A 144,179-nucleotide genomic window follows, 5' to 3' on the forward strand; every position below is an offset into this window, starting at 1 on the left:
AAGAGGAGGATAAGAGAAAGGAGATAAGGAGGGTTATGTGGGCATTACAGAAGAGGCTGGATCTGACAGACCAAGGAAGAGACAGAGTCAGCTAACCACTAGGCCTCCTGTCAAATGTGTACCATTTGTACTAGCATCTAAAAGTCACATGAGAGTTGAATAAGTGACCACCAGTGAAGCCAGTAAACCTTCAGGTTCACCTGGTCTCTACTTGAGTGGGAACTCTGTGAATTTCTTTCCCTTCCTGTGACTCTTCATCTGTGTTCCTCACTCTGGGCTCATTGCCCATCCACCTTATCCTTGTATGTCATGCCCATAAATGGAAGGTGAGGGAAAATGGGGACAAATGCATTCCTGAACATCCACTGAGTTGATTGTGGTGTGGAAGAGAAGATTCCCACACTTTACCTAAGGATACTCAGCTTGAGATTCCCCTCCTCCACCCACTTCCATTCCCTAAAGAATCAGAGACAAGGAAAACCACATTCTGGAACATATCACTTCCCAACTCAATGATCTAGTCCCTTCAAAGCAACAAAAGAGACACTCTACTTACTATTTGGAAATTGCAAGCATAACTCTAAGAAGTATTCAGTTATTATTTATCATCTAATAACCTCTGCATTCTCCCTGTCTCTTCCTTCTCCTATTCATTTCAATTTTCAACTGGATTTCATTTGTTCTTTTTCCCAATAGTACCCTCCTATCCTCTTCTTATCACATTACTGTAATAACCCACTACCTGTTTCCCTGACATCCAATATCCTTTTACTCAACAAACATTTCTGAGCTCCTGTTCTAGAGATCCTACAGCTAAGAACATGCAGAAGAGCCTGTTTCTATAGTTTGTTACAGTTTTCATCCTTGCATACATGACCAAAGTTTTAATCCAGCTTCTTTGTGTCACTTTTCCACTTAGTTTAACTCTCTATTGCTTTTTTTAAGGAAATTTCTTTCTTTCTTTTTAGATTTTATTTATTTATTCATGAGAGACAGAGAGAGAGAGGCAGAGACACAGGCAGAGGGAGAAGCAGGCTACATGCAGGGAGCCCGATGAGGGACTATATCCTGGGACTCCAGGATCATGCCCTGGGCTGAAGGTGGCACTAAACCGCTGAGCTACCCAGGGGTTCCTCTCTATATTGCTTTTAAAAGCAAATGTAAACACTTCACCCCTGACCATCAAACAATCATGTACTTATTCATGCTTATCTCCAAACACTAAGCTCCAGACCATTCACCAAGCAAACTGTAGTTCAGTTGAAAGAATGCCAGACATTGGTATGAATTCGCACTTGTTCTGGACACAGAATGTAGCTTCCCTGAGATACAGTTTCCCAATTCCTAAACTGGAGGTAACAGTTCTTCTCTCATAAAATTCATGAAAGATTGCAATACCACAATGTCAATCAAATTATTTTGCAAACTGTAAAAAACTATATCAAGAGAAGTTATTTGGTTAAATTGCTTTTCACCTTTGGTGTTCCCTACCAACACCAGACTTAAACTATTTTGGGATCATGATTGCCTGTCCTTTTCTTTCCACCAAATCTGATGTAATCCAGGGTAAGTCTAACAATTTCAAAATTTATTTCAAGTACTATTCCCTCAATATTCACAATAATATATAACCCTAAAGGAAAGCTTACTACCATAATAAATACTGCCATAAATAAAGCATTTCTAACGCACTATCTTATTTCATCTCTTAAACAACCTTAAATACTGTTAGAATCCCCATTGTTCATAAAGAGAGTAAGCATTACCTAACCTGAGGAACTAACCACAGTACCACAACTAATATACAGTAGACTCATGAGTCAAATATTGGATAGGTCTTCCTGGTTGAAGAGTCCATGGTCATACTAGTACATTATAGTTCACTTTTTTAAAGATTTTATTTATTTATTCATGAGAGACATAGACAGAGAGAGAGGCAGAGACACAGGCAGAGGGAGAAGCAGCAGGCTCCATGCAGGGAGCCCGATGTGGGACTCGATCCCCGGTCTCCAGGATCACGCCCCGTGCTGAAGGCGAAGCTAAATCGCTGAGCCACCCAGGCTGCCCTATATTTCACTTCTAAGGTCTTCTGTTAAATCTCTTTCTCACCATCTACTTCACGTTCTACTTTTCCACTCCTGGATTTCTTTAGCAATGAATTTTTATTCAATTCTTCACTTTACAAAGCCTCTACATAGTAAGCTTGATTTCCCCTAAATGGTTATCATGGTTATCATGGTTATCATAATGGTTATCATGCCTCCTAAAGGAAAAGGGGCATGGATTCTTCTTCATTGTTGTTTCGTTCCACAGCTCCTGTACTTCCCGGCATGCAAAGAAAAAAAAACCGAATAAATAGACTTTGCCTTTACTTGACATAAGGAGAAAAGATAAAAGAGAGAAATAATGTATACAATAAAAAATAGTGAAATAGCAAAACCTAGTAATGAAATAATTCAACTAGAAATAATAATTCTAATAATGGATTAGAATCCAAGGACTTCTCATTTTATTCTCCTATAATCACCCAAAACTCCATAAAAATATGTTTTTCCCCCATCTGGTATGTGTATGCAGTATATCTCGAGGTAGTTGGTGGGGGCCCACTTAACGCCAAAATTTTTTTTAGTGACCTGTTAAAGAGACTTGCTGAGAAATTGTGTTTGGTATGTTAATAAACTTATAACCTGTCATGTTATTGAAATGCCTGATTCTGTAGGGTGTGTTAATGTGTGTGTTCATGTGTGTGATAACAAACTGTGTGGAGCTGTTTAAATTGAGTTAGTTACCACTGAAGAAGGGATAACTAGTGCTCTCAAAGAAAAGCAAGGAGATAGTTTTTGATTTTTCACTAGTCCTAGGAGATTTAAGAAGAAATATTTGTTTGTTTAAGTTGAACGTTAAACTCATAAAAGGGAAATTCTGTATAATACATTTATGTCTAAGTCTTCATATACACACATTTATTTAGACATAAACATACTCAAAGCAATTGATTATCTTCTTAATTAAAAGATGTGTGTAATGTAACCAAGGTAATTAATGAAAGAAAACACCCAATTTCACATAGTTTAACCTCCCTGAGTAGCAATTTTCTCAATTTCAAAAAGTGGATGTTAAATCACACCTTACAAAATTATCACAAGAATTCCATGCATAAGAAAAGAGTGACTGGCATGTATTAGGTATTCAATAAATGCTGATTTCTTGGTTCCCCAACACAAAAATGTTTTTAAATCTCTCATACTGAGACAAAAAATATTGGTGAAAATTGCAAATAAATAATTACTCCTCCCTTAGAAAAGGGAAGAACAAAGAAACAAATTAATATACCTGTGCAGGACCTTTACAGTCATTTTCCATGAAAACATGACTCTCCTTAACACCCTGGAAGTCACCAATGATGCCTCTGGGGAACAGATGAAAAAAATAGTACTTAATGGGGCAAAACAAAGGGAACAAACTATAAGATGAGATCCTTAGAGTTAGAAGAAAGGTTTTCAGCTTGTTTGATTTGGTTCCTTCTCTTTTGTTCCACCATGGAATATGAGGAATAAATATTAGGAACTGAGCCTGAGAATTAAAAAGCATGCCTAAAAATCACCATACATGATTATTACAAATGTCACTTTGTGATATCTTTTATCCACCAAATTTTCTTATTTCCTAGGCTGTGATTGAGAAAGTGGGGCTTTAATTAATAATTAGTCAAAAAACCTTTTAGTGAATACTTGCCCTGCATTAGTAATCACTCCAAGCACTGTGAAGCATAGAAAAGTATAAGCCAGAGTTAAGGGCAGGGAATTAAACCCAACAAAATTTCCATTCAAAACAACACATATGGAGGGAGACAGTGATAAAATATTCCATAGGAGATCCAAAGACAAACCAAAACATTGTCTTTGCCTTCAAGAAGTATTTGACCCTATAATGAATTACATGAATGCTACTTGGCATAGGTTGTAAGTGCTATAGATTTTGAAAAGAGAAAGCTATCACTGAGCCCAAATGGGATTTTGTCATATTTCATTAAGTAAATGGGAATTTAGTTTTATCTTAAAAGATGATAGTATTTGGGTAGATGAAGTAGACAGGGCAGGGTAATGGGTTACCATGGAAAAGTGAATAAGAAAATAGGTTTCATGGTACCTTCCTAATTGCTGACAACTCTTTCCAGAAAGATTCAGTGGAAATGTTTAACAATTTGATAGAAAGTGTGGAACATGGGTTGCGTCTGGTTTTGTTTTTTGTCTTTTGTTTTCTAGCAGCCAGATCCTACTGGCCAAAAAGTAGTATTTGTCTATCATTGACAGAATCACTTGCACTCAGATACATCTAAGTATCCTTAAAAGAAAACTACCTATATGAGCCAATATCTGACTCCAGAGATGACTCCTTATCAGAGAAGACTTATCACTTTATTTTTTTAAAACTTATTTGTTTGTTTGAGAAAGAGAGAGATAGGGAGAGGGGCAGAGGGAAAGAATCTTCAAGCAGACTTCCTGCTAAGTGTGGAGCCCAGTGTGGGGCTGGATCTCACCACTCAAGAGATCATGGCCTGAGTCAAAAGCAAGCATTGGAAGCTTAACTGATTAAGCCACCCAGGCACCACAAGAGGACTTATCACTTTAACTGGTCATTCATCTTTCAGAATACACCAATTTAGTTGGGGTAAGGTACACTGTATGATTTTAGGACATGGCTAATCTTCAAGGTTGCAGAAAAGAAAGGGTGGCTTTATGTTTGATTATATCCACATATGCTGACCCTCATCCCTGTACATCCATCAAGAGAGAAATATTCTGTTCTCATAAGAAAGCATAGTGAGGGGATCCCTGGGTGGCTCAGTGGTTTAGCGCCTGCCTTCAGCCCAGGGCGTGATCCTGGAGTCCCGGGATCGAGTCCCACGTCAGGCTCCCAGGATGGAGCCTGCTTCTCCTTCTGCCTGTGTCTCTGCCTCTCTCTCCCTCTCTGTGTATCTCATGAATAAATAAATAAAATATTTTTTTAAAAAGAAAGCATAGTGAGGATTTTAAATGAGCAGAAATGTGGATTATCTTTCTATTTACTCTTAATTATATTTTTAAATAGGGGAAGTGCTTGGCAAACCTTTCATTAGTGAATACAATAAAAGGCTTCAATAAAAAAGAACATGACAGTATAATTATGAACTCAAATTTCTTGTAGACATTTTTAACGTGGGTCATGTAAGAAGTCACCAGGAGATGTGTCAAAAAAAAAAAAAAGATAGCCACGTGGAAATAAACAAAGACTACCCAGATGAGAATAAGCAAATGTTACTTACTTAGAGCTTGCTATAGCAGAGACTCAGCCATCATCACTTGCATTTGGAAGAGACTCAAAGGCAGGCAGGGAAGTGGGAAAAATGGCAGGCTTTGGTTGTGCCCTGACTGGAGGCTGTCAGCATAGGGAACCTGGAGGTGGGCTAACCATTAGTAGGGAATACTATATGACAGGTTAGAGAAGCATACTGGGCATTGTTTGTTTGGTCCTAAGTTGTAGGAACAAAATGAGGGAAGCTGGCGGTTATTGAGCAAGCCTTGACCATTTGGGACCTACTGCTGCAGAGGTTATGGCTGGGCTCTCTGGACTGGTTACTCCATAGGTTTTGGGTCAGAGATCCATTTTTATATATGCTCTAGCCAGTGTTTCTTTGTATATTCAGTCTCAGCCATGGGTTTCAAATAATTTGGACTTCTTGTTATGAATAGGCCCTTACTTAGGTAAAAAAATATTGTGATACCTTCATCGTGATATAATTTCTTCTTTCATCCAATATATTCAACAGTTTAAGCCTCTATTCCATGGAAGGTAGAATCTAAACAATCACTAAACCTTCCTCTTACCTAAAGCTATGAAATGTCAGCAATATGGAAAATTACTTTACAACATGCTTGTTGAAGCAAATAAAAACCTGACAATAATTTGTCCATTTAATTAGAAATATATGTATTTATGTAAAAAGAACAATTCATCAATCTTGCTTTGAGTATACCTTAACAACTACAAAAATAATAGCACTTAACCTGTCATCATGTAACAGTATATTGATATAATGTTTTTATTTACTTTCTGTTATTAAATACTTTCATTTCCTAAGGGGCAAAAAATAAGTTCAGGGCAAAGAGATAATATTTCACAGCTTAAAATTTTTAATTCCCTACGTACAGTACTTCTCTGAGATGGCAGAAAAAGAAGACATTACCATTTGAAAGTTGAAAAAACAGGATCCAAGAACCATACTAACTTGCCAAAGATCTACATATAGTCAATGTCATAAACTAAATTTCCTGAAATCTAGTTCCCTATTCTTTTCTCTACACAATCCACCTTCTTCTCTTTTGGGGGGGGGGGAAGGGGAGGTGAGGGCAAAGAAAGAGAAAGAGAGTCTTAAGCAGGCTCTATGCCCAGCATGGAGCCTAACATGGGGCTCGATCTCCCAACCCTAAGATCACAACGCTGAGCTGAAATCAAGAGTCAAACACTTAACCGACTGAGCCATCCAGGCACCCCTACACCCTCCACCTTCTATATAATTGCTGAAGTGAATGCAATATAAAATTGGCCCTGGAATAATCTGAAACTTGAAGAAGACAAGAAAAAAGAAAAAAAGAAAAAAATCACCAATAACATACCTGACATGACAAGCAAATAAAATGTTAATGAAATTATACACAATAATGACTTTTGCTTTCTCTTTCCTAAAATCAACCCCCAATCTCCCAATCATAGAATAGAACTGAGTAGAGTGAACAAACGACTGTCAATCCATGCATGAGGGTAAACAAAGTAATAATCTTGACTACAGAGGGATCAATAAGCACAAGGCAATGGTCAAAGGAGAAAAGAGAAATTTTAGATGGAATAAATGTACATAACTGAAATACAATCAAAACCTTTTACAGAGAGCCCTTTGAGGGAACATCTTATTCCAAGTCTGAATCAAAGAAAATACATCTAGAACACATTTTCGGTCCAGAAAATACATAAATTCTCAAAGAATTATAAGAACAAGTCAAAAGGAAACAGTAACTAGCTTGAATGAATTTCCACTGGCCAAATCTGATATTAATAATAATAAAGATGACAACAACAGCATTAATGGATCATAACTCATTAAATAAAATAAGATATTATGGATCCCTAATGATAGTAAATAAGTGGAGAGGGGAGATACAGTGCCTCCTTACTGTAGAATATCCAGTAATAAATATAGAAAGAATGACAAGGTAAAGTCAGTGTTTTTAAGTAATAAGAATCGTAATTGATTCAAATAAAAATACCATTAGATGCTAAAACTAATGCATGGTAATTTAAGAGGGAACAGGATACTCAAACATCTTCAAAGCATCTTCTCCATATTGCTTATTAATTACAAATGAGAAAATAACCATACCATTGAGAAACCTGGTAGGCATCATCATTTCCAAGTGCTCAAAATGAACATCACCAATAATTAGACAAACCAACATCATGTGCCTCCTGATACAACGTACTAATAGAAATACAACATCTGATGTGTAGTATTCCTGCCAAAAATACACAACCTAAATTTAATCAGGAGGACATTTTAGACAATCCAAAATTGAAGGACATTCAACAAAATAACTGGTCTTAACTTTTAAAAATGTCAATGTCATGTAAGATAAAGAAAGCCTTAGGAACTGTGCAAATTAAAGGAGCCAAAGAAATATGACAACTGAATACAAAATCTGATCCTGGATTGGATCCTGGACAGGACAAAATAAAAGTTGCTATAAAAATCATTACTGGAACAATTGGAGTAATTTGAATACAAATGCCATTTAGATGATTCTACAGAATCATTGTTAAGTATCCTGATTTTGATAATTATTCTGTGATTATATAAGATGACATTTTTGTTCATAAAAACCACACAGTGAAGTGTGAAATGTTTAGGGGAAATGAGGAAAGATGTCTACAAATTACAAGTAGTTCAGAGAAAATTTATCTGGATAAATAGATATAGAAGCAAAATTTCTCTGACTTTTCTCTCTTACTCTCTAATACCATATCTACATATCAGTCTATCCATCCATCTATAGAAATGGAGGGAGAAAGCATGAGTGGCAAACTATTAACAGTGAACCTGGGTGAAGATGAAGGATAGAAAAAAAGATAAAGGATAGTTAAGAACTATTTGTGCTACCTTTACTACTTTTAAATAGTTTTAAATTATTTCAAAATTTAAAAAGTAAAAGGTGGAGTAAAAATAAAAATTACGACATAAAAACTCTTTCACAGCAAAACTAACTTCTGCCAGTAGAGCTCCTGAACCTTACTAAGCTAAATAAGTCTTCCCCTTTCTCTAACCTTAAGATCTTCTAATAAAAGAGTCCTTCTCTCAAATCATTGCTAGCCTGTGGATTCTAAAGAGGTGGGAAAGATAACCGGAAGCCAAAGTGACACATTGAACCATTCTCCTAAGTATCAATTTGTAAGCTGGATAACAGGAAAGCTGTACTACTCCTTTCTTCCACCAGGGGTCACAGCACTGGGGTTATTGTACTAGACCTAGCCTGGTAATTTACCTTAGTTGTAATTAACTTATTCTCATGTCTTTCCTTCCACTCTAAAAGCTAATCCTCTAAGTCCTTTAAACTCGTCCTCAATTTCATATTTCTTTCTTGTATATCTAGTCTTAATGATTCAACAGTTATAATTTTCACCTCTTTCTCAGATATAAAAAGTAGACCAAAATCAATTTGGTCAGTTAGCAAACATCAGGGTGCTCTCCTTAACTTCAGTAGCAATGTAGTATCTCCTCTACTACTTCTATGCCATGTGATGTAACAGTGGAAGCAAGTCTCAGAACAAATATTGCTATATATGCAAAGTTTATTCATAAGCAGGCATGCAGTTTGTTCTATAGCTATGAAAAAGGATCACTCTCTGACTAATAACTCAAACAAATGGCATCAAAATGTTGCCCTTACTATAATCTCGTCTCTTCTCATGAAAGACTGTTGGCCTGTGTAACATTGATAACTACGAGTCATCCATCTTGAATTCTCTTTCTGTCTCTGTCTCTTTCACACACACACATTTCTGGGGCTAGGAGGAGGAAATGGCTCTAGAAAACAACCCCCCCCCCCAATGTAAGTTAAAACATTCACTAATTCAATAATGATGTGGATTGCCTCCTACATGCTCAGCTTCGTACTTTCTTAAAGTATTTCTCTTAGAATAGAGCATGGCAAACTTTTCTATAAAGATCCAGAAAGTAAATATTTTAGGCTCTGTGGGTCAAATGGCATCTGTTCAAACAATTCCACGCTGCCCTTGCAGTGCAAAAGCAGCGAAAGACAATATGGAAACAAATGAGCATGGCCATACTCCAACAAAATCACATTTATATAGGAGGTGGCTGGCCACAGTTTGCTGACCCCTGGATTACAGCACTGACATAGACTCATACACTGTGAAGATTTCAGTGATGGGCTGAAATAGATTGGGCTTTTCTCAAAGTTTTCACTTAAGTTCCTCATCTTTTCATAACTTATTCCATCGTGCTTTTGCCTCTTCTCTGTTCCCTAGTCTTAGAAATGCCGCATCCCCTCTACTAAAGCAAACCACAGCAGAACACTTTAGAATGCACAGGGAATGACAGCAAAGTAGGTGATCTACAGAAAGGAATCCACTGTCCTTACTCTAGACTGGTCAAATAGTTTGCCCTTTCCTATATACCACATACGGACTAAATTATCTCTTTCATTCTCAGAGTTAAATAAATTCCCTCTAAAGAACTGAAAACACCTTTATGTGTAAGTTATGTTCATTGATGCCGACAGCTTTACTTTATTAATAATTGTAATACTGCAACTATATAGGCTTTTGCAGCTTGCAAAGTTTTTTTTCACACACCTAACAACTTTGTGTGGTAGAAAAGTTGGTAGTGCTTTTCTTAAAAAGATGATAAAATTGAAGTCCTGAGACATTCAGAAATCTTCCCATGTCTAAAATTAGAAACCTGTTCCGTCTTCAGTTCTTTCCATCATAATATAGAACACTGCAAAGCTCACTCTAGGGACTAAAGAGAAGCTCAACAGAATTTCAAAAGTTTAGGACCTTTCATCCTCCAGGACCATGATGAAATCAGGAGTCAGAAGAGAAAATGTCAAAGATTGAGTCCCGGGAAGAGCAGAAGACGCAAGATCTAATTGTTTATTCTTATTTGCAAAAATGCACCTTGCTTTCAGTGATTCGTGGCATTATCTTTCGTTTGGCTCATGATAAGCTTTCCCCAAAGAAAAGACAGGATACTGTGCAAAAAGGAGAAGTTTCAGTCTATATTCTCCAAAGCAAAGAATTAATACAAAATAGAAATTGGGTTAAAACCAAAAAGGAAGCAAAGAGTTATTGTTGTTGTAATGACAATATCCAAAATGCTACTGAAAAGTCAAAAGATGGAATAAAGACAGCACTGTATCTTTTAACTAAGAAAAAATGACTGTGAAGGAAAATATTTTATAATTTGATTCAATAATGCAGTTATATTCTCCAAAGATCACAGGGATTCAGCTCTTTTCTTCTAAAAGATACTTATTATAAAGTAAGTAAATCAGGTAGGTATTCAAGAATATAGTTTCTATGTCTTCTATGGCCTAAAGAGACACAAAGCAAATGAGTCACATATTTGTAACTGATTAATAAAATCCCAAACTGGATTGATTCAAAGCGTAGTGTTCATTTAGGAAAGTTGATCTTTTTTAAAAAAGATTTTATTTATTTATTCATGAGACACACACACACACAGAGAGAGGCAGAGACACAGGCAGAGGGAGAAGCAGGCTCCATGTAGTGAGCCTGAAGCAGGACTCAGTCCTGGGTCTCCAGGATCAGGCCCTGGGCTGAAGGCAGGCGCTAAGCTGCTGAGCCCCCCAGGCGGCCCAAGGAAAGTTGATCTTTATTGAAATGTTTTCCACTCAAAGAACTGAATTTAAAATGTTATATTGGGGTACCTGGGTGGCTCAGTGGCTGAGCGTCTGCCTTTGGCTCAGGTCATGATTCTGGGGTCCTGGAATTGAGTCCCACTTCGGGCTCCCTGTAGGGAGCCTGGTTCCCCCTCTGCCTTTCTCTGTTTCTCATGAATAAATAACTAAAATCTTTAAAAAAAAAAAAGTTATCCTTCCGTCATCCAGAAAAAATGTATTATTGGAGAGGATCTCATTTACTAACCATAGCAGGTATCTTCAGCCAACTATCTAGCTTGTTCATAATTCATATCAAACAAAGACTGGAAACTATTGATTAATGAATACTTGAACAATCAGAAGTATACATGCATTCTCTCAATAAATCAGACCATCCTCTTATTTTTTTGGCTTTCTTACCAAATTTTGTACGCACTTATCTTTTGTTCCTATTCTAATAATCTGGATTGCAGTCTAGAACAAACATAGCTATTTGCCTTATTGGCAAGACACTACATTGCCCAATCTGATAATCTTTTTAGTACTCAAATGCATAGATTCTAGCTGGAGATTTTTTTGGTACACTGATTTTTTTCCCAACACAAACTTGCTTTGAATCAAGACTCCTAGAGGAAGAAATACCATACAAGCTGTAATTAAGAGGTCAAAAATGTCACCCATGCAATTTTAGATAGGTCGCTTGCTTTTTCGCTGCAATAAAGGACCTCTTAAACAAAGGAAGGACAGAAAAGTGGGTTTTCACAAAGATGTATTGTGAATTTTATCTGGTAAAAAAATGCTTTTGAAAGTGATCTTTATGAAACACATTCACCTAAGAATTACAGTATATTTTACTCAAATACTCCAGTGTCTCGTGGGGTACAAATGCTTTCATCCACATTTTCTCATCTGATTCTTGCAGAAACCCTGTACTGTCATTAGGTTCCTTTACCAAATAAGAAACTGAGGCCCAGAATGTAAAAAGAAAAGAAAGTATATATGATGGAGGTAACAGTTAAGGTGTTCAACTGGAAATGGACAGTGGAGGATGCCTTTAGCTTGAGTTGTGTGGATTAATTGCTCATAAAAAAGGCCATGCATATTAAAGCTGCCTCAAAACCAAGGGTAGCAAGCAGGTTAATTCTTAGGTGCCAACTGTGATTGAATCATAATGGCTCTATAGCCCAGGAGTCATCAAACTAGGGCCTATAGACTAGCCACCTGGTTTTGTAAACAAAATTTATTGGAACACAGCCATGCCCATTTGTTTATATAGTGTCTATGTCCACTTTTGTGCTACAAATTGTACTGCAGCTGTCAGCAGTTGCAACAGACACTGTGCTGCTCACAAGCATAAATATGTACTGTCTGACCATTTAACACAATGTTCACTGCTCCAGATCACTGTGTTTAGCAAGATTTTGAAGTTATATTTTAGTCTTCAAGACTGATTATCATTGTCCTCCTTGGATAAGGGAAGAGGGAAATTGCCTGTTACCCTTGCACTGCCATAGACACAAATGTCACCTTGAGTAGGCTAACTCTTTCACCTGCTGGATATTCTCCCTCTGCTCTAGTGTTAGGTTTTCAGGTGTGTGTTTTCAGAAACTCAGTTTATTAGGTCCACACGGCAAAAATAACGTTTAGTGAGTTAATACACGCTAAACTACCAAAACCACATTTTAGCAAGGGTTAATTCTAGCAAGGCTTGATGCAGACTGTGAACTATCCCAAGCATATGATTACCATGTGCCCACATCTATAAGACAGTTGATCACAGTTTCTATTTGGTGTTATACACCTCTCTTTTTTTTCTTCAGTTGGAAGGAGAGAATCTTTCAATGAGTCCATAAGCTCTCCCCAGTTAAAAACCATTTTTCACAGGTCTTTTATTAACCAAGCATAGGACTAGGCACAGTACTTCTAGGCATTATACATTGGTGTAAAGTATAGCTTCTGAGATGAAAAGGCAATGAGTCGCTGAGCAAAAGAGATCCCAGGACTCACTTTAGCAATAGTCTTTCAATTAAGCAACCAGAAAAAGTAATTTCTGAGTGACAATTTTCAGGAGTTATTTTTTGAGTTTCAGGGTTTTACTTGCACTCCTATTCATAAAACTACAGACTTTTTTGCATGTTGAATCCACAGGCAGTGGTAGGAAGTGACCAATTTTTTATCCATGATCTAATAGCATAATAATACTATCTTGCATATTAATAACATCCTTCTATTGATGTATTCAAAGCTTTTTCAGAGATAATTATCTATTTTATCAGCAAAACACTCCTCAGAGAGAAGGAGGAGTAGGAAAAGGTATTGCTATTCTATTGTTGCAGGTTGAGAGACTGAGACATGGAATTATTTCATAATTCATTTTGTTTCAAAGATTTTTATTCAAGTAAACCAGATAACTCTGACTTAATATAAATTTCACAGTATTTATGATCTGGGAATAACACATGCATACCCTCCCCAGTTGCTTGGACTGAGTTGCACTCATATTTTTTTACTATAAATGAAAAAAAATAGGAAGTATATATAATTTATTAATATATTTTATATAGCTAATTCATGTATTATATATTATACATATAATTACATATATACAAATATACTCAAATGCCTTTTGTCTTTTGCTTTATTTTTTCAAGTTAAGAAAGTTATATCAAATATTCTTTCAAACATTTTTTATATTAGTGCTTGTTTTGATTTTCTCAGCTAAAATTAATATGACAAAACTAGTTTGATCAAAAACTAAGATTTTTGACTTTCTTAAATCTCTAAGATGTCTTTCTATAAGCTCTATGAATCTGCACTTCCAGATTTGACAACTCAAAATTTACCTCCAAATTGTGATTTCTTTAAGAGAACAAGGTACCAATTATGGCAAGTAACTAACATGTGCATAGTTTGTTGTTTTAAAAACACAAAGTTCTTGTTACCAGAATATGCAAAATATGTATAGCACATATAGACAAAAGAGCATAGAGTACTGAACTAGACAAAAACTGGGAAATAACAAGATTCCCTCTTCTTAAAGATGAGTAGCCTGAGGCCCAAAGAAGTTATCAAGGTATGAGTGAAATACTCTGGATCAAGTAATCAGGCCAGAGGGAACAAAGATATCTCTGACTCAGCTAGGCATGGAGAGAAGGAAACTGAATAAAAACAGCACCAGAAGCAAGTATATCCTTTGGAAAAATAATCTAAGAGGCAAGAGAATGGAATCTAGTTCCACGGTGTTAATAAGTGGCTGGTAATCTCCACATCTCTCATACAAATTTGCTTATGATATGGGGATTATTCTACTAGCATATGCAGTGTCATGGGGGTACAGATGTTAGCATGGCATAATGGAATTTGGGTGAGCGCTTACTCTTAATGAACGTGGGACCAATCCTCTTGAGATTCATAATCTTAACTACCTTGGTATCTCCTGTGCCAGCTTTCTGCCATTTGCAGAACTAGTTTATGGAATTGATCTTTCCACTACTGACTAAAACTCTGAGCATTCAAGGAAATGGAGTCATGGACTCTAAAGTCAAATGACTAATATATAAAATGGATGTTATTAACCAAGGTATCAGATAGTTCTGTTTTCCCATGTCACATCCCTAAACCTACAACTAATTTCAGCCAGAGCTGCTATAAAAAAAGCTGTCTCCTCTCTGTTATGCATCATTTCCAGAACTTCTCTAATACTGCAGGAATCCACTCAACCTAAGAGCAAGTCCAGCCCACAAGTACAGGATCAAGGCCGCCAGAGACAACACTCAACCAGTAGTGGATAGAAACTAGTGGATAAATATTTCACCTGCCATCCTTGGGTAAACAACTTGGGGCAGCATTCCTTATGTCTTGGATCCTGGTAGAATGGAGTTCTGGATGCCCAGGGCAGTGACCTTGATAAAACACACCTCTATTGGCTTGTCATTCTTCTCATCCTTTCCTGTTTTGCTTCTCCCTCCATCTAAGGCTGGCAATCACCTAACATAGGCATGAGAGAACCTTGCCTCAGGCTGTGCTTTCAGAGAAACCTAGGCTAATGAAATTAAAAGTGCTATTTTAGGCAATTTACTTAAATTTAATAAGCCTCCATTTCCTCACCTTTGAAATGGAGATGAAGAGATCTGTTATGTAAGACTCAGGAAGCTTATACGTCAAATGCTCAGCATAATATTGTACTAAACTCCAGGAGAGCTATGATGATGAAAATAACAATGATAGTGATAAATGTGAAATGCAAATTAAAAAATTTCTTTTTTTTCAAATAAATTTATTTTTTATTGGTGTTCAATTTGCCAACATACAGAATAACACCCAGTGCTCATCCCATCAAGTGCCCCCCTCAGGGCCCATCACCCATTCACCCCCACCTCCCGCCCTCCTCCCCTTCCACCACCCCTAGTTCGTTTCCCAGAGTTAGGAGTCTTTATGTTCTGTCTCCCTTTCTGATATTTCCCACACATTTCTTCTCCCTTCCCTTATATTCCCTTTCACTATTATTTATATTCCCCCAAATGAATGAGAACATATAATGTTTGTCCTTCTCCGATTGACTTATTTCACCCAGCATAATACCCTCCAGTTCCATCCACGTTGAAGCAAATGGTGGGTATTTGTCGTTTCTAATTGCTGAGTAATATTCCATTGTATACATAAACCACATCTTCTTTATCCATTCATCTTTCGATGGACACCGAGGCTCCTTCCACAGTTTGGCTATTGTGGCCATTGCTGATAGAAACATCGGGGTGCAGGTGTCCCGACGTTTCATTGCATCTGAATCTTTGGGGTAAATCCCCAACAGTGCAATTGCTGGGTCGTAGGGCAGGTCTATTTTTAACTCTTTGAGGAACCTCCACACAGTTTTCCAGAGTGGCTGCACCAGTTCACATTCCCACCAACAGTGTAAGAGGGTTCCCTTTTCTCCGCATCCTCTCCAACGTTTGTGGTTTCCTGCCTTGTTAATTTTCCCCATTCTCAATGGTGTGAGGTGGTATCTCATTGTGGTTTTGATTTGTATTTCCCTGATGGCAAGTGATGCGGAGCATTTTCTCATGTGCATATTGGCCATGTCTATGTCTTCCTCTGTGAGATTTCTCTTGATGTCTTTTGCCAAAATTCTATGCGCAAGTACCTTTGAAATTACTTTGTTAATCTAATGTGATACATCAATGCAATCGTGCGCACATGATATATCAACACTAATCATCTGCACTGAGGTCACAAAACAAAAGTCTAGAATTATTCTACAGTTTCAGAATACATCTATTACCTTTAGGCACTAATCAAAAATCTGAATATCATAGCTGACAAATACAGTATCATAAAAACTATACCACAAAACTACTGCTAAAAATTGACTCATAATTATAAATAGAATTTTAACAGAGACTCCATCAACCTGAAAACATAATATAGCATAATAGTTTACTCCAGAAAAGTAAGAATGATTCAAAGTTAGCAAATATATTAATTTTAGTCCCCATATATGTAGGTTGAAGAAGAAAAGCCACATGATCAGATCAGTAGATATGAAAAAATTTTCTCATAAAATTCTATATCAATTTCTGATTTTTAAAAATATTTATTAAGTAGGAACAGAAAGATAGTTCCATTGCATGATAAAGCTATAGGCATAACTCAAAAATATTCCTAGTCTAAAAATATACTTTGATTTTTCCTTTTTTTTTTAGTGGGAAGAAGGCTAAATCCAAAGCAAAACAAAATGGAACAATGACAAAAAGCCCAACAACAAAAAACCCATGATAAATTAAAACCAAAAATAAATACTCTGCACAGAATTGAAAACTTTTGCACAAAGATGACATCATTAATATAAGGAATAAGACAAAAAGTTTCATCTATGTTATTTAAGCATTGTTTCAGAATTATTAGCCAAAGCAATTAAATAAAAGAATGAAGTAATGGTAAAATATTGATTATATATATACATTAGTGATTTTCAGATGCTATTATTGCCTACCTATAAAGTCCAAGATCAACTAGAAAAAAGAAAACATAAGGATTTAGTAAAATTGGCACTACAAAATAACCCAACAGAATTCAATACCTTTCTTTTATATGAGCAATAGATAATAAACTGGGAAAAAATTATTCCATAAACAACACCAAAGTTATGTAAAATATCTGACAATAAATTTAGTAAGAGATTTGTAGGACTTAAATGAAGAAAACTATAAAACTATAACAGAATCTCAAAGAAGTTATAAATAAGCAGAGGTTTGTTTCTGTTTTTGAATAGAAAAAATTCAATGCTGTGAAATATCACTTCCACCCCATCAATATTCCTTAAGCTAATCTGTTCATTGTAATCCTAATGAAAGTCTCAATGGTATTATTTCTAAATGTGAGAGAAATTGGTACAAAATTTATCTCACAAAGTAAAGATGCAAAAGTTGTTTTTAAAAGGAGAATGATGGAGCAGCCTGGGTGGCTCAGCGGTTTAGTGCTGCCTTCAGCCCAGGGCCTGATCCTGGAGACCCAGGATAAGTCCCACGTCAGGCTCCCTGCATGGAGCCTGCTTCTCCTTCTGCCTGTGTCTCTGCCTCTCTCTCTCTTTCTCTGTGTCTCTCATGAATAAATAAATAAAATCTTTTAAAAAAATAATAAAAGGAGAGTTATGAGATGAGACAAATATCATTTATTAAGATACAAGATAAGAGTTGTGATACTGGAACAATGAAAAAAATGGACAGAGATCAATGCAACAGGATACACACAGCATGGGTCAGAAAACTTTAGAACAAATCCACCCAACCATCTTGTAAATAAAGTTTTATTGGAACACAGCTTATTATCTATGGCTGGTTTTGTGCTACAACAGCAGAATTGAATAGCAGCAACAGAGAACATATAGCAGTAAAACCTAAATTATTTACTATCTGGCCTTTTAGAGAAAAAAGTGTCAACCTCTGGACTAGAGTGTGTAATACATATATCAAATCATGGGAAAATATCAATGATGAAATAAATTGTATAGAGACAACTGGCAAACTATGTGGAAAATAAAATAAGGCTGGCTCCTAAAGATCAAAATCGATTCTAAATCAATGAAAAATTGTAATGCAAATATTAAAACAGTAACAGTAGGGATCCCTGGGTGGCGCAGCGGTTTGGTGCCTGCCTTTGGCCCAGGGCGCGATCCTGGAGACCCAGGATCGAGTCCCACATCAGGCTCCCGGTGCATGGAGCCTGCTTCTCCCTCTGCCTGTGTCTCTGCCTCTCTCTCTCTCTGTGTGTGACTATCATAAATAATAAAAAAATGTTTAAAAAAATAAAAATAAAACAGTAACAGTGGTAGAAGAAAACAGCGTGCTTTTCTAAATCATTGGAATGTGACACATCATAAATTCGTTTGACAGGCTAATGATCACAAAAAGAATAAAGTAAAAGAGGAGAAAGGAAGAAAAGAAGGAAAAAGAAAGATATCCAAGTGACAAACTGGGGAAGATATCTGCCCCCATATGATGCAGGATTAGTAGTTTTAAAAATCCAAGTAGCTGGGTAGCCTGGGTGGCTCAGCGGTTTAGCGCCGCCTTCAGCCCTGGGTGTGATCCTGGAGACCTGGGATCGAGTCCCACATTGCACTCCCTGCATGGAGCCTGCTTCTCCCTCTACCTCTCTCTCTCTCTGTCTCTCTCTGTCTCTCTGTCTCTCATGAATAAATAAAATCTTAAAAAAAAAATCCAAGTAGATCCTACCAAGTAATAATTCAAAATGGACCAGAATTAAAATGAAGAAAGTGTAAAATAAACTTTCATGGGAAAATAACTAAAATACATTTGAGAAAAATATATTTTTAAATGTAAGGCTCACTAAAAATGAGCCTTCCCTGACACCTCCAAACCAAATGAATTCCCCATGTTTGATTTTCTCATGATGCTTGATACGTTTCCAGGATAGAAATCATTGCAATTTTCAGTTGCGTATGTTAAAAGTTTGTCTATGATATTTTATTAGTCCATTTTCAGTAGTGAACTTTAACTGCTAGGACTACAAAATACTACAGTGCTTATTCAGCACAACATTTTTTTTATTGTGGTTAAATATACATAACATAAAATTTACCATTTAACCATTAAGTTTAAAGTGCATTGGCATTAAGTACATTCACGTTGTTGTGCAACCATCACCACCATCCATCCTCAACTGAAACTTTATACCCATTAAACCATAACTTCCCAATACCCTTCCCCTCGGCCCCTGACTCATCATTGTACTTTCTGTCTCTATGAATTGTTAAAAAGATTTTATTTATTTATTCATGAGAGACACAAAGACAGAGGCAGAGACATAGGCAGAGGGAGAAGCAGGCTCCCTGTGGGGAGCCCAGTACAGGACTCGATCCCAGAACCCTGGGATCACAACCTGAGCCAAAGGCAGATGCTCAACCACTGAGTCACCCAGGTGGCCCTGTCTCTCTGAATTTGACTACACCAGGTACCTCTTGTAAGTAGAATCTTAGAATATCTGTCCTTTCAGAAATGGCTTATTTCACTTAGCATAATGTCTTCAAGGTTTGTCTATGTTGTAACATGAGTCTGAATTTCTTTCCTTTTTAAGGTTGAACAATAGTTCATGGTATACATATACACCACATTTTGCTTATCCATCCATCTGTCAATGGAAATTTGGGGTAACTTCTACCTTTTGGCTACTACAAATAAAGCTGGTATGAACACAATTGTACAAATACCTCTTTGAGTAACTGCTTTCAACTCTTTCAGATGTATCCTCAGAAGCAGGGTTGCTGGATCATACAGTTGTTCTATGTTTAATTTTTTTTTAGAAAACTGCCATACTGTTTCCCATAGTAGCTGTACCATTTTACATTCCTATCAGCAATGTACTAGCATTCCAATTTCTGTACATCCTCCCAGGCACTTGTTATTTTATTTTTTTAAATAAAAGCCATCCTGAAAGGTGTGAAGTGAGATGTAATTGTGGTTTTGTCTTGCATTTCCCTAATAATTCATGGCATTGAACAGCTTTATGTGTGCCTAATGGTCATTTGTAGATCTTCTTTGGAGAAATGTCTGTTCAAGTCCTTTCTCCATCTCTTAATTGGATTTGTTGTTGTTGGGAGGTAGGAATTCTTTATACATATTGGATATCTATCTATTACTAGATATATGATTTTCAAATAATTTCTCCCCTTCTCTGAGTTGACTTTTCACTCTGTTGATGATGGCCTTTGAAACACAAAAGTTTATTTTTGATATAGTGAAATTTACCCATTTTTAAATTTTGTTGTTTGATTTCAGTGTCTTTGCTCAACATTTTATTCCCAGTGTCTATTTCATAGGAAGCACTTGATAAATATTTATTAAATCAAAGACATAAGAAGATAGAGGCATAGACATAGACATAATCAATTCTCATTATTTTCTCATCATAGTCTATAAAGTCTCCACAAACATTATGATAAACATTACAATTTAGATCTAAATAATGCTTATCTAACACACATATTTTTTTCATAAGGTCCATCGCAACTTTCCTGCACATAAAAACATTAGACACTACTTCAGCTGTTTTCTCCGGGACCATTTTAAGCAGCAAAATCTCCAACAAAAACCGTACAAAGACAAAAAGAAAAAAACGCACACACACACCCAAAACGTGGCACTAAAAAAACACAAAAAGGAAACTTATTTACATTATGAAAGCTGAAGCAAGTAGGCACAACACCACTTTGTTGGACCTCAGTTGGGAAAATACGTGTAGGGTGACTCAAAGTTCTCACCATTCTCTGCATGTCCATAATCATAAAAGTGCCGCCAGTTTTTATTTTAGGGTTACCAATAAATTTAGCCAGTAAGTGAATCTGCAAATGCAGAATCCATGAATAATGAAGATTGACTCTATTTATGTAGATATACAGGTATAGACATAGTCACAGACATATATACAGATTTAGACATCTTCATACACATAAATATACATACATGGATAGAGCCATAGCTCTTTCACAAACACAGACATTAACACATATAGACACAGACATCAGTACACATACATGTGTGTATATTTACCAGACTGACAGAGATTGATAATAAATAATATCGGAGGAAGTGGTTAGTTAACAAACTCTTTCATACAATCTTACTGTGAATGCAAATTACTACTAACATTAGGAAGGGTATGTGGAAAAGTCTATCAAAAATTTAAGAGTCCATATTCTTCATCAAGATACCCACTTTTAGAAAATTATCCTATAACAATATCCTATAACATAAGTGAGCAATTTTACAAGTACAAAAATCTTCAATCTGGCATTATCTGCCATCATGAGAAATTAAAAATAATCGAAACTGCCCTTGAGAGGAACTGGTCCAATACATCATGTTCTATACAGTGAAATAGTATGCGGTCATAAAAAATAATGATCTGCATGGGGCAACATGGGATAATGCTCCTAATATGTGTGAAACAGGGAAAGGGAATTGCAATGAAGTATGTAAACTGTGAAATAACCTTGTAGCATCCAAACATGTTTATATATAATTCATTTAGTGTGAATATTTTTTTTAAGATTTTATTTATTTATTCATAAGAGACACACACAGAGAGAGAGAGAGAGAGAGAGAGAGAGAGGCAGAGACACAGGCAGAGGAAGAAGCAGGCTCCATGCAGGGAGCCTGACGTGGGACTTGATCCCGGGACTCCAGGATCATGTCCTGGGCCAAAGGCTGGCACTAAACCGCTGAGCCACCTAGGGATCCCCGAATATTTTCTTTCATTCCGCTTTATTCTATTTTATGCAAATAAGATATCCGAAATGATCTTAACATTGGTTACCTCTGAGTCATGTGCTAGCCTTTTGCTCTCAGTTCCTTCCCCATCAGTCTCTGTCCTTTTCTGCATCACAAGGAACTACATTTCTCTGTGTCCCTTTCCCCTCTGTCTTCAAGGTAAATTTAAGAATTTGGAGGCAGGATCCCTGGGTGGCGCAGTGGTTTAGCGCCTGCCTTTGGCCCAGGGCGCGATCCTGGAGACCCGGGATCGAATCCCACATCGGGCTCCCTGCATGGAGCCTGCTTCTCCGTCTGCCTATGTCTCTGCCTCTCTCTCTTTTTGTGACTATCATAAATAAATAAAAATTAAAAAAAAAAAAGAATTTGGAGGCAGGGGTACCTGGGTGGTTCAGTCGGTAACCGATGGGATCTCAGCCTGGGTCTTGATCTCAGGGTCGTGAGTTCGGGCCCTCCCAGCTGGAGCCTACTGAAAAAAAGAGAGGGAGGGAGAGAGAGAGAGAGAGAGAGAGAGAGAGAGAGAGAGAGAGAGAGAGAGAGAGAGAAGAAAAGGAAAAAAAAAAGAATTTGAAGGCAGTGTTGGCTAAAGGGTAGGGGGAGGCAAAAAGCCCATCTCTCCTCCCCCTATTCTCTGCTTTGGGTTGTGTCTCCAGCCGTGGCAGCTCCTTTGCTTCCCTCTCTCTAGCAAGTCCTTGTGGCTCCGTGTACCTACTATAGTTCTGGCTTCCACCATAAGCTCCTCATCTTCAGTAATGCTGTCCCCTCCCTTTATCCCTTCATCCTAGGTTGTGGCACCGCTTAAACACTGCTTCTGCTAATGTCTGGATTGCCTTAGGCACCTCACCCCACACCCCCAGCCCCGCTTTGGATTCTCCATTTGTCAATGACTTTCATAAATCCCCATATAAAATTTCCCCTGTTTAGAATATCTAGAGCTGTTTCTCTTTTCTGACTGGAACTGACTTGACAGGTAATTGGGTGGAGAGGAGGGAAAATACTTTCTGTTGTTTATTGGACAAAATAATGGGGGGAGGGGAAAAGTTTTTAATTTTTCTTCCAAAAAAAATGAAAGTCTGAAGAAACTCCACATTTCATTGAGTAATCCGTCACAGAGTAATAAAAGGAATTCTCTTGCAATCATGAATATTATGCAACAAATGACTATAGTCCATGATATTTCCCCATCCTAAAAGGAACTTTCTGTAACATTCATCAGCATTTTTAAGTGTAGTTTCAATTCAGACTAGAAACCAATCAAACCTGATACTTTGGCTGTTTGGATCTGTGGTAATATAATTTCATCTGGCCTGTTGTTTTGCTTCCCGATTTGGTTGCTTGCTGACTTTACAGAAAAGGCCTCCATAGCTATCCCTAGAGAGTCATACCAGATTGGCCAAGATTAAAATAATGGATAATATCCACTGTGGGTGAAGGTATGGGAACATGGAGATTTACTCTAATTTGGAATATCACCCTTTTGTCCTTAGTTATCACTACACTATAAATTCTTGGAGGGCAAGGATTATTTCCTCTTTTCTTTTATAAACCTAGTTTACAGTAAAGTATCTTGGACTTGACTAGGTGTTCAAAAGGATATTGTTTTGTGTGTGTGTTTCCTGTATTTTACTAAGACACTCTTCTAAGCCTGACCAAGAAAAGGTTCACATATCTTCTCTGCTACTTTAAAGCTTAAATAAACACCATCAAAATGAAAATGGACTGGAATGAGGATACTTTATACTCAGCTTTAGACCCCATCCATCACATCTTGAAATATTGAAGTATCACTAAATTTCTAGGCCCTGCTTATATTCTATCTGTTCCATGAAATATTGCTGATTATCTTGGCTGAAGCTAATCTTTCTCTCTTCATTCTGAATTATTTTTATAGAATTTATCATAATCTCCTTTAAATAATTTATATACTTCTCTTCCTTACTGAATTATAGGATATTCCTGCCACTTAATAGAGACAGGAATCGTTTCTAATATATTATGAGACCTCCGAAGTGCAAGGACACTATTTGCAAATATAATTTATTTGCTAGTTGTAAGAACGGATGGATAGATGGATGGATGGATGGATGAACAACCAAGAGAAGGAAGATTAATCCAGACAAAATGAATCCAAATTCTGAACGGTAAAAAGTCTATTGTATTTAATTTAAACTTATGCAACATTTTTTGATCAGTAAAATATTTAATCATTTTGGTGCATGTTTTTTTCCTAATTGCATGAATTTTCACATCTTTATAATGCTGTTAACTTTTTGAAAATATTTTTAGTATCATTATGAAAATGTCACAAAGTGAAAATTGTTATTACCTCCCACACCTATAATTTCTAAACATGGTTAAAATTATAATAACAGGATTTTCACTGAATTTGGATTATAGTCTGTAACAATTAAAACACAATTTCCATCATAAAATGCATTTTATATATGTAGTTGAATATTTCAAAAGCATTCTTCTGTGATTTTATAGCAATGGCGATAGTTTTAATATATTTTCTGTCATTTAAAAACCCTTTATCCGATTAACCATAAATCAACATGGGCCATTAGCCTGGAAATATGAGTACATCACAGACACCACTTACCTAATTCTAGCCTGATATTCGATAATATTTTTCATGCTATTGTTATAGGCAAGATGAAGGAATGCAGGCTGGATAAAAATACTGTTAAGTTGGATTTATAGTGGTTGAACAACCAGACCCAATGAGTATTGATTCCTGGAATGGTCACCATGGAGAGATCTCTCTGGTGGTCTGTCCAGTCAACTCTGTTATATCAACAGGCTTGATAAATACATTAACAGAATGCATATTGGCTTGCAGATGACATAACATTCAATATATTTAGAGACAAAAGCAGGTTTTCGAATATCTTGTTAATACTTGAAAAATAACTGCAAATCAAGATGACAAGATTTTTCCTGTACATAGGAGGAAAATCCTTCTTGATATTTGGGACAAGGAATTGCCAATGCTTCAATTTCAATGCAATGTAGTATGGAAGGGCCTCAGGCAGCACCATATCCAAATACCTGCTTTTTCATAGACCATTGCCTTTGTGAACTTGTGAACTTGGGCAAGTGTTGAACTCTCTAAACTGTGTCTGGCCCATGGGGAAAAGAACTCCTGCTTTAATGGGTTTTTAGTAGAATAGGATTCATAGTGTGCATGGCTTATAATAAGCATTTATTGATGGTACTATAATTATTGCTGTAATGGCAAGAATAAATCTAAACTTAACCGAAAGTAGTTAGGGTCCATTTCCAGGGAGGTGATATGTGCTGGCCTGAGCACATCCAGAGAATTATGCCCCATTTTAGACACCACACTTCAGAAGGATTCCTGGAGAACATCCAAAGAAAATCTAGACAAATCCATTTACATAAAGAACTTTTGAGGAAACTAGATATTTTTGTCTTGAGAGGAAAGCCTAAAGAGACATGATAGCTGTCTCCAAATATTTTGAAGTACTATGTTGTGGAGGAAGTAGTATTTTTAGTCAGTGTTACTCCAGGAGGCAGAAGAAAGACCAATACTTGGAAGTTTTAGGAAAATAAATTCCGTTATGATCTGAAGACCTTTTCAACAATGACATCTGTTCATCAATGGAGCAGTCTGTTTCAATAAACACCATGCTCCCCATCTTTTAAATATCAGGAAAATTATAAATAAAATTCACTGCACAGCAGTGTTGTATTACTTAAAACCTCTCATTAACCCTGTAAGTCATTTATTATCATTCTTTTCCCCATTTTTCAGATGACAGACTGTTTGACTTGCCCCACATCATACTGACAATAAGAGACAGGTCCATATTCTCAGAGTTTAAAATCTGTGCCTATTTCAGAATATATATTTGACTGAGAGATTCATAAACTGGGTATGAGTTTGCACAAGAAGACATCTTACAGTGTCTTAAGAATCATGAATTAATAAACAATATATTTAAGTTTTCAAGCTACATCCAGTCTGATTCCATTCTAGTTGACAAGCAGTTCTCCCTTTATCTATACTGTGTCAGGTATGGAACATTCATTATTTCCTTTGATTCGTACAGCAATTCCATGAGGCAAGAGGGCAAGTATCAGCCCTCTTTTATGTATAGAGAAACCAAAATTGTGAGAAGCTAAATGATTTAACCAAGGTCACAAAGCTCAATAGTGACAAAGAGAAAAACAAAAACCAGGACTTCTGACTCCATGTATACTGTGCTTTCTACTACACCAGTTACCATGAAATTAATTAAAGATTCAAGATTTCTATAATGGACTAGGATGCATGAGCAAAGATTATTATTGCAAAAAAACTAATGAGCAACCAAGACCCTCACCTAAAATCATTTTTGTTAGTAAATTCTTTATATGCAATATACTTGACAAAATTCCAAGTTTTTAGAACTGCAAGGTAATTTTTCAATTAAATAGAAAGCTGTATAAATATTCCTTTAAATGTTATTAGATGGTACAATGTATCTTAATAACATATTCAATATTTCACAACACTTATAGTCAGGAAATGCTTCCTAATTTATGACCCAAATTCCTGCTGCTCCAATTTCTACCACATTCCCCCATGGCCTGCCCTCTGTGGAAAAAGAAACAAACAAAAAAGCTTCTTGTACATTTCCTTTCATCTCTATAATCATCACTAAATTATTGAAAGAAGGCTTCGCTATGCTAAATCCTGCTTTCATATTCTGACATTGTCACCTATTCTGCTTAGATCTCTCTTTATAAAAATATTATCTTTATTTACTCCATTCTTATATTATCTGAAAGACAAGGTCATTTGAACCAAATTTTTAATTAGTTATATACTTTCTTCCCTCAAGAATGTCACAAAATAGTAATCATGTTGAAATAACTTCAGCTTCCCTGTATGACTATAAATATTTGAGTAATGAGTAAAGATTTTTAGAGTTTAGGTTCTTAGTAAGAACCTTTGTTAAACTGAGAACTACAGAGTCAATCTTCACTTCTTGTAGTTTTAATTCCAGATCCCCAAAAGAAACAAACTGTTAAGAACTATATTCCAGCTATTATGGTTGTGTAACAAATCACCCCAGAGCATGGTGGGGGAAAACAACTGTTGTTTTTTTATGCTCAAGAATTTATGGGCCAGGAATATAGATGGAGAACAAGAGGGAGAGTTTGTCTTTGCTCTATAATGTGGATCTGAAAAAAAAAATGTGGATCTGGAAGGCTCTCAATTGGTCTCATCTCAGATGGTATCATCTGAAGGCTCCCTCACTCAAAGATCTGGTGTTCGATGCTATTGGTTGGGAGACTCAGTTCTTCTGCACTGGGGCTCTCCGTGTATTCTCTCCACATGGGCTAGTTTCGGCTTTCTCACAGCATTGGAGGCTGAGATCCAAAGTCAAACATCCCAAAAGTAAGAGAGAGCCAAGATAAGCTGTAATATTTTCTGACTCAGCCTTGGAAGTCTCATAGTATTACCTCTACCATATCAATTGGCTGGAGCAGATAGCAGCCCCTGGCCAGATTCATGGGGAAGGAATACTATTCCACCTCTCTGTGGGAAGAGTGTTAGTCACATTATAAGAGCATAAAGGAAGAATGTATATATAGGTGTAGCCATATATATATATATATATATATATATATATATATATATATATATATAGAAAGTTTAATCTGCCACAGTTTATCCTCTGGCCATAACATTTTGCATCTGTCTCACATGCAATATACCTTCATATGCCATTCAGGTCCCATTAGGTTATCAGAGCCAGGCTCAATGTCCAGAATGCCATTATCCAGATTAGGTCCAAGCTTGGAGGAGATTCTACAGGTGTGGTTCAAGTATAGATCCTCTAGTATTGTTTCTCTTAGTTTGAGAACCTATAAACTATAAAAAAATTTATCTGTTTTCTTACCCACTCAATGAGAAATGATTGGACAAGTATAAAATAACCACCATAGACCATTTAGTTTAAAAATGGGAGGAGGGGGATTAGGGAAATTGGAGACATGGAAGTCACAGGTGTGTAGCAATTCTGAAATACAGCCAGGCATATGTTGCTAGTTTTTTGATAAGGACTCAGCCTTACTGCCTAGGAATGGTTCTTGGCTCTGACCTCTGAGTTCTTCATTCCACCCTCTGAGTCATCTTTTTCTATAAAAAAAAAAAAAAGTATTTTGTGTCTGCAGCTTGATAGTTTTTGCACCTTGTTTCCTACTTACAGATATTTGGAAATCAAATGGTCTCTTTTCATTTAGTACTTTCTCCATCACTTCCAGTCCAAAGTGATATAATTCTTTTAAAACCATTGCACAGGGAGGCCTGGGTGGCTCAGCATTTGGATGCCTGCCTTCGGCTCAGGTCACGATCCTGGGATCTGAGATCGAGTCCTGCATTGGGCTCCCTGCATGGAGCCTGCTTCTCCCTCTGCCTGTGTCTCTGCCTCTGTCTCTCAGTCTGTGTCTCTCATGAATAAATAAATAAATCTTAAAAAAAACATTGTACATTTCTTGTGAATCAAGTTATAATCTACCCAACAAAAGCTACTCATTAATCTTTGTAAGATAAGGCCTCTCTACATTAGATAGAAATAATGCCCTAAAGATTATTAGACTCTTTGTCCTCTTTAACAGAGAGACTGAATGGTCCTCAAAGACACCACCTTCGACCTTTCTGAGGTCTTCAAGTGTCTTATACTCCCATCTTAAATATACTCTGCTCCAAAAACTTTTCTTAATTTAAGAATCTTGAACTAAGAACCATCTTTTTTTCAAATCTAGTAATTTCTGGCTCTTTTATAATAGTGCTTCCTTCAGTTTAACTCTCTCCTCTTATATTTTACTATAAGCATTTCTTAAAAATCCAAATGGCATCTTCAACAGTCTGTCTGGAAATCTCTTAAACTAGATCACTCAGTTCATTAGCTGCATTCTCAATTTGCCATGTTATCAGAGGTGATGGTGCTAAGCTTTTTACCACTATATAACAAGGATCCTGATTAGAAGAAAGGCACCTCTTTCCCCTAATTTCTAGCAACATTATCCCTACTTTTCCTTGGGTCTCACTGACAATCTGCATCAGGGCCATAACAATCTCTTTAAGGCTCTCCCAAATTCTGTCTCCTTATTCCAAATCCACTGCCACGTTTTAGGGTTTTTTAAAATTTTTATTTATTTATTCATCAGAGACACACACAGAGAGAGAGAGAGAGAGAGAGAAAGAGAGAGAGGCAGAGGGAGAAGCAGGCTCCATGCAGGGAGCCCGATGCGGGACTCGATCCCAGGACTCCAGGATCACGCCCTAGGCCGAAGGCAGGCGCTAAACCGCTGAGCCACCCAGGGATCCCCTTAGGGTTTGTTATAGCAGCACTCTACTTCCAGGTACAAAACCCTGTTCCAGTTATCTAATGGTAGAGTACAAAGCACTCCAAAACAAAATGGTGTAAAACCATCATTGATTACGCTCATGGTTTCTGTAGGTAAAGTATTTGGCCAGGGCTCTGATGGGCATTTCTTTCTCAGGGCTCCTCATGTGCTTGCAGTTACGTAGTGTCTAGGGCTACAGTCATCTGGAGGCTCAACCATAACTGATAGGTTCACTTCTAAGATGGTTCCTTCACTCACATGGCTGATAATTTGAAAAGGGGTCCAGTTCTTCTCCATATGGGCCCCTCCATGGGTCTGCTTGGATGTTATCACAGTATGTCATCTGGCCTTTCCCAGAGCAAGGGATCCAAGAGGCCAAATTAGGAGTTGCAGTGTTTTTTAGTACCTATCCTTGAAACTGGCATCATTAATTCCACCACATTCTGCCGATCATACCAAATGTGCTCTAAGTATGAGAGGAGACCACACAAGGGCCTCAACACCAAGACTCATGGATCTTCTTGAGGGTTGGCCTCCACAAATTAAAAGTGACAGATACATATTAAATGTGATCTTCTGCACCCTCCAACACACTCTCAGACATAGTATTTGCATCAGGTGATAGGCTGTCTCCCTCTCTCCTTCCTGACACTACTTCCCTTGGGACCTCTTTATTGACTTATGTTTCCCTGACTTCTCAAGTGTACTCTAACATCTGATCTTACAACTAATACTAATGTACAGCCCAAATTGAAAATCATTGTTCTAAACCAGTGCTTCTCAAATACAAGTCACTCCATTATCTTGTTAAATTGTAGATTCTGATTCAGTAGGTCTAGGACAAGGCCAAAATTCTGCAGTTCTAAAAAGTTCCCAGTTGATGTCAATGGTGCTTGTCATGGACCACATTTTTGTGTTGCAAGGCTCTAGATTGTCAGTTCAATACCTTTGCTGCATAATAGAATCACCTTATGAGTTTAAAAAATACTGATTTCATGGAGTCACATCCTCAGAAGTCCTGATTTAACTGTTTTTGCAGTAAAGCCCACATATCAGGATTTCTTAAATCTCTCCAGGTGATCATAGTATGGAAGCAAGGTTGAAAATCATTACTCCAGTTTGAAATTAGATCAGAATTTAAGGAGAAGCAGAAGAATACTGATTAATACTCCGCAGAAATCAGGAGCTGACTGTAAGAGCAAGTTCTAAAAGGGGGGGAACCCCTGCCCAAGAAGACTCAGGTTCCCTGAGATGAGATATGTTTATGTTCCCAGGAAAGTAGAACTGAGTAGAACTGAGTCATTGGAATATGCTAGCTGTTCCTCTAGTCAGAACCTATTAACGACTTTGCCTGGTAAGTATCCTGTGTCTTGCCAGGGAGCTTCATGACTTCTTTCATCCTAGGGCTTTGCCTGGTCTGTCTCCAATCAACCTAAATGGGAATAACTCCCATTTCCCAAATAAAGTCTCAGGACATCTAAGACCAAGAAAAAGGGGTAAGACCTAGAATATTTTCTGCAATGGTCAAAAAAAAAAAAAAAACTGAAAGAAGAGCAAATGCCTTAGAACCAGACAGATCTGAGTTCATATTCAGACTTTGTTGTGTCCTAGATGTGTGAATGTGTGCCAAATATTCCATCTCTGCCTGTATTTCCTGCTCTGTGATATGGGCATTGACAATCCCTAGCTCATACCTGGGGGAGGGGCATGCATCATAAGGGGACCAGATATAACTTTCTGGAGTGCTTATAATATTTGGGTTCCCCACATTCCACTGCAACCTACCTTTCAGCAGGTAAGCCCTCTCACCCCTTCCCTTACTTTGACAGTAGCAATATATGAGAATTCAATTTCTCCACATCATCACCACCACTTAATTTCTGTTGTTTAGACTCTGGTCATTCTAGTGGGTATAAAGTTGTATCTCATTAAGTGTTTTATCTGAATTTCCCTAATGATTAATAACACTGAGCATCTTTTCTAGTGCTTACTAGCCATTGATATTTCTGCTTTTGATAAATGCCTACTCAAATCCTATGTCCTTTTGAAATTCTTTAATTCTTTAAAGCCACATTTTTGTTTTCTTGCACAATGAAACATCAAAGTTTCATTTTACATTTCACCTACCCCTTATGAAGAATCAGGAATTTCTTCAAGGACTTTTAGGTCATTTCAGGGGGACGCTTATTCAGAAATAACAAGGCATGTTCAATATTACTGAATGACATTATTTCTAAAACGTTTCAATGAGCAGTGTTAGGAATGTTTTAAACCATTGTTCAGATTGGTGCTTCCTGTTGAAATATGATAACACTAAGTTTTCTTCACTTTCTTCTGCTTCATATTTGTATCATTTTTCTTTCTCCCACAATGATAATCCTGGTTCCTACTAACTTCTATATATTTATTGACTTGTTTGTCCTAAAAGAAACATAAAATAGGGATGCCTGGGTTGCTCAGTGGTTAGCATCTGCCTTCAGCCCAGGGCATGATGCTGGAGTCTTGGGATTGAGTCCCATATCAGGCTCCCTGCGTGGAGCCTGCTTCTCCCTCTGCCTGTGCCTCTGCCTCTCTCTCTCTCTCTCTCTCTCTCTGTCTCTCATGAATAAATAAATAAAATCTTTTAAAAAATTAAAAAAGAAACATAAAATAGTTGCGGATTTACTACACCAAATTCATTATTCACAATAAATATTAAGTTCAAGACTTTTCGTAACTCTTCCTGCTGTTAAATATATAGCACTAAGTTTCTACAATCAGTGCTTAGTGAAAAGTTACTTTGATTCTTTTCTTTTATTCCCATGATGACTGTGTTATCAATTTCACCTAGTTATTCATATTTTTTAGTCTGGATTCAAATTTAGTGTTTACCCTTTTATAGTCCTTAAATTTTTTTTTAATTTAATTGAACTTTTTATAGAGTTTCTTTTTTAAATTTTCATTATTTTTATAAAAGATTTATTTATTTATTTGAGAGAATGAGAGTGAGCACAGCAGGAGAGAGGCAGAGAAAGAGTCTTAAGCAGATTCCATGCTGAGCACAGAGCCCTCTTGGGGCTCAATCTCACCACCCTGGGATCACGACCTGATCTGAAACCAAGAGTTGGATGCTTAGCTGACTACACCACCCAGGTGCCCCTAGAGAGTTTCTTCTTATTTTAAAAGTGTGTTTCTCCAAAAATAATGATAATAACCAAAACAGAGAATCTAAAATGATGAAAAATATCTCCCTAGTTTAGACTGAGTAACGCAATAGGTATCATGCATCATTCAGAAAACATAAAATGTCATGTCCTGTGGGTGGGTTGGTATGTCCTACTTGGATTTAAAGAAACTTTAAATTATAAACCTGCCAGTTGGTAAATTTGGAATCCCCTTAGATGTTTTTAAAAAATCCTGATGTCCTTGAGTTCTATCTTCAAATATTCTAATTTAATTGTTCTGCAGTAAATCCCAGGCATCAAGATTCCTTAAATCTCCCCTCAGGTGATCATAGTATGAAAGCAAGGTTGAAAATCACTACTCCAGTCTAAAATTAGATCAGGAATTTGAAGAACAGAAGAATATTGGTTAATGAGAGTCCCCAGAAGTCACTGGCTGACTGTGGTGACATGTCCTAAAAGGGTGAAAACCTCTGCCCAGGAAGACTCAGTTTCCCTGAGATCAGACCAGTTCATGTTCCTAGGGAAGCAGTAAAGCTGAGTCATTAAACTAGCTGTTCCTCTAGTCAGGATCCAATGACGACTTTGGCTAATCAGTATCCTGTGCCTTTGAATGCCACTTTCTGGTTACACAAAGATACAACCAAAGCATCAAAACAATCATATCCTTTCACATTGGTTAGGTGAATGTCTTAGGCCAAATATCACTTATGCTAATTTCTATAAGCAGAAGGGAGACAAGATAAAACTTTAGTATCCTCCTTTTCAGGACCAAAGCTGTTAAGAGGCTATCGGTCATATATATAAGTGACATTAGGCAAACAGATCAATATCATGTAAAATTCAGGAATATAAAGTGAAAAATTCTCATACTCAGAACAATTCTTATTAGCGAGAAGCATATGGAACACTTTCTGATTCAAGTCAAAGTAGATGTGATAGAGCAGGAATAAATTAGGTCAATAAGCAATTTTTATGTTAATAATGAGGCAACTTACAAAGAGTACTCTCTGAATGCAAATAATTATTTTTGAGTAATAAGCCCATGATAACAATCGACACTAGGAACCTATATTTTAGCTACAAAATATACGTTGCTTTCACAAATTTACTTGTCTTAATGAAATTGCTATTATCTGACACTTTATTTTATGGAACTGAAAGCTGCTACTGAGAACATAATTGCAAATTCCCTTATATGTCTCCATTTCATTCAAAAAATTTAATCTATGTATACTACTTGAATCAAATAAGAAAGCTACCAAGGAAACTCAAAATCAAAGATTTTAACTTTAGAAATAATTCTCATGATATCAGCCTCTATATTCCATAGGCCTCTGCTTCATTAATAAACAAACAAATGATAGTGTTTAGAAAACTATATTCATATAGGTATGCCTCCCTATAAGATCCAATACGACTACAGCAGGATACAAAATCAACATACAAAAATCTATACACTAACAACAAACTATCTCAAAGAGAAATTTAAAAAGCAATTCCATTTACAGTAACATCAAAAAAATAAAGTGCTTAGGAATAAATTTACCAAGGAGGTTAAAATATGTACACAGAAAACTGTAAGACATGTATGATGGAAATTGAAGAAGACAAAAATAAATGCAAAGACCTCATGTTCATGGATTTGAAGAATTAATATTATTACAACAGTCATATGATGTGATCTACAGATTCATCGGAATCCCTACCAAAATTACAGTGGCATTTTTCACAGTTATAGAAAAAAACAATCCTAAAAATCAGATGAAATTGCAAAAGATCCCAAATAACCCCAAATAACAAGTAATCTGAAGAAAGAAGAACAAAACTGGAGGTATCTTATTTTTTGATTTGAAACTATATTACTAATCTATAGTAATCAAAACAGTGTGGTATTATCATAAGCACAGACACAAAAACCAATGAAACAGAAAGCCCATAAATAAACTCATGTAAATATGATCAACTCATCTTTGACAAGGGCACTGAGGACACACAATAGGAAAAGAATAATCTATATAATTAGTGGTCTTGGGAAATTGGTACCCACATGGAAAAGAATGAAATTGGAACCCTGTCTTAAACTCCTCACAAAAATTAACTGAAAATGGATTAAAGACTTAAATATAAACCTGAAATCATAAAACTCCTAGAAGAAAACATGGGGAAAAGGCTTCTTAACATTTGTCTTGACAATGATCTCTTTTGGATATGACCCTAAAAGCATAGGCAACAAAAGCAAAAACAAAAACGTAGAACTACATCAAATTAAAAAGTGTCCGCATAGCAAAGGAAAGGAAACAATCAACAAAATGAAAAAGCTAACTATGGAATGGGAGAAAATATTTGCAAACCATGTATCTAATAAGGGGTTAGTATCTAAAAAAGACAGAGGCTTCTGAGTGTCTCAGTTGGTTAAGTGTCTAACTCTTGATCTCAGCTCAGGTCTTGATCTCAATGTCATTAATTCAAGCCCCATTTTGGGCTCCAGGCAGGGTGTGGTACTTATTTTTTAAAAAAAATATTTTAAAATATCTAAAATATATAAGAAATAGATACCCCTCAATAGCAAATAATAATAATGATGATGATGATAATAATAATAATAATAATAACCCAATTAAAAATTGGTCAGAAGACCTGTGTAGACATTTTTCCAAAGAAGACATACAAATGGCCAGCAGTTATATAAAAAGGTATTCAAGGTACTCAACATCATTCATCATCAGAAAAATGCAAATTGAAACCACAATGAGATATCACCTCACAACTATTAGTATGGTATCACATAAGGAATTTTTTTAAAGGTGAATTCATAGGAACAGATTATAGAATTGTGGTTGCCAGAGGCTAGAGGCTGGGAGAAATGTGGAAATGTTAGTCAAAGAATAAAAACTTTCAGTTGTAAAAAGGATTTCTGTCACTTGGAACTAGAGGAAGGAGACTGGTAAGTTAGTTTGGCTACAAAATAGAAAGGAGGCAAAAAAGAAACCTCATAAAGGAAGTAATTGCACTCAAACATTACCACTTCTAAGAGCGATACAAGAAATGACTAAAGTGCAATTAAATGAACCCTGTAACTTGCATCACCCAGCCCCTAGGTGAAGGGTGGGCGTACACACATACTGGGGCAGCCCACACTTGAACTCTTTTAAAGAACACCTCACTTTTCATTCCCTTCCCCTATGTTCATCTGTTTTCTTTCCTAAATTCCACATCTGAGTGAAATCGTGTGGTATTTGTCTTTCTCTGATGGACTTCTTTCGCTTAGCATAATACGTCCTAGCTCCTTCTACGTCATTGCATATGGCAAGATTTCACTTGATGGAATGAGCACCAGGCATTATATACAAGTGATGAATCACTAAATTCTACCCCTGAAACTGACAATACACTATATGTTACCTAAACTAAATTTAAAGATTTTTTAAAAACATAAAAAATTAAAGAACACTTCACTTTAATGTATTGTGTGCTTTGGAAAGGAGTACAGCATGTTATGTCTAGTGGGGAATACTTCCCTCCTTCTGTCCTTTCTGCAACCCCATCACTTGAGGATTTTATGTAAGAACAGTGTTACTGCCCATGTTGACCAGGATTACTCTGGAGGTGTTCATTCACAGCACAAGCCTAATTTGAGTTCTGAACTGTCTTTCAAAGCTAAATGTCTGCATGATATCACATCTGTTATACCTCTGGGGAAAATTTGTATGTAAATGTACAGAAATTAAAATGTTGCCCCATTAACAAATTTCTTCTGGAATGTCTTCCTTACCTCATCTGATGGTATCCACTGAAGGGCATTTCATGACCATGGCTACAAGAAATAAAAACTCTAACCTATTTATGAAAAATGAATGGATGAGAGAATGAATGAGTGAAAAGGAATTCTGAGGCTCTAATGAACAGCATAGTGACTATAATTAATAATACTATACTGTATTCTTGAGATTTACTGAGAGAATAGATTTAAGCCTTCTCATCACACACATACACACAAAAGTAACTATGTGATGTGATCTACGTGATCTGATAGACATGTTCATTAACTTCATTGTGGTAAATCTCTCTCTCTCTCTCTCTCTCTCTCTCTCTATATATATATATATATATATATATATATATATATATATGTATATATATATATAATCACATTGTATATTTCAAAAGTATACAATTTTGTCAACTATACCTCAATAAAGATGGAATTAAAAGATGGCTACAAATTCTTTGCTTCATCCTACTGAGAGGAGGTAAGGTCTATATCCCCTTCCCCTGAATCTGGATGAGTTCCTCACTGCTCTGAATAATAAAATACTACAGACATATTGCAATCTGGGCCTAGGTATTTAAAAACTGGCAATATCCTCACCACAATCAGGTGGGATTTACTCCTGGATTGCAAGAGTTGTTCAATATTCACCAACCTATCCATATGATACATCACATCCTTAAGAGAAAGGATGTGATGAAGAACCATATGATCATTTCAATAGACACTAAAAAAGCATTTGGCAAAGTACAACATCCATTCATGATAAAAATCCTCAACAAAGCAGGTTTAGAGGGAGCATGACTCAACATCATAAAGGCCATCTGTGAAAAAGCACCAGCTAACATCATTCTCAATAGGGAAAAACTGAGAGTTTCTCCCCTAAAGTCAGGAATAAGACAAGGATGTCCACTCTCAAAACTTTTATTCAACATATTACTGGAAGTCCTAGCCATAGCAATGAGACAACAAAAATAAATCTAAATCAGTAAGGAAAAAAGTACAACTTTCACTATTTGCAGATGACATGATACTCTATATAGAAAAGGTGAAAGACTCCACCAGAAAAATTGGTGAACTGATACATGAATTCAGTAAAGTCACAGGATACAATCTCAATGTACAGAAATCTGCTGCGTTTCTATACACTGATAACGAAGCAGAAGAAAGAGAAATTTTAAAGTAAGTCTCATTTACAATTGCACCAAAGATAATAAGATGCCTTAGGAATAAACCTAACCAAAGAGGTGAAAAATCTGTAATCCAAACACTTATAAAACACTGATGAAAGAAATTGAAGAAGATGCAAAGCAATGGAAAGACACTCCATGTTCATGGTTGGAAGAACAAATATTGTTAAAATGTCTATACTACCCAAAGCAATCTATACATTTAATGCAATCCCTATCAAAATACCAATAGCATTTTTCACAGAACTAGAACAAACAATATTAAAATTTGTGTGGAACCACAAAAGACCCCTAATAGCCAAAGTATTCTTGAAAAGAAAAGAAAAAAAAAAGAAAAGAAAAGCTGGAGGCATCACAACTCTGGACTTCAAGGTTTATTACAAAGCTGTAGTGATCAAATCAGTATGGTACTGGCATAAACATAAACACATAGATCCCTGGAACAGAATAGAAAACCTAGAAAGGAATCCATATCTATATGGTCAATTAATCTTTGACAAAGCAGGAAAGAATTTCCAATGGGAAAAGGACAGTCTCTTCAACAAATGGTATTGAGAAATGCAGACAGCAACAAGCAAAATAAAGAAACTGGACCAGTTTCTTACACCATACACAAAAATAAATTTAAAATGGATGAAAGACTGGAGCCCCCCAGGTGGTGCAGTCGGTTAAGTGTCCAACTTTTGGTTTCAGCTCAGGTCGTGATTTCAGGGTGGTGAGATTGAGCCCTGCATCTAGCTCCACATTCAGCAGGGAGTCTGCTTTTCTCCCTCTGCCCCTCCCCCTGTGTGCTCTCTCTCTAAAATAAATAAATAAATCTTTTTGAAAAATGGATAAAAGACCTAAATGTGAGACTTGAAACAAACAAACGAAAAAAAAAAAAAAAAACAGAAGAGAGCGCAGGCAGTAACTTCTTTGACATCAGCTATATAGCAACATTTTTCTAGATCTGTCTCCACAAGTAAGGGAGGAAAAAAGCAAAACTAAACTATGGGGACTACATCAAAATAAAAATCTTCTGCACAGTGAAGGGAACAATCAACAAAGCTAAAAGGCAACCTACAGAATAAAAGAAGATATTGTCAAATGACATATTTGAGAAAGGGTTAGTATCTAAAATATATTAAGAACTTATAAAACTCATCACCCAAGATAGAAATAATTCATTTTAAAATGGGCAGAAGAGGGGCGCCAGGGTGGCTCAGCAGTTGAGCCACCTTTGAGCCTAAGCCTTGGGCTTAGGGCATAATCCCGGAGTCCCAGGATCAAGTCCTATATTGGGCTCCCTGCATGGAGCCTGCTTCTCCCTCTGCCTATGTCTCTGCCTCTATCTCTCTCTGTGTGTCTCTCATGAATAAATAAATAGAATCTTTTTAAAAAGATGGGCAGAAGACATGAACATACATTTTTCCAGAGAAGGCATAGGGATGACCAACAGACACATGAAAAGATGCTCAACATCACTCATCATCAGGGAAATGCAAATCAAACAACAATGAGGTATCACCTCACTCCTGTCAGAATGATTAAAATCCACAACACAAGAAACAACAGGTGTTGGTGAGGACGTGGAGAAAAAGGAACACTTGGGCAATGTTGGTGGGAATGCAAACCGGTGCTACCACTATGGAAAAAAATTATAGAGGTTCCTCAAAACGTTAAAAATAGAACAACCCCATGATTTAGCAATTGCAATACTGAGTGTTCACCTCAAGAATACAAAAACATTAATTCAAAGGAATACTTGCATTCCTATGTTTATAGCAGCATTATTTATAGTAGTCAAGATACGGAAGCAGATCAAGTTTCGATAGATTTAGAATGGATAAAGAATAAGTGGCATATATATATAAATATATATAGAGAGAGAAATATTATTCAGCCATAAAAAATGAAATCTTGCCATTTGCAATGACATGGATGGAGTTGGAGAGTATAATGCTCAGTGAAATAAGTCAGAGAAAAACAAATACCATATGATTTCACTCATCTGTGAGTGAAGGGAGAAGAGACAGAGAAAGAGAGAGAGAAAGTAAGAAATCAACTCTTAATTATACAGAACAAACTGATGGTCACCAGAGGGGACGGGGTGGGGGAATGGGAGAAATGGGTGATAGGGATTAAGGAGTTCACTTGTCGTGATGAGTGCAGGATGATGTATGGAACTGTCAAATCATTATATTGCACACCTAAAATTAATATAGCACTATATGTGGACTAATGAATTAAAATAATAACTTCTTTTAAAGTTTTTTTTTAAAACTGGCAAAGTCCATTTCCTGTCTCTTAGAACCTGATCCTAGGGCAAGTCAGCTGCCATATAAAGAGTCCATCCAACTACCCTGAGCCTGCCATGTCTTCAAGAAGCCCAAGCCAAAATGAAAGGCCATGCTGAATGAGACCCATGTGGAGACTGTAAGAGATAAGGAGCCCCAAGGCTCTAAGTTTGAATGACAAACTCATCCTCATACAGACTCCCCCAGGGAAACCATGTAACCATGTGGATCAGAGACAACATATTGATCAAGCCCTTCCTGAATTCCTTAGCCATAAAACAGTGAGCAAATAAAATGGTTATTTTAAGCCACAATGTGTGGTTTGTTAAGTTGAAATAAATGGAACAAACTCAACTGCTCTCTGATTGCCTAGCAGTAAAGGACCTTTAAGTAGGTTCCATATCTTTGTAGGTATCTGTAAGACTGTACCTCCGAAAATAGAGTACTATTAGCCTCTTGATATCTTTAACTTTCCTGGTGACCTATTCTATGTACCTTATTCCAAATGCCTTTAAAATCCTAGTTTCCAACATGATGTCTGTGGTCCATACTCTCATCCTTGCAGTGGTGGACATCCCAACTATTTGTCCAACTTTCATTCTGTGAATGATATCATGATTAATACTAATAATCATGAACATATGTAGAATTCTTCTAAGTGTCAGACAACATGCTAAATACTTTACATTATTATCTCACTCAAAACTCCCAAATATCTCACACAGTAAGTCCCATTTCTATTCCCATGAATGAGGAAACTAAGTCTCCAAAAGAGCTAGAGACTTGCCCAAGTCAAGGAGCTATTAAGTGGTAGAAGAGGGATTTGAATCCAGGCAAACTGACTCTAGGGCAGAGAACACTATCAGTGTCTCTGGATAGCTACTGTTCATCTATTAGTTTTGTAGCCTGCAAGAAATGGGCTCATTGACAAATCGCCTTCCAAGGTTGCGTAGAAAAGAGTAAGAGTGAAAAGTTTGGATAAATATGCACTGCTAAACCTTTATCTAAATGTTAACAATGTCCTGAGTCCATTTCATTTTCTTCCACCTCAGATTACAGAAAGGTGGTTTCAATTTTGTGATTTATCAAGAAATTATTAACTGCATTTGATTGGACAAATACCCCCTCTCAATGTGGATATTAGTAGCTTGCTGTGTGATTGTTAATTCCAATCAGTTTACATTAGGTTGAAGTGCCAAGTTCACTAGTAAAAGGTAATATATCTCCAAAATAAATGCTGCTTTAGGGAAGCTTATCTGTCAATCATTATATTCTTCACAGAATCTTAAATGAGCCAACACAACTCACAGAAAATTGGCCAGTCAGACACATCAAGCAGATCCTTCCACATTTGCAAGCTAGTCAATTAATTCAAAGGATTATTAGCCTAGTCAAGAGTTACAGCTAGAAATAGTGATTGTTTCCCAGTTCATATAGGAGTGTTGACCAGGGACAGCCCTGGTGGCACAGCGGTTTAGCACTGCCTGCAGCCTGGGGTGTGATCCTGGAGACCTGGGATCGAGTCCCACATCGGGCTTCCTGCATGGAGCCTGCTTCTCCCTCCGCCTGTGTTTCTGCCTCTCTCTCATTCTCTCTCAATGAATGAATAAATAAATAAATCTTAAAAAAAAAAAAAGAAGTCAGGAGTGTTGACCAGGTTGATTTCACAAACAATTGGCTGAAGGAGGGGTCATTAACTATTAATAATAAGTATCTGACTGGATCAAGAAGAATGAAAGTTGATTTGAACCAAACTCCAATTTTCCTATTCCTTTAAATGCTAGGGGGCTCAACATGAAACCATATGTATGGTTTATTTATGTAAGGTTCCTAAATTTGTCATTAACTGGTATATTTTTATGTATTAGTGCTATATCTGAATAAATGAACCAAATTATGTAAAAATGACCATCTTAGATTATAAACATTTATATATGTTTCTTTCCCCATTTAAGCTCTCTGAAGTTAAGACATGCTTCTTATTTATTTCTGTATGCCTCAGAGCATGCCCAACATGGTGCCTGGCCCAGTTGCTCAAAAAAAGACATGATTCAAGTGGAATTGAATTGGGATGCCTCTCGCTGTTTTAAATAAACCGTTTTATAGATGCATAAAAGGCATACAAGTATTCAAAGTGGTCTAACCTAGCCTAATACATTAATGTTAGATTTACTTTTATTTTAGCAGCTTGAGACATAATTTGTGGTACCATGAATTTCACCTATTTAAAGCATACAACTCAATGACAGTATATTTACAGAGTTGTACAATCATCACCTCAATTTCAAACATTTTCATCACGCTCAAAAGAAATCCTGTACCCATTAGCAGTTGTCCCCCATTCTGTCCACCTATCGCCTCTGGAAACCACTCATCTCCTTCTCTATATAGATTTGCCTATTCTGGATATTTCATATAAACTGGATGATAGAATTTGTGGCTTTTTTTATATGGCTTCTTTAACTGAGCATAATGTTTTTGATGTTTAGCCACGTTGTAGCATATACCAGCACTCCAGTTGTTTTTATGCCTGAATAATATTCCATTGTATGAATATACCATTTTGTTCATCCATTCACCTGTTGATGAACATTTTTGTGGTTTTCAGGTTTGGGCCACTATGAATAATGCTACTAGAAATATTATTTTACAAGTCTTTGTTTAAACATAAGTTTTCATTTCTCTTGGGTATATACCTAGGAGTGAAATTGCTGGGTCATATGGTAACTCTATGTTTTGATTCAGTAAATTATGATAATCTGTCTCTAAATTAACTAATTCCAGCTTCTGTAATCTCCACTCTACTAATGAGCTCATCCATTGAGTTTTTAGTTTTAGTTATTGTATTTTTCAGTTCTATTATTTTAATTTAGTTCTTTTCAATAAATTCTATTTCTTCATTGAGATTTTCTATTTTTTCCTTTGTTTTTAAAAGAATTTATTTTTTTTAATTTTTATTTATTTATGATAGTCACACACAGAGAGAGAGAGAGAGAGAGAGAGGCAGAGACACAGGCATAGGGAGAAGCAGGCTCCATGCACCGGGAGCCCAACGTGGGATTCAATCCCGGGTCTCCAGGATCGCGCCCTGGGCCAAAGGCAGGCGCCAAACCGCTGGGCCACCCAGGGATCCCCCAAAAATTCACATTCCTTTTTTTTTTTTTTAAGATTTTATTTATTCATTCATGAGAGACACACACAAAGAGAGGCAGAGACACAGGCAGAGGGAGAAGCAGGCTCCATGCAGGGAGCCCGACGTGGGACTCAATCCCGGGACTCCAGGATCACGCCCTGGGCCGAAGGCGGCGTGTTTTTAAAAGAATTTAAAAGTGCTTCTTTACACATTTATATGGTGGCTCATTTAAAATCTTTGTTGGAAGTGAAATAAGTCAGACACAGAAAAACAAATACTGTATGATCTCACTTATATATGATATCTAAAAAAGTTGAACTCATAGAACCAGACAGTAGAAGGTGGTTGCAGGGGCTGGGGTTTGGGGGAGAATGGAGAGATGTTGGTCAAAGGGTGCAAACTTTCAGTTGTAAGACAAATAAGTTCTGGGGATTTAATGTACAACATAGTAACTATAGTTAATAATACCATACTTCAGGGAGAGAAACCATGAGAGTCTCTTAACTCTAGGAAACAGAGGGTTGCTGGAGGGGAGGGAGGTGGGGGATGGGGTAACTGGGTGACAGGCATTAAGGAGGGCAGGTGATGTGATGAGCACTGGGTGTTACATGCAACTGCTAAACCATTGAACACTATATCCGAAACTAATGATGTGCTATATGTTGGCTAATTCAATTTAAGTTTTAAAAATACTATATGCTGAAATTAGCTAAAAGAGTAGAGCTTAAGTATACTCATGCATACAAAATAAAGAACTACAAAATCCTCGTCAGATAATGCCACGATCTGATTCATCTTGGTGTTATCAATTGATTGTCTTTTTTTTTTTTTTTTTGCCCCCAATCATGCTGTGATTTTTCTGGTTCTTCATGTGATAAGTGATTTTCTATTTTATCCTGGACATTTTACATCTGATGTTGTGAGACTCTGGGCACTCCTGTTTTTAGCAAGCAGTCCCCTGTTCTAGCTCACTGTGAGGGCAGTTAGCTGTGCATGTTTTACTTCTCACTGGGTCCCAACCAACCATCCTGGCAAAAGAGGGGCAGCAACACACACTGCCTCACTGCAGACAAGTGGGGTGCTGGTTTAGTTCTTTCCTTGGCCCTGCTGATAACTCTCTTGGTGAAAGTGGGGCGCCAACTCACACTGCCTCATAACCTGTGAATGCACATGAAAGCTCAGCTTCCTGTGGGGCCCAGCTACCACCAGTAAGGGGAGAAGGTGACTTACGCCACTTTGTTGCTACAGAATCAGGGCAGAAACTTGGATGCTGGATTCCTTTGACACTAGAAAAGCAGATGACAGAAAGCCAAATACCACCTGGCCCCACCTCTTACCATTTTGTTCAGCTTCACTGACATGGAGTGGGGGTGAAGAGGCAGCCTGCAGCTGGATCCCACTGACACCACTGTAGCTGGGAAACAGAGCGCCACTCACTACTGCCAGGTGGGGAATGGAAGATTGGGTCTCCGCTCAGCTTAATGATGTAGGAACGAGTTGGGGGCAGATGAGGCTAGGCAGGGAAAGGTAAGGGAAAGGCCCAGAGTCAGGCTCCCATAAATCTGTGGGCTCCCATAAATCCCAAGAACACCGAAAGACCCAGAGTCAGGCTCCTACCCATCCCAAGAAAACAGAGATAAGGCAGGGAAAACAGAGAAAAAATAAATAAATCTGGCTCCCTAGATCCAAAATGTTAGGGAATATCTCCTTTTGATGGTTACCAAGCAATCATAGAAACTCACCAGACCACAAAGAAGTAAGTCATTAAGGATTTTATCAAAAGTCCTCACTCACACCAAGACAGCACAAGAATCTCAAGGCTGCAAGCTCCCCAGCCAGTTCTCAATGAAAGACTGCCACAGGTGGCTCAGCGGTTTAGCATGGCCTTCGGCCCAGGGCGGGATCCTGGAGACCCGGGATGGAGACCCACGTCAGGCTCCCTGCATGGAGCCTGCTTCTGTCTCTGCCCCTCTCTCTCTCTCTCATAAATAAATTAAATCTTTTTAAAAATAAAAGCCCCCAGGCGCAATCCTGTCAGGACCCCTGTCACTTCTGAGAGCTTTCTCTGTATCTCTGCTTAATAAACTCCTATTGCTATACTCACTCTCTGTTGTCTGCGAGATTCATTCTTTGACTCGGTGAGACAAGAACCTGTTTCTGCCTTATTGTTAAGACTATCTCTGCAGGGGAATCAGAGCACCTGCTCATTGCTTTGGGTGGGGGTTGGAAGATCAGCTGCCCTGAACACCCTGCTGGCATCACTCAGCAAGGGTGTGAGAGTGCTGCCACCTTATACCAGGCGGGAAATGGAAAATAAGCTCCCCATTCAGAAGGTTAAGTCCCTGCCCAGGTTCCTTCCATAGGGCAATGTAGTGCTATGGAAGATCAAATCCCCACTCAGCCCCATTGAAATACTGGAGGTGAGAGATGTTTTCTCCATTGATGTTTGGTGGGAGTAGTGTGAGTATTGCCAAAATATTTTGTTTTACTTACTTTTTTATTGTTAAGCTACTCTCTTCCTAGTCCTTTGGCTAGGGAAAAGAATCTTTTTTTAAATTTTCTTTGTCCGTGGCTATTGGTGGTTCTCTATCAGAGGTATCTAGAGAGCCCCATCCAGATACATGAAAGGTAATAAGGAACCCAGAGAACTCACCAGCATGCCATTCCCGAAGTCCTAAGCTCCTTAAGCAGTCCATCTTTTTCTTTCCACTCCTCAAGACTCTTTCTGTGCTTGTTTTTTGTGTTATATCCAGGGATTTGGGGGAAATATGTATGATCTGAAATGCAAGTGATATGTCATCTTGAATCATTTGAATTAATTCTTACTCTAGATAACATTTTTAGGTCCTCTTAAAAATCAAAGTTGACAGTAAAGAGCCCATTTGTGTGGGTAAAACTTGATACAAAAGGTCAGCATTGCTAACATTTTTTCCCTGGAAAATCCCCTAAGAATATAAAAACATTTATTTTTTTCCTCTATCTTCCAAACATTTTAAATGCTTGTAAGAACTGATGTAGTAGAATTTTTTTAAGTGAACAGTCATCTAAAAATAGCTCTAATTCCACAAACTAGGAGAAAGAAAATAAAGAGAACAATTCAAGCCATCATAGAGTCCATTTAAGTAGTGAAATGGGTAAATCTTTGCTAGGAAAAAATAGAATGGGGCATTATGCAGAGGACTTCAAAATATATATGAGATTTAAAACCTGCGTTTCAAAAACTATAAAGGTTTACAAATTTAAAACGGTGCAAAAACACCAGTTAAGGAACAAAAACAAAAGAAAGTCCCTACACATTACAGTTGGAAATTTCAAAATCATCTTTGCAGAAAGTTAAAACATCTTGGAAATTGACAGAAATGAAAAATGAAACTAGTCATTGGATTCTCTGCTTAACTGGAATTCCCTTTATTGGCTTCAGGACCAAGAAAGTAGCAGACTTACTGGTCCCAGTCCAGTTCTTAAACCAGACACCCATCTGATGTTCCCTATCTGTAGAAGAAAATATGCAACACTATCTAATTTCCAGAGAGAAAGTTGCAAATTGCCTTCCCACCTTTCTCCTTGGTGTTTATTGTGGAAAAAGGATACCAAGAAATACAATGAAACCAAAGCTGACACCAGAAGTGTTTGGGTTTCCATTCTGCTGTATCAGTGTTGCTGGTTTATAAATTGGTCTCTGTACACAGAAGGCGAGGAGAAACTGAAGAAAGCAGCAGACCCTTCCAGATTGGTCGGCAGTGGATTTACTAAACAAGGGAATTGAACCCTGAGGCTTGTCTTGGGCGCCACCAGACAAATAGATCTATGCACCCACCCACCTGAATCTTAAGTTTACAGAGGCCTTAACTGGGTTCAGTCACATCCAGGTGCGCTCAACAACACATTGCTCTCTCAAGGCTGTGTCCTTGAATGTGGTTCCAACTGTGGGAACTGTGGGAAGAAGATACATCTCAAGGACAGGGGAGGGGGCAGGGAGCCTCTGATGGCCCAGGTCTAGGTCACAGCTCAGCCAGGGGTCACATCTTCTCAGCGACCTCCTCTAACAATTTTCAGCCCAAGACAAAATCCCAGAGGGGGCAGTCTCTCTAGGGTATTGTTACTTCTCAGTTAATTCAATGTCTATAAATATAGCGCTTAAGAATAATATTAATTAATTTGCAGCACAATTTCATGTATATATTTATGTTACGTACACATAATCTGCATTTCTAAAATGTATAATGCACTTCTATAAGCATGCTTCAGTATAGATATAGTTAGACCTAATTTTAAACTTTTCATAAATCCCACAGTATTAGTAGGGAACAACATAAACTATGGGGTTACAGGAGCACTCTTAATCTGGTCACAGTACAATCACTAACCTTAAATTATTATCGTCCACTTCTTCATCCAAGATGCAAAAACTCTTCCATCTAGGTCTAGGGCAAAAGTGTCATTTCCCAAAATCTATTTCTGTGCACATGACCCAGGTTAGGAAAAAGGAAGCAGAGAGCAGAGACTGCAAGATCTAAATGCTCTGAAGAAACATTGCTTCTCTTGCTGGGTGAAATTTTACCAATGCCGTTTATTAGCAAGTTCGATAAGTCTTGATAAACAATGGGATGAAACTTTTGAAGTAAAAAAGAAAAAAAAAAGTTTCTGCTGGCTTTAATAATTACTAAAATTAAAAGGGTGAGCAGCATTACAGCTTGTTACAGGAAGGCTTTATGGAAACTGTGATTCTAAAAGGATACCTCTGACTCACTAGAATCATTCCAGGCATATAGAGCAAAATGAGGAGGGAAGAAAAAAATCTACCCAGGAAAGGTATTAAGAAAAGAAATCTGTTTAGTCACAGGGAGAGAAGGGGGAGGGAAGTAGCAGGGGCCCAAAGGAAGCAAGGGAAGAAATAGAAATGGGACGAAGGGATTAAGGGGTTGGGAGGTGAGGGCAGGTCTGGATTAGTTTGAAAGGCGCTGAGACCAGGTTAAGTGATTTACGAAAGGTCCCCTACTGAGTCACTGGCAGCTCTGCTTCCATCCCTCCTATTTTGGGTTTCCTCTTTAGTTCCTTGTCTCTACACAGAAATAGACATTCTATGTGATTTTCTCTCATTGCAAATCTTTTATACTTTAACTCAGAAAGCCGTGTTTAGAGGACTGTGTAGGTGGTTGTTTTTAATGTTGAATTTTTTCCCCTTCTTTGGGAAAACTGCTGGTATAGAAAGCTTCCTTGACTCAGTATTGAGACAAATAAAAGACAAATGTGTTATTCTACTGAGACTGTTGAAATGAAAGTTTGCTTTGAAGTAGGGTACTAGAATACATATGAGAGAATGCTGTTCTTGTCATAAAAACTGTCAGCTGAGCTTTCTTTGCCATGTCAGAGAGAATGACAATCTAACAGGGCCAAAGTCAGACTGAGGGAATAGATTTTCCTTTCTTTAATCACTAACTCAACCTATGACCAGAAGAAGACAATATTAGAGATAGAAAGTAAATTCAAAATCTGGAGAATATGGCCAATAATCACAAAATCAATGTAAATGGATTTCAAGAATTAAAATTGTTACTGTCTATTGACAGGAATATTAAAAGTATTAGTGACTATTCATAAGTATTTTTGAACAAATCATTGACTTAGTTCTATAATTTTGACATCATAAATTTGATTTAACAGAAATTTTTCTATCTTTAGAAGGCAACAGCTTAAATCCATCCATCTGGAGTCTGGTGTTTGAAACAGTTATTTCTAGAAATCTCTGATGATACAAATCAAAACAATTTATAATACAAAACCTTAAAATGCAACAACAAATACATTTTTAAATTTTTCTCTTGAATTAATTTGCCTTTAATTTCATATGTTATTGGCTTGGATTTTTAACACCATGTCTATTTTTTTTAATGTGAATGAGCCTAATGCACAATGTTCAAAGAAAAGTATTAAATTTAAAATGAAGAGAAACCTGAAGAGATATTCTCTTAGTCAATAAATATTTCTAGGGTCATATTTCAGCCATTAATGTTAAATTTAAGTGAAAACTTGTTTTTTGTAAATCTTTTGAAGTAGTTTCATTAATTAAAGAATTTCCCCAGCTTGACTGAGATATTATTGACATTTGTTTAAAGTTTATAACATGATGATCTGATACACATATATTGCAAAATAATCACTACAATAAGGTAAGCTAACACCTCTATGCTCTCACATAATTACGTTTTTGTTATTGTTGTTATAACATTTAAGATTTACTCTCTTAACAACCTTCAAGTATATAATATAGTATTGTTAATTATAGTCACCATGCTGTACATTAAATTTCCCAGAACTTACTCATCTCATAGCTGAAAGTTTGTACTCTTTGTCCAACATATCCCCTTCCCACAACTCCTCCAGCCTCTGGAAACCAGCATTCTAATCTCTATTTCTAGGAGTTGGGTTTTCTAGTTTCCACATAGAAGTAAGAATATATAGTATTCTCCATCTGAATTATTTCATTTAGTATAAGCCATGAAGGTCTATCTTTTTTTTTCCATCCCTGCATATTTTATTTATGTCAGCTAGATATTTACAGACATTTGCTAATATAGAAATACAATGGCCAGGCAGGCAGAGAGGTGATGTCATGCAACCCCTATTGCAAAGACCCTCCATGTCCTTGAGCTTTGAATTCTCTTCCAAATGCTTTCTTTTTCTTTTTTTTTCTTTTTTCTAAATTTAAATTCAATTTGCCAACATATAGTATAACACTCAGTGCTCATCCCATCAAGTGCCAAATACTTTCTCTAAGACTTTAAATAGTTTCAAATATTTCCACATGAAAACGATTTTGCACCACTTCTGTGCATGGAGATTGGGCTGAGCTCAGTATTGTACTTCGTGAAGTAGTCCTTTGGAGACACGACCAGACCATGACTTTTCCAGGTGCCCCAGTACACAGTCTCGATGGCGTTTATCATTTCCTGTTTGTCTTCCGTGGCCGTTGATCTTGTTGTTGTTACCAGTATCCAGGTCAATCATGATGTGCTTGTTCATTCTCGGCCATGCTGTACAGCACCTCATCCATCTTCATACACATGGGGTCCCAGTCGTGTCCAAAGCAGATGACCACCATGGGGTCCTCCTCTGAAAGGATGGCCTGATCCACCGACCAGCTGTTGTGCAGGTGCGGGAGCATGTTGCAAAAGGCAGGATTTCCTTCTTTTTTATGGCTGAGTAATATTTCATTGTGTATATGTACCACACTTTCTTTATCCATTTATCCACCAGTGGACATTTAGGTTGTGTACATCTTAGCTATTGTGGATAATGCAGCAACAAACATGTGAGTATAGACCTGACTTCAAGATAATGATTCTATTTCCTTTATACATATGCCCAGATGTGGAATAGCTGGATTGTATGGTAGATTTTCAATTTTTGAATTTTCGAGGAGCCTCCATACTATTTTCCACAGCAGCTGCACCAATTTACATCTCCACCAATAATGCACAAGGGCTCCCTTTGTCTACAACCTCACCAACGCTTGCTGTCTCTTGACTTTTTGATAACAGCCATTCTAACAGTTGTGAAGGAATAGCTTCTTATGGTTTGATTTGCATTTTCCTAATGATTAATGATGCAGAACATCTTTTCATGTACCTATTGGTCATTTGTATGTCTTCTTTGGAAAAATGTCCATTCAAGCCCTCTGCCAATTTATTTAATTGTATTGTTTGGATTTTTACTATTGAGTCATATGAGTTCCTTATATATTTTGGATACTGACCCTTAATGAGATATATGATTTGCAAATATCCTCTCTCATTTCATAAGTTGCTTTCTCACTCTGTTGATTGTTACTTATGCTGTGCAAAAGTTCTTTAATTTAAAGAATTAAAAATGTGAAAATGTCAAGGTTACCCAGGGCAATTACACGTTTAATGCAATCCCTATCAAAATACCATGGACTTTCTTCAGAGAGTTGGAACAAATCATCTTAATACCTGTGTGGAGTCAGAAAAGACCCCAAATAGCCAGGGGAATATTGTAAAAGGAAACCAGAGGCAGGGCCCATCACAATGCCAGATTTCAGGTTGTACTACAAAGCTGTGGTCATCAAGACAGGGTGGTACTGGCACAAAAACAGACACATAGATCAAAGGAACAGAATAGAGAATCCAGAAGTGGACCCTCAACTTTATGGTCAACTAATATTTGACAAAGGAGGAAAGACTATCCACTGGAAAAAAAGACAGTCTCTTCAATAAATGGTGCTGGGAAAATTGGACATCCACATGCAGAAGAATGAAACTAGACCACTCTCTTGCACCATACACAAAGACAAATTCAAAATGGAAGAAAGATGTAAATGTGAGACAAGATTCCATCAAAATCCTAGAGGAGAACACAGGCAACACCCTTTTTGAACTTGGCCACAGCAACTTCTTGCAAGATACATCCATGAAGGCAAGAGAAACAAAAGCAAAAATGAACTATTGGGACTTCATCAAGATAAGAAGCTTCTGCACAGCAAAAGATACAGTCAACAAAACTAAAAGACAACCTACAGAATGGGAGAAGATATTTGCAAATGACGTATCAGATAAAGGGCTAGTATCCAAGATCTATAAAGAACTTATTAAACTCAACACCAAAGAAACAATCCAATCATGAAGTGGGCAAAAGACATGAACAGAAATCTCACAGAGGAAGACATACACATGGCCAACAAGCACCTGAGAAAATGCTCCGCATCACTGGCCATCAGGGAAATACAAATCAAAACCACAATAAGATACCACCTCACACCAGTGAGAATGGGGAAAATTAACAAGGTAGGAAATACCAAATTTTGGAGAGGATGTGGAGAAAAGGGAACCCTCTTGCACTGTTGGTGGGAATGTGAACTGGTGCAGCCACTCTGGAAAACTGTGTGGAGGTTCCTCAAAGAGTTAAAAATAGACCTGCCCTACGACCCAGCAATTGCACTGTTGGGGATTTACCCCAAAGATTCAGATGCAATGAAATGCCGGGACACCTGCACCCCGATGTTTCTAGCAGCAATGGCCACAATAGCCAAACTGTGGAAGGAGCCTCGGTGTCCATCAAAAGATGAATGGATAAAGAAGATGTGGTTTATGTATACAATGGAATATTACTCAGCCATTAGAAACGACAAATACCCACCATTTGCTTCAACGTGGATGGAACTGGAGGGTATTATGCTGAGTGAAGTAAGTCAATTGGAGAAGGACAAACAGTGTATGTTCTCATTCATTTGGGGAATATAAATAATAGTGAAAGGGAATATAAGGGAAGGGAGAAGAAATGTGTGGGAAATATCAGAAAGGGAGACAGAACATAAAGACTCCTAACTCTGGGAAACGAACTAGGGGTGGGAGAACGGGAGGAGGGCGGGGGGTGGGGGTGAGTAGGTGACGGGCACTGAGGGGGACACTTGATGGGATGAGCACTGGGTATTATTCTGTATGTTGGTAAATTGAACACCAATAAAAAATTAATTTATTTAAAAAAAAAGAAACCCAAGATCAAGAGTCACACACTCCACTGACTGAGCCAGCCATGTGCCCCAATTTGCTAGTATTTTTTATGAGAAATTTGCATCTATATTAATCAGTTATATTGGCCTTTGGTTTTCTTTTCTGGTAGTGTCTTTATCTGGCTTTGGTACCAGGGGAACATGGCCTCATAAAATGAATTTGGGAGTATTCATTTCTTCTCAAATTTTCAGTAGAGTTTGAGAAGGATTAGTGTTAATTCTTCTTTAAATGTTTGGTGGAATTCACCAGTGAAATAATTGGTCCTGGGTTTTTTTTTCTTGGGAAGTTTTTGACTATTGATTCAATCTCCTTACTTATTATGTGAACCTATCTTTTCTACCCTTCTCAATATAACTTTTCTAATTTCTGTACTTTCCCAGGTGCTATAATCCCTTGTATGGAATTATTCGATGTTGTGAAGGTATTTTTGAGTGTGGATAATTGTTCCAATGATGTTTCTTGTGGGGAGGAGTTTGACAAGCACTAGTAATGCATATGCTGCCATTTTGATGACATTTCCCCCCCCCCAAAAAAAAACTTTTCTTATTAATAGGTTATTAGAAGAAAAAGCTCATTGACTACATATCCAGTGTTGAAATTCTGGAGGGAAAAACACACAGGTCTCTGGTTGCCAAGCCAACTCATAATACTTGTCCTTCATGCCAGAGATGCTGAAGTACAGAAAATAACAAAAGAACTGCTTCTGGTAGTTCCTTTTGTACAAACATGCAGAATCAAAAGATGTGTTTAACAGATTTTTTTTAAATCAATACTTTAGAGCATAAAAAAGGAAATACTAATGATAATTGCCTGATATTCATATTAAGAAGTGCCCAGCAAAGATATCCCATATGATTCCCACAGACCTGAATCACATTAGACTTGGATTCCTGGTGGCTGCATAGACCCTCCATTAGGACTCTTTGGTTGCCCCAAAGATATTTCCATCAACTTCTACAGGTCATGGCTTAAGTTTATTCCCTCCTCCCTACCTAGAGCTCTCAATGTGTATTTTACTGAGGCCCATATATTTTCTGAGAGAAAGAAAGTGAAACAAGTATTCTGTGTATTGCTGTTGGTTGGTTATGCTCTAAAATCCATAGCATCCAGACACTTCAGGGATTAATGATGCTTGAAGGCAGGAGTCAAAACCTCTTGGTTCTACTTCTAACCTCAGTATTAATTTAGCCCATATCTTTGGCATATCAGTTATGTTCTATTTCCTTATCTAGATTCAAGTATGTTCGTATCTCTTTAGTGTATCAGAAAATGTGGTGGAAAAGGAAAAAATGCAATATCTTGAATACTTAGAGTTTCTCAGTAGAAAATTGATAGATAAGATTATCGTTTTTACTATTTTCATTAACAATATATAAACATCTCCTCTAGAGAGTAGTGAGATATTGCCATAACCTGAAGAGAGAATCAACTATATAATTTTCTGGGTCTAGTGCAAAATGAAGATATGGGACCTCTTTTCAAAATCACCAAGAATTCACAGACATCCAAGTCCAGGAAGTACAGAGAACCTCAAACAAGATGAACCCAAAAAGGTCCACACCAAGACACATAATAATTATAAAAGCCAAAATTAGATAAAGAGAGAGAATCTTAAAAGCAGCAAAAGAAAAGCAAAGACATATAAGGAAAATCCCTTAAGGCTATCAGCTGGTTTTTCAGCAGAAATTTTGCAGACCAGAAGATAGTGACCTAATATATTCAAAGTGCTGAGAGGAAAAAAGTTATCCTTGGTTATAAGTTTTTTTCTTATAATCAAGGATACTCTACCTGGGAAGACTATCATTCAGAACTGAAGGAGAAATAGTAACCCACATAAAAGTTAAGGGAGTTCATCACCACTAAACTAGCCTTATAAGAAATGTTAAAGGGAATTATTTAAGTAGAAAGTAAAGGTCATAACCTGAAGTGAAAAAATAGTGAAAGGAAAAAAATTTCACTGGTAAAAGCAAACATACAGTAAAGGCAGAAGATTAATCACTTATAAAGCCAATGTGGAGGTTAAAATACAAAAGTTGTAAAGTCCAATCATATATACAAAACTCAGTCAGGAGCTACCTAAAATAAAAAGGTGTAAGAGATGATATCATATACATAAAACAGAGGGGGAAGTAAAATTGGAGTGCTTTTAGAATGTGTTTGAACTAAAATGACCACCAACTTAATGTAGACTGCCATACACATAGGATGTATGGCATACATATATGAACCCCATGGGAACAACCATATACCCAAAACCAATAATAGATCCACAAAAAATTAAGAAAGGAATATAAGCATAACACTAAATAAAGTCATCAAAACCACAAGGGAAGAGAAGAAAAAAGGAACATGGAAGAACTACAAAAACTACCAGAAAACAATTAGCAAAATGTTGATAAGTACATACCTATCAATAATTTAAATTTAAATCAACTAAATGCTCCAATCAAAACACAATCCTAAAAACTCCACAGAAAAACTGTTAGAACAAATAAATGACCTCAGTAAAGTTGCAGTATATAAAATTAATATACAGAAATCTGTTACATTTCTATACACTAATAACAAAGCAGCAGAAAGAAAAATAAAGAAAACCATCTCATTTACAATTGTACTAAAAAGAAAAAAGTACCTAAGAATAAACTTAAATAAGAAGGAGAAAGACCTACACTCTGAAAACTCTAAGACAACGATGAAAGAAATTGAAGACAACACAATCAAATGGAAAGCAATACCGTGCTCATGGAATGGAAGAATTACTATTGTTAAGATCTATACCATCCAAAGCAATCTATAGATTGAATGCAATGCCTATCAAAATAGAAAATGATCAGAGGACCTGAATAGATGTTTTCCTAAAGAAAACATACAGATGTCCAATAAGCACATGAAAAGATGCCCAACATTGTTAATCATCAGGGAAATAAAATCATCAGCTATCACCTCAAACCAGTCACAGTAACAAGACAAGAAATAACAGGTGCTGACAAGGATGTGTAGAAAAGGGATCTCTCATGCACTGTTGGTGGGAATGTAAATTGCTACAACCACTGTGGAAACCGTATTGGAGTTCCTCAAAAAATTAAAAATAGAAATATCATGGGATCTAGTAATTCCGTTACTGGGTATTTATCCAAAGAGAACAAAAACACTAATTCAAAAAGATATATGCACCCCTACATTTATTGCAGCATCATTTACAACAGCTAAATATGGAAGCAACCCAAATGTCCATTGATAGATGAATGGATACAGAAGAGGTGGTAAATACATAAATGGACTATTAGCCATAAAAAGGATGAGATCTTGCCATTTGCAACAATGTGGATAGATTCAAAGTGTGTAACACTAGTTGAAATAAGTCAGATTGGACAGAGAAAGAGAAATACCATATGATTCCACTTATATGTGGAATCTAAAAAAATTATAAATTGTGATGTGGCTGTAATATGAAATACTATTTAGCAACAAAAATGAATAAACTACAGCTATATGCAACAACAACAAATATTAATAAGAATTCCAAGACAGTGACAACAGAGCATTTAGCATGTATGGGACCCTTTTGAACACAGGGCTTTGGGCAACTGCACAGGTTGCACACTCATGAAGCACACCCTGCCTAAAGCATGGGTCCTGGATGGAAAAAATCAGAAATAATAATTCTGAAAGTTTATAGTCTTGAGTTTGAGCCTCATTTTATACAAGTGAGGGGCAAAGGTAAATCATTTAATGAACAAAACTGCTTTCCCCTTTACTTTTTATCTTATGACTCCAGTAGGATGAGCCTCTCTGCCCTCACTATCAGTTCAGTCACAAACCATAAAACAAAGAAATTCTTTGTAGAAAAGAGAAATAAAGCACAAAGACGCTGTTTATGATGTAACTTCAATATTTGTGTAGCTTTATGTCACTCTACAACTGTATGGACTACAAAAGAAGGCATCATCCTAAAGAATACTATGCTGGTTCAATTCTGTTTGCTGTGCTCCTTCCCAACCCAGGTTCCTTTTGCACCTTTGTCTTTCCTAGTCTGTCCCCAAGAATGCTGACCCCCATGGATTATGTCGCTGGGACCCTTTATTGGTTAGCTTCCCACTGGTAGAATATTGGAGGTTGGGAGGAGAGGAAAATCTAGGTATTTCTTCCTTACTCCATCCAGCTTAGTACTGATTCTCCGGCAACAGCTGCAGCTCTCCCATCAGATAGCCCTCCCTCCATGATCCCAGTGTTCACAGGCCCTCTATTAGTTCCTCAAAGAAGGAAAACAATAATAATAAATTTCTGATGCTACTACACTTTGGATGCCTCAATATTTACTTTTAGTTTTGGTTCCCCCAAATCTGCTCATTCCTCAGTGAATTGTCCTTCTATTGAAGTATCTTAAACTTATTTTTTTTTTAAGATTTTATTTGTTTTTCATGAGAGACACAAAGAGAGAGCCAGAGACATAGGTAGAGGGAGAAGCAGACTCCCCACAGGAAGCCTGATGTGGGACTCAATATCTGGACCAGGATCATGCCCTGAACCAAAGGCAGATGCTCAACTGCTGTGCCACCCAGGCATCCCAGTATCTTAAACTTTTGGAGTGAAATATGTTTCTCATGAGAATCTTGACTGACACATATGATTTAACCGAATATCTTACTTTAATGCTCTCACTCTTTTCTAGGGGAAGTGTCCATAGTTATCATCACAAATAAATCTGTGAGCCCCACAATAGTTTAAAAATCACTGCTCTGCAAGTACATTGTCTGCTAAACATATCTCATTACTTGAGTAAGTTCTGTCTACTATTATTTCCAGTTGCCTTTTGAATTTCTAACTAGTCTCCAAAATAAGCCTATAATTTGTTTGAAGAGAGAAACTTTCATACAACTATGCTGTCTTTCTTCAGCTCTCCTGAACCCAGCAGCAAGCACAGTATTATAATAAAAAAAAGGCAAGTATCTATTAACCAATTGCTTGTGCAGGTATGGAATTTTGAAGAAAAAGTAGATCCCATAAATCAGAACTTTTCAAAGAAATTCACGTTTCATTTGTAAATCCTTCATAAAGCTAGGTTACATTTGACAGAGTGTGAGTCTACTTATTATCTTACTTTAAGACAATGACAGAGTGTGAGTCCACTTATTATCAATACTTTAAGACAATGCAAGCTTCTCAAATTGATATAATCCTCATGAATGGGTTATAGCCAGAACCTTATGGATCAGAGTATATTTAACATAAACAGGAAATAGGGTGGAAGAAAGCAAAGAGTATAAATATCTTGAGTGAAAATAAAAACAGGAAAAATGGGAGACATCAACTTTTTTAAAGTGGAAATAATCTTGATAAAAAAGAATTAAACAGGGGCGCCTGGGTAGCTCAGTGGTTGAGCATCTGCCTTTGGCTCAGGGCATGACCCTGGGGTCCTGAGGTCGAATTTCACATTAGGTTCCCCTCTGCCTATGTCTCTGCCTCTCTCCCTGGGTCTCTTATGAATGAATGACTGAATGAATGAATGAATGAATAAATAAATAAATAAATAAATAAATAAATAAACAAATCTTTTTTAAAAAAAGAATTAAACATTAAAACTATACAGCATAAAAATATAATATTTGCCAGATCTCCATGACACAAAGAGGCATCAAAAAGGGTAGCAGAGGGATGTTGGGATGATAGTTGAGTAAGAGGACCCTGAGCTCATCTCCCCACATTTCAACTAGATATCATCCATATCCAAGTAAATAAAGCAGAGAGTCATCCAAAGAGTGGACGAACAAACTCTACAACTAAATATAAAGAAGCTAGAACTGAAAGGTCAGGTAGGTCTAAAAGGCAGAGCAAGGCTGCCCACAGGACTGAGGGAGCTGCAGGTGTCAAGAGGACAGAAAAACAGGCCCTCTCATCAAGGAGCTCACATGGGGAAGACTAGTACACATACAATTTGACTTTAAAAACCAGAAGGGCTGAATTCCATGAGTTTGTAAAACCAGGCTTTACAAATCTGCTCTGGTTATTTGGAATCTTTTATGATTCCATGCAAATTAGGATTGTTTGTTCTAGTTCTTTGAAAAATGCTGTTGGTATTTTTATAGGGATTGCATTAAATGTATAGATTGCTTTGGGTAGTGTAGACATTTTAACAATATTTGTTCTTCCAGTCCATGCACATGGAGTGTCTTTCCATTTCTTTGTGTCTTCTTCAATTCCTTTCATCAGTGTCTTACAGCATTCAGATTACAGGTCTTTCACCCCTTGGGTTAGGTTTATTTCTAGGCGGTCCTGGCCAGGATCTGCTGAACAGGGGACAATGCACTGTGGGGCACTAAAGGACCTCTTTATAAAGTTACTACTTTCAAAATCAGAAGGTATAGCTGACTTTCTTAACACAGAGAGTGAGGCAAACAAATGAGGAGACAGAGAAATTTATCCAAAGTGAAAGAACAGGACAAGGCCACAGTCAGAGATCTAAATGAAGCAGTTATAAGTAACATGCATGATAGAGAATTTAAAGCAATGATTATAAGGATACTCACCACTGAACTTGAGTAAGGAGTGGAAGACATGAGTGACACCCTTAACACAGAGACAAGGAATAGCATAGCAGAGATAAAGGGCTCAATAAATGAAATCAGAAAAATGATTGATGGAATGAACAGCAGGATGGAAAAAGTAGAGGAATGGATTAGTGACCTAGAAGACAACATAATGGAAAGCAATCAAACTGAACAAGAGAGAAAGGTACTATGCAAAATGAGAATAGGCTTGGGGAACTCGGTGACTCCATCAAATATAATAACATTTGTATTACAGGAGTTTTAGAAGAAGAGAGATAAAAGGATATAGAAAATTTATTTGAAAAAAAAGAAAAGAAAATTTATTTGTAAAATAATAGCCAAAAACTTCCCTAGTCTGGGGAAGGAAACAGATATCCAGATCCAGAAGGCACAAAAAACCGCCAACAAAATCAACTAAAGCAGACCCACATAGAAACTTATTGCAATTAAATTTACAAAATATAATGATACAGAAAAAAATCTAAAAGCAGCAAGACAAAAGAAGTCAGAAACTTAAATGAAAAACACATAAGGCTAGCAGATTTTTCAATAGAAACTTTGCAAGTCAGAAGGATGTAACATGACATATTCAAAGTACTGAAGGGGAAAAATCTGTAGCGAAGAATATTCTATCCAGCAAGGCTATAATCCAGAATAGAAGGAGAGATAAAGAGTTTCTCTTTATCTCTTTTTATATGACAGATCATCTAAACAAAAACTAAAGGAATTCATGACCACTAAACCAGCTCTTCAAGAAATAGTATAAGGGACTCTTTGAGTGGAAAGGAGAGACCAAAAGTAAAAGTAGCAAAGAAACAAAAAAGCAGTACAAATGAATTTTTCTGTAAAAGAAAAACAGTCAAGTAACTAAAAAAAAAGTGTTATTAAATATAATCACATGTACCTAAAATGTGGGGAGGAGAGAAGAATGGGTTCAAACACAAAGAACCATAAATGTAATGTAGACTGCTATATGCAGAAGAGGTTATATACAAATATAATGGTAACTATCTATAAAAAGTCTTATATACATGCAAAGAATAAAGAGAAAGAAATTCAAATATATCACTAAAAAATTAGATAAATATGAAAGGAAGAAAGGAAGATAAGAAAGGATCAGAGAAAACCTTTAGAAATAACCACAAACTAAGTAATAAAATGGCAAAAAATACATATCTATCAGTTATTGGAATGTAAATGTTCTAAGCATTCTGATTAAAGACATAGGGAATAGAATGGATCAAAAAATATAAACAAAAAAATAAAAATATATATAAACAAGACCCATCAATATGCAGCCTATAAGAGATCATTTTAGACCTGAAGACACCTACAGATTGATAAGGATTGGAGAAACATCTGTCATATGCATGGGTATCAAAAGAAAGCTGGAGTAGCAGTACTTTTTTCCAAACAAAATAGACTTTAAAACAAAAACTGTAAAAAGAGACAACAAAGAAAACTATGTAATAATAAAAGGGTTTGTAATTGTAAATATTTATGCACCCAAAATAGGAGCACCCAAATACATAAAAAATTTAATAACAAACATAAAAGAACTAATCAATAATAACACAATAATAGTAGGGGTCTTCAATACACCACTTACATCAATGGACAGATTATCTAAACAGAAAATCAACATGGAAATAGTGGCTTTGAATGACACACTGGACCAAATGGATTTAACAGATATATTCAGAACATTCTACCCTCTAGAATACATCACATACTAGCCCACAAACCAAACCTCAACAAATTCAAGATCTAGATCATACCATGCATATTATCTTACCACAGTTCTATGAAACTAGATGTCAACCACAAGAAAAAAAACTGAAAATAGCACAAATACATGGTGGTTAAACAACATGCTACTAAACAATGAATGGGTGAACAAGAAAATAAAATAAAAATTTTAAAGTACATGAAAATAAAGCACAATCGTCGAAAACAGCAAACAAGAGAAACAGGCCCTCTCATCAAGGAGCTCACATGGGGAAGCAGTTCTAAGAGTGAAGTTTATAGCAATATAGGCATACCACAAGAACCAAGAAAAATCAATGAAACTAGAAGCTGGTCCTTTGAAAAATTCAATGAAATTGATGAACCTCTACCCAGACTTACCAAGGAGAAATTAGAAGGAACTCAAATAAATAAAATCACAAATGAAGAGAATTAACAACAAATACCACAGAAATATAATCAGAAGAGAATATTATGAAAAACTATATGCCAACAAATTGGACAACCTAGAAGAAATGTGTAAGTTTCTAGAAACATATAAACTGCCAAAACTGAAACAGGAAGAAACAGAAAGTTTGAACAGACTGATACCAAGCAAAGAAATTGAGTCAACAATCAAAAAGCTCCCAACAAACAAAAGTGTAGAACCAGATGGCCTCATAGGCAAATCCTAACAAACATTTAAAGAAGACCTAATATTTAGTCTTCTCCAACTATTCCAAAATGTGGAAGAGGAAGGAAAACTTACAAATTAATTCCATGAGGCCAGCATTACCCTGATACCAAAACCAGATGAAGACAGCACTAAAAAGAGAAAACTATAAGCCAATATCTCTGATAAACATTGATGCAAAAATTCTCAATAAAATGCTAGCAAAATGAATTCAACAACACATTAAAAACATTATTTATGATGATCAAGGACAACTTTTTCCCGTATTGTAAGGAAATATTCACAAATCAATCAATGTGACACATCACATCCTTAGGAGAAAAGATGAGAACCATTTGATCATTTCAATAGACACTAAAAAAGCATTTGGCAAAGTACAACATCCATTCATGATAAAAATCCTCAACAAAGCAGGTTTAGAGGGAGCATGACTCAACATCATAAAGGCCATCTGTGAAAAACCACCAGCTAACATCATCCTCAATAGAGAAAAACTGAGAGCTTTTCTCCTAAGGCCAGGAACAAGACAGGGATGTCCATTCTCACAACTTTTATTCAACATATTACTGGAAGTCCTAGCCACAGCAATCAGACAACAAAAATAAATCCAAGCCAGTAAGGAAGAAGTACAACTTTCACTATTTGCAGATGACATGATACTCTATATAGAAAAGCTGAATGACTCCACCAAAAAAATTGGTGAACTGATTCATGAATTCAGTAAAGTCACAGGATACAAACTCAATGTACAGAAATCTGTTGCATTTCTATACACTGATAATGAAGCAGCAGAAAGAGAAATTAAGAACACAGTCTCATTTACAATTGCACCAAAGATAAGATACCTTAGGAATAAACCTAACCATAGAGGTGAAAAACTTGTAATCTGAACGCTGTAAAACGCTGATGAAAGAAATTGAAGAGGACACAAAGTAATGGAAAGATACTCCATGTTCATGGTTGGAAGCACAAATATTGTTAAAATGTCTATACTACCCAAAGTAATCTATGCATTTAATGCAATCCCTATCAAAGTACCAATAACATTTTTCACACAACTAGAACAAACAATCTTAATTTGCATGGAATCACAAAAGCCCCCAAATAAACAAAGCAATTTTGAAAAAGAAGAGCAAAGCTGGAAGCATCAACAATTCTGGACTTCAAGGTATATTACAAAGCTGTAGTGATCCATACACTATGGTACTGGCACAAAAATAGACTCATACATCCCTGGAACAGAATAGAAAACCCAGAAATGAACCCACAACTTTGTGGTCAATTAATCTTCAACAAATCAGGAAAGAATATCCAATGGACAAAGAACAGTCTCTTCAACAAATGGTGTTGGGAAAAGTGGACAGAAACACGCAATGTAAACTGTACCACTTTCCTACACCATACATATACAAAACTAAATTCAAGATGGAAAAGACCGAAATGTGAGACCTGAAAACATAGAAATCCAAAAAGAGAACATAGGCAGTAACTTCTTTGACATTGGCCATAGCAACTTCTTCCCAAATCTGTCTTCTGAGGGAAGGGAAACAAAAGCAGAAATAAACTATGGGAACTATGTCAAAATAAAAAGCTTCTGGATAGCAAGGGAAACAAACACAACTAAATGGCAACCAATTGAATGGGAGAAGATATTTACAAATGATGTATATGATAAAGGTTAATATCCAAAATACATAAAGAAAGTGTAAAATGCAACACTCAAAAAAGAAATAATCCAGTTTAAAAATGTGCAAAAGAGGGATCCCTGGGTGGCGCAGTGGTTTAGCGCCTGTCTTTGGCCCAGGGCGCGATCCTGGAGACCCGGGATCGAATCCCACATCGGGCTCCCGGTGCATGGAGCCTGCTTCTCCCTCTGCCTGTGTCTCTGCCTCTCTCTCTCTCTGTGTGACTATCATAAATAAATAAGATTTAAAAAAAAATGTGCAAAAGACATGAACTGACATTTCTCTAAAGAAGGCATAGAGATGGCCAACAGACACATGAAAAGATGTTCATCATCGCTCATCATCAGGGAAATGCAAATCAAAACTACAATGAGATATCACTTCAAACCTATCAGAATGGCTCACATCAATGACACCAAAAACAACAGGTGTTGGTGAGCATATGGAGAAAAAGGAGCAGCTGAGCACTTTTGGGGGGACTGCAATCTGGTGCAGGCACTGTGGAAAACACCATTGAGCTCCTTCAAAAAGTCGAAAATAGAACAACCCCACGATCCAGCAATCACAATACTAGGTATTTACCCAAAGAATACAAAAAGACTGACTGTAAGGGATACATACACCACTATGTTTACAGCAGTGTTATTTATAATAGCCAATATATGGAAGTAGCCCAAGTGTCCATCAATTGATGAATGGATAAAAAAGTGATATATATATCATATATCAGCAATAAAAAAGAATGAAATCTAGCCATTTGTAATGAGATGAATGGAGCTAAAGAATATAATGCTAAGTGAAACAAGTCAGTCAGAGAAAGACAAATACCACATGATTTCCCTCATATGTGGGATTTAAGAAATAAACAAGCAAAGAGAAAAAAGAGACAGAGAGGCAAACCAAGAAACAAACTCAATTACAGAGAATAAACTAATGGTTACCAGGGGGGTGGGAGGTAGGCAGATGGGTCAAATGGGTGAAATAGATGATGGGGTTTAAGGAGGGCACTTGTGGAGATGAGCACAGGGTGATGTATGGATATGAAGAATCACTGTATTGTACACCTGAAACTAATACAAGACTGTACGTAAATTAACTGGAATTAAAATAAAAACTTAAAAAATAAAACAACAAAGGATAACTGAAACAAAAAAAACTAAAAATACAGCAACATATGTAACAAGCTAAGTATAAATTCTTTTAGTATAATCTAAATCAATAAGAAGAGAAAAAGACGATAATAAAAAAATGGAAAAAAGAAATTGTCAGGTAAATCACAGGAAAAGAAAGACCAATTGTATAGGAAAACATGAAGAGATGCTTAACTTTTGTCAGTTTTACAAATGCAAATCACAACAAGCAGCATTTAAAAGTAATCAGATAACAAATCATTTTTTACATGTGTTTGATTTTTATTAAGTTTTTAAGTTTAATTCCATTATAGTTAACATGTAGTGTTATATTAGTTTTAGGTGCATGTTAATATGATTCAGGAATTCTATGCATTACTCAGTGCTCAATCATAACAAATTTTTCAAAACTCTCATAATAACCAAGATTCATGAAGATGTAGGAAGACCACAGATTTGGTAGAATTATAAATTTAGGCTATCTTTTTATATAATTGGTAACTATCACAAATTTAAATGTATATACCTTTTCATCCAAAAACACCCAGCTGAGTATTTTATTCATGTCTCCTTATAATTGCATGTTATATGCGTCAGGACTCATTTTAGGTACTCATAACAAAAAAAGCATAACAAAAACAGTAGTCTACATAAGATAGAACTGGGACGCCTGGGTGGCTCATGGCCTGATCCTAGGGTCCAGGATCGAGTCCCATATGGGGCTCCTTGCAGGGAGCCTACTTCTCCCTCTATGTCTCTGCCTTTTCTCTCTCTCTCTCTCTCTCTCTCTCTCTCTCTGTGTGTGTGTGTGTGTGTGTCTCTCATGAATAAATAAATAAAATCTTTAAAATAAACAAACAAATAAATAAATAAATACAAACCTTATTTCTCTGCCATGTAAAGGAAGTTTCGAGGTTGGCAGCCAAGAATTGTTATAGTCATCATTGGTACAGTCCTATCAGGTTCTTTATATTTTCTGCTTTATCATAATTATTACATGATTTTTATTTTCAAAGTCACTCCATGGACCATAATTTTTGCTGTGATCCAGCCATCACATTTACTCTTAATTATAAGAATAAAGGAAAAATAACAAAAAGATTGGATTATTCAAGTAAGGAAGCTACCTTAAATTAGTTAGGATGCTTCCTGATATACTTAAGGGAATATTAGACTATACATTGCTCAGACAATAGGTTTACTTTTCTTACACAGAAAGACCAGGGATAGGTGAGATCCATGTTTATTCAATAGCTCAATAATGTCATCAAGGTCCCTTGGCTCTTTCATTTGTTCCCAGAGACCATTTTTCAGTGTGCCCTCCACATTTTTCCACAACCATTACAAGATGGCTGTTGAAGCTCCAAGCATCATGTCCTCATAAGTCAGCATTCAAAATAGGGAGGAAGGGAAGGAAGGGGAATTGTTCTTCATATGTCACTCTCTTGTAAGTGAGATTCTCTTTTGCAAAAGACCTGTTATTTTTTTCCTCTGCCTTCCCTCCACTATATAAGAGGCTGGAAAATAGGGTATTTGGGCCTCTTGAGTCTTTATGATGAAGGAATGGCACAACCAGCAAAAAAGAAAGAGGGAAGTCAAGGTCATTGGTACGCAGCCAAGAGTGCTTGCTACATAAACTGAGAGAGGAAAGAACTAATAGAAAGATTGAATATATATTAGATAAAAGGTGACTGTCGATGAATATCTCAGAAGAGAGAGGCTGAGGCACTTGATGGAATGAGCACTGGGTGTTATACTATAGGTTGGAAAATTGAATTTAAATTAAAAAATGTCAAAAAAAAAAAAAGATCCTAGAGCACTGGTAAAGAAACGGCTCATCTTTTGAAACAAGGAGGAGAGAAGCAAATGAAGATGTATGAGTTAGTAGGAGTCAGTGTAGGAAGCTGAGGGTATTTTCACTTGAGATGACCAAGTAGGAAAACAGAGATAGGAAAATTAATTCTCCTTTTGGAAAGTCCTGCATAGCAACACTTTGAATGCAGCCCAAACAAGTTCTACATAATGCAAACTTTTCCTTAGAACTCAGACCCTCTGAGCTAGTCTCTCTTCACCAGAAGGGCAACTGCCAGACATCCTTCCTTGTCCCAGTTTCAAATGGGACACCTTTGTGAGACATGTTCCTTCAGTGACTGAGTTACAATACTGGACACTTCTATGACCCAAGTGTCCTAGGAGAAGAACACGAATACATTACCACTCATTTCAGAAAACCTGCTTTCCATCAGCTACTTTTAAATGAGAAAGGAAGTAATATATAGGTTTTATTTTTCTTTAATTTGAGTATAGTTGACAATGTTAACATTAGTTTCAAGTGTACAACATAGTGACTCAACTTCTCTATACCTTTAGCTATGCTCACCATAAGTGTAGCTACCATCTGTCACCATACAACACTATTGACTATAATTGGCTATATTCCCTATTCTGTGTCTTTTATTACCATGATTTACTAAATCCAAAACTGAAAGCCTGTTATATAAACCTTGATCTTATGATATGAATTGTATGAGGTAAAAACAGTATTGGGAAGAGTACAAATAATTAACTCAGCTATTATCCCCAGAATTTACCACTGCAAAATCCTGTTAGTTTTCTCTGCCACCCAGAAAGCTCCTCTGATAAACCTCTCCTTTCATTCGGTTGGTTGGGATCAGTTAACATTTGGGGAAGTTAACAGTAATTTATGTACACTGTAAATATGATATAAAACTGCACAGAAGTTCTATTGGAACATAATATAGCAAACTAGTCCTAAATTTAAAATATTTGTGAAGAATTACACATTTAATATTACCTTCCCTTTCTATAAATAGAATTTATCAATAGAAATATTTTTCTTTATATAGAAGTGTTGAATTATAAAAACTTTTAACATAAAAAAACAAATGCTTTGAAATAATTCCCTGGTATTTCACATTTTTCCATAACTATATCATAATCACATGCTGATCTGTTTATTATCCAAAATATGATTTCAGGGAGAGGGTTTACTCTTCTTTCAAATGATGGTTTTCTTCTTAAGACAAAAATGATGCTGCTTGAGATTTAAAGTGAAGTAGCCGAGATTATTGCTTAAAAAGTAGATGCCTTATGGAGGGCAAAAAAGTCCAGGGGCCCATTTATTCTTGGATCCAAGATAATGGGTCGCTTACTCTTTTAGAGCTGATTTCGGGAATTAAACACAGTAATGTAGGAGTAAAGCTTCTTAGTTAATTCGTAGTCTGACTAATTGTTTCATGGTATTATGAGTTCAGTGTTTTGATGAATAGGAATACAGCCAAATGCTTTTCAGAAACTACTTGCTTACAGCTTTTACAGCATTTATTGTAGAAGAGTCCTTGTGGACTAGTGAATAGAATAAGATTTTTGACATTCATCAATTTGAAGATGGCTGAAGCAAATTGACCACATCAATCCTCATCCTATTAGTGGTAGTTGAAGCCTCATTTCTATTGAAAAATTTGCAGAGATATCAGTGACTCTATAAGGAGGATATGATAGGAGGATATTTAATATTTACAACTATATCATTGGGATAATATCCATTCCACTTTAAATTTAATTTGCATCCATTAATAGACAACTCTATTATGTCTGTTTCATAGAGAAATTATAATAGAAAGAATTTGTGTATTATGAAAATAACTAGATAAACAGAATCCCCTAATTTTCAAACTCAGTATGAATTTTGAAATGATGAATTTCAAAAGCATATCATTCCCAGGGAGTAAGACTTTAAATTATTGAGAATTATGATCCTCATGGTTATATGAGTGTACAACTAACACACTAATAAGAAAAACAATTACTGAGCTATATATTTAAGGGTGTTTATTTTTCCCTTTTTGAATAGTGGTGATACATTTCCATGAAGTCATCTTTGGAGTCTTGATTTATTCTGATTAAAGTGCCATTTCTGGGGTTAGTGATATAGGCAGTTGCTACAAAACAGTTTTCCTCTATCTGAAGATAAGTAGAGGCTTTGAGATTGACTTACATTGATTGGACTTTTTCAGGTTGTTGCAAGAACAGAGAGATGCTCGTATATTTGTAAGAATGTACAAGGAAAACAAGAATGGCATCTCAGAACCTGGCAAAAGAGAACTGAAGGCTTCCTTAAAACTATCATTCAGAATTCAAAGCACATCCAGTGCCTGGGACACCTTTTGGCTGCCCTATAGCAGGCCTACAATGCTCTAGTCATCTGTGAGGCTGATCCAACTCCTGCTCATACTACTTCTGCTCTCTCCACTCCCCACTCTGTTCTGTCATGGCAACTTCGGTCTCAGGGATTCTTACATTTGTCCCTACTGCCATCTTTATCTATGAGAAATGTACTCCTGTTTGAGGCTTTCACACTTCTTTAATACCTCAGTATTCCAGTATAATCCTCTACATAAAGATTCAAACAAAATGCAGTTGAAGCATTTCTGCTTCAATTCAGGTATATTGAAATTAGGTCAGCACAAAATGAAGAATATTTAAAATCAATTAAATCATCCATTGGTATCTCATCTTCTCCTAGTCAAAAATAGTCTTTCACTATATGCCAATGCAATCTTTCTCTTCACTTTAGTAAGTTTTCTTTATAAAACCAATTGGCACCTCAATGGATTGTTGGATTAAATATGAAAGGAGGAATCTCAGCCACAAATAACTATGTCAGCTGAACAACTCAAATATAATCGAAGCAGGGGCTTCTGCATTGCTCAATATAATGCTATTTCTTGTTTTCTGTGCCTTTTTTGGATTGGTTTTGAGGAGATAGAGGTTAACAAATTAATGTACTTTTTAAATGGGTAATAAATGTACATTATCTAACACTTCAAAGTACAAAGGGCTATACATAACAAGTAAGTCTACAGCTACATTAATTGGCTCTTGCTACAACAATGTCATATGACAAACCACCCCTTACTGGCTTTACTTCAGTAAGCATTGATTTCTCTCACTTTGCAAGCCTGCAAATTGGCAGGGGCACTTCTGCTTTAGATTGTGGACTGTGTAGGCTTGGCTCTGGGCTTTGGGTCAAGTTTGAGAATCATCCACACATGTCGTTCAGGGCCACAGGCTGCCGAAGAGACAGTGGCTACCAAGGTTGTGATTCTCATGGCAGTCACAGAAAGACATGGCTGAGCTAGAACTGCTCAACGCATGCTTGTGTCATATCTGCTATATTCTGTTGCCGAAGCAACTCATGTGGCCAAGACCTAGCACCTAAGGGCAGGAAATTTTAAAGGAGAGGAGGCATGTGAATGATACTTGCCGAAGAGTTATCTAATCCGCCTTGTTCCCCAGTCACATGATTCCCCTCTGGATACACACTGTTACCCATTTCTTATTCATCCAGAGATATTCTCAGCAAATATAAGTATACTCACAAATATTTTAATACCAGTGATTTTAGCCAAACCACACTGTTCTATACATTGACCCCTTCCCCTACTTAAAGATATATCACCAGAGGTATTACATGTCAGTCTACATGGAATCGCTTCATTTAAAACAACTGTGTATTGTTACATGAAATGGATGCACAATAATTTAACAAATGCTCTACTGATAGACATTTAGTCATTTCTTTCTTTTTTAAAAAAAGTATTTTATTTATTTATTCATGAGAGACACACAGAGAGAAAGAGAAAGGCAGAGATACAGGCAGAGGGAGAAGCAGGTTCCATGCAGGCAGCCTGGCATGGGACTAGATCCTGGGTCTCCGGGATTAGGCCCTGGGCTGAAGGCGGCGCTAAACCGCTGAGCCACCCAGGCTGCCCCCATTTAGTCATTTCTGATCTTTGACCATTTTTACCAGTGCTGCAACGACTATCATTGCATACATTTGTACAGATACCTGTAGAATATGTTCTTAGAAGGGATACTGTTAGTTACAAAGGTTCTTGCATTGTCAGTTTTGTTAGCTCTTTCCAAATTTTCCGGAATAAAAGTTAGACAATTTAAACCATCACAAGTAAGGTAAAGGGGCACCCAATTACCTACACCCTTGCTAACACTAATCGAATCCTTTTATCTTTGCCAAGTTGATAAGTTAGAAAAAGATCTCTTGTAATTTGAACTTGTATTTCACTTCTTATGGGTGAAACTGATACATTTTAAAATGATAAAGAGCCACATATACTATATATGGCAGACCTCCCTGGTCTATATGGTCCTTTTCCATAACTTTTCCTACTCCATCCCATGGAATCTGCTGTACAGATGGTAGTAGATACTATATTTGTATAATCGCCCCAATGGAGGCTGCCCAGATTCAAGGTTTAGGTTCCTGAGATAAAAACTTAAGAGGGCACACGAGTAAGAATAAGCCCCTGATCTGCATTTCATGTCCCTAAATTAAATCATAAGACAATCAAGAACAGACATCTTGCAAGTCTTTGACAATTATTTAAAGTGTTCAGTACAATATTATATAGAGCTGAAAAATAATAAACCTTGACTTTCTGAAGCGGCATTACCTACCTCAGCTAATGGAGACAACAACCAAGCAACTCCTGATCAAAAGTCCAGAGCAACCTACAAATGCTCTGAACAACAAATGACAAATCCCAGGAATCAATCCTATCTGCAGGGGTCACATGGTCAGAACCATAATACCAAGGGTAATGAGCGAAGCACAGCAGGATTCAGCCTCCAAAAACTCTGTGTTCCTGAGAGAAAGATTCTTCATAAATAAAAGTACTAAAATTAACTATGTACCAACTAGGCATATTTAGTTAATTGTACTGTGACCCTCCCTGGTAATATTTTTTTGTCAAGAAAATTTTATAGACACATTAACATTTTTATTCATAACAACTTGAAATTACCCATTGAAACACTAAATAAGAGCTGAGATCATGAATTTGAAAGACTCTGTTATAGCTAAAGTTATAGCAGGAGCTACTGTAGTGGATCAGAAAGTTAGACTATAACCAATTATGTTTAACCTTTAATGCAACAATTGTAAAACTTACTATGACTCACTAGTGGCTGATTAAATAGTTCGGGTGTCAGTGCCAGATAAGAAGTGTCTAATCTCTTCCAATATTAGAGCTACAGTATTCTAACCACTTTACAAATAGCTCCTGCAATTCACTAGGCACTCATTATTGAATTTACCAAAACCTTGCTAGAATATTCTCTTTAGGAGTAGCATCATGCTTCTTCACAGAGGAATGGTTTTTAAATGGGAGTCTTTCATGACCATGGCAATTCAACCAAACTGACAAGGACTGGAGCCAAGAAAGACCTGCCGCTTAGACTACATTTTTCATTGGGAAAAGTAAGAGTACAATGTAATTCTAATGTCCTCAGGGTGTTCCACCTTCATTCTTATTCCAGGTATGTTTTTATATCATCAAAATTGTTTAATCTCTAGCAAACCTCCCTCAGACACCTAGGGGCTTTGCTTCTGTAACTCAAGGCCAAGGCCTCTAACTGTCACTTCTTTTCTCAAATAGTCAAGACTTAGCAGATCCAATAGAACCTCCAGGGACTTGACTTATCCCTTTTTATAAATAGTTAAAACTTAAAATAAAATCTCCATATTCATATCAGGAATATCTATGATGTGTATACCAATTTAAATAAAAATGATAAGAATATGAATCACTAGAAAATGCTCAAGTATCTATATTGTGCTGTCTTTATGGTAAGTTGCTACTTATTTTAACTTAGAATTACATCAATTTTTCCCTCATATCTGCCATTCATTAAAGACTCTTTTTGGGATACCTAGGTGGCTCAGTGGGTTAAACATCTGACTTTTAATTTCAGCCCAGGTCATGATTCAGAATTGTGAAATCAAGCCCCACATTGGGCTCTGGGCTGGGCATGGAGCCTGCTTAAGATTCTCTCTCTCTCTTCCTCTTCTTCTGCCCCCTACCACTCTCTCTAAAAAAAAAAAAGACAAAAGACTCTTCTTACTCCTACTGTTGTCATTACTTGCTGGCCCAGCTGCTTGAGAGAAAAGCATCAGAGCGTGGACCCAGCAAAGCTTCAAATGTCCAATTGAATTAGCAACATTCCTCTGCTATCTCTCCTTGAGACAGCTCATATTCAAGATATCAGGCACAACTGCACCCAAATGAAAGTCATCTAAACTCTAAAGCAAGAAAATGTATTATTTTAAACTTCCTTTCCTACCCTCACCAGAATTCCAATTTCCATGACAAATCTGTTCAATCAAAATAGTAGGGACAAAAAAAATGTTATATGTCACTCAACATCTCCCACCAATTCATGTAATAAACAAAGTTCCTTGAGTTAATCCATCTCTATATGGCTTGCTCCTGCAAGATCCTTTTCCAAGATCCAAGTATTATAATTTAATCTATTACTGGGAATTTTCTCTGACGGCTTTGTCTCTGCTAAAGTTATCAGAGATAACTAGCTCCTCTTTACCTCAACTGGCTTTCAGAAACTGACCTTTCCCAATTCAGCTCTTCTAAACATCATCACCCTTTTATGTACACTAACACAGAAAACACAGTCTTTAAAATGTAGGTCTTAGATTCTTCTCACACTAATGAATGTAACAGATTTGCTGCTATTTATATAGACACTGATATTAATTTCTGATCCTATTTTACAAATTAATTACCAAAGCTTTTATGCTTAAAGGAACTAAATAGTTCTTATTTTATGATGTTTACATACTAAATACATAACACATATGAATCACATATTATTCACACATCTACAAATTTAAGGACTTTCTACAAATATAAACTTACTTAGTGTTTATCAGTTCACAGACATATCCTAACTCAGACATCAATCATACTGTTATTTACCTGGTGCAGTCATTTTAGAAAACTATAAATAATATCTAAAAATAATGACTATAACTATATAATAATTATTATAACTATAAACAGAATATCCTTGATTTCTTCAATTCTGAAGATAAGACATGGGTAGTAAGTAGCTACACAGCTTATAAAGAATGTAGAGGAAGCAGAAACTATGAAAGAAAAATGTGGTTTTCTTACAGATAATGGTATAAACTTAAATGAATGTGAAGAATTCAAAATATTATCATTAATTTTTATAATAATTGCATGATATCGGGGATCCCTGGGTGGCTCAGGGGTTTCGCATCTGCCCTTGGCCCAGGGTGCGATCCTGGAGTCCTGGAATCGAGTTCCACGTCGGGCTCCTGGCATGGAGCCTGCTTCTCCCTCCTCCTGTGTCTCTGCCTCTCTCTCTCTCTCTCTCTGTCTATCATAAATAAATAAATAAATCTTAAAAAAAAGAATTGCATGATATAAATAGTATCTGTTAAGTTACAGATAATGAAAATTAAACTTACTGGGGTAAGTGACATGCCCAATGTCACATAACTAGTAAGTGACTGGGCTAGATTCTGCAGTAATGACCCCCAGAAAAAGTATATTTCCTTATATTGGTGATTCCAAGTTTATCTATTTTTTTTCTTTTGTTGCTTGTATGTGTGTGTGTGTGTGTGTGTGTGTGTGTGTGTTTTAAGTAGGCACCATGCCCAGCATGGAGCCCAACATGGAGCCTAAACTCACACCGCTAAGATCAAGACCCAAGCTGAGACCAAGAGTTGGGTGCTTAACCAACTGAGCCACCGAGACACCCCATGGTGCTTGTGTTTTTGATGTCATATCTAAGAAACCAATGCCTAATTCAAGGATACAAAGATTTACAACATTTTTTCTCCTAAGAGTTTTATAGTTCTAGTTTTTAAATTTCATTTTCCATTTTGAGTTAATTTTTATAGATAGTGTGAATTTAGCATCCAATTTTATTCTTATGCATGTGGATTTCCTGTATCTGTTACCTTTTGCTGCATAATAAACTAAAACATAGGGACTTAAAACCATAAGCATTTATTGTTTCTCACAAGCACTTATTGTTTCTCATTTATTGTGAGAAACAATAAATGCTTATCAGGCCAACTCACCTGATCTCTCAATCGACTAGAGGCTCTGTTAAAACTGAAAATGGATTGTCTAAAATGGCCTCATTCATATTTCTGGCAGTTGTCAGGCTAGTTCCTGTAGTGGGCTTCAGCTAGGATGGCTCATCTCTCTAATGGGCTTCCTTATATGGTATCTTACCTTCCAAAAGACTAGTCTAGTTACTCCACATGGTAGACTCAGGGTTCCAAAGAGCAATAAGAGAGGACAAGCCCCGGTGGGCAAACACCTTTCAAACCTCTGCTTAGGTCCTGTTTCCTAATGTCCCATTGGACAATGGAAGTCACATGCTCAAGCCTCGAAGCCAGTGTGTACTAGCACACTTCTGCTATAATGCTGGGTATCACACAGTCATACCCAAAATTCTGGGGTTGCTGGTGCTTATCTCCACAACTACCGTTGTTATTCCTTAGCATCAGATGCCAAATAATGTTTTAGAGTGCAATTCCTCATATTAGTACCACTTGCTAATGTCGTATTCTCATCTATATCTCTCTAGCACCTACTAGTGACTGGCACAGGATATGCACTAGATGAATATCTGTTGAGTGAATGAAATTACAGGAAAATTGGATGAGAAAAATTTGGGTCTAATTTTCATATAATAACAAGTGACATAATTTAAGTCTATGCCACATATTTACACGTTGTTCCTACTTACTTCATGAGCTAAAGATGAAAAAGAAATGCTGGACAATGCAGTCTATCTCTATATATTTTTGCAGCCTTAACTTTTACATTGGTAAGATTTTCTCTAGTTTTATTATAATTGCCTTTAGTGATAAGACCTTAATCGTTCACCCCATGGCTGCATTCTACCATTTAGGAGAATTTGATTTAGGAAACAAGTTCCCCAAACCATACAATGAGGCTTCTGTTCTCTATTATAGTTGCTTCAAAGGTTCATCTAACACTCTGGTGGCATGAAGCATCATTGTGGAAGGGAAATGTTAAGATTGTCATGTTTCAGATTTTTTTAATGTTCATCCTAGCTGGTAGAATTGGAGAATTATAAAATTTGAAAGCACTTAAGACATTTGGTGCATTTGGTCTGATTTGATCTAGTACTCTCTTCTACCCAAACCAAAATGGTATGAGGCCAAGAAAAAAATGTGGGCTATGACCCCAGGTAGATGATTGCCTCCTTATCCCTGTTACTTTGAGACTTGACGTACATTGGATATTCTGGCACACTTTAAAGGTATACCTTTAAAAATCAGTCTCAGTATAGAACAGTGGCACATTCCTATAACTAAGAGAAAATAATCCTGGAGGGGCCAACTTCCCAGAATGTCGTAGCTCTGCTGGACATCTTCTAAGATAAAGGCAAGTAGTACAAATCTTAGGTGAAATCTTTGAATGTGCAATTGTTAATCATAGCCCATCACCATTTTTTTGTAGCACTGCATAGCGTTGAAAGCATTTTCATGTGCATCATCCCAAACTCAGTTTATAATAGCCACCTAATATAAGAGCCAACCAATAATGAAATTGGTTTCTGTTGACTTTCTTTTCATATAATATAACCTCTTTTCTTGATGTTCTTCATAGACAGTTCAGTCCTTGTCACCCAAGAGATAGCTGGGTATCAAGTATTCTCAACAATATTTGGTATAATGCTTTCAGAATCTTTTGAAAGTAAATGCCTCAGGCTATTCATCATTTCACAGCTATCTTAGATCCATCCTGACACATAACTTAGAAAGACATTCTGTTATACTTTTCAGAATTATTGTCGTTCAATATCTTACTTGCATCACCACCACCTGTGCCTTGCCCACATCAACAGCACCTATAGATCAAAAATTTGAATGATAAAAAATTTCCTTCTAAGATTCTCTTCCACACGTTCAAAGGAAGTTTTCTTATATTGTAAGGAACTTTACAACAACAAATATTACATCATTGGTCATATCTGCTTTGAGAGATACAAAATCGTAAATACAATGAGAATCACATCACTTTCCTAGCACTCAGTGTCTCCCAGCACAGCTTCCTAAAATTGATTATCTCACTTATATTACTTAGGTTATGTTATCTAAGGAACTACTCCAAAATCCAAAAAGTCAGGATCTCTGGAAATGAGGTCACGGAATCTGAACTGTTAGCCACCTGAGGGGTTGCTCTACACCCCCAAAGTCTGTGGACTATTGCCTAACAATGAGTTTGCTTTTCTTAGGATTCCCACTGCAACTTAGAAAAAAGTTCTGTGCCTTTAGAAGCTGCAAGAACTCTTTAAGGCAATTAGCATACCATTTAGCAAGTAATTCAAATTTAAGAAAATAGAACAATGGGATTTAAATTATCATCAAAACATACTTCTGTGCAGTGCCCTGTACTTGATGCTCTCAAAACTGTAGAAATTGATACAATTTCATAATAAATATTCAATCTGTAATGATGAGCTCTGTCAATCCTAAAAAAGATAAATGTAGAGTTTAATTAGAAAATAGATGTCTCTCTGAATGTGAGGTGAAAGTTGGATAGAATGCTCTTCTGTCTGCTTCATAAGGTACTATTCAAGATATGTCATTGTTATAATTTGAAAAGTATTATTCAGAAAGAAGACAGATTTCAGTTCAGTAGCTTTGACTGTAAAGAGTCCAAGAAATAAAAGCCAAGTGGATGAAAGCTAAGACACAGATGACTGAATTTAAAAATTATCACCTATCTTTAAAGTTAGCTAAAGAATTATAGCCAAATCCCAATTTGCCTCTCAACAAAATGATAGGCCAGAGGTTCTTTACAATATGAGCTATTGCTCTGGATGTAAGCTTAAGTGAGGAAGTTTCCTATTCCATGATGTTTTGCTTGTGTTGCTTCTCTATGAATTATGTTCTGATATTTTTAGATTACTGAGAATGTCAAAATAATATTGAGTTAGATATATTGTCTTCATGTCTTTTGTGAGTTTAAAACAGCCCATTCTGTAAGATGGCAATCAGCTGACATCAATCTGACTCTGAAAGGGAAGAATTTTATCCCAGGGAGTTCCAAGAAGGATACTGAAAAAATTACCTGTAAATCTAGCTTGCAAGTTTAGCTCAGACTGTCAGCTGGAAGCTGTGAGGAGAAGATATTTGGACCAAGTCTCAGGAAGACTGGCCAAATAATGGTAGAAATTTAGATTTCTTAATTCACTGTGCATAGATAGCAGTTTGTTCTTGCTACAATAACACTTCATGCTAAATAAACATCACCAGACTTCAGTGGCCAACAATAGTAAGAACTTATTACTCACATGTCTGGAGTTACCTACTGACTTGGCCTGAGGATCAGCTGGCTGCTGGTTGATCTCAGCTGTCCTTAGCTTAGATGGTTGGAACAACTCAGCTTAGTTTACATGTCTCTCATCATCCAGAAAGTTAGTCCAGGCGTATTCTTATGGCAATGGCTAAGGTACAAAAGAGATCAGATGGAAATATGCAAGAGCTCTGAAGGCCTAAGCTCAAGACTGGTACATGGTCATTTTTGCCATATTCTATGGGCTGAAGTGAGTCACAAAATCAGTGCAGATTCAAGAACTGGGAAAATAGACTGCATCTTTACCAAGAGGAATTGCAAAGTCTCATGGTAAAGGGCATGAATATAAGGGAAAAAAGAAGAATTGAAGTCATCATTGTAATTTTCCATCATATGCAATACTGAGCTCCTAATCTCTGAGATAGCGTACTATGCAAACTAGGTAATAAGGAGCATAACACCTGACAGTGATTCTCAACTATGGAGGGCTTGTTAAAACAAACACAAATTGCCCGTCCCCACCCCCGGAGTTTCTGATTCCGCAAGCTAGGGCTTAGAACCTGACAATTTCCATTTCTGGTGAGTTCCCAGATGCTGCTGGTCCAGAGGGCATACTTTGAGGGCCACTGTTCTACGGATTTGGAATTAATAGGAATTTACTGGGATACTAAAACAACTGAGGGGTATTCCTATTTATAGCAAAGGCAATTTGAAGTGAAGTAGAATTTGAGTGTGATCGCTCCCCAAATAACCCACACAGCTGCTTTAGAATAAGCAAATGAATCAGGGGCCATCACTGTGATCTTAACATGATCCTATTTCACTGCCCAAGTGGCCTAGCAAACAACACAGGGCTGAGAACAAATGACCCACCTAATGTCTGTTGAAAGTCACACGCAAAGCTCTACATTGGCAAACAAATTATGATGGCATCATTTTACTGGAAAAAAATAAATAAAATAAAGGTTTGAGATATCCATCACATTTTAAGTCAGTCAGTAAAGGCACCCAACTTCTTATTCTAAGATCAAATTAGTCCCAGTTTGGGGGACACAGATAAGCATTTAGAACTGAGATTCCACGGAAGCTTTCCCTTGTTGAGCCGTTGTTTCTGCTGGGACATGATAATAATAAGTTAAGGGGTGATTTTTGAGGGAGGAGAAATCACAATGAAGCAATGAATAAAAGAGACCTTATTTTGGGGAAGAGTAGGAAAATGCCATTAAACTATTTTCAGGGGAATCAGTGAACTACAACCAGCAAAGATAATGTGATCAAATGTGAAGTATTGAATATTAAGACCTATGTAAGGCTTAGCTTAGCCTGACACCACAGTTAAGTATCTGAGCAGAAAGAGCTAATAAGCTATTATTAGGCAAATAAAAAGCAGACTACATTAAAAAAGGGAGAGAGAGAGAGAGAGAGAGAGAAGAAGAAGGCTACTTCTAAAAGTGTTCAGGCAAATATCAAAACTGAATCAATGTTTCCAGATCCCTTTCTCTGGGTGCATCTTTAACCTAGTACTAAATACAACAAAAAAGTAAGAAGGTTCAAAGAACATATGAACTCATTCAATATCAACCTTATTAGTGTTTCTAAGTATTCATTTCAAAATTGAAATGCATACAGTAGAGAAAAAACCAGGGAGGCATGTTTTCAAAGTTTTAAACTTTTATTTAGTGATACCCAGTCTTTATGTTTAATTTTATTTTTTTCATAAGTTTAATTTTATTTATTTAAAAGGTTTTTAGGGATGCCTGGGTGGCTTAGCAGTTGAGTGTCTGCCTTCGGCTCAGGGCATGATCCCGGGGTCCCAGAATCAAGTTCTGCATCGGGCTCCCTGCATGGATCCTGCTTCTCTCTCTGCCTATGTCTCTGCTTCTCTCTGTGTCTCTCATGAATAATAAATAAAATATTTTTTTAAAAATAAAATAAATGAATAATTTTTATTAATTTTATTTTATTTATTTTTTGGATTTTATTCCCACATTTTACTTTTTATTTTATTTAAATTCAATTTGCCAACATGTAGTATAACACCCAGTGCTCATCACATCATGTGCCCTCCTTAATGCCCATCACCCAGTCACCCCATTCCCCCACCTACCTCCCCTTCTGCACCCTTTGTTTGTTTCCCAGAGTCAGGAGTCTCTCATGGTTTGTCTTCTCTAATTTTTTGCCAGTTTCCCTCCTTTCCCTTATGGTCCCTTTCACTATTTCTTATATATTTGATTTTAAATGGAAGAAAAGTTTATATAACTGCACTAAAGGGCAAAATGATATTTTTAGAATAAATATAAACCTGCTATGCTAATACAGATTTGAGGGAACATTTTGCAAATTGACTTAATAAAGTGTATTGTGAGAGCATGAATTTAATAATATAATATTAAGTAGCATTTGTTCAATCATAAATATCTATTTGCATACTTCAGTTCAAACATGAACTAAAGTCATAGAAGACAATGGTTCTGCCTCTGAGAGAAGATGTCTCTCTCTTTGTCAACATTAGTTCCCTAGACCACACAAACACATTGAGAATTGAATTCCAATTTGATTGAAATGTTAAAAAGGATAATTTTACACCAAGGTTATTTTAATCTTTCTATTTGAGTGGTTTCCCTATGAAGTACCCCACCTCCACCTCCATCCACTGCCACATAGTGAAAATGTTCTACAAAACCTATAAAAATTCATAGATTATTTTCTTTATAGTGGTTATCACACAATCATAGTTCCTCATTTATTTTTTCATGTTAACCAAAAAGAAAAGCTGCATGAGAGCATCTCTAAAGATAGCAAGCAGCTTTTTAGTTATCTGTGAAAACTTGCTTTAAATATAAGTGGAGGGAAATCATTGGAAGCTAGGGAAAGAAAATGTGTAGAGAAAAAGGCCTATCAATTGAGAAATCCATATATATAATATGATATATATGAATATGTATATATCATGTCCTCATCTATCAGTATAAGAAGATGAATTTAATCAGGTCTATGGATGGAGGTTGGAGGCAGAAATGCAAATAAAGAAAAAGGAAACAAAATGCAGGCAAATTTCTTAAATATTTTCCCCAGTGATTGGGCAATATGAGTCTTCAGATAAATACAGCACCATGCTCAAAAAATAAAGATAATGTTGCCATTTATTAGACTTTCCATAAATGCTACTTTTCTAAGTTCTTTTGACCTCAGCAAGGAGAATTTTAGGAAGTGGTAGGATTAAGCTCTAGGGTTAAGTTGCTGATATCTAGAATAACATAGGATTGAATTCAAATAGAAATCAGAGCCTTCAGGTGGATGAAAAAATTATCAAACTGGTTCCATTTTAAAAAAAGACTTTTACAGTCATATAACTAAATGAACTTGTGCTTCCAAAGAAGATTAATTACCTATTTGTAGCATATAAATTCCAGAGTGCAGTGCCTTGATTTAAAGCATCCAGCATGCCAGTGAGCCAAATTTTACCAAAATCCAACAAATTTAATTGAGAAGAATAATATTTCTCCTGAGTATTCATTCCAGAATCTATTTAAATCGAGCTCAAAATGTGCCATACCTCTCCAGGTGGATTGATTGGAATCTATAAGATAGAAGCCAACCCTAATTTCTCCCCTAGATATTTCATTGTACTGCAGTTATACTCTCATTGAAAACATCTGGGACTCTATTCCCAGGTTCATTAATGTACACCATAGTCATTAGCATTGTAAAATCCTTCTTGTGGCCACTTAGAGGAGAGTAGACCCTCTTGAGCCGACCATGGATTCAATTATGTTCTCTGAGTGGTCCCAGGCTGAAATGGCCTCTGATATCAATATCTCCATGATATCAGAGGCTAGTTCGGCAGAAGACCACTTAACGAATACATTTTCATCTGAAATTAATTCCAGGTGCAACTTTTGTTTCCCACTATGTTTATATATATATGTTTTTATGTAACAGGAAAGTAAAATAGTCCATTTTTTCCAGGGAATGCTTTGGAGCTCATCAACAGAGGAGATCGATTAAATCTCTAAATAAACATAATTAGAGTGACTGACAACAGATTTTCCCCAATAATAATAACAGTGAAGGTTTATTGAGATTTACTCAGTATTGAGTGAAGGTGTACTATACCACAGACACTGTGGTAAGACTTTTACTGTCATAGTTCATTCAATCTTCACAACATTCCACGACCCAGGTTCTGTTACTATCTCCATTTCACAAAAGTCAGTGAGGATTAGAGAAATTAAGTAAATTTCCTAGAGTCATTCCTAGAAAGTAGTTGAACCCAAGAACTTGGGTGATTTTTCTTTCCAAAAGTGTCTGTCTTGTTTTCCTTGACAGATATAGTGAAAGAGATAGCGAAAGAGGATATAAAGGAGGGAGAGAGAAAAATAGATTTGGTAGAGGTTGAGTCACTTTGCCCTCTGTTCCTTCTCTCAGACAATACTTGAGGAGAATCTGGATACTAGATTGTGAAAGCAAAAGGATTTCAAGAGCAAGAGTCTTTTCTTGGTCACTGATCTGCCCCTCAAAGCCCAACTTCTCTGATCACACAGTCTTCTAAAAAAAAAAAAATAGCAAGTATTTTAGAACTCTAGAGATCTTCCTCTTTAACATTCTACTGTATGCAGGGAGAAAACTGATTCAAATAGATAATCTAAGTGTATCACAAGAATGGTATGTTTATCAAATATTTAGATATTCTTCTCTATATACAGCATGTGTATTGTGTAATGGACTCTTATGCATTACCAAGGAATTTTATCATAACTAAACTGGAAATAACATAATTAGTATTTTTCTCTGTTGAAGCTAGCTCCAAATTACTAGTGCTGGATTTATTTGCACCTGATAGGAATAATAGGAATGAATTTGACCAAAGGAACCATTTTGAACAACATTGGTAGGGGGAAAATGTTGTGCTGTTCAATTTCTGAAATATTCACTTTCTTTTTTCCTACAACTTTGTGGTTAGCTTAATGCTTTTCATTAGTAACATTAAACTTTCTAATGCCTCAGGGAAATTTAAAATACCAGAGCATCCCCACAAACAATCCATATAGCATATGCAAGTGGATTGGATCACATAAAATATTGTACCTCTTTAGTGAGTATGGAGATAAAAAGGCACCCATAATCTTTTATTGTATAAGTACTCTTACAAGTAAAATCTCCTTACAAAGAACATTCCACTGCTCTCCAGAACTTAAGCTGGGTGATTTCTCTACCGTAGTAAAATAAGGTCTTGGAAATACTGTACTGTTTTGTATTTGTTTTTGTTTTGGGTTTTTTTTTTTTTTTTTAGAAAGGGAAAGGGAGAGAAAGAATCCTAAGCAGGCTCCATACCCAGTGTGGAGCCCTATGTGGGTCTCAGTCTCATGACCCTGAGATCATGACCTGAGCCAAAATCAAGAGTTGGACACTTAATGGACTAAGCCACCCAGACACCCCAGAAATACTGTCTTCTTAGTGGCAATTTTTTTTTTTGCTTATTCTGAACTTGTCCAAGATGTAGAGATTTCACATTTTCTCTTTTAATGTGTGCAGATAGTAACAGGTCCTACCTTGGGTTTCATTGCAATATTTTGAATGCAACTGAATAAGATGATTTATACTGTTATCCATAAAGGAGAGGAAAACTGATTCCTAGAGTACTAATCTAGAATCTATTGCTCCCACTTTTAGTCCCAACTCCAGCACTGTGGATACTTGTTTCCATTGTATCACTTGTCTATGGCCTCAGTAGCCTCATCTATAAAATGAACCAATTAGAGCTCCTCTGTCTTAAGGAATTATTGTGAGAATGACAAAGCCTTGGTATCAATGAAAGGAAGTCCTCATATCATAATTTCATATCACTCAGTTCCCCTTCTCTCTCCAGTCACCCAGCCAGCCCACCTCCCCCACCCCAAATCATCACATAGTATACTTTCCTCTACTGGTTTCAATTTTGTCCTTTCTCTTTTTACTTCCCCAACTCTATTATTTTTCCATTCTTCCTCATAGTGATTTTCTTTCCTCTTTGGCCCTAAGATCACTTGTCTTCCTCTCCTTGGGGGTCATCAGAGCAAACCACCATACAGGTCTCTGTGATCAGTTAGGTCTTCCTGACAATCACTTGCTATCAATATTCACTTGCATTTTGCACACTCAATCCCTACACTTCACCTACAGAATTGATTTGACTGAACATTCTAGAATTATGAGTTTATTAGGTAGTTTTTTTAAAAAGGAATTCAACTGAACATACAATTGTGCCTATGGTGCAATATAATGCTTATGTCAGTTATTTTTTAAAAAGTATTCTCTGGTGGGGCACCTGTGTGGCTCATTCAGTTAAACCCCCAGACTCTTGGTTTCAGCTAAAGTCATGATTTAGTGGGTCATGAGATCGAGCCCCGCATCAGGCTCTCCCTTTGGTGAGGAGTCTGCTTGAGATTCTCTCCCTCTACCCCTCCTCCATATGTACTCTTGCTCTCAAATAAATAACTAAATAATAAAAACTATTCTCTGGTAATTATTAGGAATGTAGTGTAATGTCAAGCAAAGGAAAGAATCAAAACTAAAAGGCAACCTCCAGAATGGGAGAAGATATTCATAAATGACATATCAGATAAAGGGCTAGTATCCAAAATCCATAAAGAACTTATCAAACTCAACACCCAAAACCCAAATAATCCAGTTAAGAAATGGGCAGAAGATATGAATAGACACTTTTCCAAAGAAGACATCCAGATGGCTATATACACCTGAAAAGATGCTCAACATCACTCATTATCAGGGCAATACAAATCAAAACCACAATGAGATACCACCTCACACCTGTCAGAATGGCTAAAATTAACAATTCAGGAAACAACAGATGCTGGCAAGGATGTAGAGAAAGGGGAACACTTTTGCACTGTTGATGGGAAAGAAAACTGGTGCAGTCACTGTGAAAAACAGTATGAAGTCTCCTCAAAAAGTTAAAAATATAACTACCCTATGACCCAGCAATTGCACTACTGCAATTGGATACAAAAGGATCCTAATTGCAAAGGATACAAAAGTACTGATTCAAATGGGGCATATGCACCCCAATATTTACAGCAGCACTATCAACAATAGCTACATTATGGAACAAGCCCAAATGTCCATCAATTGATGAATGGATAAAGAAGACATTATGTATGTACACACACACACACAGACACACACAGAGGAATGTTACACACTGATCGAAAAGAATGAAATCTTGCCGTTTGCAACTATATAGATTTGGAGCTAGAATGTATTATGCTAAGTGTATTATGACTTATTAAATAAGACAAATATCATATGATTTCACTCATATGTGGAATTTAAGAAACCAAACAGATGAACAGAGAGGAAGGGAAGGAAAAACAAAATACAATAGAAACAGAGAGGGAGACAAACCAAAAGAGACTCTTAACATTAGTAACTTAACTAATGTTAGAGACCAAGCTGAGGTTTGCTGGAGGGGTGGTCGTAGGGTGGGCTAAATGGGTGATGAGCATTAAGGAAGGCACTTGTTGGGATGAGCACTGGATATTATATGTAAGTGATGAACTACTAAATTCTTTACCTGAAACCAATACTACATTATATGTTAACTAACTTGAATTTAAATGTTTTAAAAGTTCTTATTTTATTATATGGATTAGTAGTATGTTTTATTTAAGTTTTTTAACATTTCTTTTTAAAATTAAATCTCCAATGTGTGCAAAGCTAAAGAAAGACTTTACAGATTATTTAAGCTGTGCACAACTTAACAGCCTATTTCAATGAGTACCTGGGGTAAAACAGTCCATGGGGTTGTGGAGTAGTAATGTTTTGTGCTCTACTAAGAGAATTCATGGAAAAGAAAAGGAATTTTTTTTTTTGCTGCTACGAATTCTCTCATTTATGGAAACTTTATATATTTTAATTGAACACATTGGTATGTCTTCTGTATCTCTATGAAAACATTTATATGATAAAAGTTTTATCATATTTTTAATTTCAAATATTGAACCATCTTGTACAAATTCCCTGGGGAAGAAAAAGCAATTTATCAAGAAAATGTATAAGGCAATTGGAGATGGTGTTTTACCAGCAAGTCTTCATAAGAAACTAGTCAGAGCCAAATCTTGTGACTTGAACAGTTAAAAATCATCTAAGTTCAAAAGAATGTACAAATTCTAAGATATGTTTATTTTTAAAAAGTGAAGTATAGTGCCTCTAAGTGAGTTATAAACAAGCAGCAAAGAAGAGTCAGTAAGTTAAAAATGGCTGTCTGGAATAATCCTTTCCTTGTGCCTGGGACAGTTCTATATATTTCAAATATAACCAAAAAATTGGAGGTAAGCATGATTATATACATTATACATTATATTATATCTCAGGAAACCTAGGATCTGCAGGCATGAGTATCATGCTAAGGGTTACTTAGGGTGGCTCTGGTTGTTGCAAAGGCATCTACAGTATTCCAAAGCCTCTCCCATACAAATTCATTCTTGTTTTCATTTGTTATAGAGCTTCACCACTCTCCTGCTCATTTCAGAAAAGAACATTGCTGTTTCCCTCAGCACCTCCCAGCAGAGATGGGAGAAGAGTTCCTCAGAATGTTCTAGGCCCCCTACTAAAATGTTCCCGGACATTTAATGGTTCCTGGATCATTAAAAAGGAGTATGGCCTCCTGGGACTGACCAAATGCTGACTAGCTGCTGTTGGTGTGTGATCACAAGTTGGGGAACTAGAACTAGATAGACAGTCTGCAAATGCCAGCTCTGTCTCCTTCTTTGTGCCCTACTAATCTTCCCTTCAAAAGATTTATACCCTCACTCTACCCTCCCACGACTGGATCCCAGTCTTCTTTCTGAGGATGAAGTATCCCGGGTCTTCATCTTTGCTCTCATCCATGATGCCGAAATAAATTTAAATCCTTATTTTATTCTGGTCCTTCACTATTGTTATCTGGTGCCAAGCTTCTGGATGTAAAACAAAGCAAAACAAAATAACAAAACCTCTTTTTTCTCTCCAAAAAAACTAGTCTTGAAAATCAAGAGTCTGTGCCTTTAAAACCCCACATATGTTAAAGAGTTTTAAAAACTCAATTGATTCTTTTGTTGTTTCTAAACTCTTTTGTGCCCTACCTTCCCTGGGGCAAATAATTAAATACCTTACTAAACTCAATGGACTCAATGGGATCAAAAGAATGTGGGAGAGTTAGGGGAAGGATAGAGAAGAATATTAATATTGGTTAATGTCATCCAAATGTCATTCCACCCACAAGAGTATCTATTCAAATGGCCCTCTGGGCTGACCTGAATTAGTGATAAAGATCTGACTCAGTAATAGCCACCTATAAATTTACCAATAGCCAAGGGTTACAAGGCACAAAGCTTCCACCTAATATTAGTCCTCACTATACCTGGTGAATATGGGAACAAAGTATCAAAGTATCACTCATCAAAGTATCACTCCAAACTGTAACCAGTTGATTGACAGTAACAAGAAAACAACAGCTAAATCACAAAAGTGTCAGAGAACTAGAGAAGGGAAAATAACATCACTTCCTAGTGATTTGTCTTATCTAGAATTATCTTCCAATTATTTACCAGTGCTTATAAGCAGATGTTGTCACTACTTAGTCCTTTCTTGTCCCAAAATTTTTATAACAAAATTCCAATAACAACTTACCTGAGTGAGCCTCTGCATCTTGCAACATGAAAGAGCTTGAATAATTCTGGTTGACTGTAAATCCATTATTCAAACACAATACCTCAGTGAAGCTTATGTTAGCATCCCATGTGGCCTACCAATGACAGAATGTTAACCTTGGCTCACAATTTGTTCATGTTTCTCTGTATCCACAACCTCAAATAGCATAATACCCCCTTTAAAAAGTAAAAAAAAAAAAAAAAAAAAAAAGCAGAATTAAATAATATATATTTACACTATTGTGTTTAAAGAGTGTGATAAATACCAAATTTAGGACATTGGATATCTGAAGGCAGAGGGGAATGGTATAAGCAGGGGAATGCAATAGAGAAGGAGCTTGTGAGTATTTGTCGTTTCTAATGGCTGAGTAGTATTCCATTGTATACATACCCACCATTTGCTTCTACATGGATGGAACTGGAGGGTATTATGCCGAGTGAAATAAGTCAATTGGAGAAGGACAAACATTATATGGTCTCATTCATTTGGGGAATATAAAAAATAGTGAAAGGGAATAAAGAGGGAAGGAGAGAAAATGAGTGAAAATATCAGTGAGGGTGACAAAACATGAGAGACACCTAACTCTGGGAAATGAACAAGGGGTAGTGGAAAGGGAGGTGGGGGGGTTGGGGTGACTGGGTGACGGGCACTGAGGGGAGCACTTGGCAGGATGAGCACTGGGTGTTATGCTATATGTTGGCAAATTGAACTCCAATAAAAAAAAGAAATGAAAAAAAAATTACATTATATCCATACATAGAAAAACTGAAGCTGTATTCATATAAATGTCACAGTCTTAGTACTGTGATGATAAGTGTTTCAAATTTCTTCTTTGTATTTCATATATTCCACATTATTCATCTTGACGATGTATTATTTTGTATGGAGATAAACACATATATTTTTGAGAATACAATACTTTCGTAACTCAAAAAAAAAGATATACCAATATAGATAAAATTATAAAAACAATTAAAAATACTTAATTCAATACTTAAGGAAAAGTAAGATGTATTTGTTACTGATCACAAAAATATAATTATTATTCATTATTACAATACAGCTTTCAAATGTAATCCTCCTGTTGGTAATAAATGTTTTATACAATAAAAAGAAAGAAGGAGCTTGTGAATAGTAAGCTAATTTTACAGATGTCTTTTGGGGTTGGGTGATAGGTTCTTGGGTGTTCATTATGTAATAAACAAATAAAAATGAAGGCCAAACACAAAAAAAGTAATGATAATAAATCATAAAACAATAATTATGTTTAATCAATTCTTTTCAACTGAGGCTCCACAAAATTAACAAATAAATGGATGGCAAAGATATATAAATAAATGCAAACAAAAAAGGAATCAGGATACTAGTCTTAACATATAAGTTTAAGTGGAATTCAGATCATAAGTCTTAAAGGAGACAAAGAAAGGCATTTTATAGTTTTATTTTTTTAAATTTTTTTCATTTTGTAGTTTTAAATGATAGAATTCACAATGAAGGCATAATACTTATGAACATCTAGACATCAGATAACACAGCAAAAACATTCACAAAGCAAATATGATAAATCATAAAAGAAGAGAGAGAATAACACTGGAGGTGAGAGATATTGATTCACCTCTCTTGGGCCACAACAGATCAAGAAGACCAAAAAAATCTCTAAGGAAATAGCATATCAAAATAGAATATCTAATAAAATATATAAAGTAAGCCAAATATTATAGTACTAAAGAAGAGAATACAAGTTGTTTTTAAATACCCATTCTGAAAAATCTTAACATGTTTTTTAAAATAAATAATATGTTAGTCACAAAGAAATCTTAACAAACTTCAAAACGTAGAAATAGGACAAATTATATATTGTTCTCTGATGAGAGCACATCTAGATTATCAATAAGACCAAGAAAGAAAAGGTCCTTATCGGGATCCCTGGGTGGCGCAGCGGTTTGGCGCCTGCCTTTGGCCCAGGGCGCGATCCTGGAGACCTGGGATCGAATCCCACGTCGGGCTCCCAGGGCATGGAGCCTGCTTCTCCCTCTGCCTGTGTCTCTGCCTCTCTCTCTTTCTCTGTGACTATTGTAAATAAATAAAAATCAAAAAAAAAATTATAAAAAAAAGAAAAGGTCCTTTTCTACTAAAACTTTTTAAAGAAGGAATACTAACCAAAGTTGCAGAATATCTAGAAAAGAGGCAGTTAAAATTGTATATCAAGATTCCTAACTCTGGGAAATGAACTAGGGGTGGTGGAAGGGGAGGTGGGCGGGGGTGGTGGGGGTGACTGGGTGACGGGCACTGAGGTGGGCACTTGATGGGATGAGCACTGGGTGTTATTCTATATGTTGGCAAATTGAACACCAATAAAAAATAAATTTATAAAAAAGTAAAAAATTTTAAAAAAAGATTTATGGGATGCAACTGGAAAGAATACAGATAAATAATTTAAATGTTTGATTTATTTTGCTTAAAGCATGAGAAAGGAATCACAAACAAAAGAAGGAAATAATAAAGATAAGAGCAGATGTCGATAGCATTATTAATTCAAAACTATCTCTTTGTTAAGAATGACCAAAAAAAAAAAAAAAAGAATGACCTAGATAAACTCTGAATTAACCAAATCAAGAAAAGTGGGGAAAGCACAAATAAACAGAATATGCAATAAGTAAGGAAATGAAAATAATCCTGAAAGGCGATTTTGTTCAACTATGCATAAACAAATTCAAAATTTGGAATGAAATGGATAATTTTCTAGGAAATGTAATTCACCAAACCAATCTAAAAGAAAGCAAGCATTAGAAATGTTGGATTTCAGAGAAATTAGGGAAATTTTTATCCTATGGCAATTTCATAAAGCGCTACTGAATATACTTCCACGGGGTGAAAGTATCTCAGGTCCAGGTTCTCTAAGAAGCAGATATGCAGATAAGATTTGAAGTGTATACAGTCTATTGAAGAACTGCCCATGAGAGATACAGTGTGATGGAGCAAGAGAAGACAGGGGGAGGCTTCAGACCTCGTAAAAGTGGAAAGAGGAGGAGCAAGAACTGACTAGCAAGAGCCTCAGACTAGAGGGCAGTTCTGAGAGAATCTTGGCCAGGTCTAGAGGAACTCAAGCATACGTTGCTCTTATAAGAAGTCACACATCTGTCAGAAATGGCCAATTTCTAGCATACCTGTCCCCTGCTCAGAAACATTTTTCCAGAAATTACCTTCAATCATGCCTACATCATCACTCTTCCTGTCTTTACTAGATCATTCTGATCAGCATACAAACATGCTGTATCATCTCTCATCTTATAAAAATGTTTCCTGATCTTCTCTCCCAGAACAGCCACTATCTCATTTCTGTGCTGTCTTTGGCAGCAAAACTTCTCCAAAAAAGTTGCCTATGCTTCCTGTACTTGTCTCTCCTCCAATTTTCTCTCAAAACCAATTCATTTGATCTTGTACCTCCACCACTCCAACAAAAACATACTTGTCAAGTTCACCAGTGACCTCCAAGATCTCTGAAACCAATGGTCAATTCTCAGCCCTCATCATATGTGACCTATCTACAGAGGTCTTTTCTTTGTTCTCCTTCCTCTTTATCTTTATGTATGTATATGTACATATACATTTACAAGCAATTTATATATATATGCATATATATATATATTCACTTTTTGATCCTGTACTGCTTGTAAATTTAGATGGTTCCTAAGTCAAAGTTATAACATGTTGTACATTCAGAGAGGCCCGGTTTTTATCTGTCTCCTCACCCATTTGATCCTTTCCCCTTTGATAGTCATTTTAATTGTTTAATGAACAACATTTTACATTTGAAAATAAGTAAATATGTAAATATTCATATTTCATTCCATCTCCTATAAAAGGAAGTATAGAGAACATTCTCTTCTGACCCTTCCTTCCTTCCTCTTTCTGTCCTTCACACAAGTCCTATGAATCCTTCCATAGAAATGTCTAGCAACCATATTTGTTCATCTCCCTTTCACTCCATCTCTCCAACCTGCTACAGAGTGCTCTGTTGTACAGATGGTCCATGTTGATTCAAACAGCACATATTTTATGGCTTCTGAGTGACTTGGGTCTTTTTCTCTTACAAAGAATGCTCCAACAAAGACCCTTGTGCCCAAATGACCAATCCTCCCAGTTTGCCTATAACTGATGAGTTTCCTAAAAATGTGAGGCTTGGGGAATTTTAAAAAAGAAAACCATAGCTGGGGGCATCACAATGCCAGATTTCAGGTTGTACTACAAAGCTGTGGTCATCAAGACAGTGTGGTACTGGCACAAAAACAGACACATAGATCAATGGAACAGAATAGAGAACCCAGAAGTGGACCCTGAAATGTACGGTCATCTAATATTCGATAAAGGAGGAAAGACTATCCATTGGAAGAAAGACAGTCTCTTCAATAAATGGTGCTGGGAAAATTGGACATCCACATGCAGAAGAATGAAACTGGACCACTCTCTTTCACCATACACAAAGATAAACTCAAAATGGATGAGAGACCTAAATGTGAGACAAGATTCCATCAAAATCCTAGAGGAGAACACAGGCAACACCCTTTTTGAACTTGGCCACAGTAACTTCTTGCAAGATACATCCACAAAGGCAAAAGAAACAAAAGCAAAAATGAACTATTGGGACTTCATCAAGATAAGAAGCTTTTGCACAGCAAAGGATACAGTCAACAAAACTAAAAGACAACCTACAGAATGGGAGAAGATATTTGCAAATGACATATCAGATAAAGGGCTAGTTTCCAAAATCTATAAAGAACTTATTAAACTCAACACCAAAGAAACAAACAATCCAATCATGAAATGGGCAAAAGACATGAAGAGAAATCTCACAGAGGAAGACATGGACATGGCCAACAAGCACATGAGAAAATGCTCTGCATCACTTGCCATCAGGGAAATACAAATCAAAACCACAATGAGATACCACCTCACACCAGTGAGAATGGGGAAAATTAACAAGGCAGGAAACAACAAATGTTGGAGAGGATGCGGAGAAAAGGGAACCCTCTTACACTGTTGGTGGGACTGTGAACTGGTGCAGCCACTCTGGAAAACTGTGTGGAGGTTCCTCAAAGAGTTAAAAATAGACCTGCCCTACGACCCAGCAATTGCACTGTTGGGGATTTACCCCAAAGATTCAGATGCAATGAAACGTCGGGACACCTGCACCCCGATGTTTCTATCAGCAATGGCCACAATAGCCAAACTCTGGAAGGAGCCTCGGTGTCCATCGAAAGATGAATGGATAAAGAAGATGTGGTTTATGTATACAATGGAATATTACTCAGCAATTAGAAACGACAAATACCCACCATTTGCTTCAACGTGGATGGAACTGGAGGGTATTATGCTGAGTGAAATAAGTCAATCGGAGAAGGACAAACAGTGTATGTTCTCATTCATTTGGGGAATATGAATAATAGTGAAAGGGAATATAAAGGAAGGGAAAAGAAATGTTGGGAAATATCAGGAAGGGAGACAGAACATAAAGACTCCTAACTCGGGGAAACGAACTAGGGGTGGTGGAAGGGGAGGAGGGCGGGTGTTGGAGGGGAATGGGTGACGGGCACTGAGGTGGACACTAGACGGGATGAGCACTGGGTGTTTTTCTGTATGTTGGTAAATTGAACACCAATAAAAGTTAATTAAAAAAAAATTAAAAAAAAATAAAAATGTGAGGCTTCCAGTGCTAACACCAGGAAACTCCTGGGCATATCAGGACAAGTTGCCCACCCTACTATATGGGCACATCTTTTCGAAGTGGATTGATATCCTATGAGGTTATTTTTTTTTTAATTTTTATTTATTTATGATAGTCACAGAGAGAGAGAGAGGCAGAGACACAGGCAGAGGGAGAAGCAGGCTTCATGCACCGGGAGCCCGACGTGGGACTCGATCCCAGGTCTCCAGGATAGCGCCCTGGGTCAAAGGCAGGCGCCAAACCGCTGCGCCACCCAGGGATCCCTATTTTTTTTTTTTTAATATGAGTACACGGTAAGTCTTTCTATTTGTTAACTTGTTCGTCCTTCAAGTGCACTTTAAGGTGACTTTTTCACATTGCTCTTGAACAGTTTTTGTTAGATTTAATTCTTAGGTCATTTTTCTTTTGTGACACTATTGCAGATATATTTTCTACCATTACGTTTTCAATTGATTGTTGTTTTCATGCATTCTATAAAAGTCATTGATTTCTATAAATCTAGTTTTGCTCCCCACCTCCATGTGTTGACCAAGCATCAAGGCACACTTTCCTTGTAAATTTCTTTCCCCCAGGGCATCCTTGGAATTCCTTACTGGCTCCCCTCTGTCTGATCTTCCAATTAGCAAAATAGTAGAGTTGCAAGTGACATTTCTATGGAAGGATTCCACTGGAATGTAGGTACTACAAGAGCACTGCATTTTGAATTGTTCGTTCTTTAAAGAATCTCAAACACCTTGAACAGTACCTACTCTACAAGATGCCCAAGAAAGATGTGTGGACTAAGTAATGCATAAGTCCTTGACCTCCAAACATTTATCTGTCTCAACCCACTATGCTGAGCAGTGAGGAAATTCTAAAGGCATTCACATTAAATTCAGGATCAAAGCAGAGATACTCTCATCTTCTTTATTTAACACCGTGTGGGAGATATTCACCAATGCAATGAAACAAGAGAAAGTGAAACTGAGATGAAATTATCACTATTTTCACAGGATACAATATTCTATCTGGAAAGTTCAAGAGAAACCATTTTAAAACTAGGAAATTATAAGTAGATCCAGTAGGATTACTTTGGGGAGTGGGGAATAAGACAACTTTTAAAAATAAAAGAATATATAAAAACACTTGAAAACAGAAAAGCAAAATGGGAGAACTATCCCTGCCAGATATGGACCAAAAAGACTCTGTATTTAAACCGTGCAATATTACCATAAGCAAAAAAAGACTGGAATAAGAATATTAGAAATAGACATGATTCATATACAACTTTAGAATATGAGGAGTGGCATCATCAACCAATTGTGAAAAAAATAAAATATTCAAAGAATACTGCTGGGAAAACAAGAGAACAATCTGGGGGGGGGGAAACGTTGCATCTACAGTTTGTACTTCACATAGAGTTCATCTCAAAAAGATCAAAATTTAAACAAGCAAAATATGACAGCGCAAAAGTACCAGAAGGAAACATGGGATAGTCCTTCATTGAGCCATTATATATTCAAAGATTTTTAAGTGTAAGACAATATACAGAAATGATGGATATATTTTACATAATCAAAATATATTCTGTCTCACAAAAATAAAAATCAATGCATGAATTTAAACTGTGTCCTATTTTTAAATACAGTCACATTCTGAGATACTGGGAAAGGACTTCGAATTATAAGGAAACACAATTCAGTCCACAACCCAAAGAAAAGGCTAATCTCCCCAGTATATAAAGAACCCTCCTAGGAACTCCTAGAGCATTCTCCTTCCCCTCCCCCTTATATGGTCCAGGAGAATCACTGCCAGACCATTCCCTCAGACCAAATCCACCTGGGGATTGGTTTGGCAAATAACATTTTATTAAACATAGCTACATCCACTTGTGTATATATTGACTAGAGTGGTTAAGACAGAAGCCTTACGGCCCATGATGGCTAAAATATTTACTATCCAGCCCTTTAGGGAAAATGCCTGCCAACCTGTCATCTAGGGCTCAATAAAACTGGGGGCTAGGAAACATACAGACCACTGGGGGAATAGGAGCTGCACAGATCAGCCCGGTTGTATCATGGATACGGTGACCATAAATCCCAGTGCACCGGGGACAGGGCCTGCTTACACCTATGATTTCAGCATACATACTAATGGCATCTATCCTTCTCCTCTCAAAAGTCACCCAGATTGAACATGACATGGTCACTGTTGGGGTTGAGTTTTGACCCCCCCAAAAGGTAGGTTGAAGTCCTAACTCCTGGTACCTGTGAATGTGATCTTAGTTGGAAATAAGGTGTCTGTAAGCATACTCAGGTTAAGATGACATCATTAGAGGGTGCCCTAGTCCGCCTGTGTCCTTACAAAACCAGGAAAATTTGGGCACAGATACAGAGAGGAAAACAGCATGTGAAGAAGCAGAGACATCCAGACACAGAAGGAAGATGGCCACGTGAGGACAGAGACAGCGACCCAAGGAGGAATTCTCCCCTGTAGGTCTCTCGGAAAGCATAGCTCTGCCCACAGCTTGATTTTGGACTCCTCGCCTCCAGAACCGTGGGAGAATAAATTTCTGTTGTTTTAAGCCACCCAGTTTGTGGTACTTTGTCACAGCAGTCCCGGGAAATTAATACAGAAACCCCCAATTAACGGGGACCTTGAACCTGAGGGAAATAAGTTATCATTCAGGGATCATTATTAGTTAGAATGTCCTGTATTAAAATGTGGAGAAGCTAGAGGTGAGGACACCAGTTAAAAGACTATAAAAATAGGAGACATCAGAATTATTTTTTAAATTTATTCATTCATGAGAGACCCAGAGACAGAGGGAGAAGCAGGCTCTCTGCGGGGAGCCTGATGTGGGACTCGACCCCAGGACCCCGGGATCACGACCTGAGCTGAAGGCAGACGCTTAATCACTGAGCCACCCAGGCGCCATCAGAATCAATTGGGGCCTTGTAGCAAACAGGCTCAAGCCCATTTAGTGTTGTTGTTGTTGTTGTTGTTTTAATTGTTAGGTATTTTTCCAGTAATGAGCAGCCTCCATATACCACCAGATATTTTAAAATAAGTGATTTCATGTTATTATTCTCTTGTAAATTCTTATTATCCTGTGTGGGGTTTTTTTGTTGTTGTTGTTGTTTGTTTGTTTGTTTGTTTTTGGTGAAGTTTATATCAACCTCTGGAGGATATGTGAAATCTAAAGACTGTTAAAAATGGAAATTTGTGCCAAAGAGGAAGGCTGATGTCAATTCTTCTTTGACATAAGCTTGTCTCACTGCCAGGTGGTATATTACAATTAACGTCTCAAACCAAATACCGCCAAACATGCAAACATTTAGTAACAAACAAACAGGGACTATCCGTAGAGTCGCATGAAGTACTATCCCTCTGATGGGAAATCCGTGTGTAAGATTCACTAGAAGCACACGAACCCCATTTGGGGGCCAGGGTCGCCTGACTTCGGAAATGCCCCCCGCAGAATCTCTGTTAACCACAGCGCATTGGCTAAAACAGAACCTTGGGGGGAAGATGCCACTTAGAGGCTTTCACCTGCCCAGGCAGGGCCAGAGGTAATGCTCCTCTCTTTCTTTTTTTTTTTTTTTAAGATTGTATTTATTTATTCATAAGACACAGAGAGAGAGACACACACATACACACAGGCAGAGGGAGAAGCAGTCTCCCTGCAGGGAGCCTGATGTGGGACTCGATCCCATGGCCCTAGGATCAGGCCCTGGGCTGAAGGAGGCGCTAAACCGCTGAGCCACCCGGGCTGCCCAGTACCTCTTTTTCTAACCAGCATCTCTACATTGAAATACCATTCATTTCACCAATGCAAAATAATTTCCGATAGCTAATGTGTAAATTAATAAACCTTCTTGTGCTGCTCTTATGTGAGACAATTGAAGCCAAAACAAGAGAGCCTACTTGAATTAGACTGGTCCAGTGCTAATTAGCCACACCTGAAGTATGAATGCTTAATTAGTGCATTTCAAAGTTAACCGAGAGTATAGGATTAAATATCATTTTCTATGCCAAGGTTTTCAAAAGAAAATTAGAGACTGTATGGCAGATCTGAGGTAAGGGTGTAAGAAGGTGGCTTTCTCTAAATTGACCTTAATTCTCTGGAAGCAGAGCAGAGAAATAGGCTTAAACTGAGATTTCATTGATAGGCTCTGATAGGCTCTGAGGTTTGCTACCATTATGATAACCATCTGTGCAAGTGTGTGTGTGAGATCCTACCTGAAAGTCACGCTCAGCATCCTGTGGAGCAGCTTTCCAATTTCAACAGGAGGGTATTGATAACTGTTGGGGGACATCATCAAGAGGATGTGATTGCCAGCAGACTGTGGACCTGGAGCTGGATCTAGGCAACCAGAGGTGCCTCCCTTCCCGCCTGTGTTGTTGGAATGTGCTTCCACTGGCCTTTCCCCCACCTACCCACCAGGAGAGGTCTGCCTCTTTCTCTGGTCACTTCCTGCCCTCTGCATGGGGTAGCTGTTTCAAATTACACCCAGGAAGCTACTGCGGTTGTGAACTAACAGTAATGTACATGCAAGAACCATTTTTGTATATTTTAAAATTATTCTTAGCGATCTCTGCCCCCTGTGTGTGTGTATAAAGTCTTCTGTGTTTGCTACAAAAGTTAAAAGTATTTGTTTGTGTTGGTATTCTTTGTGATCATATTTATTGAGATAACTGTTTTGAACTTTCTTCTGGCTTCTACTACTGAAGATCGGAATCTTTGAAAATATATAAAAATTCTATTTCATACCAGACATAACTTGAGATGTGATCATTTTATTAATTTATCTCTTCTACTACAGCATGCTGTGAAATTTCCACACTCCATTTAATTTCCATAGGCATCTGTTCACATGTAAATAACTCCCAGGATACTGAACTTTCTTTGATGATTTACCCCAATTTGAAACTAATTATTATACATTCTTAATTGTGAGATTTAGTTACATGAAAAAGATGGTTTGCCTGATTTTAATTCAGGATTTGTATCACCTGTAATTCAATACAGACTCATGTCCTATGCCACTTTTGATAAGACAGAGTGATTATTACTTGCTATTAGCTAAGTAGACTGAATTTGAGAAACATCTTTAGATTTTGGGTGTTTGGTTTTAACTTGGGGATTGTACGTGGGACCAAGTTACAGCAAAAATTCTTATGGGAATGATTTTAAGTTCCAGAAGGCAGAGTCATATTTCTAGGAGACAGAAAATTATACTTGTAGAATGATGGGCTCAGGGGACGGTGCAGAGATGGCGAAGAGGCAGTGGAGTATCATGGGAAAAGCCCTAAGAATTTAGAGTGAGAATTAGAAGACCATTGCTATTTATTAACTGTTTAATCTTACGCAATCCACTTACTTTTGAGACCCAGCATCCTTTTATTTCAGGGTGGGGTAATCATTCCTTGCTGAGCTCCCAGGATTGTTGTGAAGTCTGATGAGATAACATGTAACATCAGTTCCATTCCTTCTTCACTGTTTCCTCCATATTTTGAGCTCAACCTTCCACTCTTCCATTGATTACTCTGTTATTCTCCCTTCTTACCTCGAAGGAAAGAGAAGTAGGAGATTAACACACTAACAAACACATGAATACAAGGACTGATAATAATTTATGACCATCTTTCCTCAAGTACATTTACACTTTAAAACATTTTGCCTAAATTGAGCAAGTCTATAGTGGCAGATTGTTCAAATTCCATCAGAAAGAGAGTTGGTTCTTTGAGAACAAGTGTGTACCTCAAATCACACCACCAAAATCATGAATTCAAAAGCATTGTTCTCACTTTTAACATAATAGAAACCAGCCATTTTTATTTTCTATTATTATGTATTTCTTTTTTTTTCTTTCAAGATTTTATTTAAATTCAAATTAGTTAACATATAATGTAGTATTGGTTTCAGGAGTAAAATTTAGTGATTCATCACTTGCATATAACTTCCAGTGCTCATTATGACAAATGCCCTCCTTAAGGCCCATATTTATGTATTTATTTTAAAGCAATACTCGAAAGTCAAGATTTAAGACAAAAATTCCATGCATGTAGTTGTTCCAGGTATTAGCTAACTTTTTTCTGTTAAGGACCATGTAATAAGTACTTCAGGCTTTGTGAGCTATATGATCTTTGTCACAGCTAAGCATTCAACTAAACATTGTAGCTCCAAAGTAGCCTTAGATGATATATAAATGAATGGACATGGCTGTATTCCATTAAAAGTTTACTTACAAAAACAGGCTATGAGCCAGATTTGGCCCATAAGTCAGTTTTTCTGACACCTATAGTATTCCATCCACTCCTACATCCTTCCCTTTTTTCCTTATTACACAAAAAGTAGGTTTTGCAGAAGAAGAAATATTGAACCCCATAGCTTTATCTTTACTTCCCAGTTTGCATCTGGCCCCAACTAGCATGAAGAATTTTCTTGGCCTTGTGTTCCATATGCTCAGTGTCTAATGCAAGCATAATGCCCACGAGCTGTCCTACAACTGCCTAAAATAATGATCAGGGACAAACATAAACAAATCTTTTCCTCTGCCTCTGTTCAGTGAAAGCTCAGGATCTTGGATGCAAGGGTGGGAAACGCTTATAAACCCTGCTTAGAAGTTTGATAGTTCTATTCTTTCTCTGGCCAAAATGAAGATACTTATGAATGTGTGCTTCCTGTACGTTTGAAACCTCAGAGTTCAGTGCACCAGCACTTAGTGAGAACCAACTGCCTGCAGAACTGTATGGGAATGCAAAATTAGAGGCATGCTCCCTCAAGGATCCAACAGCCTGCTTGGGGAAGCAGAACACATACACATAAGAAAAATACTAAACAACACTTACAAAGCCAAACGTCAGAGAAGTACATCTTTATAAAGTAGAGGCTGACAGCATCAGTGCTTAGAGGTGACTCTATACAGGAAGGATCAGAGTTAGGTAAGATACTCTAGAGGAAATAAGGTGGAATGACATTTTTCCCCCTCCCATAACTCTTCCCAAAACAGAAGAGAAAAATCTTTCAAGAGAAAGGAGTGCCAATTTCCTTTGCCAACGACACTTACCTTAAGTCCAAGGGTGGTAAGAACCCCAAACTGCTGAGAAGGAAGGTGACATATCAGGATCAATAGTAACGTCTTACTTATGAAGAGGTTTATTTTCAAATTTCATATATAATTCAGTTGGATCAAAAAATGGATTGGCTGGTCAACACACAAAGCCTATTTAATCCCCAGATCCCATGCTCCCTATTTGTTGACATTCAGTATGCATTTAAACATCTACATGAGATTATGAGAGTCTATAAATTGTATTTGTAATATAACTTGCAGCTTTTTCCTCACACTATGAGTTTTTAACATTATATTGAGCTCATTGAACACAATGAGAATTTTGTAATTCTCATATGTAAACACTGAGCGAAAAATATATTGAAGGAGGGGTGCCTGAGTGGTTCAGTTGGTTAAGCATCTGACTCTTGGTTTCGCCTCAGGTTATGATCTCAGGGTTGTGGGATCAAACTCTGCATCGGGCTCCATGCTCAGCTTGGAGTCTGCTTCAGATTCTCTTTCTCTCTCTCTCTGAATCCCTCTGCTGCTCCCCTACTGATGCTCTCAGTCTCTCAAATAGATAGATAAATATTTTAAAATAGAGAGATATGAACATACATTCTAGGAACTTTGGATATTAAAACTTTATATTCTACTGGCTTTTCTTTTATATTGAAGAATTTTTTAAAGCTTTTCCCAACTACCAAATTTGACTATGCCATGTTTTGCCTTTTTTTGTTTGTTTGTTTGTTTTCACCAGAAACCTGCCTGACATAGAATGCAATTTAATGTCCAGAGTATGTGGATGGGTTAAACTCTTGAGAGGCCTTCCTCATCCTTGCAACTAAGGGATAGAAGAAGGATCAAATGAGCTCTTGGGTTTTTGGAATTCTCCCAAACCTTGATTCTGAAATTGTCCTCTATCCAACCAGTAATTTATAGTACTTTCTATTCCTGACACTGACTATAAATTTATTGGAACCCTGTCTCTAAATTGTTGTGTCTTCCTCCTGTGAAGTTTACATGTAAGATGTGGTAGGAACATCCAAAAGGACTGAGCCATGAGACTTTATTGAGTTTACAGAACAACTTGTCTGAACTATTTTTATGCCTGCTGACTAATAAATAGTTGCTTGCAAATGTTTGATGTCTGTTGAATTCATCTTCACACTTGCTTTTTAACCAAATGTGTGGTGGAGGAGCACATGGGTGGCTCAGTCAGTGAAGCGTCTGCCTTCGGCTCAGGTCATGATCTCAGGGTCCTGGGATCAAGCACCACATGAGGCTCCCTGCTCAGCAGGGAGTCTACTTCTCTCTCTCCCTCTGCCTGCCACTCCCCCTCCTTGTTCTCTCTCCCTCTCTCTCAAATAAATACATTTTTAAAATCCTTAAAAATATGTATTGTGGTAAAATATACAAAACGTAAAACTTAATATTTATCATTGTATAATTCAGTGGCATTAATCATATTCACATTGTTGTACAACCATCATCACTATCTATTTCCAGAATTTTTTCATCATCTCAAACAGGAACTTTATACCCATTAAAGAATAACCCCTCATTTCTCCTTCCCCATTCCCTGGTAACTTCTATTTTCTGTCTTTATGAATTTGTGTTTTCTAGGTATATAATATAAATGGAATCATACAATATTTGTCTTCTATGTCTTATTCCACTTAGCACACTCTTTTCAAAGTTTATCCATGTTGCAGCATACATTAGAATCACATATTGGGCAGCCCAGGTGGCTTAGCGGTTTAGCGCCGACTTCAGCCCAGGGTATGATCCAGGAGACCTAGGATTGAGTCCCACATCAGGCTCCCTGCATGGAGCCTTCTTCTCCCCTGCCTGTATCTCTCTCTCTCTCTCACTCTCCCTCCCTCTGTGTGTGTGTGTGTGTGTGTGTGTGTGTGTGTCATGAATAAATAAATAAATTCTTTTTTAAAAAAAGAATCACATATCCTTTTATGGCTAAATAATATTCCTAAATAATAATAATATAATAATTTCTACATAACACAGTTTATCCATTCAGCTGTTGATGGACATTTGGGTTGTTTCTACCTTTTGGCTTTTGTAAATATGCTGCAGTGAACATTGGTGAACAAGTAGCAAACTTAATTTTATAATAAAATTCCTGTTAGTGACACAGTAGAGGAATAACTTCCTGCCTTCACCCTTAACTAATGGCAGCCACAAATATCTACCTTAAACATTGTAAAGTTGAACATAACTAAATAGACTTTGGTTGGATCATAATACTCAGTTTCCTCATCTGTAAAATTGTCATACTAATAGTATCTACCTTATAGGGTATTAGGAAGATTAAGTGAGTTAATTTGCCTAAAGTGCTTAGAAATGTATCAGTCACTGTGTAAGCATGAAACAAATATAGCTCTTACTATTAGTAGCATCATCATCCTTCATCTTTTAGGGACACATTATCTTGCTGCTACTATAATTGTAATTTACCACCCCCGTTTAACAGTCTATCCAGGTCTGCCCTAAGTTCTAACACGTTCTGTTCCAAAGTCATCCACCTCCTCCATCAAAATTCTCCTCCCATGTGGCGGATCTTTTCAAGATGAGAAGGAGTGTGACTTTATTGACCCATTTAACACTGATATGTAAATTACTGGCAGAGACTAACCATAGACATCCTTATGATTCATACCTTGTTGTGTCTCAGACTTGCAGACTTGTGAAAATACAGAAAGCTGCAACAACTCCAATAGCTACTACAATACTTCCCTTTATCATACTTTCAATAGTGACAAAACTCATGACGTCCCCTCAACAAAGAGAGAATTTAAAGACAGTTATAGTTTCTGGTGGTCAGGGGAATCATAAACTTCTAAACCAATGCAGAACAGAAATGTAACCGAAGATTGTGTTTTAGAATACAATTTAATGTTTAATAACAGTTCACAAAGAATATAGGAATAAAATAGAAGGTTAACACAATTATTTTTCTTACAAGAGATGAAATATTTTATCCTTCTATTTAGGTTTAATAATCAATGTAAAACTTGTAACTGTAATGTATCAATGTTATTATATTCAAAAATTAGCTGGGCTTTGCTCTAAGACTAATATCCATAAATAAATTTTAAAAATACCAAACACACAAGAGTAATAATTTTAAAAATCCCTTGGAATACATAAATTAGATGACTATTAAAAATTCCAGAAAATGATTTCACCAGTGGCTTCCTTAAATAATATGCTTGCTTGGTGCATTTTAAGATTTGTTTTTACTAAAATCTGATTAATGTTTATGCATCGAGATTCAGTTATCTATATATTTTTAAGTAGAATTTAAGGTTGGTTCAATAAATCCTTTTTTCCTACTCGGTGAACAGTATACAACAATAGATATTAAAGTTTGTGGGTCTGATTATCTTTTTCAAGTAGTATTATCAATTTATTAACAATTCTGTGCTAGGGATGAGGATGAATGCAACTGAAGTAATAGTGTTTTAGGGCTGTAAATCAGGAAACCTCGGTTCTAAGGCTTACTAAACCACTAACTAGCAGTTCAAACTTTGGGGGAACCTGGTTTCTGTAAATGACTCACTTGGATAGCCACTAATGGCCCTTATTGTTAATAAAACCTACATGAAACAATCAAGTCGAATCCTGTATGGTGAGAGCAATGGGCTAGAAATAGAGATGCGAATTTGTAAAACTTGGTCCTGGCCACAAGAAGCGCTGATTTCATAGGTAGCAGATACTTTCACCAATGGGCCTATATTCCCTCAGGCCTTCCCAATGAGGTGCACCCAGGCCTGACTTCCAGCTACCAACACATGCATCTCCTTGCACGAGGGCTTGCTTGGCTACTAGAGTCCACTCTGTTCTTGGCAACAGTTGGCTAGAAACACTAGAGAATTTAGAGCACATCCTGAATCATCAACCCATAATTGATAAAAGTTATTGTATATGTATTCGAGCTCTCCTACTTCTTAGATGGATTAACCACCCTTGCCCCTGGGTTGGGCTAACACCTAGACCTAGACACAGTACAGTGAGCCACAGAATTCCCCAACATGGTTAATCATCGCTTACAGTAGTACTTAATTTGACAATATATCTTTTATTGGCTGCCCTCCCTATCAGCCTCATCTTCCCCTTTCAGTGTTTCCTGGGGACACCTAACAGAGAGACCACATACATGCAATCAAATCCTTAGTCTAGGTTCTGCTTCTGAGGAAGCCAAAACTAAGCAATAAGTGTTTACATGACCCTGGCTTTACCCCTCTTCTATCCCAAAAACTTGTCTGCAAACTTGCTCTTTCCAGGCACTGTTCTATGAGGCTCCTTGGCCCCCTCTTGTCTTCAGAATTGCTGCTAGGCCCAGGCAAGATAGATATGTTATTGTTATCATCCTGCAGGTGAATTGTGTACATATATATATGCTTTTATCACTAACTTTACCAAAGCTGTGCATACCTTAAATTCTGAAACTGTATCATCTTTGTCTTTATATTTCTACTGCCTAACATTGTATCTGGCACATATGGAATTTCATGATATGACCTCTCCTGCCTAGAAGACTTTCCATTTTTTCATCTTTTAAGTGGTCTCCCGTATTTATGATTATGATTATGATTCAGTCTACTGTCTCCTTAGTGAAATTGTCACCAACTGCTACCCACTGAAGGATGCACTCTCTGTCATATGATCCTGTGTAGACATTGAGAACATCCACTTCTTGAATATAACTTCATATTGTTAGATATTGGCTTTTCTACTTTCCCTTTTCCTATATTTTCTATATTAGCTTCTCTATTTTTCTTTAAGCTTCTTGAAGGGAGGGATTTGGCTGTATTCCTTTCTGTTTACCCATGCCCCTAGCACAATGCCTTACCCATAAAAGCGCTATTGAATATATAGAGCAGAAGGTCATTATTGGTTTTACTAGGAGTTCATACCTCCTGTGACTCCCACATTCCACAAATTTGTGCAACCACCATTAGGGACAAAAGAAATAGTCTCAACAAAACAAAATATGTACAGTGATTATAATCCGTATATTTAGGGCAGAAATTTCTTTGCCCTGATCTGATCTATGAAAAGCTACAGACCAACAGCTATCTGCAATTAACTTAATAAACTGGTGTTGAGCTATGAGGTGCTATGATTACCAAAAATCAAATATATTTATTCCCATATCATTACAGAGAAAGTTAGGTGTATGAAACCAGAAAGAGTTGGTGGCCATGAGTTTTGGCTCCTTAGGCTGATCTCATTGGTCATATTATAGTGTCCTTCCATATATCTCCCTCTATACACCGAATTCTTCAGACTGTCTCCATAAAATATTCTTAAATAATATAAAGCAAGTCAGAAATTTGTCTTGAAATAACTGACGACTCATCTCTTCAAGTTTTGCAAGGACATATTTATACTTGGCACATACTATAAATAACAGCTGGTAAGTTTGCCACAACCATTTTTCACTCACTTCTGTTTTCTCCCACATTTATTCTTCTGCCCATATTCAGTCTCATTTAAACTCAAGTACCAGTTTAGAGTTTGCCCTGGGTTGTGTCTGTTGACTTGTTCTGTGTTTGAAATACTCTTTCTAACACATTATGGAAAGAGTAATATTTGGCTACTTTCATAAAATTACTGTTTTATAAGAAGGTACATACTTATAGGCAAAAATATCAATAGTTTACAATAAATCAAAGGGATAGATTTTGGACTTAAAGACCCAAAGAGAAGGGAAGTTCTAGTTTTAGCAAAAGAATTTCCAAAGTATCCACAAAGTCTATAGAGAAAAACAAACAAAAACACTTTCACCATGCTTTGGAAACTTGGAATCTTGTGAAATGGATAAAAGATGTAAAGTTGAATATAAGAGCATGGAGTCTGGGAAGAGTGCAGCACATCAGAGGTATGAACTCAAGAGTGGAGAAGTAAAAGAAAAGTTAGCGTAAATTCTGATAGGGAGCCTCTGGGAAATTCCATGACACTTAAGTTGGATGCAAAGGCATCCAAGAGGGTGGTAAAGGCCCATTATGGAACTTTGCCCTGAAAGTTATAGAAATTATGAGCCATGGCTTATCCATTTTGATCCTCTCCTTCTGTTTCACCAACCCCATACCTATTCTTAGCTAGGTAGCCCTGGACACTATTTCTGTAATGTTTCCGCTACATGTTGTGAATTATTTCACTGTGGTTATTATCACATGATATTTTTCCCTTCATGAGTCCATCTTACATCTCTCTGAGGGCAGGAACAAAGTCTTTTTATTTTGTATACTCAAACCTATACTAAGACAAACACTAAATAAATATTACAATAAGAGCTGGGGTATTAGCTTAATGTGAAGAAATGAGTTGAGAAGTAGAATTAAAATTTGATGATATAAATCTGGAAGTCTTTAGATACTCCTCTAAGATTGACCTTTTTCTAAAAACAACAGGAAAATATGCTAATATTAGTTTCTGTTGATGTACCGGGACATTTACATAAGTTCACTCATTCAGTCCTCACAACCATCCTGTTAGGATAAGCATTATTATCTCCATTTAGCAGATTATGAAACCATGGTTGGGGGTTAAATCTGGTAACTTGTCTAAGAACCTAGTAAGTGACAGGCACTATTATGGATGCTGCAGATAAATTGACCACTGAGACAAACCAGGCTGTCACACTCTCTGAGCTTATATTTCAGTTGAATGAGACTGACTTTAAACAAAACCACAAAAAAAAAATAAACAAGGGAATTCATACATAGTGATCAATGGCCTAAAGGAGAGTAAAATGAACTGATGTCATAGGGAGTGGGTGGGGGTGATGCAAAAGTCTGCCTTACTTGGTGGATCGTGACATTCCTAATGTAACACTCTGATCCTATGTTATTCAGAAGATGGAAGTGACCAAGTATGAGTTTTGGAAGTGATAATGTGGAGGATTATTAGCAACAGTATGGATTAGGAGAGAATAAATGATCATCCAAAATAAGCCTTTGGAAAGTGGATGAGGAGAAGCAATCATTGTAAGAGAAACCACTGATAGGTTCTAGAGAGAGTTAAAGTGATTTGACATAAAGAATAGGAAAAAGGTAGAGGTGATGGTGATGACGATGATGATGATGATAGCAATGACAAGTCTTGAAGATTTACCCAGTACATATCCAAAGCTATACAGTTCTCTTTGATGGAAAGCTAATATTTAATCACTATAAAAATGTTTTGCAAAATGTGGGACTGCACCACAAGATATTCAAGAAGATTTGAGGTGGTATTTAAGATAATTTAAATTGCAGTGAGAAAGGCATTGAAGAAAGGCAAAGAATCACATAGGAAAAATGCTATTTCCATTTAAATCTCTTTCAATCCCTCTAATTATGTCAAGAAGAAATTCTCAATTTGAGCTATTTGAGCTATTTTGACTTAACACCTCTCTAACATTTGCTAATCTCCTTTTTTAAACAAAGAGTGAGCAGGCCTTATGTTCAGAGCCTTCAGCAGCCAGCAGTATCTAGCTGAAATTTAAAAGTTTATTTTCATTGTATTTATTTTTACAGTTACCCTCTATTTATGGTCAGTGATACTAGTTTACCACTTACGGTTGTGATATGTCCTCAACTTTTCTAATAAATTTAATTAAATAAAAGAATGAATGGATTAAAAGAAAAATATTAAGGAGATAGTAATGCAGTAAATTTGAGTGTGCAGCAAAAATGTTGAAGGTGATAGAAGACTAGAACTTGACGATACTACAATAAGTTACAAAAGCCACCTAGAATTGGGTGAAAGGTTTTGAGGTTTTGAGACACACCTACAGGAAAAAAATATATGGTCACTTAGAAATCTTCAGAAGACGGGATCTCTGGATAACTTAGTAGTTCATAGACTATAATAAATTCTACTTTGTGCATATTGAATTTTAGATGACACTAAAATATTCTCAAGAAGGCTGGCACTCAGAAGTACATTCACTAAAACCTAAAACCTAGATCTGGGGCTAGGCTTATTGGTTTGGAAGTCTCACTAGTTTTCTACTGTATAAGAAATTACTGCAAACTTAGTGGCTTGAGATAACACAAATATATTACCTCACAGTTCTGAACATCAGAAGTCCAGGTAGACTTTTCTGTAGGCAGTCTCAGAAGGCTGAAATCAAGGCTGGGCTTTTTTCTGAGAGGTTCTGAGGAAGAAGCTGCTTCCAACATCATTCACACTGTTTGAGGAACACAATTCCTTGAGGTTATGGGACAGAAGTTCGTGTTTTCTTGGCTGTTGGCTGTTGGCTGGGAGTTGCTCTTAGCAACCAAAGACCACTCTCAGTCCTTGCTAGGGGCACCTCAAAGCCAACAGCAGAGAACCACCCTCACATGAATCCCTCTCACATTTTCAATCTCTCTGACTTTTTTACTGCCATCAACCAGAGAAAACTCTGCTTTCAAAGGCCTGATGTGAATAGATCCGTGGTTGGGCCCACCCAGATACTCTCTGTACTTAAAGGCCAGCTCATTAATAACCTTAATCATGTCTACAAAATCCCTTTTGACATGTAACCTAGCATAATCAAGGGAGTAACATGACCAAAGGGAGCAGAGATGCAGGGAGCCATTTTATAATTCTGATTACCACGGAAGTCATCTATATACAAATGCATCCGTGTATCCATTTATTAATTCAGCAAACATTTACTGAGTATCTATTATACTACCAAGCACTTTGGTTGTCATTTGTGTATTTAACCATGGGAGAATGTTTCTCAGACCTTTGATACGGAACATGATGTTCAAACCAACACTCTTTGCCAACAGGATATGAGTGCAACACTGAGAGTCTGTTATCATACACCCCTTGCACCACTCAGATCCACTTGTACCCACATTCGGTTTATTCTGTCCTGGCACTGCTTCTTCAAAATGATGGTCAGTCATCATTTCTTTTAAAATTTTAAAAGTAAAGTTTTTCAACAGGAACATCACACTACTGTAGCTGATTTTGAAGCCAGAATTAGATTTGTCATTTCTTTCCTCTATCAACATTCCTGACTCACATTACACTGACCGGCACAAGTGCTGGTTTAGGTTTCCTGCTCTATAGAGTCTGGGTCATGGTTACCTTGTCCTTTTTAGCCTATTGTTGAGGCAACTGCCTGTTTACTGTTATCACTGGGCAGGGAAGCATCAACGGGCATTCTGTGAGTCTTCTGAGTTCTACAAATACTCCTCTCTGTTTTTATTATGTAGCAATAACCCTATCTGCTCATGTTCATCAGGGTCTAGCACTTATGGGCATATAGTAAATTCTCTCTTTCCTGATGATTTACTGGCAGGAAGAACTTAAATGGTCAGTTAGTATCTTTGACTTAAGTTTTAGTTGACTTTACTGTGTCTCCTGGTCAAGATTTGATACCCACACCCAGGAAGTATTATTTCTAGTTTACCCACCCTAAATTTGGAGGAATGGGAAGCACAAATTCCCCAAGGGGTCCCTGGGAGTAATAATGAGAAAGTTAACTCCTACCTCTACCTTTTTGTTCCCAAATCTGTATATTCTACCCATGGAGAATACAAGACCATATATAATGGCTGTAGATGCACACATTCCTTGGATCATGAACAGTGTCCCAAATCTATAGGCTATTCTCCCTAAGCTCCACTTTCGCCATTTCAGCATGAAAATAGACCAGATAATAAGGTATATGGTAGGACCAGGGAATCGCGTGGACCTATGCACATACCTCCCACTTTTACCAGAAGCTGGATCCTTGGGTCTGAGGCTGTGTTATGTGGCATTCTATAATGGTAGATTGAATACTCCACGAGCCTTCAGAAATTAGTGTTGGCCATACCACCACAGGCAAGAAAGCTAAGCACTTATCAGGAATACATATCAACCCCAGTAAGAATGGATTTATGCCTCATTTTGAGTGGCAGGGGTATAGTGGGCTGAATAGTGGTCTCCATATATATCAGTTCCTAATCCCCGGAAACTATAAATGTTACGTTACATGGGGAAAAGTCTTCGTGGATGCTATTAAGGATCTTGACATGGAGAATTATCCTGAATTATCCCAGTTGGCTCTAAATGCAATTACATGTTATAAGAGAGAGGAAAAAGAGTGTTTGGCACACAGAGAAGAAGGTTGTATAACCATGGAGGCAGATTGGAATGATGTGCCACAAACCAAGGAATGCCAGCAGCCATCAGAAGCTGGAAGAGACAAGGAAAGGATATTCCCCCAAAGCCTCCTGGGAGAACACAGCTCTGCCAACACCTTGAATTTGGCTTACTGATTTCAGACGTCTGGCCTCCAGAACTGAGAGAATAAAATTTCTGCTGTTTTAAGCCACTGAGTTTGTGGTAATTTGCTACAGCTAGCATAAAAAAAAAAAAACTAATACAGTGGACCAGTGTAATCTACTTGTCACCAAGTGGCTAGTTGTACTCCTTTAAGGATGGTACCACATGGAGGGTTCGTCGTTGTTCTCTGCTGCTGATGGGATCGATGTTCAGAAGCAGCAATAGCTAAATCAGCTTGGATGAGAAAGGCCTATGCTGCTGCACCGATATGCAGCCTTCATCCTGCCACCATGGCTACATCAATCAGAGGCTATTGTGTGATGGTAAAACTGCCAGGGGATCCGAGGATAGAGGCTGGCTGATACCCACTGGACAATTATCCTATTTCCCTGATACTTCAGTGCCTTTTCTGCAGTGAATGCTCTCTGAGAGGCATTGGCATGTAAACCAAAGATTAACACACTTTGTGTATGCCCACTCCCGTAGGTAGTGGGCACATGCCTTTTCACCTGACCTTCTCTGTCTTTGTTCTTCTCATCCTCCTCCCTCCAAGGGCCTTGGCCAACCAACCAAACATTTTGCCACTGCCAAGGACTCCTTAGAGTCTTAGCTGAGGCCTCATATCCTCATATCCCTCCACACAAGTTAGTGAGCAGGTGTATTGCCCAAAGTTCTGGAACAATTTCATCTCTCTCATTTAAGGCAACCCCTCAGTGGGGCTTTGATGCGGCAGCAGTTCATTTCAGCTTGTACCAACATATCCACACATGTACCAAGACAGAAGTTTTCCTCCTTTGTCAGTACCAAGACAGAAGTTTTCCTCCTTTGTCAGCTCATCAGTGAGAGTACCCTATGAGGTCATGAAAGAAATGTCAGCACAGAAGTAGGTGACATGGGGTTTGGACTACCTGTTTATATAACTTCTGGGTACCTTATTGGTAAACATCATGCACTAGAGAATTCTCTGGTTTTCCATAATGCTCACTACTCTAAGCCTTTTCATGACACTTTTAAGATTCTGCTGAGGTATTTCCAGTAACCTCACCTGTTTCCTATAGGCTATTGTTTCTAAGCTTCAGAGAACCATCTCACCTGAGTTTTAGGATTGGCTCCAGTGTCCTTGCCAGGACATTGAATTCTGATTCAGAAGAGGGCCTCAAAAAAAATCTCTTCTATCCATCCTTAAGTTTGGCAATTCTCTCTCTAGTCGAGCAGCCACAAGACCCTTTCCCAGGCATGCTTTCCCGTTTCCTACTGGTATATACCTATCCGGTATGGCAGAAACAGAACTCTCTAGCTTGAGCCATGCTGAGACTTGACCGTAGTTATTGGTAAAAGCAATGAATGTTTAAAAGAAAAAAAGAAGGTCTGTGGGCTCAGGATTTTTGAAGTGCTTATTCTCAAATGCCCCCAACCCATTTGTTAGGGTTCTACTCTTTCCCTTTCAGGGTTTATCGGTAGCACAGAAGATTTGCTGGGAATATGTATTCACCTTCTTTTGTAACTCTACCATTTTTACAACCAAATCTTGGTAGTGATGCTCAGCACATTCTGCCCTCTGCCTCTGGGGTATGAGAATCTCCTATTAAGCTGCCGAGTCACGCTCTTCCACACTATGCCCCCAGTTGACAGTTGACTGACCTCAGCTTGCAATTTTCTTTCTTCAGGGTTCCAGTCACAGCTACCAACAGCCATCGAAATCCACAATCCTTATAATTGCCTTTCCCCCCATCTCACTAGGGTATTCAAGCTCTTGTACCTGTATGCTCTCCCAGTCCACCACATGCGCAAGTCTTAGTAATCATGATGTTACAATAGGTCACGGGTCAACAACAATACCCCTCTCACCACCGTCACTGGATATTTGTTACCATCTAGCCAGCAAGTGTTCTAATTCCAACATCCCACCCTGAGGTTCTGCTTCCTAGGACCACTTCTTGTTTTTTTTTTTTTAAGATTTTATTTATTTATTCATGAGAGACACAGAGAGAGAGAGAGTGAGGAGAGAGAGGCAGAGGGAGAAGCAGGCTCCACGCAGGGAGCCTGATGTGGGACTCGATCTGGGGTCTCCAGGATCACACCCTGGGCTGAAGGTGGCGCTAAACCGCTGAGCCACCAGGGCTCAGGGAGCCTAGGGCCACTTCTGATACTAACCACCTTAGTTAGGGATTTCTAAGAAGCAGATGCTGATGCAAAGATTTAAGAGAAAGCCATTTAGTTGGGAGACCACTCCAAGGAAATACCAGTAGAAGAATGGGAAAGCGAGAGCAAGAAGGAAGGAAGTCAATAAGAGGTATATGAACAAGCAAGTAACGCTGTGATACCTGTGGTTCAACCCTGATGGGGATCTCCGAAAGAGTATTAAAAATTTAAGCCTCTTGAACTCTAAGGAAGTTGGAGTGCCTTCCAATTCCTATCCCCTATTGGCTGAGGATTTCTGGAGAGCCAGCATTCCCAGCCAACCCTTTGAATGTATGGGCTGAGAGAAAACCCTGGCAGAGAGTCGCAGATATTTGCAAGAGGACACTGAAAAGGTACTGGCACTCTAACAAAGTAGGATGGGTTCTAATTGGGATATCAAAATTGCTATGAGAAAATGCATTCATTCTGCTGGGAAAGTTCCAACACCATTTGAGAAACATGGTACCACTTACCATAGCAGCTGATGTCACGAAGTAGATGCAATTTCCAAGGAGGAAAAAAAAATGTAACGTGCAAGAAGGGCTAAGATCGGTGTCAGAGAAATGCCTATTTCTGAGGAGTGGCTTGAGAGAGACGAATGAGATGTGGAGTTCCATGTCAATAAAGCTCAGTGTTATGGGTGGCAGTCAGTTTCCGGACTTCCAGTGTTTCTGAGCTCATAACTGGTGGAAACTTTTAATCAGGAGAGAAAATTTATTTAAATGTCCCTTATTGAATTTGTTCAATAGGTGACATGACGTTATAAAACAAAGGAGGTAGCAAAAGGAAATAACAAATATTAATCTTTTATGCCATGCATAATTTTCTTCTCTTTATAAGGATTCATAAAACAAGCTATTCAGAGGTTTTGAACACAAGCATGAATTTTATTTTGTTCTGACTTTTGTAACCGAAATAACTAAGTAATTTTCAATTCAGTAGTTATAAATCTTTCTATAAAAACATGCACACAACTTTTATTCCCACATTGCCACCCTCTTTGCCACTTTGCAGATGAATTATTAGAACAAAGTTATAAACCTGCAGATATTAAATATCTGTAGTAGAAAATACTGACACAACCATAAAAAAATGCTTCGTTTTTGTCTAGCTTTGCTCTCTTCTTCAACCTCTGTTCATCCCTTTTTCCCCTGGCCCTCTAAATATATAAGCCAGTAGCATTTGCTTTGCTTTGCATTTTTACTTGCCTTACTGCCTTTCAAAAGGGGATGACTTGGATTAGAGATATGCTTTAACTCTGTGAGGTTGTTGAAGGAAATATTAATGTTTGGCAAAATTGACTTAAGTTTTGCATGCTACTCTTTTATAGTATTTGGTTTTTGTTTTTAATATTTTATTTATTTATTCATGAGAGACACACAGAGAGGCAGAGACATAGCAGAGGGAGAAGCAGGTTCCCCAAGGAGAGCCTCATATGGGACTCGATCCTGGGACTCTGGGATGACGACCTGAGCCAAAGGCAGATGCTCAACCACTGAGCCACCCAGGTGCCCCTATACTAGCTGTTTTTAAGAACATGTGAGTAAAGCCACAGTCTCCATTTTTAAAATTAACAAAAGGATGGAGTATGCTGGTTATAATTGTCATGACTAATTATTTTTAATATCCCAAAGAAATTGGGGTTTTCTTTAATCCCTTACTGTTAAAAATGTGTTTACTGCTTATAGTGGTTAATTCATGGATGCATGCATCCTAAGGCTTATTTTTTTGACATTTAAGTCAAATATATGTCTTAATGACTCAGAACAGACCTGGTAATGTCACCATTTCTTTAATTAAATACATATTTGTGTAAAAAATTGTGTTCTATATGATATTAAATATTTAAAGCTATGTCAATATTTTTGAGAGTAAAAATGTTTTAAGGACTTTAGTCTGGCATGGTAGTCACCTTTTGCAGAGTAGTAGATGAGTACTCACATTATGTAATTTCAAGGACATTATAGAGGATTCTCTAATGAATGATAAGGAAAGAAAATTTATCAAAATATCTTGAAAAAATACTAGAAATGGGATATTATATGATATTCAAGCTGAAGTGAATTCCTAAATTTCCTCTCTGGGGGAATAACATTTCCATTCGATGATTGTAAATGAAGCTAAAGTACAGATGATAATTATGACTAATAATATCTAGAATCTATTAAATGCTTACTATTGGCCCAGCAGTATGCTAAAATTTTTAAATAATTATTTTGTTTTATTCTCATAGCTACCTTGACTTGAAGGTGTTAATGTCTTCATTTTATTGATGAGAAAACCAGACTCAGAAATGTAAAGGGCTTCTTCAACTCACATAGCAAATAAGTGACAAACCTGATATTTAAAATAAGTCTATAACTAAGGCACATTACCTCTCCAAATATTCTCTGGGAGCCAAGAAGTATTGACTTAATTTTAAAGTGATATAAATTATTAAAATTAGATCCATTTTTGAAAGCAGGATATAAATGGGAGAAAGAGGCAGAAAAGCACTGGACACTTGAAAATGGAATGGAATTTGGGATATACCAAAAATAAATGATCTGCGGAATAGAAGGTTACAGAAACAAAGACAAGCTAAAGTCACCCAATTTCATAATTTTGCTAAAGGCTAACCCTGGAAGCAGGGACTATTAAAACTAAAAATATATATCAAGACTAAAAATAATCCTATTATTTGACAGAGTAATTCCAAATCGAATAAATGGGTTTTTTATACATAACTCAAAATTCCAACCCATCAAACATTGCAACAAAGATGTTTATCATTACTTTAATATTAAAAATATAACAAAAATATTTTAAAGAATAAAATAAACATTGGAAAAAGGTTAAGCATAGAAAATTATCTCAACAGAATTTTCAGCAATAATAAAAATTATGTTTAGAAAGACCATACAACAAAATGGTAAATGTTTTTGAGAGTATTGTAAAGACCATGCAAACAAAATAGTAAATGTTTGTGAGAGTATTGTAAAAAAAATAAATATGGCTGGAAATTTTATCGACATTATGATTACAACTGTATAGAACAAATGACACAATGCTTTGGGTGCAGGGACTAAAAGAAATAGACTAAAATGACTGATTATGTTAAATGTAGAGCTTCTAATGTTCTCTTATAAGAAAAATATAAACAAAAGTATTATAAAGCAAAAGGAGGAGAGAGGAGGAATGCACATGATTTTCCCCTTGTGTATTTTCCCTTCTCAGAACCAAAATCTAAATCCCACTTCTTTATTGTGACAGACACTGCTCATTACCTACCCTCTTCCCTCTTTTACTTACCAAAAGAACTTCCATTTGCCTTGCAGTTGGGGTGAGTCATGTGTCTAAGATTATATTGTAGATAGGAGTGGCCTGGTGATCAACAGATTTTGTATGACATGTAAAGTGTTGTCATATTTTGCAAACTAAAGTAGAGGATGTCCAGTTACATTTTAATTTCACTTAAGCAATGCATCATTGTTTAGTTGTAAGTGTATTACGTGAGACATACTTACACTATAGAAGCTATTCATTGTTTATCTGAAATCGAAATTTAACTCCATGTCCCATATTTTATCTGGTGACCCTATATGGAAAGAACTTGGAAAACTAAGTTTCTGGATGCAACATTTATGAAAAAAATATAGCCCTACAGTTTGGATAGTGTTACACTGTTACACTGCATGTAACAGAAACCAGCCTATAATGGTGTGATGAAATGAGATTTTATTTATCTCATATGACAAGATGTTTGAAAAGAAGCAATCCAGAAAGGGTGCAGTTGCTCAAGGAAATAAAGCAGTGAGGCTTCTTTGAGCTTCCAGCTCCACTTCCACAGCATGCATCTGGTCCTAAGAGTAGCAACATGGTGACTCCACCTCCAGGTATTGTGCGTGGATCCTGGGGGAACAAAGAGAGTAAAGATGATGAGCAAAAGATGACTAATAATATCTAGAATCTAACGTTTTATCTGCTTTTTCTCCTTTTCCTTATTATTATTTTTAATCAGGAAAACTGATTTGGAAGGAAGCTTCACCTAGTAACTTGAGGTTACATTGCATTGGCCTTCTACTGTGTTATTCCCTTTTGCTCATTAGAAAATGCTCTCCTTCCACCACCACCACCACCATCTACCCCCTTCTTCAGTGCTCTGCTTAAGCCCTGGTCCCTACCCCCAGGATGCTCTCTGCATGCCAGTCCTCTGCAATTCCTGAACACTTAAGTACATGGGCATGCTCCTCACAGTTTAGTTCTAAAGTAAACTCTTTTGGTTGGCCCAATTGAGTTATCTTTATAAGTGGACTGCATGGTCTTTGAGAGAGAGGACCACACCTTATTAACAACGTGCCTGGAACCTACCAGGCTCCTGATAAACATTTGCTAATGGGTTTACCACCAGCTGTCACCAATTCTTAACAAAATGCCATAAGAAATCTGTAAGCATAAGCTTTCTAAAGCTGTAGATAGAAAGGCTGAAGTGAAGCAGAATGCCTTTTACTTTTACTTTATTTATTTATTTAACGCTTCACTGCATGTGCACTACATTTACATGGTTTAAAATTCCAAAGATATAAAAGACCATACAGTGTGAAATATCTCCCTCTTGCATCCTTCCCCTAGCCACCTAGCTTCTCTCCTCCATGCAACCAACCTCATCACTCTCCTGTATTCATCAGGGAGAACTTTTGTATTTACAAGCAAATATGCACATTTTAAAGTTTGTTTTGAATATTTAACATTTACTATGTGCTGGAATTCATGCCAGGCACTGTGCTAAATGCTTTACATTTAATCCTCCCATCAACTCAGTGAAACAGGTTTTTCTTCTTTTTATTCTCCCAGCTTTGCTGAGGTACACATGACAAATTTAAAAAATTGTGTATTTTAAGGTGTGCAATGTGATGATTCAATATTTGTATGCATTGTGAAATGATAACCATGGTCAAGCTAATTAACACATTCATCGCTTTACATATTTGCCTTTTCTTGTGTGTGATGAGAACAGTTAAGATCTACTTCCTCAGCTAATTTCAGGCATATAATACAATATTATTAACTATAGTCACCAAATTATTGGAGGAATGCAAATCAAAACCACAATGAGATATTACCTCACACCTGTTAGGATGCTTAGTATGAAAAAGACAAGACATAAGGCATGTTGACAAAGGTGTGCATAAGAAAGAACCCTCGTACGCTGTTGGGAATGCACACTGGGGCAGCCGCAATACAAAACAGCATAGAGGTTCCTCAAAAATATAAAAGTAGAACTACCATATGATCCAGCAATTTCACTTCTGAGTATTCATCCAAATGAAGTAAAATCAGTATCTTGAAGAGATCTGTACCCCCATGTTCACTGCAGCGTTTTCACAACAGCCACCATATGGCAACAACCTAAGTGTCCACTGATAGAAGATGGGTAAAGAAAATGTGGTATAAAAAAAAGAAAATGTGGTATATATATCACAGAACATTATTCAATGATTATAAAGAAGGCAATCTTGCCATGTGCAGCAACATGGATGAACCTGGGGGATGCTATATGTAGTAAAATAAGCCAGATGTAGAAAGGCAAATACTATAGGATTTCATTTATATGTGAAATCTAAAAAAGTCAAACTCAAAGAGGAAGGTTTCTCCCTATGTCCATTTTGCAAAGGAGGAAACTGAGGCACAGAGTCATACAGTGGCACAAACCACAGCTGATATTTATTCCTAGGAAGTCTCACTCCAGACCTTATGCTCTTAACCACAAAAATATAGTTCCGTTTCATTCTGAACATTTTATGAGAATCACACAGAGTAAACCAAGCCTCAAAAAACTATATAGCACACACAGGACAAAATTATCTCCATATATCTGAAAAGAATACAATATATACTTATGCAGTTCTTAATTAAGCATGTGTAGCTGTGAAATCTGAAGGTTTGAGACTTGGATCCTTTATCTCAAGACAGAATTTGTCCCTGTGGCCATATTACCACAGCCGAGCATGAATACTGTCTGTCCCAGTAGGGTGTTGTAAAAAGAGAACAAGTGTGTATCAACTGGACATACTTCTCCCACTCAAGTGAAAGGGGAGTTTGTAGGAAGATCATTCATCATGTCAATGTCTCTTAATCAGAATTGTTGTCCCTTTGCCTTTATTTCCGACTCAGCCATTTTCTGATGGCTGATTCTTCTGATTTTCATCCTGCTTGCCTTCTTCCCCTGTCCTGTCTCTACTGTTCCTCTACGCTTACACCCTTACATTTGTCAATTAGCCCCATGATTTTAGCTCTGCTATTCTGCTGTGCTTTCTTTTACTAAGCAACTGCTGGCTGCTTCCATGTAATAGGGGAAAAAACAAACAGTTGGTGCAAACAAATTTTTTTTACATAAAACCAAAAATAAACAATTTGACTTTAGAGTTAACTTTATGTTTTTTTTTTTTTTAACTTTATGTTAAAAGTGCACAACCAGGTTACAGGAACTTTCAGTAAATTCTAATTTTTATGATAAACACAATTTCAAATTTTTGAAAAATCACTGGGCTTTGCAAACTTACACAATAAGTAGGAAAAAAAAGCAAAACAAACTCCATTATTCCCAATTAAAGAACTATCTCTGCTTGAAATTATGTTAAAATGGGAGCAGTTCTTGTTAATATTTTAGTGCTGATTTAAATAAAATGGTTGGAATTAATATAGATGGTATTCACAAATAATACATGATAATCAAATGCCTCATAAAGTCATTAAGTTAAAAATAGATTCCATTACCAGTAGAAATTTGAGGAAATGTTTAACCTATTAGTAATACAAAATATATTATAAAGAGGTAGTTCTTTTTCTAATTGGAAGGAAGGGACTGCTGCTCTCATTGTTGGAGGCAGTTTACCTTGAGAAAATTGTTTGAAAACATAAGTTGTAGATTACCAGACTGTCTTCCTTAAGCCAAAGTGATTTGTCTAGCCCCCAGTTACAGAGGCCTATGGAGTGCTTCTCCAACACGCAGATTCTGGTACAGTTGGTCTGGGAAGACCTAAGTTCTGCTTTTCTATCAAACTTCCAGTTGATGCCAATCCTGCCCATCTCTGGGCCAGCCTTAGAGCAGCAATGTTTTAGATACTTGGTTTGTTGCAAGAACTTCTTTACCTGGAATAATTGTCTGAGGCCGATGTGACAAATAACAAAGGTAAGAGAGATTGGTTGGTAGTCAAAAGGGAAGGAGGTCAGAAATATATGTTTCCTCTTACTTGACTAGAAGTGGGGGCAATAATCATTTGCATGGGATGCAAATTTTTATAGGCCAGGAAAAAAGTCAGATTTTTTAAAGCAAGCTACAGAATTGCATTTGGAAGAATGATGGGATGAGGTTTGCTCTGGGATAGAAGAAGAATTTCTCCTACAAATTTGATGGAGTCATAAATTCAGTTTCCACTAATGATTTATCTTTTCAAATGGTATAAACTTCCAGTTGTAAAATAAATATGACATGGGGCTGTAATGTACAGCATGGTGACTATAGCTAATAATACTGTATTGCATATATGGAAGTTGCTAAGAGAATAGATTTTTTTAATTCTTTTTTTTAAGATTTTATTTATTTATTCATGAGAGACACAGAGAGAGAGAGAGAGAGAGAGTGAGAAAGAGGTAGAGACACAGGCAGAGGGAGAAGCAAGCTCCATGCAGGGAGCCTGACTTGGGACTCGATCCTCGGTCTCTAGGATCACGCCCTGGGCTGAAGGCGGCACTAAACTGCTGAGCCACCTGGGCTGCCCGAGAATAGATCTTAAATGCTCTCAATACAAGGAGAAAAATTTGTAACTATATTTGTAACAGATGTTACTAGACTTATTATGGTGATCATCTCACAATATATACAAATATAGAATCATTATGCTATACATCTGAAATATGTTATATGTCAGTTAAACCTCAATCTACAAAAGAAGTTAAGAGAATTAAGATTGGAGTGTAGGGGTCAGAATGAATAGCCTCAAGATGTGTGCTTTGGCACACAGGTTGTTTCAAGCTAAAAATAATCAAGACCCAAAAGACTCAGGAAGAACTCTGACCTCCCCATTAACTGCCTAAAAAGAATTTAGATAGAGGACCTGCTCCAGGAAGGGAACTATCATTACAGATAACTACAGTATAATATGAGCTAAGTATGGTAGACAGGGAGGATTTTAGCAAAGGCTGTGGGTTAAAATTCCTTTCTATGCCCCGTTATTTCTGTATTGCCCAGCCAACATTGGTTTACCAAACACTCATTCTTCTCCCTGTGAATAGCTTTCTTTTCCTTCAGAGTCCCAGACCCCTACCCCCTTCTCCCTAGTTTGAGATGACACATAAACCTCATTTTGCCTATCTTTGTAATCTCATATCTATGTGGATTCCCCATATGTATGTAATAAATTTTATTTCCTCCTGTTTACAGGTCTCATGTCAATTTAATTCTTAGACCAGTTAAAAGAATCTTGAAGGGTAGAGCAAAATTTTTCCTCCCTAACGGGGGTTTTTACACACACACAAAAAGAATGATCTGAAGGATACAGAGCAAAGAAAGTATTGACAGCCTGGGACTTGAGAGAGAAGAGGGACAGGTAAAAGTTTTTCTTTTCATCCAGTTTCTGTTTCTAGCAAGATGCTGAAGGGGCCCTCCTGCTGGTTCCTCAAAGAGTTACCCTGGGGAAGAAACTTAAGGGGAAATCATGAAAAAGAGAAGAAAAGTGTGAGAACCCCTTGTGATGATAGATGGGGGAGTAGGCTTTTCCAATTGATGTGTAAGCACAGGGATTTGGGGTTTGGCCTGGGGCTGGAAGTTACCAGACTTCTTACATGATGACATATGGGGGTGGGTAGTGCTTAAGGAATACTACTCTGGATTCTTCTTTGCACTTGTCTTGTGTTTTCTCTACATGTTTAGCAATTCAGAACTTGGGTTGAAGTGTAATCAAAGGTAAACAAAACCTGAATTAGTTAAACCAGTCAAAACGGATTTTATTCTGTAACTATTGCAATAGGGAGAAGAGCTGAGCTCAGTTGTGATTTGCTCAGAAGAGAGCAGGTGTTGCAAAGGAGGAATGTGGAAACAGGGAGGGGGTCGAGGAACCTGGGAAGAGAAAGATCACAAAACACAGGGAGGAAGGTTGGTCAATGTAAAGGTAACTAGTTCACCACTGGCATTTATCTAAGTTTGGCTTCTACGTTCCCACAGAAACTGAGACAGAGGCTCTATCCTGCCTGATGACTACATTGCAAAGGAATGGCTTTTAGTTCCTTGAGAAAGACACTCCAGAGTTCTAGTAGATACATATATATCTCAAAGGGACAAAGAAAGATTTATAATTATGTGCTTTTTTAAAATTTATTTTTATTTTGGGCAGCCCAGGTGGCTCAGCAGTTGGGCACCAGCCTTTGGCCCAGGGTGCGATCCTCGAGGCCCCGGGATTGAGTCCCACATTGGGCTCCCTGCATGGAGCCTGCTTCTCCCCCTGCCTGTGTCTCTGCCCCCCCCCCCCCCCCCCCCCACCCCCGCCTCTCGAATAAATAAATAAAATCTTTAAAAAAGGCAGAGACACAGGCCTCCCGGGGCCTCCAGGATCACACCCTGGGCCAAAGGCTGGTGCCCAACTGCTGAGCCACCCAGGGGTTCCGCTTTTTTCTTTTTTTTCTTTCTTTCTCTTTCTTTCTCTCTTTCTTTCTTTCTTTCTTTCTTTCTTTCTTTCTTTCTTTCTTTCTTTCTTTTTCTTTCTTTCTTTATAGCAAACGCATTCCAAAAGGGAAGTCAGGGGGCCTATCATCTGTGTTGGCTAGAACAAATGGTAAATTCTCTTGGCAGCCTTGAGCTTTTCCAAATAAGAAGGGGGGGTGGGTGGGGAGACCAGGTTGTCCCAGGGATGTGGCCATGGACTGCTAGAAGCTATGCTAAAGTTCAGTCAAGTCCTTTTTTTTAAAAAAAAGAAAAAAGATTGCATTTATTTATTCATGAGAGACACACAGAGAGAGGCAGAGACATAGGCAGAGGGAGAGGAAGGCTCCCTATGGGGAGCCTGATGCGGTACTCCATCCCAGGACCCTGGGATCACAACCCGAGCTGAAGGCAGACACTCAACCTCTGAGCTGCTTAGGTGCCCCTCAGCCAAGTCTCTTAATGCAAGGCTTGAGATGGGGTCATTTCTATTGAAAGTTTTTGCAGTTCTCAGTGTCCACAGGAATAAAATCAAGGCTTCTCGGAAGCCTTGTGCTCTTGGAGCACTGAGAAAATGAAGATGAGAGAGCTGAACTTCTTGGTGTTCATTTTTCCACCCCTCCCTGTCTTAATACCCAAGCTGGGAGTTTACAATCTCAGGAATGTCTCCTAATGTCACCTTTTCCTGCAAGGGTAGAAGGGATAGGACCTGAAGGAGCCTCTGCTGTGGTTGTGGGATACCTGTTACCAGCCACCTCAGGGCTAATCCATTTCTTTCCACAACACATCCTGAGGCTGAATTGGGTGCTGAATTGGGTGCTGGCCTTCTCCTGATGTATTCCCTAACAGGGCAGTCAGTATCCTAGAAGGGCCTAGGGGGAGGGCACTGTCACAAGCCAAAATAACAAGATGTTCTGCGCACCACAGTTAGTTCAAAAGGAAAACATACCTTGGATTCCAGATTTCAGCAGAAGCACAAAGTACTAGAATGAGTAAAGCAAGAATTTTTAATTTTCTGAAAAATATCATGTTTAAAAAAATGGTTGAAACAGAGGTATGAAGAGCAGAATACTAAATAGAAGAATAATATGACAAATTTGAAGGCCAGATTGACGAAATCCTCCAGAAGTTAGAAGGAGAGGAAAGGAGACTATAATGGTGAGTCAAAAAAAATGAAAGATGGGACACAAAAGTGCTAACACCCAGAATAACAGGAGTCAGAGAAAGAAAGAAATGAAGAGGAGAAAAATCTTTGAAGACATAAGGAGAATGAATTAATGATTTTCAAAGACTTCAGATTGAAAGGGCCCAGAAAGTGCCACAGAAGAGGAGAATCTTTTTTAAAAACCACATCTGGACATATTATAGTGAAATTTAAAAAATACAAAGACAAAATTCTAAACACAGAAAAAAAGAGCAGACGCCATACAAAGGAGGAAGAATCAGATTGATGTCAGATTTTTCAACAACACTGGATGCAAATGGGTGTTTTCAAAGAACTGAAGGAAAATTACTTTGAACATAGTATTTTATATCCAACAAAATGTCATTTAAATAACAGTACATGATAAAAATATTCTCAGGCATACAATATTTCAAAAGCTTTGCCACACAAAGACTCATTTAAAACACTTTTAGGTAAGTGCTTAAAAGGAAAGGAAAGAAAAGTCTGGAGATAAATGAAGTAAAGGTTATCAAATAAATATCTTAGTAATAGTGTTGTTTAAATAATAAAGATAAAAAAAAGGAAAATAAATCCATAACAGCCAATTACTTTAACTCTAGTTTAGTGACCAAGTTTATCATACATTATGAACACTTAGAGCTCTAGTTTACCTGTGAATTCTGATTCAATAGGTCTGCAATGGGGCCCCAAATTCTATAATTCTGGTAAGTTCCCAGGCGTTCTAATGCTGCTAGTCCTCAGACCATGCTTTTTTTTTTTTTTTTTTTAGATTTTTATTTGTTCATGAGACACACACAGAGAAAGAGAGAAAGAGAGAGGCAGAGACACAGGCAGAGGGAGATGCAGGCTACATGCAGTGAGCCCAACGTGGGACTCAATCCTGGATCCCCAGGATCAGGCCCTGGGCTGATGGCAGCACTAAACCGCTGAGCCACCTGGGCTGCCCCTTAGACCATGTTTTGAGTAAAAGCTAGGGAGTAGGTTTGATCAACAAGGTGGGTGCTGGAAGGAGTGGAAAACAAGAAGGCGAGAACCCTTGCTTTATTCAGGGTGAGACACAGCTTCAATTAAGAAAATAAGACCAGAGTAAAAAGAAATGTAGGAAAAGAGGGGCGTATTGAAATAAACTAAATGGTAGCAATAATAACAAAGATATCAATAATTACAATAAGTATAAATAGAAGAAAACTATCAATTCCAAGATACAGATGAATAAATTAGGTAAAAAGCCCAGATTTGAATTTAAAGGATTTATGTGAGAAACATTTAAAGCATTAGGAGATGCAAAAGTTGAAAGTAAAAGAATGGGGAAACAAGACTTATCAGGAAAACCCCAATCAAAACAATATTGATAGCTACATCATACTAAATAAAATAAACTTTAAGACAAAAAAAATGTCAGTACTGAAGAGAGTCGTGCCACAACAGAAATGTTCAATCCACCAAGGAAGTATAATAATTTTAAGCATGTATACATCAATAAAATAGGCTTGAAATATATATATATATATATATTTTAAAAATTGATACTACTGTATTAGTAAACTTTCTATTAAGTGGAGAATTTGAACACACCTCTCTTGATTACTCACAGGTTACACAATAAACAACTCAGCAATAATGTAAAAAAAGTAAGTAATACAGATAACAAAATTAATTTAATGGAGATATATAGAGACAGAGACAGAGAGAAACTCATAAAGTTATTTCTGTGTCATTTAGGGAATATACAATTTTCATTTGTATATGTGGAGTATGTATAAAAAGTTGGTCATATAAAGAAATCCTCAAAAAGTTTCACATCTCATAATATCTAACAATAATACAATTATGTTAGATAATTTTAAAATTGAAAGTATCTCTGAACAGATATGGAAATTTAAAATACACACATGACTAAATAACTCTTAAAGAAAAAATCAGCGAAATTTGAAAATTAAAAAAAAAAACAAATGCCAGAGAAACACCACATATCAGAATTTATGAGATATGATAGAAATGCTTTAAGGAAGACTTATAGCTTCAAACACTAATATAAACAAGAAAAAAGCCTTAAAGTTAATGATATATGTATCTATTTTAAGATGTTAGATTGATAGAATAAATCCAAAGAAAGTAGAAGACAATAGATAACAGAAAACAGGATCTCAAAGAGATATCTGCAGTCCCAGGTTACCTGCAGCATTATTAGAATAGCCAAGATATGGAAACAATCTAAGTGTCTGTCAACAGATGAAGAAATAAAGAAGATGTGGTCTGTATTTACAATGGAATATTATTCAGCCATAAGAAACAAGGAAATTCTGCTCATGGAGACAATATGGATGGCCCTTGAGGGCTTTATGCTAAGTACAATAAGTCAGACAGAGAAAGACAATTACTGTGTGATCTCATTTATATTTGGAGTCTAAAAAAGCCAAACGCAGAGAAACAGAGAGTTAGAGGGGTGGTTACCAGGGGTTAGGGGTGGGGGAAATGATGAGATATTGGTCAAAGGGTACAAACTTCCAGTTACAAGATTAATAAATTCTCAGTAATATATAGAAAAGAAAAGATAATTATGTGACAGGGTGGAGAGGCTAGCTAATGCCATAGCGGTGATCAGTGTGCAATATATACATGTATCAAGTCAATAAACCTTAAACTTACACAGTTTATGTGTCAATTATGTTGCAAAACTAGAACAATTAAATCTGATTTAAAAAAAGAATAACAAATAAAAATAAAGGACAAAAGTACAATTTGAAGGTCAACAAAATATATGATGATTGCAATAGAAGATACAATCCAGAGAAAGAAAATACTAGTTAGAATCCAGGCCTCAAAAAAAAAAAAAAAAAAAAAAAAAAAAGAATCCAGGCCTCATATGTGTAACTCCAGGGTGAGCCCTAGAGTTCATAAGCAACTTTATGGGCTCTCTCTCCTGAATTCCTGCTCCTTGCAATCTTCCTGGTACTTTTCTGTTCTCTGTCTTCACTGTTTTTGTTTCTCTGCCCAGAAAACTGGGGCTTTAATTACCCAGCACCAGTATGCTCTTCTGTGGACTTTTGTGATTAGACCATGGCCTGGCATGGGTGGCTAGAGGACAGAGTGAAAATCAAACCAAACCAAACAACAGTGCTTTGTCTTACCCTCTTGGAACTGCAACTCCATAGAACAGAGATTTCCACTTTCCGAGTTTTCAAGTCTTGCTGGTTCCAGTTAACTGCAGCTGCCACTGCAACTACCACCACGCCACCACCACTAGGTTAATCGGAGACTAGGCCAGGATAGAATGGAGAAAGGGGGAGAAAAGTTGCAGAGTACTGGGGGCAGATTTCCAAAGACCATCGGTTCCTTTTCCCAGTCTTGTAGCCAGAGGCAGAGGGCTTCTCCTGGAGCTCCATCTCCGGGCTCTTTGCCGTGTTCTGGTTGTGTTGACCTCAGTCTGGGAGATACCAAAGGGGGAAAGCTTGATAAACTCAATACAAATTCAGTTGTACTTCACATTCTGGTCTTCGTTCCTGAACTGCCTACAACTGTTTCCTTTTCCGGGTTTTCAAGTAGCTGTTCTACACATTCTGTCCAGGTTTTAATGTTGTATTCAGTGGAAGAGCAAGGGTAAGGTATCCTCTTTGCATGTATCCAGAACTGGAATGAATATCCTTCCATAAAATTAAAACTATTGAAATGTAAAATCCATATTCTTTAGGAATACCTGTAGATGCAATAAAACTATATCACAAAAAAGTCAAAGGAAAAATGCACATGGGATTCAGGATGATGGTTTACTTAAGTGGGGGAGGCAGATGGATAGGTTGACAGGGGTGCCATACCATATGTTCAATATACGTGATTATCACGTTGCTTACCTTTGTTTCAGATGGTGCTTTGTCAAGCATGTATAACCTCACGAGAGAGAACTAACCAAATAAGTACAGAAGTGAAACCGGGCTACACAAAAATCAATAAGAATGGCTATTAACCAAGAATCATGAACAATACAATTTTGTACACCTGAGATTCAAAAAAGAATGAAGAAAGAGGGAAAAAAGAAGAAAAGCATTTTTTTCTTGCCTTTGAGTGAGTCAGAGGCTATAGATCAGGGTCGACTAAGCTACTAATGAATGAACCCGAAAGCTCTGTAGTGTACAATGAAAGCTTGCTTCTTCTTCTTCTTTTTTTTTTAAGATTTTATTTATTTATTCATGAGAGACAGAAAGAGAGAGAGAGAGAGAGAGAGAGAGAGAGAGAAGCAGGCTCCCCGCATGGAGCCCGACGTGGGACTCGATCCCTGGACAGGGATCATGCCCTGAGCCCTGAGCCAAAGGCAGATGCTCAACCGCTGAGCTGCCCAGGTGTCCAGAAAGCTTGCTTCTTATTCACACAGAGCCCAAGGCTGATACTCCTGGTTATGCCACTCCCCTCCTAGCAATGACTAAGATCCTTCCTTAGCAATGACTAGGGAGCTTGGATCCTTCTTTCATAAGATTCCACCATCTTGAAGCCCTCTCCCTCAAGACATGCATATGAAGAAAGCATACATGATAACAAAGACAGAGGGAAGAAGACCACTCTGGCATTTTTGGCGGTCAATTCTGGAAGATGCGTGCAACATGTCTGCCCACAATCCATTGTGGCTGCACCTAGATGCAAAAAGACTAGGAAATATAGTGTTTTTAAGTATGTAGGAAGGACATAAATGTTTGGTGAACACATAGCATTGTCTCTGTCACAAGAGATTTTACAATAATGATATTTAATATTCCATTTTTACATTATTGCCTATGTTGTGCCATGCAATAATCCCCATCTAGTACCAGCTGTACTATTGCCTATTCTAGTATGTTTTAAGATCCTTCTAATATCTGCTAAACATGTACACACCACACAAAGACACTAACACAAAATGAGTATGGGCATCTAGTTATTAACAGCATCTATATTATCTTTCTAGTCTCCTGTATGATTTACTTAAAGAGTTGTTTTTCTCAGTTTAAAAATTAGTTCAGAAGGCCATACAGGTATTTACATAATGTTAACACATCCTTCATCGTACTATTCTTAAGTGTTCAAAAAGTTGAAATATTAACATTTTTCCTTGAAAGGTGTAATTTCATCACTTTTCTCTTCATTTAAAAGAAACATAATAATTCCTTTAGATCTCCTGGGGGAAAAAGATAAACACTGGAGTGATGTACAGAGCCAAGAATAACATACTCTGCTGGGGAAAATTGCACTCAAACTTTTTGCTGAACTGCTACTAACTCTTTAGTTTACAGATGGCCATTATTGGGATGCCTAGGTGGCTCAGCAGTTGAGTGCCTGCCTTCAGCCCAGGGCGTGATCCTGGAGTCCTGGGATCGAGTCCCATATCGGGCTCCTTATGCATGGAGCCTGCTTCTCCCTCTGCCTGTGTCTCTGCCTCTCTCTCTCTCTCTGTGTGTGTCTTTCATGAACAAATAAATAAAATATTTTTAAAAAGACGATGGCCATTATTAGGAATATTAAGCCAATAAAGGCAACCAAACAAGAAAGTGATAATTTTAGCTAAATGTGGCATAGAGGAAATAATCAAATATTACAAGTGGCAGGTAAGAGTAGTGATTGAGAGGAAGTACAATTTCCAACTTTGCCACTCTGAGATACTAAGCAAACCATTAAAAGTCTCTGTGCCTTGGTTTCCTCATCTGTATACTGGCCAGGACAAAAGTAATCCATTTCTTTTGAAGATTAAGTGAATTAGCACTCATAAAATGCCTCTAAAGGTGCCTGGCACATAATAAGTACTGAATAAATGCTAGCTATTATCGTTTCACAAAAGAATTAAACAAAGCATTGATTGACACTAAAAAGTCAAAGGCATGATTATCTTAATTATCTAGTTCCTATTATATGTTAAATTATACTAAATTAATTATGTTTCAAAAAGAGAACCCCATTTATTTCCTGAAAACATCTTTTAAAACAAACAAACGTTGCTTTTTCATATCCATTTTGCAGGGATACCCCTCATGTTTTAATATGATAAAATATTTAGCTTTTGCAAATATCTGCCAACAGTTCATTAATTTTATTGATTATTTTTAATAATGCACCACTGTTGTGGGAGTTAAGCTTTTTCTTTTTTCTGGTTTTAAAATAAACTTTTTAAAAATTTGTTAATGAAATATGAAGTATACACAAAAGTCCACATATATGCACACAGCTCAATGAATTTTCACAGTATAAATACATCCAAATAACCAACATTGGGATAAAAAAAAAAAAAAAACCCAGAACATTACTAGCACTCCCAATGCTTCCCTTGGTACATTGTAGATTAGATTAGTTTTGTCCTTTCTATAAATGCAACCTTACGGGATGTACTCTTTTGTGTCTGCCTTCTTTTACTCAATATTATATTCCCGAGATTCAAATAAACTTTTGCAAAAAGCCATAGATTGTTAGTTCTCATCCCTATATGGTAGCCTGCAATATGACTATACCACAATGTATCCATGCATTCTACTGTTTTTTTTTTTTTTTCACCCATTCTACTGTTGATGAGCATTCCAGCAGTCTCTAATTTGGATTTCTTTTTTTTCCGTAAAGCTGCTGTGAACTCTCTAGTGTATGTTTCTCGTAAACAGGTGTATACATTTCTGTTGGGTATAGAATTGATGGCGTCATCAGTTATACGTATGTTTAGACTCAGCAGGCTGAAGAGTTTTCCATGGTTGTTGAAGCTGTTTTTACTTTCACCATGAGTAGATACAAGGTTGTAGCTCCTCCAACTCTTTGCCCACACTATCTATTGTCCATTATTTCATTTTGAGCATTCTGGTGAATGCATCATGGTATTGCACTGTGGTTTGAATTTACATCAGCATTATGTCTAATGAAGTCTGTTACCTTTTTATACATTTGTTTACCATTTATATATCCTCTAACACAATGTGTGTAAAGCAGACTTCCTCAATTGGCAAATGTGTTTCAGTATTATGTTCATTATTATTATAACTAGCTCATTAGAAGACGCAGAATCACCTACTTGGCTTGGAATTAACAAAGCTGAACTTGTCCTGAGACAATCTATAAATAATACTCCCATATTCTAGTCAGAGACAGAGCTAGTCCTAATCAAAAACAACACCAGTTTATTAAAAAGAAAAAAAATAAACGCAAGTGAGCAATCTTATGTGAAGGGCTCATTCCCTTCAACTCTATAGCTAATGTAATAAAAACAAAACACTAACAAAAATAAAAACGTCAGGGAACACCTGGCTGGCTCAGTCAGAAGAGCATGTGACTCTTGATCTTAGGGTCATGAGTTCGAGCCTCTGCCAGGTGTAGAGACTATTTAAATAAACTTAAAAAAAAAAAAGAATGGAACAAAGATAAAAACATCCTTGTCTCCATTTACACCACTATAATATTCTCTGGGAAAGAAAAGAAAACAAATTAAAGAAGGTGAAATGAAACAAAGCATGCTTCTCTCAAATGCATACTATGTCCTAGGCACCGTGCTAGGTACACATGCTACAAGAGCCCCAGGAGAAGGTTACCATATTGATTTCACTTGTTACAGAACATTGAGACTCAGAGAAGGCAAAGAATTTTCTCAAGACCAGGAAGTGATAGGTCAGGACTCAAACCAGATTTTGTTATATTGGATATCTCTATTATGTCCTCAATTTATCTTTTTAAAGAAAAGCCTGACAGGCAATATGGCTGAGTCATGCCAGAAGAGAACTCCTACCACTTCCTAGTTTTGTGAGTTTAAATAACTATGTCATTTGGCCGTGTGAGACTCAATTTCTTCTGACTAAAATAAAGAAATTATTCAAGATTATCTCTAGAGCCCCCCTCAAAAACGGATTCTATGATTTTAAACACCTTTGATTCCTACTACTAGGACCAATGCTATTTCCTTCCAGGTAGAAGAAAATTGGTCTACTCAGATGTTACTCTTCATTCCCAATCTTCATTCATTTTCTGATTTTTACTTTGCTCATCCCTCAAGGTCAATGAAATGACACCTACCTGTTTGATCTTGCCTGACTCTTCGAAGCTGATTCAGATTCTCCTCTAGTACTCAGCACATGTACATCACATGTGTTGTTGACTTGAGGTCCTTAAGGACAGACATTGTGTCTCAGTTATCCCTACAGCCCCAACACCTGTTGCTGTCTGGCAGGTGGTATGACATAGAAAAATGGAGAAATGAACAGATTATCTGTTTCCACTTTTGCAGGTTGACTATTTAAAAGCTAGAGGACACTTGATGGGATGAGCACTGGGTGTTATTCTATATGTTGGCAAATTGAATTTAAACTTGAAAAAATAAAATAATAAAATAAAAATAAATAAAAGCTAGAGAAGGGGCTGGGGCGCCTGGGTGGCTCAGTGGGTTAAGCGGTTAAATGTCTGCCTTCAGGTCTGGTCATGATTTTGGGGTCCTGGGATGGAGCCTGCATCCAGCTCCCTGCTCAGCGGGGAGTCTGCTTCTCCTTCTTCCTCTGCCCCTCCCCCTGCTTGCTCTCTCTCTGTCTCTCTCCCTCTCTCTCTCTTAAATAAATAAATAAATAAATAAATAAATAAATAAATAAAAACTAGAGATGGGACCTCTATGATTTTTTTAAAAATTTTATTTATTTATTCATAGAGATGGAGAGAGCGAGAGAGAGGCAGAGACACAGGCACCATGCAGAGAGCCTGACATGGGACTCGATCTAAGATCTCCAGGATCACACCCTGGGCTGCAGGCGGCACTAAACCGCTGCGCCACCGGGGCTGCCCAACCTCTATGATTATTTCTCGTTACCCTCTTTCCTAGGTTCCCAGAAACCAAGCAAAGGTGTGATTACAGGCAAGGTCCCAGTTTCGACCTGATTGCATAGGGGACCTCTAAAGTGTAACTTATGCCTCAGAGTTTCTCCGAACTACAGTCAACAGAGCAAGGGGTTCATTCTCCTGAATCAGTCAGGCACTGGCTAAGGTGGAGGAGGGTTGTAAACTCTGGGCCTTTCCAACTCTCATTATGAGCAAGTCAAGCAGCTCCAGTGGCCCAAGAGTGGTTCAAGAGGTTCCCACTGTTGGCCTGTAAATGCAAGGCACAGAGAAGAGGGTGATGGCTGTGAGCACACAAAACTGCAACCTGAGGAGTATGGGCTGAACTTTGACTCTGCCTGCTTTACCCTTTTCTCCCGTTCTATTTCCATCTGAAAAATATCAATCTAGTACATTTAGGATACACTGGTACTTGATTCCATATTTTATGCTCTGAAACATTAGCTCATACTGCTCTCCTCCTTCACTAAACTATTTTATATGCCTTAATTACCATGAAGTGCCCTGAATCATTTCAGTGGAAGCGGTCTTCCATGTATATATAGTAATACCATTTCATTTAATTTCCCAAACCCAAAAGACTTTTAATTCCGCCCTACCTCTTCCAGATCATTCAAGGCAGGAAATGTTATTGTCATTGTACCTGCTTTGACCGTAATATCGGAAGCTATTTTTGAGTGTGTGTGTGTGTGTGTGTGTTCAATTTGAAGTGGAATACACTGCCACAGCTCACGCGCCCCGGATATCAGGAAGCCTGATAGACAAATAAAAAGTAGAGAATGGTCTGTTTCAGTAGAACTATATGCAGGGATCAGAAATTCACAAGAAATAGGGCTTTTAACTCCTGAGTTCTCATCAGATTCCAATAAGACAAGCTTTAGGAGAGCAGCAAACTTGCCTAGATATACCCACAGCAATATCTCAGGACCTCCAACCGTGCCTGGCACGCATTGGGATTTCAGGGCACATTCTCGGAACCAATTACAATTGTACCCACCTGAAATATCGTTCTGTGGTTTTATTTAAACTAGTTGTCAGCATGGAATGACTTCTGCACTCCCTTCTGAAAGTGGGTGAATTTCCATGGTGAGCAATTCCTCTATATACAGTTTGCAAATCATTTTGGGAACCTTCCAAATGAAAGGCACTGTATAAATATACCCTCCCACCGGCAGCCAGCCGGCTTTCCACCGGGGATGCATTTACATCACTTATGTACATAGTGTTTCATTTGGGGCATTGCTTTTATTTTTATGACCATAAAAGAAATATTCACAGTATGAACAATAATGTAAAGCGCATTCAAGAAGATATATATTTGTATATTTTTATGATTTGAAACTTAGAAATCTGAAAGAGAAGCAGGCATGGCATTTTTCTCTCCCTTTGCTGTTTGCTTTTTCATAGCATTCTCTATTATTTCTGAACTTTATGGTAGAATATTGCTGGAATGCTCAAGTCTTTGTCTGCACACCATTTGAGAATATGTAGTGGTGGGTTCAAATGAATGTTGCTGGCAAAAGGCCTGAAAATGAAGGGTGCTTGATTCTGCATTTATTCATGTCTGTAATAATACTTTGCTTTAGTGTTGCCTTTCTGTGGATGGAGTCCTCTGTAAGGGGAGAAGGGAAAAGTAAGCAACCTTAGGTCTAAAATACTTTCTAAATAACTTAGCATGATAATGGGGACTTTCACAGAGAAAAGAGACTTTGAAGAGACATATTTTAGCCTTTATAACAAAAGGGGACTGATTTCATAGAACATTACTGGGGAGCTAGGCTTTGAATTTAGCTCATACAGAAAACGTTTAATGAACTTTTGAAATAAATTACCAACAGAGTTAAATCAAAACCTCTATAAATTATGTATTTACCAACACAGGATCATCTGCATACAAAAGATGAACGGAATTATAACTCCTCCATTTATACATTTTCATAATTAAATCTAAACAGAGTGAAATATCCCACATTAGACCTATTTTCCAGATATTCTAGCCTTAATTTCATTTAAAACGAGGAGCTACAGTGAATAGTCAGAGTATTTTTTGCACAACAAAACATCCGAAAAGGTAGATTAAATAAAACTCTGCTCTCATCACTGAGGGATGACTGAAATGTGAACAATTAAATGTAGGCTACCAATGGTTAAAGGCAGACCCAGTAAGAATTTGAGTTCATATCCTGTGTCCACAATTCTCTCTCATACATGCAAAACCTGGTATTTTCTCACTTTTTACTGCTAAAACAATGAAAGTGATTTTTGAAACCCTGACTATATGGTAGTAATGTTAGGAAATAGCTCGCTCAGGTTATTTGTGGCTTATAAAGGAGATGTTATTGCATTCTCCATCTCCTCAGTCAGAATATTATTGTAGCTAAACTCTAATTTCATACTCCCAGGAATACCAACTTTGTTTCATTAAAATGAATTTCTTATTTAAAATATCTTGGCATTCTTCTTTTTTTTATTGGAAAATAAAACAGCAGTTCCTTCAATTGAGAAAAGCTAGAAGCATGGAATTGATCTGCAGCCAGTCTTTACTACAAACCCCATAATGCTTTGGATTATAGCCTACAATCCCCACACTGCAGCACCAAACTTACTGTTAACTATCCCGATACCGGAAAAGAAAAAAAAAAGAACATTTGAGAAGAACTTTGTAACAAGCAGGGATTCTGCTCAAATAATAAATTATTAATTTTGGCACTGTTTTCAAATTTGTTGGCCTTTTCTTTACTAAAAAAAAAAAAGTCATATTTATGAATACGAGCACATTTTTTTCATCTGAATGTAAGGTCATTTATCCTCACACAATGTGCCCAGGTATTCACTTCCCTTGTCAAAGACTCTTTTACACCTAGCATTGACTCATGTGGGATTTTTTAGTCCCCACTCCCCACTTTAGAGGGAGGTCAGCTTTTTGTCAGATTTGAAAATAAAAGTCACAATACATTGTTTAATGCTCTAAACATCTGCAAATGAGAATTTGGTGAAGTAATTAAGATCCTTAATTAGATGCACCTTGCAGCTGCTGTTAAGTCTTAATTGGCAATAATGCAGCTACATTTTGTTCTGACACATATCTTCAGAAGAGTTAGAGAACTGAAGGGAGGCAAGAGGAAAATGTTCCCACACAGTTCAAGACAGTTCGCACAAAGAGGATCCCATGGCAACAAACAGCGAGGCCCACAGTTGGCTCTGTAAGATCCAGGAATAGACAATGCTTCACCTCAGATTCAAACAAATACTTCCCTTCCTGAATCTGAAGAGAAAGCATTTTAAATCATCTCTTGCAATAAGATTTGAATGGTCAAATGTTCACCTGCGCCTTTAATACACTTTTCAAAGCATCTGGAGAATCTCTGCTCACAGCCCATGTCAAGGTAATAATTAGGACTCATGCTCTGTGTAGAGCAACAAACTGGCAGGAGCCTTGCAAAGAAAGGGCTTGGTTTTTGTACCACACGGAGCTGGAGTGGACCTTGGCAACCTGTCATTTTACAGACAAGGAAACTGAGGCCAAGAGAAATTAAAGTTATTCCCTCGGGAAATTATGGCTCCTTAGGAGTAGAAATTAGACTCAAATCTAGGATCTGAGCCTATGGTCCAGGACTTTTACTTCTAAACTTTGCTTGAAGCAATTAAATTTGTTAATTGCGCCCCTCCCAGTCCGCTTGAGGTCTAGTTCTTCAGTTAAATAGGTCAGCTGAAGGAGTGTGGTAGGCGTTGAAAATATAGATCACCGGCTATGAGAAGAGGAGGATGTACGTCCCTTTCACCTCTGGTCCTCAGTGTACCCTGGACTAGAGCATGTGCGCAAGGAGCACAAGAGAACGACTGGCACACAGGCGGTTAATGTGGGTGAGTTACCACCAGGGAAACCGTGTCACACTTGCCCGCGCTCTAAGCAGATCTTCCCTCACCTTGGATTGAAAAGTTCAATGAAATGCTCCTTCCTTAAAAATACAGGTTGGCCGCCCTTTCGTCTCCCAGTTCCCCACCAGCCTCACCTGTGCCCTGAGTTTGGCTTGCGTTCCTTTAGCTCGCGTTTCACCGAAGACGTGCACGCGTTTCCTTTATCCTCGATTGTGTTTTAGTCTCCAAATTAAATGGAGACACAGTTCTCCAGGGCCCAGGCTGCTTTACCTATTTATTGTTCTATGCGGGGCTTATCCGCTTAAACTTGACATTACAGAAGCTTGTGGGACGCGCTGTAAGGTGGGTTAGCGTTCCCCGGAATGGGGGCTACAGGTGGTGTAGGGGAAAGGTCGACGAGGGAGGAGGGAGGGGTGGTGAGTGCAAAAGGGTTTCTCAGCCCCTTAGGCGCTCTGCCCGCCCCACCGTCGGAAACTAACGCTGTGCCCGCCTCGTAAGCTCGTCCACCGCCCTAGAGCACTGCCTGTCCAAGTGTGGTCCGCACCCGGCAGCATTATGACGGCCCAAGGACCAGTTTATTGGAAATGCGGACTCTCAGGCCTCACTCCAGACTTCCCTGAATCAGAATCTGCATTTTAACGAGACACCCAGGTGATCATGCCTCCGTTCAAGTTGGAGCAGAACAGAATCCCAGGTGGGTATTACACTATCGCAAGGTAGTATAAAGGGCAAGGATCTTAAACTGCGCAAATTTCCCGATCTCATTGACCCGTACCTACTTGGTCCCTTTTTCCCGTCAGGACTCCATCTCAGAATCCTGCAGCGAACTCCGTTACGCGACGGAGGGGAGGAGGGTCCTCTTCAGTCTCCTCCTCTCGGCGCCCCGCCCCCACCCCCGCGCTCCCGGGGAGCCTGCCAGCGGCACCTTTCTCCCAAAGCCCTCTCCCTTAGGGAAGATACTGCTCCTCCCCAAACTGAAAGAGCAGCGGCCTGGAGGGTCACTGCCTGGAGGACTCACAGTTTACATATCAATACAGGCTGAAGCACTTTGCAAAACTGCCCTTTAGGAACAATTATCACTCTGGCCCCTGAGGTTCGGAGCAGCCCCCTCCCTTTAGCAACCCGGCTTAAAGTGATACTGAGAATGGCTCGGGGGCGGGGGGGGGGGCGCAGGGAGAGAGAGAGAGAGATCGCGCGCAATAACAAATGTGCTTTAAAGAGAAGAGATGAAAAGGAGGTTATTGTCGGCTTGTCAGTTTAGGGATCGCTCTGGGTACCTTTCCGCCTCCTAGAGAAATGGAACCCTAATTCTAAGGCGACTAACGCGGGAATGGGTAAGCGTCCACGTTTGCCGTCCACTTTTGCCTGGAAAGACAGATTCCCGTTATTTGAGGCCTCTCAGGGTCTTTTCCGAAAGATTCCCAGGCTACCCTCCTTCCTCTTTAGTCTTCGGAAAACTAAAACTCGCAAAGCGGTGGCGTTCTGTGGATTGGCTAGTACTAAAATATCCATTGGGTGGCAGTAACACTATCTTCTTTATGACTTGCAGCAAACCCAGAGAATGCATTCAATCAAATGAACCGATCTTGTAGAAACACTGGAATCATTTATGCATTGCAGTTTCTCTTTCTTGTTTTCGCTCCTTCTTTCCTGGGATATTTTGAGTGGATTGTGGCTATTAATCAAGATCTCGTGCTATTCGTGGGTTGCTTGTCGTTTTCGCTCAGGATTAGCATCATTCAAGGCAAACGCAAAGCTGTTTTTTTTTCCCCTACTCTTTTCTGAAAAATCATTTTTGGGGGCTGCTGAAGAGAGCTAGGACCCAGGAGACACCTTCCCAAACAGCAGGGGTTGTGTGCTTTCACACAGCAGTACTGTACAAGGAAAACCCCGTCGGATCTGTTATTGCGGGATACTTGTGAAATATCATAGGATTCTTTCTTATGGCTGCATCCCGGATCTGGAAATTTTACTTGGGGACCAAGAGGATCTGAAGGGCTACATGTATACAGAAGATTTGCAAGCAAGACTCCGATTCTTGTCATAGAGCTCTCAGACTTCCTCACTTACCGGCCTTTTTCCTTCCTCCTTTAAAAAAAAATTTCTTCCCTCTTTTTCTGCTCTCTCCTCTCTCAGTGTCTCCTTCTCTATCTGCCTCTTCTTTTTTCTCCTAGTCGTCTTTTCCCCCCCTGCTCTGCACCTGGATTGTATCTTCACCAAACAATCGGGCACTTTGAGAACTAACTGGAGGCAGTCTTGTAGGGAAGAGCTGTATGGAATTATCTGCTTTTATGGTGAACTTGGCATTTGTGAATGGGTATCTTGTTCACGATATTAATTGCTAGCAAAAACAAGAAAAAGAACACAGGAGTAAAACGTGGATTTTTCTGAATACGCATTGTGATGACCAGCAATTACCTTGCCGACTGATATCCAGAGGAGAATAATTTGGAAGACTGTTGTGGGTAAGGTCATTTTATATATGCAAACCCATCAGTGGCGTGAGCAAACTTGGGCATCTGTAATGGGAATGGGTGACTTGGATGATTGCTGCATCGCATTGATGGCTGTGATGTGGCCGTTATTGGCACTGAATGGAATAACTGCAGTTGGGTGTGTTGGTGTGTGTGCGTGTGCGTTTGTGTGTGTGTGTGTGTGTGTGTGTGTGTGTGTGTATGTAGGTCTGTATTCTGAGTGTAATTGAAAATAAATCAAAGCATCACTTCCCCCTCCAATTATTTTGATATGGAAGAGTGTCTTGAATTAATTCCGGGTAGACACTCTATTGTTTGGATGCAATATTTGTGGCTCCTGTGTTCTGGAAGGGGTAGCAGCAGTGAAAGGAACACTTACTGAAGAGCCCTATTTAAAATGAAACGAGCTACTCTTTATTCATTAAAAGAAATATGTTTTCAACTCAGTGCAGCATTCTGCTGCATTTCACAGCCGCAATGGGACCAGGGACATCCCACTTGTCAAGTTCCTAAACTTTAAGGTGATAATCACCATTAATTATTCTCTCGGTTGTGATTATTGGAGATTATTAAGTACCCTTCGCTACTTTTTTATCCACTGGATTACCGTTCGGAATGAAAAGAAAAGAAAAAGCAGAGAATGATGAGCAAAAATAGAGAGTCATGCAATATCATTTTAAATATCACCAAATGCTTTCTTTCTCAAGTTCAATAGCCCAATAATATAATTATTTACCTAATACCCTAAATAGCTGAAGCTGCGACCCACGTGCAGGGGAGTTGAAGGTCTGGAAGCAGAGACCATCCTTTTATTGCAATGCAGACAGCTTTGGAAATGCAGACAATTACACACTTCCCTTAACCTTAAGTTCAGGATGTGTCCTATCTGCTACATCTATTTTACCCTTTCAGTAAAAAGTTAGAGACTAGGGCACGAAGGATGTTTAAGCATATTCTGCCTGGGAAATGGGATAAAAAAATCAATATTGATGACGTGGTTCAGTGCACTGTACTGCAATGCTAAAGTCCCATATTCAGTACCTATGATGAGAGAATGGAGCATTTACATGTGTTATAAATCTCACCTGGTAGATTGATCTGAAGGGGAGGGGAGAAGATATGTGGATATGTAGGAAGATGGATGGAAGTCGTGCATAATCGGTGATTATGTAACTTCATTACATCAGCGAGCTTCAGTCAACGATAGTGAGATGAAATGATTGTATAGAGGGAGGCTCCATCACCTTGTTAACTTTTGAAGGCTTGAAACAGCTAACAGAGGAGGAGGCGGGCAGACAGAGATTAGCTCCAAGGGTCCTGTAAACCCTGATCTCTGTGGCAAATGTAGCATGAGTTTTCTCATAGTGAGTTTCTGAGGGACAGCACGTCTATGCAAGCTGTAGAGCTGGACAGGAGCAATTTTAGCCACACCCGTGGAGAGTCAAAATGAGTCCGCAATGTTTCACAAGTGCCCCATCGAGTAATTGGGGCTGATGATCCCAGCCAAGGTCATAGTTCTGTACCCTATGATTGACATGAATGACCCCAACTGATCAGAAAGTTAAATCAGTAGAAATGAAGACTGTGAACAGAATGACTATTCGGGGTCCTCTTGCATTTTCCCTAGTAGAGCTTAATGCAGATTTCAGCCTGGTGTTTCCCTCATAAAAAAAAAAAAAAAAAAAAAAAAGATTGCTTCCACAGTGTGTCAGAAGTGAGTGTTTTGTACCTTTATCTTTGCCTCAACAGACCTCTTTCTGGGCCATTTTAACCCTCAGGGAAAAGAGAAGTAAAAACCTTTCAAGGTAATGATGTCTTGTTAAATTAAAAAATAAATGGCAATGAATTCATTATTAATACAAATCTCAGAAATAAAGAGCAATCCATTTTCAAGTTTTACTTATTGAATGGCTTAAAGACATGTTGCAGCCGCCTATGACTTTTACCACGAGATGAGATAAATGCACTGTGCTCACTGTACAGAGGAGGGAATACTGCAGGATAAAATGTCATTTACCCTGATGTTTTATTTGGAGTTGCGATTTTTTTTTTTTTAAGAAGATACACATCAGCTCCTTTTGGCCTTCTAATGTTTCTGGATCGTTTCTCCTTCAATAAATCATAAATTCCCTCAAAATGCAACTCTGCTCAAATCCTAACCCTGTTGAATTAAATCATCTTTTCATCTAGTTGTGCTATTTCCTGTTTCCCGTTCTGTTTATTTTTCCCAAGAAGGCTAAAGGACTTTTCTATCATGGGGATGAGATGATGCTTTCTGTTTTTCCTATGGAGTCAGGTGCAGGATCTAGACATCCACTAAGTAACTTTGAAAAGATCTGCTTACCCCACATCAGAATGGTGGAATGGTAGAATGAAATTCTGAGCTCCGATATTTGAGACCACTTTGCTATTTCCGCAGGGCATGCCCAAATATTGATATACTGTGCTAGTGGATTTGGAGGCTTGGTTGGTGTTCATATTGTGGAGAAAATTGGATGTGAAGTTAACTCCTGATTCCTTCCTTCAGGGGTCAGGGTAACACTACGGCTGCTTCCAGGCTGTTAGTCTCCAACTATGTGCAGAAATATAGTCTGCAATGATATTTCTTGTACTCCTTATTTTAATATTTTATAAATGACTTCCTCGTTTGTTTTCTGACATAAGCCATACATATGTTAGCAAACAGGGCATATTCTGGAGGCTTTATAAGCTCGGTAGGGGGATAGAAATAATACTAGAAAGAAAAAGAAGGCTCTGAAAAAAAAAGATACTGACCATGAAACATATGTTCCCATGTGATTGCTGTCCTTCTACTTGAAGATTCTATATATTCACATTAGGAAAGAGTTTCAGTTATTTTAATGGCACTTTGTAACCTGTTACTTTCTTTTCGTAGAGGATTATGTAACTGAGGCAGGTTACAGCATTTTTCTTCAGTATCCTACAAATCAATAATAAAAAGCGTTGCTTAATAGGAAAGCACTTAAACATGAAGGCAGTGAATAATTGAAAATACAGTATCTATTTCTCTATTTCATTGCCCTTTTATCAGCCCAAGTTATGTAGTTAAGTTTAGAAAATATCTGGGGAGACTAGGAGAAGAAATACCATTTATAAATATGGAAAGTACTCATTTTTTTCCCTAACTAGTTGCTTCAGCAAAGTCAGGAAATCTAGCTGATAAGTAATCACAATATTCCTAAAACTAGAAAAATAATTTAAAAGAGATATTTATTATGTTTGCAATGTATGTGAACAAATCATGTTATTGTTGAAACCATGTTATTGTTAATGCATAAAACATTTAAGAACAAATGAACTTTTAGGATTAACTTAAGATTTATATTTCAGATTCTTTTAGTCTTGTAAACTGAAGTGTTTGGGATATATTTTGTCTTACAACAGATAAGATCTTTGCTGTTTGGTAAATCTCATGTTTTTATAAAGCAGACTACTTTAAAATATGTAGCACCCAAAGCACCCAAGTGTTGATTAATAAGATTTAAAAGTAGCAAGTTTTCTGATCATGCACAACTTATAAAGCCTAATTGTAATAGCACCATTTGGGCAGCTATAGATAAAACCGTGTCAGCATTTTTGTTATTAAATTCCAATCCTATTTCCATTAGTTATATCGGGAATGTCAGAGAGGAAGGAGCCCAGCTCTCTGAGACATCCAGGTATTGTGGAATTTGGGGCTGAGTCAGAGAGCCCGAAATACACTCCAGGCTCTGTCAATTACCCAGCCTTGTGACTTCTGACCCCATATTTCACCTTTTAGGATTCAAGATAACCCTTTAAAATAAAAAATCCTTTTAAATAGGGTAATTAACATATTGCACTAAAGAGATATGTGTCTAAGGGCTCACCATCAGTCTATGCCTTAGAAATATATGCAATTATTATTATTAAGGGTTTTCCAAAGTCCTGTGACTTGAACAGTGCATTTTTTCCTCATACTTTTAGTGTAAATCTTTATAAGCTATTTCTAGTCTCAATAACAGTTAGCTGGTAGGTAATATTGTTCAGTGACTAAGTAACAGATGAATTAAAGGCTTTAGTTGCTAACTTCCACTCAGTACTCAGTTTTTTTCAGCACTACTCATATGGTAATATAGTTACCTTAAGTAACTAAAAAAACAGTTGCTTTTGAGTAACATTCAAAGAATGGTAACTAAGGGTTTTGTGAGTGAGAGTGTTTTAAGCTGATTACTTGGTGTTTTGTTTTGTTTTGTTTAAATGCTCCTGAGTACTTAGGTGTTTCTGTTTTGGTTAACAACAATACACAAAGGTTCACAAACTTGTTGCTACCGCTTTAAACTGGGTCAATTGACCAAAAAGCTACTCTCTTCTGTCACTTTATTACCAAAAGCACAATGCATTTGAATACTAAGTGTAATAGAGGACATAAGAATATAAAGATAATAGTTCTGTTTTGGAATTTGCTCATTGCAATAATTACTAACGTTCTTTAGGGGGAGGCAATCCCCTGTGTGTCACCACTAACACTGCATTTCCTTAGTGTTCTTGTATTTTGGCATAAATATATTTACACACATAAGAAGGGCATAGTTAGCGATGTGCCTTTCCATAGATGTTTTTAAGTGACTAGATAATCAGGTGAAAAAGTAAGTTTTTAATATTTTGGTTAAGGTAAAATTGAAAAATGGAAAATTAACCCTTTAAATAAAAATAAATGTACATGGACTTAAACATGTTTTCTGCTAAAGAACAACCTTCTCTTTCTAAATTCCCAGGGTCTTGCTTTTTATGTTAAGTACCCTTGATACTTCTTTGTTTCAGATGAATTTGATCTTGCGCGTTTATCTGACTTCACTGATGCCTTTAAATAGCCAGCATTTTCTTGGTTTCCTATATATTTTAAAATGCATATTCCTTTATGACTGATGGAAATGCTTTGGATTTGCTCAGGCAGATTTACAAAGGAATATTATGGGAATGTAAACAGGCTTGTTTATTTGACAAATTCTGCTAATCACCTTACAAATATGCTTTTAATTTTCACCCAGAGAATGCCACCCTGGAGTATCTTACACTGCAGACAGCATTCCATTACAGGCCAACCACATGGCTCAATGGACATTCCCTTGCTGCTTACCCTGACCATTGGCTTACAATGAAAAATCCTTAATTGACACACTTTTTTTGGTTCGCATGTCTAGAAACAATATGCAGGTGGCAAAACTCTAAGACTCCTAAGGCTTTTAGCTTTACAGAAGGGATGACTGACCGGCCTGGCATTGCTTGCCTATCACACGATCTGAAATTACCAAGCAGTGAACTGTGGATAAAGCAGAGGGAGAAAGGAAAGCACTTTTAATATTTTTCCTCTGAAAATCTGCTCTTTCCTGTTTCATATTAAAACATTAAAAGTAATTTTTTTTCATTACAAGCTATTCAAAGAGTGTTATAGTTGCCATGTTCATTATATAAAATACAACAAATGGCACTGAGCTATTTTGTTCATATAAGAGCTACAGGTCTAAGAATATATATGTAAGAGTAAAACTAGGTTGTATTTTGTAATACTTCCTAAGTCAGGAAATAGTGTGTGGAGTTTGGATTCAGAAAAAAAAATGCAATGGACTGTAAATTGTGATCATATAATTATAGACTATCACTCTTTCAATATGTTTGTTAATTATGTAGCTTACACTTTATGTGAATTATAATTATAAATAAATCACTGTATGAATAATCATAAAATTATTCATAGTGGTTTATTTTGTCATGGTCTGATCAAAGTGAACTAATTGGTAGGTTCTTGCCCTATCAACATTTACATGTAATACAACTGTGAATTAGTTTAGTGATCTTCATCATTTTCTGCCACAAAGTTCCCCTTCATAATTAAAAAAATTGGGAGGCCACTTGATCATAGTTATACTTTCAGTGTCAGTTGATTGAGCAAATGCAACATAATAATAATGATAATTATGAATATGATCATTCTTTTAAAATGAATTTGTGTATACTTTTGGTATCAGTTGATTGAGCAAATGCATCATAATAATAATGATAATTATGAATATGATCGTTCTTTTAAAATGAATTTGTGTATAGTC

The 144,179-nt window shown here is 37.3% G+C and overlaps 1 protein-coding gene, 2 long non-coding RNA genes and 1 pseudogene across 6 annotated transcripts in view; 1 reads left to right on the plus strand and 3 right to left on the minus strand.

The window, feature by feature from the left end:
- Nucleotides 1-15,210: 15,210 nt before the first annotated feature.
- On the minus strand, nt 15,211-98,106 carry LOC140596218 (uncharacterized). The gene is made up of 4 exons (XR_011998253.1): nt 97,932-98,106; nt 45,287-45,410; nt 22,119-22,205; nt 15,211-16,963 (listed from the first exon to the last, which is right to left on the minus strand). It is a non-coding gene; the product is annotated as an uncharacterized lncRNA (long non-coding RNA).
- Nucleotides 49,425-49,798, minus strand: LOC112919032 (thioredoxin-like protein 4A pseudogene; annotated as a pseudogene).
- Nucleotides 98,107-112,933: 14,827 nt separating the features above from the next.
- Nucleotides 112,934-136,667, minus strand: LOC112919095 (uncharacterized). Of its 3 annotated transcripts, none has more exons than XR_003234812.2 (3): nt 136,399-136,667; nt 126,061-126,626; nt 112,934-115,958 (listed from the first exon to the last, which is right to left on the minus strand). It is a non-coding gene; the product is annotated as an uncharacterized lncRNA (long non-coding RNA). The 3 variants fall into 3 exon arrangements; XR_003234811.2 differs by having other exon boundaries at nt 136,395-136,477; XR_011998254.1 differs by having other exon boundaries at nt 135,754-136,437.
- Nucleotides 135,478-144,179, plus strand: part of IL1RAPL1 (interleukin 1 receptor accessory protein like 1) — a 1,371,532-nt gene continuing 1,362,830 nt past the window's right edge. Inside the window, exons 1-2 of one of the 2 annotated variants that reach the window (XM_072744238.1) lie at nt 135,478-136,313; nt 137,169-138,084. The gene's annotated coding sequence lies outside the window, so the exon portion shown is untranslated. Of the gene's footprint in view, nt 136,314-136,590; nt 136,713-137,168; nt 138,085-144,179 lie in introns of those variants that run through there. The other variant, XM_072744239.1, reaches the window with a different exon arrangement.

Source organism: Vulpes vulpes, chromosome X, assembly GCF_048418805.1.
Source record: "Vulpes vulpes isolate BD-2025 chromosome X, VulVul3, whole genome shotgun sequence".
Taxonomy (NCBI): Eukaryota; Metazoa; Chordata; class Mammalia; order Carnivora; family Canidae; genus Vulpes; species Vulpes vulpes.